The sequence below is a fragment of the Mytilus edulis genome, chromosome 7, assembly GCF_963676685.1.
Source record: "Mytilus edulis chromosome 7, xbMytEdul2.2, whole genome shotgun sequence".
Classification (NCBI taxonomy): Eukaryota; Metazoa; Mollusca; class Bivalvia; order Mytilida; family Mytilidae; genus Mytilus; species Mytilus edulis.
The window spans coordinates 76,667,489-76,811,667 of NC_092350.1; the positions used below are offsets into that span (position 1 = coordinate 76,667,489).

Below are 144,179 nucleotides of genomic sequence, written 5' to 3' on the forward strand. Positions count from 1 at the left end.
ACAAACTGACCTAAAATGGAACAAACATGTAAACAATATCACAGCTGCAGCCACACAAAAGCTGAACTTTATCAAAAGAAATTTAAAAGTTAATTCTAAAACATTCAAAGAAAAAGCATACATTGCACTAGTAAGACCGAAGCTAGAATACAGCAGCTGCGTCTGGGACCCACATACCAACTCACAAACACATCAACTTGAGATGGTCCAGCGCAGAGCAGCAAGGTACACTTGCAATAGATACCATAACACAAGCTCAGTCACTGAAATGCTGCAAACACTAAATTGGGCAACACTTGAGAAAAGGCGAATTAGAACCCGCATCATTATTTTCTACAAAATTATACATCATCTTGTAGCCATATACCCGACAGACCTACTTACACAATCCGATACAAGAACACGTCAACATTCACATATTTATTCTTTCAGACCAATACAAACCACTAAAGACTCATACAAGTACTCATTCTACCCCAGAACAATCTTACATTGGAACCTTCTCCCAGTAGCTGCAGTTCAATGTACTACTCTTGAAAGCTTCCGAGAACAGATTCCAATATCTGTTCTCAATAAACATCTAAAAATTTAAATAAATCCTACAATGTATATAGTTTTAACCAAAATGTATAGTACAAAAACAGAAGAAAAAGAAATTACGTTGAATTTTTATTTTTATTTTTTGTATATTATTCACTGTAAATAAAAATTAGATCCCACGCAAGCGCGGCATAGTAAAATCAGTGCCCGGCACGTTATCATCAGTATGTTGATGGAGTGCTGAATTACAAAGAAGAAGAAGATGTCGATGTAGATGTATGAATTTTTAGATAGAAATAACATAATGTAAATTTCATTCATTTTTTGCATTTTTCATGGAAGAATTAAGGAAAAAAAAATCTAAAAATATTTTTTTGATCATGGTTGTCAGGTAGTTCTGATGTATTCATTGGTTTGTCACTACAGTCCTTGTCGATTGTCAAAAGTTAATAATGTGCTGGTTTCGGGATCGATTGATTTCAACTTCAAACATACCAAGAATTTTTCTTTAAAAAAAAACCTGTCAAGCTCTAACACACCTCTCATAAAATCTATCGAGTACTGAAGGCGTTTCGACTCGTAATCGTAACAGATGCTATGGAGCTGCTCATTAACTAAAGTTACAAGTGAATTAACATTAAGACTTCCAATATAACTAAGAGTCAGTCGACTTCTAGGTTGGTCCCCTCCGTAAAACATTCAGTATTGTCAAGAATTTCAATAACGGCCGGGAAACAGACTAGTCGACTTCCAAACCGACAAGGTCTGAAAGTAATGACAAAAACATATGAGTATAATAAATTTTCCCTTAGATTCTTGGTTTTATTTTATACACGATTTTATCATATGTTTAGTAGTAAATACAGTAGTTTTGCATATTTGATAAATAGCCTGCTGTTTAATCCATATCGCGCAACTTTGATGCGCACCCTTTATCGCATACCCTTTATCACACCCCTACTTTTTTTTTCTTTTTTTTTATATATATAAAGTCAGTTTTATTTTTTATTTTTTTTGCTTAAGAAAATTTTTCCTCAAAATAGGTCAATTTTTTTAATGACGTTATTGTTTGATATGTGACGTCATGAACGTCAAGTTTTCATATTGTATTTGACGTCACGAACGTCAAGTTTTCATATTTTTTGGCAAACTTAATGCAACTATAAAAAAATACAAAACACACAAATAAATACAATAATAAACAAAATATTTTAAAAACAACAGCAGGAAAATTGTAAGGTAACCCAGGTGCTTCGGATAAGTAATTGAGCAGTTCTTTTAAGGCTTTTGAAACAAGACAAAAATACTGAAGGTAACCCAGTGCTATGGATCAGAAAACAGTTCACATAATATAACACTCTTCTGTTGAAATATATGATAAAGCGTATAATACATGGCAAAATCCGTATCATATGCCGTATCACCCTCGACCAATATCATCCCTCGGGCCTAAAGGCCCTTGGGCTGATACTGATGTCTCGGGATGATACGACATATGATACGGATTTTGCCATGTATTATTCTCTAATTATCGCATACACTTTATTACACCCCTACCCTTTATCACACCCCTACTTTTTTTTTTTTATATATATAAAGTCAGTTTTATTTTTTATTTTTTTTTGCTTAAGAAAAATTTTCCTCAAAATAGGTCAATTTTTTTAATGACGTTATTGTTTGATATGTGACGTCATGAACATCAAGTTTTCATATTGTATTTGACGTCACGAACGTCAAGTTTTCATATTTTTTGGCAAACTTATTAAATGTACCTCTTAGTGAAAGCTAATTGGGAGTGTACCCTCTGTCCTTGCGAAGCCAATTGGAAGCAGTGCATATATATCTCTGTCTGCTAACGCCAATTGGAAGTAATGTACCACTGGCAGAGCGGTCCCAATTAGAGGCACGTAACTCTGAGCGAAGCCAATTGGAAGCATGTACCTCTGCAAAATCAATTAAACACTTTTAAACAAATTTTATTTAACATTCTTTTTAAATTTTACTTTCATACCTACTTTCATTTTCTATTCATGATTATTCCCCCTGTTGACGCTTTGAAGTGCGAATTGTCACTTCACCATTTTGTACTCATCTGTAGTTCTTATTCTGGTGAAGGTGTCCTAGAAATTAAAACATGCAAACATTGTTAAATACTCCAACAATCCCTGACATATTGTTATAAGGATTTACAATGATCATAAATGAATCTTTTATAGACCATTCAAATGAAAAACGAAATGTAATATGCATTATCGATGTAGCAGGTTGGTTCAACTCAAACTTCCTACCAATACTTCGGTCTTCTGAACACTCTCCTTTCATCCTGTCATAAGGAAGGCAACAGAGCTGATAGTGGCTTTAAACACCAATCAATCAATCTTCTATGAATTCATAAGAACAAATTGTCCAACAATATCAGTTTAATTATTAACATTTGTATTAATAAACAATCATAATAAATATCCTTGAAATAAAAGTAATTATAAGGCATCTAATAGAATTTTTAAAATAGAAACAAAGTACTTTTAAAATGTGGCACAAAATAGATTTGAACAAAAGCATAAAGTACTTAATATGATACCAGATAGATTTTACTATTTATAAGTACTTAAAATAACACCATATAGATTTGAATAGAAACATAAGGTACTGTATATGGCACCAAATAGTATGAAATAGTTCATTTATCATAACAAACATAATGTAAAAAAAATTGTTTCATTGATGCATGAGCTCTGTATCTGGCAAAAAAACCTTATTGCATGTTTTCATTGTATTTTAGTTAATTAATCTGTATGCCAATTACAACTTCATAATTTGTAAACAAAAATATCTATTTTGTCATTGTTAAAGCTTATGATACTTAGTGATAATGTGATAAGTAAGGATAAAAAGGGGAATAATCCATTACAGTAAACACATAGTTTTTGTTAAAAAAAAATTGAAAACATGCTGAGATTGTAATCAAAATGTATATATATATACAATATGCTATTACAAATAGATTTCCAGTGTCAAATTTGATGAATTAAACTTAGTATTTGTTAGAAATATTCTTTTTGTGCTAGGATTGTTATGAAAATTTATATAGATTTTAGATTTTATTTTATTTAAAGTGCAACCTGATACAATATACATGAAATTACAATTACATTTCAATACATTAGCAATAGTATACCATATCAGCCAGCCTTTAGAGGCGTATGAAGCACTATCAATATTCATACAAGATTATAAACATACAAAGAATATATATTAACTCGATTATTCATTCTGAGATCTGAGGTTGTTTTAAGTTTTTATAAAAATATTTCTCTCTTTTTTAGTGTTTGTTCTTTTACATCATTGCATAAGTGTTGGTTTTAATATGTTAATTGTGAAATTCTCATTTAGAATAGATCTGTAATATAAATATGTATAATTTGAAAACATTTTAAGCTGGAATTGCTTCCCTTAAAATCAAGAGCAAAAATAATTTAGATGATGAATTCAATTAAAGTATGCATAAAATTTTTCTGTATGTGTTCAGTACTAGCTGCTGTTTGCACAAATTGTTTCGAATATCAATATCCAATCAATTTCCGAATATATCATAAATGAAAGGATAAAAAGTGGATGTTTTTCATATGAAAGTGTATGTAACATATCAATATGAGTTGCTTCCCTTAGCCACAGAGAAATGTTATTTTGATACTTGTATATTGTCTTTTTTTTTATTGTAATATGTTGCATTTTTCTGTCATCATCTGTGTATAATGTTTAAAATCAAATTAGTGATATAGAAAATAGCCCAGGAAATATCGAAATACAAAAGGTATAGATATCATATGCCAATCAACTTACATTATATAAATACAGTAATACTTTTCTTATAAATGCCGTTTACAATATTTCCAAGTAATATGATACTTAATATAGAAAAGATATAAATATAGCAGGGCATTTCTACTAAGCTCGTATATTTTAAATTAATAGATGTCATCATTATGCCTATTTCACAGTTTTTGTCCATGTGTAGGGGAGACAATCAACACTAATTATCTCTCTATATATACATGTATAATTATATATAGATATGAGCTGCTATTTCAAATTGATTTGCTATGTCAAAAATGTTATGAAACTTAATATTAACTAAGATCAAATCCTATGAATTTTTTTATTTTCTAGTGTTAAAATTCATGAAATTTGAAACCCTTTTACAACTTCATGTCAGGTTTAGAAATTTTTGTCAGATTATTATTTTGAACTCCTATGGTTTTTTCCTATGATACAGTGTAACATATTTGCACTATATCACCCACTTTTCTTTTCATATTTAAGACTTTTAAAGTTCATAAAAGGTCATTTACCAAAATCTATGCAGATTCTCTATTTCTTTTCTTAAGATTTTAGACCCCAAAAATGCCAATGCTAATTAGAAGATAAAATTCAGTGTCAGCCATTTCCCCATCATTTTATGTATTAGATATCAAATATCTCGAAAAGGGAGTTCAACAACCATCAATATTTAGCTTTTTGATCCTTAACTTATGCTCCTCTCTGATTCATAGTACCAATTTTAAATTTCACCGGACTTCTGCTTATTTTATTTGTATCCAATTAAAAGTGTATGTATATGCCTAACACAAAAATGTGCAAGCTGGACAATAGCTTTCTTGGTTTTTTTTTTACAACAACCAGACTGCATGAACATGTGCACTGGTAAACTTTTATAAAAACATTAGGTTGTGTCATTTATGCATTTTGAATTATGATGCAAAAGTTTCCCTCATTTCAAGGAATAGCAAGAAAACTTGTTAAGAAGTGTTAAGTTTTTGTTTATTTATTATTTAAAATATGAAATGTTTTTTTTTTTTAATAATAATAGACTTTTTAAATACTATCAAAGCATTTATAAGGTTAAGACACAGGTTTCCAACTTTTTTCCACGAGTTCACTCGTTTTAGTTGGTTTTTCCTGACCAGGGGGATTGTCGATGATAACGATTTTGCCATTTCTTTCTCTTTCAAATACATTTTCTTATTAATAATTGTTATGATTTTATTTATGCTTATGCTTATGAATTGTATTAATGTATATTGTTTTAATAAATATTAAAATCCAGTGCCCTACTAGCTGTTTGGGTTATTGGCAATATATATTTGTAGTTTGCGAAAAGATGTTGCTATAGTGAGTTGGGTCACTACATTAGTGTAAAGGTAACTTTATTCTTGATTATGGTGATATAAACATTTATTTTGTGTCTACGTCAATTCAGTCGCCAGTTCTTCCTCATAATTTAGTATATGTCACCAAATCTTAATTTCCATGTTCGACACTCAGGTGTCACAATTAGAACAGAATCTGTTAAACCGTCTGTGGGCACTTGAGATAACTCTTTTTCAGTTAGATTCGTGTTGATCTTTAGATTCCTAAGCAGTGTGTTGTAGAATTTTGTTTGTCATACATCGCTCTTCAACTTTTGCCATGATGTTTTGATATTGTTGCCGACTAATAAGTTTAAAATCCCTTTGGAATCTGCCGTCTGTTTTAAGTAGTCAGAGTATATATACCCCTTTTAATGAAGTCTGTACTGACTCAACATGCATGACCTTATACGGTATTAATTAAGATATCTGCACATTATACGATGATACTAAATAGATAGTACTATTCAAACATGGGGAAATTGACAATTGTCAAGTTAAAATCATCCTTTTAAAAAGATTTTGGTTTGAAGGCGTCAATCTGTGTCAATATCAATGCAAAGGTCAAGATATGAAGCAAACATCTTGGTTTCTGTAGTATCCTTTATCACAAGCTCACTGGGATATATGAAATGTAAGTACTGATTGACTGACAATTGGGTTAAAAAGAAACAGGAAATCTTCAATATATCTGACTTTGAAATCAAAGAACTAAGCAAAATGTATTTGTAGAGGTGTACATGTCCAACTGGCGGGTGTCATCTGACCTTGTCCTCATTTTCATGGTTCAGTGTTTACAGTTAAGTTGTTGCGTTTGGTTTGTTTTTTCTAATACTGTAAGCAATAAGTCTACTATATTTGGTATATGGAATGATTGCAAGTTATACATGTCTAGCTGGTAGGTTTCATCTGACTTTGACCTCATTTTCATGGTTAAGGGGTCAAAGTTAAGATTTTGGGTCAACTATATTTGGTGAATGGAAATATTTTATGATGTACATGTCCGTGTTGCAGGTTTTATTTAACCTTAACCTCATTTTCACAGTTCATTGCTCAGTGTAACCTTTTTGTGTTTTGGTCTGTTTTTCTTAAACTATAAGCAATAGTTCAACTGAATTTATTTAATGGCAGAATTGAAATCTGTACATGTCTGCCTGGCATGGTTTATCTGACCTTGATCTCATTTTCATGGTCCATTGGTCTATGTTTAGTTTACTTGGTTAATATAAAAAAGATGATAAGGTATGATTGCCAATGAGACAACTGTCCACAAGAAACCAAAATGACACAAAAATTAACAGCTATTGGTCATCGTACGGCCTTCAACAATGAACAAAGCCCATTCCACATAGTCTGCTATAAAAGGGCCAGAATTAACAATGTAAAACAAATCAAACAAGAAAACTAACGGCCCTTATTTATATAAAAAAATGAACGAAAAACAAATATGTAACACATAAAAAACAAAGTCTGTTTCTTAGAAACTGTAAGCAATAGGTTAACTATCATGGGCGGATCCTGGGGTCCCGCCCCCACACTTTTTGTGGGGAAAATTTGAATGATTATATAAGAAATCGCTGAAGCATGACTGGAGCATGCCCACCTTTTTTTTTTAACAAAAAGTAAGTGTATTGTATAGAGGGTCTCTGTATATTAAAGTAGTATATTAATCATAGTATGCATGCAGATTCAGCATGCGTTTAACTGTTCAGATAAACGGACATTGACCGGACAAACTGAACAGAACAATGTACAAACCATAAGACATCTAAAGGTAGTCTCTCGACAGAAAACATGCATCTTTAAAAAAAGAAAAAGCTCTAAAGAATGAGTCTGAATTTTATGAAAAAAGCAGATTATTACAGATCTGCAATAAGCACCAAACTCCCAAAGTCAACTGATTAAAAAAACACAAAAAAACAGGTAAGCGAGTCTCCAAACTTGACAAACGGAGATATGGTATGGTTGCCAATGAACCAACACTATCCAACAAAGTACAAAATAAAATCACAAAAATACTGAACTCAGAGGAAAATCAATTCGGAAAGTCCATAATCACATGAAATGAAGTGGATATAAGCAATGATAGGTCGAAAGCATGCATGGCCTTCGACAATACGAAAAACCATCCGGCTTTATGGTTGCTATGGTAACAGGAAAATCAAAGGTTTCAAGTTTATAAATTTTACACAAAAATAAGCAATTTTGGGGTAAAAACTGATAAATGCGAAAATAATTGTCCTGTCCCCGTCCGAGTAACTATGAAAATTATGTGTTAAAACCGAGGTGCAATAGTATTGGTTCTTAAGAAGAAGGTCATATGTACAAAACAAGAAATACATGCACACCTTACAATTATTCAAAACACTAATTACATGAAATAGTCTGTGGCGGATCCAGTCTATTCATAATTTTAATCTAAGTTCGCGGCAAAATAGCAAAACTTTATATAAATCGCTGTTGTGCCGGAGCCGACAAAATAGCCACTGCCTTATAGTATACGTATGTTCATAGTATACAGAAACGCAAAAATCACGGGACTTTGGAAACAAGCTTAAGCATGAAGGGAGAGGGCTTAAACTGTTTCCGAGTACCTATGAATTTTGATACTCGCGAGACATGAAATCTTTACTAAAATTCTCCAGACACAAAATCTTTTACAAAAATTTTCCCTACAACAGTTTACAAACTTTCAACCAAGCTCTAAATGATCCTAAATGCCCGCGAATACTGATGATGCAGTGACAATATGTGAACAACTTTATAAAACATTATAAAAGAGGGACGAAAGATACCAGAGGGACAGTCAAACTCATAAATCGAAAATAAACTGACAACAGATAGTTGCCGTTTCATATTTAGTATGTAGGAATGGACATCTCTCAATACCAACTTGTCCTAATCCTAATTTCCAAAAAAAAAAAACGAATTCTAAATGAAGGTCAATCCGTTCCTCGCGCCTGATTTTATTTACTATTTAAAAAAAAAATTTAAATCTAAGATTGATACATGCATATATGTATTACATCTATGATACATGTAGAAATAAAATTGAGAATGCGGAAACGGGGAATGTCAACGGGCAACAAACAGCCCAGGACCACCAATGGGTCTTCACTACAGCGAGAGAATCGCATTGAAGTCGGGATTCAGCTGACCTCTTGAAATTAGACGTCAAATCGATCATGAGATCCGAAATATATGTATATACATAATTATACCAAAATTCCAAAATTATATATATATAATAAAAAGAAAAGAAAGCATGCAAGACTAACAAAGGGTACCGTGGAAGCTCCTGACATAAGACACTCATCACATGCATAATGCGGTATGGTGAAACTTGACATGTTTTACTTTGAAGATCTCAACATTCAAGCCAATTGATGTAAAAACGTGACAAACACACAACAATAAGCACTGCAAAACTCAGTTTAAAAGAAATCTTTCTATGACATTAAAAATTAATTCAATATTCTTGATTTATTGTACTGGTTTTATTTACGATGTTTAAAAAAAAAAAAAAAAAAAAACTTTTTAAAATTTCGCGCAAATTTATACTTTATATTTTCTTGTTTTGATTGGTCGGATAACACAAAATATGCTAATGAGGTAAACAGGACCTGTTGTGACCGATTTATTTGAAATACACTGTAGTTAGTATCTTGAATATATTACAAATAATATTGGTAAGTTTGGAATGACAACAATCAAGAAACAAATGCACCTTTTCATAATTAATTGTCGGTATCAGAGAACGTGTGAATTTCCAATCGTTGCATCGCTTTTCGCCGCCACCACTGAAAAGAAGCCATTTTATTTCATTTTGCTGACATTGTCACACATTGAAATCACTGTTTTCATATTAGTCAACTTATAAGTTGTGTGAAAAACATGTACAATGATGCAAAACATTATTTTTATGGTGAATTTGACTGAGCCCATAAGCGTTTGTTGTTTTGAGCGTGGACTTTTACGATACACAACATATTTCTTGTGACCTTATTGAGAATCGTCTTCAAGGTCAATTATGTACAGTCTGTTCTTGCCATAAATATTCTCAAATTTGATCCATATAGATTCTTTTTAAATCAGTCAATACTTTGTGACATTATATTTGGAATAGCATGGAGTTATTAGTAAATAAAATATGAAATATTTGATAACTTGGTCATGATCTAAAACAAAAATTAAAATAACCACAAATTAAAGAGAAATGAATAATACAGACAAATTAAAGTGTATATCAAAAAAGTATTGTTTACAACCTTTTATGAAAAAACTATAAAGAAATCTTAGTCCCAATAACCAGGAACATATATATTGATATACTGTTCCCAGCAATAATTAACCTTCAACAGGTTGGGAATAAACCCCCTTTATGGTGATTATACCTCTATAGAGGGAAAATCCTTCTTTTACTAGAGGGATAAAATTATCCTTCTATAGAGGGGTATTTTTGTTTGCACTGGATTTAAAGCAAATTAGGGCAGAATGGCATTTTCTAGTTATATTGGCTATAATCTCTAGCATTATAGGCATCAACATATGCACTTTACTAAAAATTGGGATAACCAGTTTTCTGCTAAAGTGACAAAACTTGCAATCTATTGTAAACCTATCTGAACACCTGATCAACAACAAAAGGAATAGTTGACCTTTAAATTTCATGTTAAATCTAACAATAGAAATTCTGTTCAGTGAGGAATAAGTGAGTAGAATTTACCTGATCATAACAGCTTTTAAGGTTCATCATAACAAATGGACAAATATGGCCGTATTTACAACTCAAAAACTACTCTGTGCACAGACTTAATACCTGTGCTGTTTGGAAAGTTGTTATGCCTAGCATCCACTAGATATATAAAAGTTATATGCATTTTGGGTTTAAGAAAGATAAAATCTTTCTTGGTTTTTGCAGGGCATTTTTTTTCCTTTCTGCAGAAGGTGTAAAAATAAACAAACACCTGAATTAGGGAGCTACCATTTGATTTTTATGGGGGGGGGGGGGGGGGGGGGGCTAGGATGAAATTTGAAAAAAATAGGCAGGACAGCAGTTTTGAGAAAAAAAAGGCAGGATGAGACACTTTGCAAAAAAAAAGGCAGGATGACAATGTAGGTAAAAAAAAGTCAGGATAAACTAATAAAAAAAAGGCAGGACCGAATAGAGTGTAAAATAAAAAGGCAGGACAGAGATTACAACTAAAAAAAAAATGCCAGAGATTACAACTAAAAAAAAAATGCAGGACAAAATTTTTCATCCTAGCCCCCCCATAAAAATCAAATGGTAGCTCCCTTACTTTGATACTGTCCACTCACTGACTCAGATAAACTCTTTAACTTCACCTATAGTTGTGATGATACCTATTGTCCATTGTCAATTAAGGAGAATCAAAACAATACAAACCGATTTTTTACCTGAGGGAGCATCTCATAGTTGTACCACAACTAAGTTAATTTTCACACCTTTTGCATGAAGGAAAAAAAATGCCCATCAAAATCCAAAAGAGATTTTATCTTTCTGAAACACAAAATGCATTTAACTTTATTATAGTCTATATATATTCTAGTGGATGCCAGGCATTAAAACTTTTCCAACTCCACAGGTAAGTCTGTACTCAGAGTAATTTTTGGCATGTAAATACAGCCATATTTGTCCGTTTGTTATGATGAACCTTAATCAAAGTGAACAATAGATTTTATATTTAGTCAGATAAGCATCAAACTGGGCATGTGCATATTAAATTTATTACATCAATTGGTGCATCAACTGTTCCAGGTTACTGCTATAATAAGTAGAGAATGCCATTCTGCCCTATTTTGATTTAAATCCAGTCTAAACAAAATTACCCCTCTATAGAGGGATTATTTTACCCCTCTATAGAAGGATTATCCCTCTATACATGTATAATAATAAAAAAAATATGCACTATCACTATGTAAAAATGTTATAATTAATTTTTGTTTTTAATCCTAAAATTAAAATTTTTCACTGTATATAAGGCCGTGTTCACACCAAACGCCGTGTAGAGTAAACATGTTTACAATTAGTTTAGTGTAGTGTACACTGGTTTCACATTACATTTGTTCACATCTATACTACCTGTACATAAGATTTGTTCCCACTTGTAAACTATATGTCATTTAAATGTTCATTACGTAGAACTGAATTCAAAATTTTTGGAAATTTTTTCTAGCGGTAAGGGAACAACCAATTGACTTCAAAAGGGGGGCGGAGGATGGGAATGGAAATATTCCGATCTCCAATTTGATAAAAAAAAAAAATGGTCATACAGATGATAAAAAAAAAATGTTCTGAATAAGAGTGTCCCCATACATTTATATAGTGTTAAATATTGAAAAAAAAGTATTTGATAACCAGCATCGAAAAAAAAAGAATTAAAACGTACGCGCGAAAAAAAATCTGACTCAGATAAAAAAAATAACTCTCCCCCTTTTTTTAAGTTAAGTGGTTGCTACTTTAAGAAAGCCATTTTTATAATTTGCAGTAGTTTGAATATACAAGAGAAGTCTCGATAACGCATTAGAAAACGTTAGCTGCAACAGCGTGCTTACAGTCGAAAAAAAAGGATTGAGATATTAGGGATCACTACATTTTTATCTTTTCTGTTCGTTTCAAATGGTATTTCTTCTCCAAGGAGTATCTGGTAAAGGAATAGGGTAGCGTTTTTTTTATATTTATTTTACGTGTTATTTAATGGATCTGAGATACTAGACAAACATATCATTTACCTCACACTTGTTTTAGTCATGCATTTATTCGTGAATCGTTTTTTGAGTAATGACCAGTGGCGAATATTTTTGTGTACGTCAAGTCAATTCGGGAAGACCTTTTCAAATGAATTAGGCAACATTTTTTGTGGAGGGGGAGGGGGGCGTGAGCTTTTGATTTTTTTCAGGACAAATTTTGGTGACAAGTCGAAATCAATTTTAGCATTATATATAGTGGCAGATGAGGGTGAAACAAACAATTTTTTTTCAGGGCCAAAAACTGGAAACTTTTTTAGTTTCCAAAACAAAATCCATAGCTCACCACCCCCACCCCCCTTGCCTTTATGTTTTATACTCAACTATAATAGCACCGGGATTCAAACCCATGCTACTGTGATATCGTGACACCAAATCGCCTGCACTGCAGCTGTCCCGCTAGACCACACGACCACCTGGGATATATATAGAGTTAATATTGCATTTCTTGAGTAATGTCCCTTTATAATCCTACAAAATGTATATGCAAGCAGGGGCCAGATTCAGACTAGCATACTCCAGACTATACACAACAGTCCATACTTCTCCTTATTGATTGACGAGACCACAGATGTAGCAGTAGTTAAGCAGATGACAGTTATGGCCAGATACCTAACACATGACTACCAAGTAAGTAGTTATTAGAAATATATATTAATTTAAAATATGTAATATTTCCCAATGTTTAACTTACACAAGAATATATTAGTATTTTAACATATAATTTAGATTTTAGTCTAAGATAAGAAGATGTGGTATGATTAACAATGAGCCAACCATTACAGGGTAGAAAAGAAACTGATTTTAACATTTATGTATAATATAACATGCAAGTAATATCTTTATTTATATTTCAGGTTAAAACCTCTTTCCTCACACTAGTAGATCTACCAGACGGAAAAGCTGACACTATCGTTCCAGCAATCAAGACACTCATGACTGACAGGCAACTACCAATCCAGAAGATGATGGGTTTTGGCTCTGATGGTGCTTCTGTCATGGTGGGAAGAAAGACTGGGGTAAGTTTATTATAAGTATTTACTATTTATGAATAACAGATGATAAAAAAAAGAAGATGTGGTATAATTGCCAATGAGACAACTATCCTTCAACAATGAGCAAAGAGAAAAAAAAATATTTTCAAAAGAAATCAAATGTAATAACTATATGGCCCATCAATTCCTAAGTTTTTATACTGTTATTTATTTTTTTGTTTTATTTTATCAGGTAGCTACACAGTTGAAGTCACAGAACCCAGAGATGGTCAACGTATTGTATCGCCCATAGATTGGCCCTTGCAGCAGCCCAAGCATCTGACAACATACCTTACCTTCAGAAGTTTAAAGACATACTCAGGCAGCTTTTCTATTACTACCAGAACTCTGCAGTTAGAATGAGTGGGTTGAAAGAAATAGAGGTATATTATTACTTACATATTTTGATTTCAATTCAAATGATTTGTTTGGTTTTTTTTTTTACTTTTATCAATTCATAATAACTTTTTTTTACATTTTAATAATTATTTCAGTTTTCATAGACTAGAAGAAATATTATGATGTTTATTTTATGTATCTAAAAAAACATTCATATTCATGCAAAATGTTAAACTGTCTCTTTTAATTTCAGTTAATACTTGGTACCCCCAGCATTAAGCTGAAAGAAGTAGCTGACACCAGATGGTTATCCCACGAGATTGCAGTGACAGCAATCCGTAGATGTTTACCAGCCCTTATACTCAGTCTTGAAAGAGAAGCATCAGAGAGGTGTGACGCAACAGCTGCAGGCCTCGCCTTGTTTGTGAAGAACCCACTGTTCATCTGTACCATATCCATGTTGTCTGACATACTTCCACACCTTAATAGACTCAGTAAGATCTTCCAGAAGACCACTGTAGACCTCTCACTGATAGACTCCATGGTATCAGCAACCCAGATGTCACTACAACACCTACTCAATCAACATGGGGAACACATGACCAATCTACCAGACCTGTTTCAGCAGCTTGCAGAGTATGGGGTTAAAGAAGTAGTTGACAAGTTTAAGGACAAGGTATTTTTTTCATATACTTGTACAATAGAATGGGATCATCATTGTTAATTTGAAGATATTATAGTGAAATAAATACCAAAGCAACTATAGTAAATAAACTGTTTTAATTTCAATTTCATTTCAATATAGTTTTCTTTATTATTTAGTTTATAATTTTCTTCTTTTTTTCTGCTTATATTTTCATAAACTAATATCATTATTTATTTTGCAGACTTATCAGCAGTACATCAACAATGTCATAGAGAACCTCCACAATAGATTCCCTGATACAGCTCTTCTAGATGCCTTCAGTGTATTTGATCCTGACCTCATCTGTAAAGAAGACCCAGCAACTAATGAGTATATCCACTTCAAGAAATTACAGGTATAGTTGAATACAAGATAATGAAAAAACAGAAGTTCAGTCAACAGTGAAATCATTAGTTTTATCAGTGATAAAAAAAATAAATAATTTTATTGACATTGATTTATATAATATTGTTACTTTATCTTTACTTACCAATTTTTTCTCTTTTAGACTCTAGCAAGCCACTTTACCAGTGTTGGTGACTACCAGACAGCATCAGAAGAGTTCACATCACTCAGACACATGATGGCCAGAGACATGAAAGACATCAACTATTCAGAAGCCATCAGAAAGATTGCAACCTTGAAAGACTGTTACCCAACACTTGCACAGTATGCTCAGATCCTCCTAGTAATACCAGTTTCTACAGCAGACTGCGAAAGATCTTTCAGCACCCTCAACAGACTGAAGACATTCCTTAGGAACCGCCTGCGCCAGAAAATTCTAAACCCACTCATGACCATCTCCATAGAAGGACCAGCTGTGCAAGACTTCAACTTCCCAGAATGTGTTAAGCTGTTTGGCAAGGCAAAGAACAGAAAGCTTACTACTGAGTAGTGAATTTTGTGACATTTGATGACTCTTAGTGCTTTGTAAAATGAAATGTGAATATTATATCTTGTGTATAATCATGTGTTATTTACTTAAAATTTAAAATTTAAATAACTTTTATGACTTTAGTGCAGTTATTCAAAAGTGACTTTTGTTTAAAGACTAGTCTACTAGTGCTTTCTTTCAAATGATAGTAAATGTGAATAATATATAGTAGCTTTGTTTAGTGCTGGTATTTATAATATCATATCTTGTGTCTACTTATGTTTATTTATTCTTAAAAGATATTAAAGTATACAAACTGTTTATTGATTTACTTCTTTTTTCTGACCCAAAGTCTACATAACACAGTACCACAGTAAACTCACTACATCACACAGGAGTGACAGGACCACAGTAAACACAATAACTTACAAGAAAAAAGTACACGACGCAACGCGACACAAAATATTGAAAAATTCAGTTCGTCACGCATCACCCTGGTGCTATCCAAAATTCCTGGGGAGAACACTGACTGGGCTACATCTGTGTCCTATGTTTTTATTTGTTTGTTTGTTTGGGTTTTTTTGGGGGGGAGGGGGGGTTGTTGCCAGTTTACCGGATGTTTCGTTTGAAAAGATCTGTGTCAGTGACCTTGTGGGTATGGCTTCTCCAATATTTCAATGATGTCTTCATTTTTTAGTTACATTTACTATACATTAAATTGAAAATTATGGCTACAGTATTAGTGTTTATGAAAAGATGAAGATGAAAAAAATAATAGATAGTTGGGTATAAATGGAAGTAATAAATTGAGGTATTCAAATAAAATACTGTGTTGACACACAAACATTAACACATAAACAATCAAAAGTTGATAAGTTTAATAGATACATATGATAATAATAGTCTGCTGTCAATCTATCATAAATTTTACCCTTACCTGAAAGTAATCGCAACAGAAGATTTTTTAAAGTTTTAATCTAATATCATTATACACCAAATATACACAGAAAAAATCTTATCTGAGGAAGACTAAAAAATCACTCTTTTAAAATTCCTTAGGAGGTTTGTATTGAAATGGGAGATAACTCTGTAAAAAGGCAGAAATATCTATAAAAATTGATCCAAAATTACAATTTTACCACTTCTATTTTGCATAGTATATTAATTCTTTATATTTTAGCCGTCTTTATAGTATAACAAACAACTCTAAAGGTGTTTTCATATCTTTTTTCAAACTACAACCTAGATTTCGTAAATCAATGGTTAACATTTACTAAATTTTTTATCATGTCAAGGTAAAAAATCTCAAATGTTATAAAAAATAATTAGAATATATTCTTTTTTTTGTGGTTTAAAGTTTCTTTAAACAAGGTAGATGCTGAACACATATAATTTACAGATATAAACAATACCAAATGTCCATTTCATGAGCAGAAGATTATATAGCATAGCCAAAAACAAACTTGTAACACCATCAAAGTATCATTATTTACATGAATTTTAAGAAAATCAACCATAAACTGACCAAAAAAGACTTATTTTTGCAGAGTTATCTCCTCTTTCCAATGTTAATTTCCAATGTTAATTAAAACTGCTGATTTTCAGTTTTCCTCAATTTACGAGACTTATTGGATTATACAATAGAGACTATGATTCTAACAGATTTGTTTTACAATGTATATTGAAACCAGAGAGCATGATTCTACATACAAATGATTAATCATTTTCTCCTCCAACTCCTCGAACCTGGAACCTTAGTGTTACAAGGCAGTGTGTTAACCAAGCTAAATGAATACTTCCTTAGCTCCACCTCTGACGACTGACTTAGTATCTACCACATTTACCAAGGGAAGCAATCCTGTCACAATATAACTGATTTAGAATTTAGTTTTAACTTGATATTTATATAATTAAATCTCTGTTAAATGTTTTTTTTTTTATAAAGCGAATGAATAATTAAAAACTGTTAATTAAAAGGTCTTAAGATCTATGCTTGTGTATGTTGTCAAACTGATATGTACAATTTTTGTTTTAGTCATAATTGTCAGAATAAGTTAACTTTTTGTTTTGTTTTTTCAGAATCAGAATGGATCCTGTCCATCCTGTCCATTCGGTTGGGAATTTCAGTTTACAGGATCAGTTACGCAACAATGACATCATTCAGCATACAATGCCACTCACAAACATACGCAATACCGATCACCAACTACCTGGCAACAGTTTCCGTAGTCATGGTAGCAGCGATATGCAACACCCTCTGGGTACCACAAACATTTTGATGGACGAAAGGGGAGATAATCTTCTATCAAGTTTTTTTAACACTCATCACGGGAATGACATACCAGTGTCTGGTGATACTAGTTTTCTACTTGGCACAGATAACAGTTTCACAACCAATCAACTTTTGATGGAACCCACTACTCATCAGAAGATAAGTTATGATTCTGTGAAGGAACCTAATGTCAGTCCTGTTATAAAGGTGAGTCTGGTTATGATTCTGTCAAGGAACCTAATATCAGTCCTGTTATAAAGGTGAGTCTGGTTATGATTCTGTGAAGGAACCTTACATGTATGTCAGTCCTGTTATAAAGATGAGTCTGGTTATGATTCTGTGAAGGAACCTTATGTCAGTCCTGTTATAAAGGTGAGTCTGGTTATGATTCTGTAAAGGAACCTAATGTCAGTCCTGTTATAAAGGTGAGTCTGGTTAAGATTCTGTCAAGGAACCTAATATCAGTCCTGTTATAAAGGTGAGTCTGGTTATGATTCTGTGAAGGAACCTTACATGTATGTCAGTCCTGTTATAAAGGTGAGTCTGGTTATGATTCTGTGAAGTAACCTTATGTCAGTCCTGTTATAAAGGTGAGTCTGGTTATGATTCTGTAAAGGAACCTTATGTCAGTCCTGTTATAAAGGTGAGTCTGGTTATGATTCTGTGAAGGAACCTTATGTCAGTCCTGTTACAAAGGTGAGTCTGGTTATGATTCTGTGAAGGAACCCTAATTTCAGTCCTGCTTTAAAGTTGAGTCTGGTTATGATTCTGTGAAGGAACCCTAATTTCAGTCCTGTTATAAAGGTGAGTCTTTTTATGATTCTGTGAAGGAACCTTATGTCAGTCCTGTTATAAAGGTGAGTCTATTTATGATTCTGTGAAGGAACCTTATGTCAGTCCTGTTATAAAGGTGAGTCTGGTTATGATTCTGTGAAGGAACCTTATGTCAGTCCTGTTATAAAGGTGAGTCTGGTTATGATTCTGTCAAGGAACCTTATGTCAGTCCTGTTATAAAGGTGAGTCTGGTTATGATTCTGTGAAGGAACCTTATGTCAGTCCTGTTATAAAGGTGAGTCTATTTATGATTCTGTGAAGGAACCTTATGTCAGTCCTGTTATAAAGGTGAGTCTGGTTATGATTCTGTGAAGGAACCTTATGTCAGTCCTGTTATAAAGGTTAATCTGAGATAATACAGCAAAATATTGTAAATATGACAAGTTCACAAATAAAACAAGAGGCTCTCAAGAGCCTGAATCGCTCACCTGGTAAACAATGCCTTATTGAACATATTGAACCATGCCAGGCAAATATGTACAGCTAACAATTCTTCAATAATTGAGAAAACATTGTCATTAAAGGACAATAACCCCTTAAGGGGTCAATTGACAATTTTGGTCATATTTAACTTATTTGTAGATCTTACTTTGCTGATCATTTTTGCTGTTTACAGTTAATCTTTATCTATAATGATATTCAAGATAATGACCAAAAACTGCAAAATTTCCTTAAAATTACCAATTAAGTGGCAGCAACCCAACAATGGTTTGTTTGATTCATCTGAAAATTTCTGGGCTGATAGATCTTGACCTAATGAACATTATTACCCCATGTCAGATTTGCTCTAAATGCTTTCGTTTTTGAGATATAAGCCAAAAAATGCATTTGACCCCTATATTCTATTTAAAGTAAGGGCGGCCATGTTTTTTGACGGATCAAAAATCGAAGCACACACTTTGTGCAGGATAATCTAAGGAACTATCATGCTAAGTTTCATCCAAATCCATTCAGTAGTTTCAGAGGAGAAGATTTTTAAAAGTTAGCAAATATGATGAACAAATTGTGAAAAATTGTCATTAAAGGACATTTACCCCTTAAGGGGTCAATTGACAATTTTGGTCATATTAACCTATTTGTAGATCTTACTTTGCTGATCATTTTTGCTGTTTACAGTTTATCTTCATCTATTATAATAATATTCAAGATAATGACCAAAAACTGCAAAATTTCCTTAAAATTACCAATTAAGTGGCAGCAACCCAACAATGGTTTGTTTGATTCATCTGAAAATTTCTGGGCTGATAGATCTTGACCTAATGAACATTTTTAGCCCATGTCAGATTTGCTCTAAATGCTTCCATTTTTGAGATATAAGCCAAAAACTGCATTTGACCCCTATGTTCTATTTTAAGTAACGGTGGCCATGTTTTTTGACGGATCAAAAATCGAAGCACACACTTTGTGCAGGATAATCTAAGGAACAATCATGTTAAGTTTCATTCAAATCCATTCAGTAGTTTCAGAGGAGAAGATATTTGAAAAATTGTTAACGACGACGACGACGACGACGGACGCCAAGTGATGAGAAAAGCTCACATGGCCTTTTAGGCCAGGTGAGCTAAAAAGAGAGTTTTGATACTGCAGAGAGAATATAATCCCACAAATCAAAGAGAGACAAACAATATATGCGTAGCAAAAAGAAAAATATCTGCTGCTTGGTCTAACTAACAAACAATAGTTGAGAAATCACTATGTAAAACATGAGACGAAGAAACACAAACCTCACCAAAGACTAGGTTTAACCTTGATCTGATCACCTCAGGTGCTAAAGAAGGGTAAGCAGAGATTTGATCCTACTAAGGGAAATTTTATTTTGGTACATTTCATGACAAAATATTCAGTTAAATTATGTTACACCATACAAAACTATCTTGAGACAAAAAAGAAAACAAATTGCCAAAATTTACCTGCTTAGATAGAAAATGCATTATCATTACAAGTGTTTAAGTACAAGTTTTTACTTAAAAAACAGATATGTACTCTTTCTTTTTAGGAAGTATCTATACTCTTTGTACTGGTTTCAATTCATATAATTATTGTCCTGATCATATAGCCGATGAAATATTTGCCTTTAGATGTTATGCAAGCCATTATAAGTCAATCATAATAGTAATTGTAATAAGACAAGTTGTTTTTATTCATTCAGGTAAATAATTCTCCAGTTAAGAAAGCTTTAAACAAAGTAAAGCAGTCACCATTTAAGAAACGTGGTAATTTTGAGGAAGGGACAGGGACAGTTACATTTCCTAAGTCTGACAGTAAAGATTACTCACATGTGGACCTACCAAGACAACTTATGGCAAAGATGTTTGGTCTCCTGAAGGAAGGCTTGTTTTGTGATTCAGTAATCTTATCTGGAAATACAGAAATAAGGGTAAGATTTTGTAAAAAAAAAAAGGGGGGGGGGGGTACTTCACTTATTTGGCCAGAAGATTTTGTTAAATGAACGATCTCACAATATTTTTCATTTGCAAAGGAAATTTGTAAAAAAGTGATAAAAATGAATATTGTTTTAGAATTGTCAATCAACCTACCTTGATATTAAATATATTTTATCATGATTATAGCAAAATCAAATACTATTACATGTATATAAAAATACACTCCCTACATTGTCCTATTTAAGATAATTTTATTAATTAAAAAAAAAGGTATGATATTGAAATGAATAAATAGAACTAAGCAAAATAAAAACCAAAACACATATTCAAGAGGTCAACATACAGTCTTTATAAACAACAATTAGTGGAAGACTACTTTTATAACAGAGTACTATCAAAGGGGAGATAATATTTTAAGAAAACATGAACCTTCTTTTTTGGCAAACAACTTGTTAATCATACATTGTCAAAATTATAAAATATACATGTACAGTAGCCTGAGAATTACAATATTCCAAAAGTTCAAGAAAGTTATGAAATTTTACAAAATAAAGCAGACTTAATTAGATTTATTAAAATTTATCAGATTTGTTAATACGACAAATTGACTTCTGCACATCTTTCACTACATATAAAAAATCTATGAAACAGCTTACTTAAGTTTCTTAATGGTAAATATTGTGATTAAAAGCAAAGTAAAGAAGCACCAATTTATAAATGGTTATATATGAAAGAGAGGATAATTTTTTTTTTTAAAACAGAGCATTCCTACAAAATGTAAAAAATTCATGCAAAGTTGCAGATATTTATAAGGTTTCAACAATGATAATATTACATTCTCATATAGTTGTAGCACAGACGTATAAGTTAGCTCTCTTGTTCAAACTGAACATTTATAATTAATTTAATTGTTGCAGTTAATTATGAAAAATATTTATAAAATATTTAACCTATATTTTTAGGTCCACAGACTTGTGTTGTTAGCAGCATGTCCATTTATCCTGTCTAAGATGTCAGATCTGTCCCAGAATGCATCACTGAAGATAGAACTTCCTCAGGGAATTCCTCTTGATGTCACATCACAGTTGGTTCATTATTTATATGATGGCAAAGTGACCTTGACATCTGATAATGTCGGCCATTTTGCTAGAGTTGCTAATCTGTTTAAACTAACACATTTACTAGACATGTGTAAAGATTTTGTAATTATGTTTGATATCAGTCAAACAATTCTGATGGACAAAGGAGAAGACGTTGTAGCTATTGTTAAAAACGAACATTCCTCAATAGCTCATACTAATATGAATAAAGAGGCGAAAACAACTGGCAAAAAAGCTGTGCAAAAGTCACCACAAATTAAGACAACACAACCCACCAAAAAGCAACGGGATGATGCACAGTCAACAAAAAAGGGGACTGAAGAAGGAACGACAAGTTCTGTAACATCAATTCCTTTACATTCATATGGAACAAGAAGAGCATCACTGAAGGGTACCAGTACACCTAATAAAAGCCCATCTCAAAATACAGAAAACAATGTTCCTAAAACATGTTCAAATTTTAGTTCTAATTCTTTTACTGAAACTAAGTTTAAACATCCAATCCATACAAATGCTGCATTTATAAACTCAAACAAAGTTGGCAACGTAAAGAAAACTGTATCTCCCACAACAGCAAGCAAAATAAATACAAGCTATAACAATGAGGAAACAATTAACAGCAGTATAAGTAGTGACCATGGACTCTTAGATGCAGGAAGTAGAATTACATCAAATAACAATATGGAATCCACAGGAAGTTTCAGTTCTGAACAAGTGACCAATGAAAATAAACCTAGTGAAGATGAGGAAGCTGGGAACATAGATGAACTGACTGATGATTGTGATGAAGATGCTGATTGGAAACCCCACTCTAAACTCAAAGGAAAAGCTTTCACTAAAAAGGGGAGAGCAGCTAAGGCATTCAAAAAGTCTTATGCTTCATTTATAAAATCAGCAAAACCAAAGTAAGTTTAAGGATGTCATACAAACTTTTTTTTGTATTGCAGACTATTCATAAGTCCAAGGGTTAGACTTTGTCAAATTTATTTTATTATTGTCCTGTGATGAAAGTTGCAAACATAGAGATGTTAATATGGCACCAATAGCAGCATTAACTACATATATTTGTTACTTGTACACAGTATAATACTTCATACGAACTAAATACAAATGCCTTTTGTTATGTTAGGAAGTTTCTATCTTTCATACATTGTCATATGTTAGCTGCCCTCGACCTAATTTTCCTGGTTGATGGTCAAAAGTTGATTTTTTAAACTTGAAAATAACATGTATACATGTGTACAATTTGGAAATTAGTATGGTGATCATTATCACTGAACTAATATATATTTGTTTAGGGGCCAGCTGAAGGACGACTCCGGGTGCGGGAATTTCTCGCTACAGTGAAAACCTGTTGGTGACCTTCTGCTGTTGTTTTTTTTTTGGTCGGGTTGTTGTCTCTTTGACACATTCCCTATTTCCATTTTCAATTTTATGTTTTACAGAGTTTGTCTTTAGTGCCGTGTGGAGACAGTAGAGTGCCTCCCCGTGCTTCAGGTTTATGATTATGCTCTTATAATATACTAGATTATGGAGTGTGTGTCCAAGCGAGAACTTCTCTAGTTCATTACTTTAGGAATATTTATCAAAAAGAAGTATTTCAATATTCAGCCCCATTCTACTATTTAGTCAGCGGTCAGTCGCTACCCTGATATACCCTATTTTTTCCGGGGAATTAATACAAATAGAGTTTGACATTTTTAGCCGAACAGATTTATCATTTTTACATAACTTAATTTATTGTATGCTGGTTCATGTTCTGGAAGCCAGTCTTTGCTCCTTTATTATATATTTCACAAACAAAAAACAAATATGAAGCTTAGAAATGGAAAAATATTAAATACTAAACTCGTTCAAAGGGTATCTACACGTCTCAATTTTCAAAATCGGTTATCTAAAAATACTACCATCGCTAACATTTTTAACAATAAAAATCGTGGCTACCCTTCTATCGATAAGTGTCATGCCTAAAAATGACTTACATGTCCCCGCGTTTCCACCAAAAATACGGTAAGGTCCACGTTTAATGGTCGCACATTTTCTTTAAATTGTGAAACTGATATAACTTGAAAAACAAACAGTATTATTTATTTACTCACATGAAACAAACCGGGATGTGGTATTCAGTATGTAGGTGAAACTGGACGATATTTATCTAAACGCACTCAAGAACATCTGTATCGTTTTAAAAGACCCAATAAATTCAAAAGTATCATTTATCAACACCTCAAGAAGCACAATCATCCTATTAAATGTTTAGCAGTTCAACCTTTAGAAGTAGTAAATATTAAGCAGCCTGGTGAATCTCATTCAAAGTGTGTACGATCACGGAAAATAATTGAATTAAATTGGATTAAAAAATTACAGACAGTCTACCCTCTCGGTCTTAATGATAATATCATGGGAATTGGAAATATATCAAGAACGGATTCCGTTAACATTTTGGATATAGTTTCTAAACCTGTTCGTAAAAACCGTTCTCTCAGTAATAGAAAAAATCGCAATCAAAGAAAATTCATACCAATATTTTGGACTTAATTTCTATTTGAAAAAACAACGGCAGACATTATCTGTTAACAAAGCTCTGTTCATTACCGGTTAATAGGTTAAATAAAATTTTGGAGGATTGCAATACAATTTCATATAACAGTCCTAAGTATGAAATAGTTATTATAAATTATTATGGCATATTGTTATTCTAAACTATTTCCAAAAATTGATTGCCCTGAAGATCATAAAAAACATTTTATTAAAATAAAGTATGTCAATAAAGGTTTTGATTTTGTAAATATTGCCGGTATATTTAACGACCATTCTGTTAAAGAACAAATTCCTGGATATTTTGACAATACTGAGCTCCCTCTTATTTGTTATATTTACAAGCAATATACCCGGAAATTTGTGTTTAATTATAACCAATTGTGTCAAGATGTTAATATCAGTGAAAATACACCTACTTCATGTAATTGTAGTAATTCCGCATACATTTATGGACCCATTTCCCATGTTATAACAGGAGACCTTAACATCGTTCAAGACCGAGAGTGAAAATCATTCCTCAGTAAAGGACCTAAATATTGTCCCCCATCAGTTATTAATTGGAATGAGTGTCGTAATATCATTCACGACTCACTCCGTACTTACTGTTTGAAATGGATAAAACGGGAAAAAGCTGACAAAAAATCTTTGGACTCTTTTTTTAATTCAGTAATGAACGTAGTTGATATAAGTATTCAACATTTTAAAGAACATTTTATTATTAACAATAACCACAATAAACCTATTTCTCGTATCAAACATAAACTAAAAGAACTAGCCAAGGAATTTGTTTTTGTCCCGGCCGATAAAGCTACTAATAATATTATTATTGTTTGACGTAAATTTTACATTGAGGTTCTGAAAAAAGAAATTACCAATTCACCATCATTCCAACTGACTCCATTTTCAGAAAACGACATCTGTAACAAACAAAAACTTTTAGCTACCGCTTTACAAGCAAAACCAAATACAATGAAAGTCCCTACTATGTATTGGCTTCCGAAGCTACACAAAACACCGTACAAATATAGATTTATTTCGTCTTCAAGCCATTGTTCCACTACTAAATTGTCTATTCTTCTTACCTGTTTACTGGGTACAATCAAAAACATGATAATAAATTGTTCAAATAAGGCTTTCGAAAATAGTGGAATTAATTACTTTTGGAGTGTCAAGAACTCGTTTGAAGTACTTGAAAAATTGCATGCTTATATTGGTGATTTTGAATCTGTTCAAAGTTTTGATTTTTCTACCCTGTATACCATATTGCCTCACATTCTCATTAAGAAAAAAATCACTCACCTAATTAAATGGGCATTTAAAAAGTCAGAATGTGAATATATATGTTCAAACTCTTTTAGGTCATTTTTTAGTAGCAATAAACAAAAAAACTATGTCAATTGGACATGCTTTGATACTATATATGCCCTTGAATTTTTACTAGATAACATTTTTATTCGCTTTGGAGATTCCGTATATCGCCAGGTTATCAGAATTCCAATGGGGCACCACTTATTGCGGACCTGTTTTTGTATTGCTATGAGTTACAATTTATGACAAAAAACAGCGAAGACCCATTGAAACAACATCTCATAAACAAATTTAATAATACTTTTAGATATTTGGATGATATTTTGGCTCTCAATAATGACGACTTCAGTATGTATATTAAAGAAATTATCCTGTTGAACTTACTTTAAATAAAGCTAATGCTAACAATGACCACTCCCCTTTCCTTGATCTTGATATCTATATCACTAACGGAAAGCTTAATACTAAAATTTATGATAAAAGAGATGATTTTTCATTTCCTATCGTTAATTATCCATTTTTAGATGGTGACGTTCCCTTGTCACCATCTTAAGGTGTTTATATATCTCAACTTGTACGATTGCTCGTGTGTGTAACAATGTTTTAGATTTTAACAAGAGAAATTTATGTATTACTGAAAAATTATTACACCAGGGTTTTTGAAATCACAAATTAGTCAAAACATTTACTAAATTTTATCATCGGTATAAGGACATCATTCATAAATATAGCTCAACATGCAGACATCTTATACGTTCAGGTATTTCACATCCAATTTTTTATGGAAATATTCTTTATAAAGCACAGAAATGTCAGTATTCACCTCAGAAACTAACAAAACCTTTAAATAGACTTATCAAGAAGGGATATAGTTACGATATTGTTGTCAGGTTATTAAAGATTGCATATTTTGGCTTTAATATTGATTCACTTATAGGGTCTTTGTATCGGAACTAAACACATTTATTCAAAAACCAGTTGTTGGCATGACACGGGTTATGTTCTTCTCATATATGTTATGATGGTATGATACTAAACCCCTAATGGGAAGGATTGTGCCTGATATTCATATGATGAAATCATAATCTTCCAATCAGTTTAATTGAAGTCTGGAGCTGGCATGTCAGTTAACTGCTAGTAGTCTGTTGTTATTTATGTATTATGGTTATTTTGTTTATTTTCTTTGGTTACATCTTCTTACATCAGACTCCGACTTCTTTTGAATTGTATTTTAAATGTGCGTATTGTTATGCATTTACTTTTCTACATTGGCTAGAGGTATAGGGGAGGGTTGAGATCTCATAAACATGTTTAATCCCGCCGCATTTTTGCGCCTGTCCCAAGTCAGGTGCCTCTGGCCTTTGTTAGTCTTGTATTATTTTAATTTTAGTTTCTTGTGTACGATTTGGAAATTAGTATGGCGATCATTATCACTGATCTAGTATATATTTGTTTAGGGGCCAGCTAAAGGACGCCTCTGGGTGTGGGAATTTCTCGCTACATTGAAGACCTGTTGGTGACCTTCTGCTGTTGTTTTTTTCTGTGGTCGGGTTGTTGTCTCTTTGACACATTCCTCATTTCCATTTTCAATTTTATTTATATCATGTATATCTTATTGTGAGTATTGGTAATAGGACAACTACATTATTTGGTCAACATGTCTATCAGACAAGGTTCACCTGACATTGACCTCATCACATGATTCAGTGTTTAGTGTTCAGGTTTTGTTGTCAAGTCTGTTTTTCAGATATTGTAAGCAGTATGTCAACTTTATTTGGTAATTGAATGATTTTATAGTGTTCATGCTGGTTTGATGGTTTTCTTCTGAAATTGACCTCATTTTCATGACTTATTGAAGGATTGGTGTCCAAGGAGCCATCTTTCAGTGGTTGAGGTTAAATTTTCATGGATATATGTCAAATGAATTTAATTTATAGAATGATTATAAGCTGTACATATAAAAAAAAGTCTGTTTGGCAGGCTTATATTCATGGACTAGGATAATGTTAAATGTATACATGTAATAATCTGGAGTCATGGTAGAATTTAAATTTAATCATGACAAGTTATAAGAAGGCATTAGCTTAAGACTTTCCCCTTTTGTTTCTGTGTTATCTTGTTTGTACTGGGAATTGTTAAGTTCTGTATGTAAATAAAACAAAAGAAAGATACCATGCATTCTGCAGCATACAATTTAACAACTTGACAAAAAGTTTCTGAGCATTCTGCATTATACATCTTTATAACTTTACAAAAAGATCAAACATGCAGAATTTTACAATATATTTATGCATGATATAATTTAAGTCATTGACTATACATATAATCCAAAGAAAGGAAATTTGAAATAACTTCTACTTACTAACTAAAATAAGAATAATTTGGGATTCAAGCATTTTTTTTTTGGTTTCACATGTACAACTGTCACTTTCAAGTATTATTTTTCAATTATAGGAATGCAGCTGTTGTTCCAGAACAGAAAGAAACATACACACTGAGACCTCCACCAAAGAAAAGAGCTAAAGAATTTGCCAGGACAGAATTTGAAGAACTTGAAGACATTTTGTCTCGACCTGCTGATAAAGGTATTGTTCATACTTTCTCAATGGAGACTAAACCTCCGCCACAGGAACCACAAAAGCCAAAGCGTACACACAGATTAATGAAGGCATCATCATACAGAGCTAGTCAATTATCTGCAGTTGTGGCACAGATAGAAAAAAAAGCAGAACATTTACCAGAAAATGAACGTCATTTTATTTGCGACATCTGTGGAAATCATTACATCTTCTCTAAAAGAGCTGTAACCCATATAATATCTGTTCACGATACTGACTTGGAAGATGTCATCATGGCCATGTCAATTAGGAAAAAAGAAAAAGTTCTGAAAATGTGTGATATTTGTGGTTATGAAACAAAAGAACCAAACTTTTTCTACATACATTTTCATAGATATTTTCGTCATAGTGTTCCACTACCTAAAGGCATGCAGCCATTTAAATGTGACATTTGTGGCAAAGAATGCTTTACAAGGTTTCAACTGAAAGATCATAAACTGATACATGAAGAAGGTACACCATTTATATGTGAGACTTGTGGTCAAGGCTTTAACAGCAGGACTTGTCTTACAAGTCATGTCTTTCATAAACATAGCAAAGTTCGTAATCACAAATGCACGGACTATGGATGTGAGAAAACTTTCAAAACACGAACACAGCTTCTTGTGCACATGCGCTCGCACACTGGTGAAAAGCCTTTTCAATGTCCTGACTGCCAGTACAAAAGCACAACACGTGGAAACATGCGTCTCCATTTGACAAACAAACATAAGCATAGTCCTGAAATTGTTAAGAACATCATGCTTAATCTCAGACCAACACAAGGTGATGAACTAATGTTAGACCTTGAAAACGATAATAAAAACCAAGCATTTACTATGCAAATAACCACAAATGACAACCAACCACTGAATTTTTCCCAAAATATTCAGGCCAGTCAGGAAACAGAACAACTGGTTTATTCACATGCACCTAGTAGCCAAGGTAACCATTCAAATCAGGCATATGCAACGGTAACCAGTTTGATTGCTTCTTCTCAGGATTCACAGATTCTGTATGACCCCAATGACCCCAACAATCGACCAGTCACAATTCAGCACTACACAACAGAACCAATGGATTCAAGTAATCGTCCCGTTACAATTCAGCATTTGTCAGCTCAGCAGCAGTCTCTCATTCTAAATAATATTAATCCTGATCATCTTGATCTGTTACCCACTGACCAGAATTTGCATTCAGTTCAAAACAATCAAGTTCTTGTGCATTCTGATAATTTACAACATCATATCATGACTCATGAACATCAAAACACAGATCAGAGTGAAAGTAGATTATCAGCAGATATAAATAGAATCACTGTACAGGAAGCTAGACTGTTACTCCATCAACAAGATCATGTCACCAGTCCTCAAAGGCAAAATGACCTCCATCATCAAAGAATCCAAATGCAAGATAATAGTGGGAAAAATCTTCCTTTAGTAGAAGTACAGGAATTGCAACCGGTTTATTTGCAAGACCAACAAAGTTCTATGCTTCAACAATATGACAGTGAACCTTACCCTGGAGATGAGGAACAAGACTTACTGAGGAATGATGGCTCACTGTTGCAAAAAAATCATGTTTCAAATCAGGGACAAATTATGTTTTCATCAGATGGAAACCAGTCACATCTGTCTAAGATACAGATCACTATACAGGACCGAGGACAGTTAGAACCAAGTGTTCATGGATTGATATTATCACCTAACAACAATACAGCTCAAAGCAGCCAAGATAACCGGCATCAGGTGGAATTACTACAAACTTCTCCAACGAAAGGGGCAACAAAAATGTATTTAGTTGATGTGAATAATATTTCAAGTTTAGATGTAGAATCTGTCAGTGCTTCAATGGAACAAGGTCAGGATCCAAACACAGCGCCCTCTATTGACAGTTCCTCAGCTTTATCTCAGTCATATAATGATCCTCAATTATTGTATCAATTATACCAACAGTACAACCAAAATTATCAATAGCTTATCTATTAATGCATGTTTTTATTTCTATTTATAAAACAATTAATCTATTCAGAAATTACCATGTAAAATAAACAATAAGTTTTTTTGCTGTTGAGAATGTTTGTTTATTAGATAGTACTTTGATTTTGAAAATAGTGCAAGGAAACTAAACGGAATTAATACTCATATTGATATGGTATGGTTTTGTATTTATATATATTTTTTAAATACACCAATTTGGATAATCCTTACTTTATAGATATCTGGTGATTTTTGAGCATTTACATAGGGCTTTTCTCCTTTATGTTGTTTTCATTGAAAATTGAATCATTTCAATTAAATTTTGTAAGGGCAACTTATTGACTGACTATATAGTCTTATGCATCATGAGTTCATTTCTGGTCTTTATTTCACAAATATATTTTTTAAGAAACCTGTAGAAAAAGAAATATGAAATATACTTAATAATTGAAAGAAAATTTAGTTGCTGTAAAATTATAAAATATATTTTGATAAGCTAGTGTTCTTTTTACTTTTATGATCTGTATATTGTTTTATCAATTTTAAAGACAAATCATGAAGGATTGTCTTTTTGAATTTGTATTTTGTGTCCATTTTAGTATCTTCTTAATGTTTTCTATGAAAATTCATAAATTCTTTTAGTTTTGTGCAAATCAAAACTGCAGGGTTGAAAAACTGTAGCAATTATGAAGCATAATGTATGGTTTAAATTCTATTTATGTAATTATAGTAACCAACACACCAGATGACCTTTAGTTAGGAACAAATGTACTGGATTTTACATTTAATAATATTTTTAAGTGCCAAAAAATAAGCCTTTTTTCAGTGCCAATCTATACTTGATATATTGCTAAGAATCAGACCAACTCATATGTATCTCAAGATATAAATTGTTTTTCAAGATATAAATTGTGTTTCAAGATATAAATTGTATTTCAAGATATAAACTAGTTGAAATGCAATAGAAATTACCAATTACCAATTAAATTACTCTGTAATTTGCTATTATCGTCACCAAAAGTTTTCCAGTGTTTTCTCAAATTTGCCAGTTTTTTTTTGCATTTAAGACTTTTAATTTTACACTGAAACAAAACAAGAATTGAAATTTTATAAATAGAATTTAAACCATACATTATGAATGATGATACATGTATGGTATAATTTAACTTGACATAAACGTGATTAGACAATTTATTCCTGCATCTTGGGAAAATGTAGATCTATTATTTTTTTTAACATGGTGCTCAACATTTTTTAATCAATATTAACCTGTTACCAGACATTATATATTTCCAATGCACAAATACCCCACAATTTTGAAAAAATTGCTGGACAATGAGACAGATTGACTCTATTGTATTGTGAAGCATGTAATTGAAGAAATAGAATTTACTTTTGTTATACTACTTGTTATTTTAGTGATGGGATTAATAAAAAAAAATTAAATTAAGGAATTATTTATGCACTTCCCTTTCACCTACTCATGAAAAAAACCCACAAATACACTCAATGATAATATACAGTCTTACCTATATACCATTATCTATACATGAAGTCAAGTTCAAAGTCTTACCAGTTTTCATACGATCGCAAAACAATTTGAGGTTGTATATTGGTATCATGTTAGTGTCATAGTCATCTTCCTAAGACATTTGGTTTTCGAACAAAGACTTTGGTATAAGTAAATAGAAATCTATCAAATGTTAACACAAGATTTATGACCACATGATTTTAGGGTGAAAAGGGAGAAATAAGGGTGTCTTGGTTAATGAACAATTTCCTAAGTACAAAACATAATTTAAGGGAGGTAATATAAACATTTTGAACTATCTCCCTTAGTTTTTTTGATAGGGTTTGTGTTACTTATTCTTTAGTTTTTTGTGTTGTGTGTGCTATTGTGTCTGTTTGTCTTTTTCATTTTTGGCCATGGTGTTGTCAGTTTATTTTCGATTTATGCGTTTGACTGTCCCTTTAGTATCCTAAGTCCCTCTTTTACACTGCTTTTAAATTATGTATAAAGAAATGTTGTATTGTCTTGAGGTGATTAGCTGATAATTTATATTTATAAGTTACTTTTTTAAAATGCTGGTGAAGGTAATTTAATTTTAGTCATGATTATGAATGTCATTTTCTATTTTTAAGACTTTTATGATGCATTTGAATGGGTTATTATGGTTGCAAACTCCAGTGGAAATTTGAATTGAGATTATGACCATATCTTGTGGGAAACATTTTTTTTTGGGGGGGGGGAAGGAGAGGGGGAAAACAATTACAATCCAAATTCAGAGCTGTATCAAGTACGAGAATTGTGTCCATTTTTGCTCCAACTGTTCATTGTTGCACCTCTGCAGTAGTATCCAGCTGCCCTCAGAGAAGCAATTTATTTTCAAGTTGTGAAGACTCATTACCATTTTTAACTTCTGAACCAAAGAGTTATTGTTACTAAGGTATCAAATAAGGCATCCATTAAATTTCTTGTTTGTTCTAGACCAACACACAGAGTTGGAGTTGTAACATGCTTCCTCCACTTGTATTTGTGTCCATCTGATCAGTTAAACCTTTTTCAACTGAATTTTATAGTTCGTTCTTATGTTGTACTGTTATACCACTGTCCAAGGTTAGGGGGAGGGTTGGGATCCCGCTATCATGTTTAACCCCGCCACATTATTTATGTATGTGCCTGTCCCAAGTTAGGAGCCTGTAATTCAGTGGTTGTCGTTTATTTATGTGTTACATACGGTATTTGTTTTAGTTCATTTTTTTATTTAAATAAGGCCGTTATTTTTCTCGTTTGAATTGTTTTACATTGTCATTTTGGGACCTTTTATAGCTTACTATGCAGTTTGGGCTTTGGTCATTGTTGGAGGCTGTACAGTGACCTAAAGTTGTTAATGTCTGCGTCATTTTGGTCTCTTGTGAACAGTTGTCTCATTGGCAATCATACCACATCTTCTTGTTTATAGTTCATTAGTGACTCGAAGCAAACCCGTCTTTGAAGTTTCTTTGAAAATTTTTGATTTTGATTGTTGCATAATGAAAAATAAAGATATAAGAATAAACTTGTAATCAGCAAATGCTAATTGGGGAAGCAATATATACAGATCTTTAAGGTGGTACCCAACACTTTCACTAAAATTAATTTGGCTCGTTTAATTTTCATAAAATTTTGACAAAGTATTTACTTTGACCCTTTGACAAAAATATAAGAATTAAAAAAAATTTGAACCAACTGTTTTGTCAGAAAAATTACACTGGTTATATTGCAATTTGACAAACACCAATTTTAATCATTGAGAAGCTTTATATTCCTTTTACAACACAACGTAATTAAAACGTTTAGCTGACTTTACAAAGTTATCTCCCTGTAGTGTTAGGTACTACCTTAAGTCTAGTTCCAGTTAGGTTGAGTTTCAAATATTGAAAACCTCCAAACCTCCTTCAACGAGGCATACACAAGAAAAAAAGACCAAGGTGGCAGTTGAAAAGAGGCTTGAATATACCATGATGCATTTCAATAAAATGTCTAAGTGACCCATTTTGTATTCTTGTAATTGGTAAAATTGTGTATGTCTTGCAACTAAAAGTTGTGGGCTTCTTGTAATTGGTAAAATTGTGTATGTCTTGCAACTAAAAGTTGTGAGCAAACTGTTTTACTACTGTCTGTCTGTCCTTTCTTCCCATTATGATTATATAGTTATTCCTGAAGAATCCTAGTTTGAATGCTAGAAAGTTTTCACATGTCTGTGTGTTTGGGAGATAGTTAAACTTTGTCATTTTTGGAGTATAAACTTGCATAGGAGGTACAAAGCATTTACAGATAATTCCTACAGTGTTTAGTGTTGCTCTTGGTGGTACGTCCCAACATTGGTTTATGTTGTCTTACTTTAGTTTGACTCAACTAAATGTTATGAAACAATGTTAATTACCACAAAATGCAGATCAAGTTTCAATTTTGGTGGTGTCACTATATCGGTTCTAGAGTTATGCCCCTTACAAATAGAATAATTGATGAATTAATTGTTTCCCTTCTCTATCTTTAGTTTGCCTCAACCAAATGTATGAAACTTTAGTCCAGTCAAACTAAGATTTAACCTCAAACTAATTGCAACAGAAAATGTTTTAGTTATAATTATTACCATGATGCCCTTATGATGGACATTTTTCTGTGTATATTTGGGGTATAATGCTAAAGATTAAAACTTAAAAATCTTCTGTTGCAATTACTTTCAGGTTAGGGTCAAATTTATGCTAGATTGACTGGACTACTTATACACAACGCTTATTACTTAATGTGGGAGGATTTTTTAGATTACTTAGGAACTTTAAAAATTACTATGCCAAATATGTGTACACCAAATACGTGTACACATATGGTTTGGAACATATATCAATGATCTTATTAGCATACTTAATGTAAACCTATTTCAATCTTAAAACAACTAGGGGACAGAACTCGCTAGTCCTTCAGTGTTGCATCAAATGTTTTAATTGGAACAACACTGACTATCAAGTCATTGTAATAGGAACAACACTGACAATCAAGTCATTGTAACTGGAACAACACTGACAATCAAGTCATTGTTACTGGAACAACACTGACAATCAAGTCATTGTAACTGAAACAACACTGACAAGCAAGTCATTGTAACTGGAACAACACTGACTATTAAGTCACCTTTATAGGAACAACACTGACTATCAAGTCACCGTTATAGGAACAACACTGATTATCAAGTCATTGTAATAGGAACAACACTGACAATCAAGTCATTGTTACTGGAACAACACTGACAATCAAGTCATTGTAACTGAAACAACACTGACAATCAAGTCATTGTAACTGGAACAACACTGACTATTAAGTCACCATTATAGGAACAACACTGACAATCAAGTCATTGTAATAGGAACAACACTGACAATCAAGTCATTGTTACTGGAACAACACTGACAATCAAGTCATTGTAACTGAAAAAACACTGACAATCAAGTCATTGTAACTTGAACACCACTGACTATTAAGTCACCTTTATAGGAACAACACTGACTATCAAGTCACCGTTATAGGAACAACACTGATTATCAAGTCATTGTAATAGGAACAACACTGACAATAATGTCATTGTAACTGGTACAAAATTAGTATTGGTTTCCGACCTTTCCATAACAGAAAAAAAGTCATAAAACGTATCACAACCAAAAATTTATGTCAACAGCTATCTAAAAGACACATATATCATATAATGGATGAATATTATGCAAGCCATGTAAGATCTACATTTTTTTTTTGCATAAGATAGATGGTTTTTACTAAAAATACAAATAGGTAGATAGTGATTTTCTGGCATATCAAATTTTACATTCAAATTGGTTCTATATTTTTTGTGGTGATTTAAACAAAAATATTGTCTAAAACGAACTCAATTGTTCTCAATGCTCCATGCAACTGTTGAAGCTCAAGCTCGTTTAACGTCAGTCATTATAATATAATCATAAGAGCTTTTGTTAGGATACACTGAGCTTGCCCGAAGCTCGCTCTTAACAATATATATAGAAACAAATCAGAACATCCTGCAACGGTTTACTATGGCCTGGCATCAAATTAGAGTAACGTATGCTAATGATGTGTAACGTTTTGTAATTTTTAAAAGCCAAGTAATGATAATATCTGCTAATACATTGACTAAAAATAGGTCTTTATATGTAGGATTTTCCAATTTCACTCCATGATTCTCTATTGTCCCCAAACTTCACAGTATGTAGATGAACGGATGATATAATACGTGTAATTGTTTTGATCTAACAGTGATTGGCATTGGAGTTTCGTTGTGTCATCTTCTTGTATCTTTCATAGCTTTATAAAAACAACAGCATAATACCATTCCAAGTATCTGAAAAGTAAATAAAAAAAAAATCGACATTTTTTTATCAAAACTTTTAATGACATAATAAGACAATCATGCAAAGAAATTACATATAATCGGAGCTAATCAGAAATCTTTCATATACTAATTAGAAACCTATCTAAATGCAAATACCTTATAGAACATGAACCCTTATTCAACAAAAAGAATAAAAGAGAACTGCTCAAAATAATGACGCTTTCCAGAATCATTGGCAATTTAAAAATATATTTTGAAACAGAACTAAACACATTTATTCAAAAACCAGTTATTGGTATGACACGAGTTATGTTCTTCTCATTTATGTTATGATGGTATGATACTAAACCTTTAATGGGAAGGATTGTGCCTTAATTATTCCATTCATTGGTATTTCTATTTTTTTTCAATAAATTTGTCAATACATGTATAGGAATCAAATCAAAGGTATGCAAAAGTCAATGCAGTCTAATATTCTTGGCAAAATAATGTATTACAAACCTGCACAGAACTCATTGCAAAACAGGTCCATCCAAAAATTAGCATATTGCTTTGCATCCAGTTTTCAAGGGCAGTATGACAACCCTGAAATAAATTGTAATTTATTAAGCAAAGTCAATGCAAATATCACAGTATATATGCTAACCGGAAAACACCAAACTGTTTTATTTGGAAATTCCTATAATATCTATATTATTCAGGTAAAGAATTGACAAAATAATGTGCAGTATATTATAGCAAGATTTTTAAAAAAAGAAGACAACAGAAATTCAAAGGAAAATGACAAATAAACATACATCAAGATTACTAGTGTAGTATAGATATATTCCATCAAGATTACTAGTGTAGTATAGATATATTCCATCAAGATTACTAGTGTAGTATAGATATATTCCATCAAGATTACTAGTGTAGTATAGATATATTCCATCAAGATTACTAGTGTAGTATAGATATATTCCATTTTATGTATGTGTTGTCTCTTAGTCTGTGTATATATATTTTTTTATCATATACAGTATTCGAGTGAATCGATATTTGTGGACAATGACTCCCAAAAAAAATCCCGAAAATAACAAGCTTGCTTATAACTTTATGACTTTGTACAAATGAGAAACTCTTAACAAACGATTAAACAGGAGACCCACAATAACTAATAATTTGATGGCGCTATAAAATTGTAAACATACAAAGAACTAGCACATACCTTTGTATATATCTGTGTTAAATCACGTGGTACTTTATTTCCAACATTGCATGAAATACCGGCTGTATCTCGACAACAGCTGACTGGAACCGTCTCTCTCCCTCTTGCTACAGCTAGACTGATATCTGTATAGTAACGATAGTATTGCCAGTCACTGTATTTATGAAGACCACAACAGTTCAGCTGAAATTGTTAGAATAATTATTAGAATTGATTATTGAAATTACCACCATTCATATCAGATTAAAATTATATTCTGTATATTTAGTATGGATGGATGATATAACGAGGGATGAAGCATTTAATTTGAAATGAGAGTCTCCAGGAAATCAAAATAGTGGTGGTACCTCGCGCGAATCAATAACTGAATATCTACTATTATGCCAACTGTAAAATCAACCATTGTACGTATAACATCAAACTTTCAATCGGTGGTATATTTAGATTAAGTGTATTATGTACTTACTTCTCTTTGTATGCTGTTGATTACATCAGAATGTTCTGTGTTGTAGTGATACTGGTATTTCATACTATACTCTAATCTCATTTCCATGGACGACGAAACCTAAAGCAATACATAAAATTCATAATATATTCTTCGATTATTGTATTTATCTTCTTTATTTTTTTCTCTCTACCCTTCTGTTTACGTGGTTTATATTTTATTTGAAAGATGTTATATTATTTGCATAAAAATGGCTATGATGAATATTCATAATCGTGCTTTGAAATGGGAAGTTTTGGATCATAACTTGATATGAAAGATATTTTGAGAATGAGAAATTTATCCAATGACGGTGACATGATCAGTATTTAGTATTCCGTGAAAGTTAACTTAGTATCATTTTTCCATACACTCATCATTAATATCATAGTCTTTGGATATGGATAAAGGGCAGAAGTAAATTAGGAATACATTCGCCGTGATCCAGGCTGATAACATAGATTCGGGTATCAGCCAATGTACCAAGAAAACAAATACATGGATGTTTTATATCCCACATTCAACTTTTTTGTAGTTCTTTTACCACTTCCCATTTTTTTCTCTTCTTTCCCACAAATCCCTTTGTTTTAACCTACACAATAACTGCCCCATAGGCTATATCTCGTGGCATCCCACTCCAAGATGTCCCAACAAATGACTAACGTAAGCATTGTAATGAGTAATACCGTACGTAACAGTAATACGTTTCGAAAGCCTTAATTGCCGATTTTGTCATTATTTTCTTATTATGAAACGATTAAGTGCAGATATAAGATCTTAATGCATTAAGGTGGATCGGAAGTTTTACTGCCGTTAACTAGATTGTTTGTTGATGTCAAAACTCTGTCATCTAAACACGTACCTTGTCATAAACTAAGAATGACTTTACAGTTGAGAAGACTTCACACCCAAATGCAATCAATACAAAAGTGAAAAACTGAAATACAAGAAAGAAGAAATTTAACGACAAATCTTAACAGATTTAAATTACTCAAAATCAATTTTCCTTTGTACTCTGGGGACTCACTTACTCATAACTATAAAATATTTGATATTTTGGTAACTTAATTATTTTTGGAGTATTTACTTGCACGAGAGGTGCATAGCGTTTCTGGATGATTTCTCTTACAGTTTGAATGCTGTTTTTGGATATCGTTGAACTTTTCATTTTTGGAGGATATATACTTGCATAAAAGGTGCAAAGGGTTTCCGGATAGCTCAACCTACAGTGCATCATAGACCTATGTGCTCCCATTCTCAACTTTTTGTATTTTGAAATAACACTTTGTATCTGCTGGGGCAACATTTTTGTCTTCCGACACACTTACATATGTAAAACGAAGTCCTACATTGAGTTTGTTATAATACTATTACTTCAGAGAAGAGTGTAGGGGCATCACTTTGTCTAGTTTTTTATGTTAACTTTCACCCTTGATCCATGTGTATACTAGCTTTTTTTTAACGATTTTAAAAATGTAATCGCCACCATTTTGATTATTGTGTTCAGTAAGTACACCGTTCTCCATATTTAGTATGGAAATTTTGACAATTTTTTCTTAGCAAAGAGGAATTTTATTAAAATTGATTGATTCATAACTGCAAGCGCTAGTCGGATTTAGGGAGGGGACAGTGTCTTCTGTAGAAAAAAGGTTTACTGAAGCATGACTTGAGTGGGACCCTCTAAGGCAGTAAGTGGCCTGTATGAAAATTTCTGGATTCGGAACTGAGTCTACGTGTAGCACATGCATATTAAGCCGTTAGTTTTCTCGTTTGAATTGTTTTACATTTGTCATGTCGGGACCTTTTTTTTATGGCAGACTATACAGTTTTGTCATGTCGGGACCTTTTTTATGGCTGACTATGCAGTATGGGGTTTGCTTATTGTACGCCAAGTGAACTATATTTTTTTAATTTCGTGTCATTGGCAATCATACCTCACTTTATTTTTTTTTTTATATATTCAGAACGTTGACATGTAATTTGGATATGATCAGTCGTTTAAATATCGCTTGCTTAGTAAAAAAAACCCAGCAAATACCAACTGTGACGCTCCAGTTGGGATCTGATACACGGCCTTCCAAATTCGAAGCAAAGACGCTTCCAAAGGACCACAGAGGCGTTCCAAAGCACAATTATGCCTCTTTTTGAAGCATTGATAAACAACTTACGAAAGATATCATACACCTGTTATCGTTGATGGCACCTAAACACCCGATGATCCCAAACATAGTAACCGCTACCCCTGCTGCCATAACAACGTAAGCAGGAATAATGTATAATCCTTTGTCCACTACCGGGGAGTATATCTTTATATTCAACATATACCACGTCCCCAGGCTTAACATGCCAGGTCCTGTGAACTAAAAATAATTGCTGGTTGAAATATAATATAGACAATTCATAATACATGGCTTTCTTAAACCCATACGGGTGTATCTTATATCACATAAGATTTCACAGCATACATTACGTAAATCTTGAAAAAAGGCAAATATTTTTAAGAAAAGGTCGTTCAGTGTCCGTTAGGACCCTTTACTCAATTTACGACTTTATTGGTCTCTTTCGTGGTTCTGTTCACCTTTTTATAATTAAATTTTTGGACGTTCTCGTACCATTTTATTATATATAGCTTGTAATATGGAGACAAATTTATTTTTTTAACATAATTCCACAAAAAAAAAAAAAAAATTGATTTAGCATTTTTAAAAAGGCATTTCTATTTTAAACTTGTTACCTTTTATGACAAAAAAACAATCAGAACACGAGAAAATGTTTAAGCATATTTAATATACCATCAATGTTTTGTATCTGAAACCAGCCTACCCACAAAAGTAGACATCTTAAAAACGTGTAAGAGACACTGAGTCAAACATATATAATATCTAATAGCCTGGCTCCATGTGCAAACTCAGTCCATATATGAAGAAGTTCTGAATACTTCAGATCAGTTTTTAGATTTATTTAAGATGCAATACAGAGACAGTTCTTTCTTTACACATATTACTGACTACCACCTCTATATTTGCTGACTTAACGGGATTCATTAGAAGCCTAGGAAGTCTATCGAATGTGTTGAGGACTTACTATGGATCTGTACGTTTTGAAATGTCAAACTTCTTTATGTTATATAAACAGTACTTTAGATTTAAATAGACTTCATACAACACCCTATCTTTTAACCGGTATATAAACAGTTTGACGTGTTTGTCCTCCTGGGAGCTATGTATACTCATAAATTATATAAACACTGAGACTAAAATGGAGTTGCCAGGCGTCACTGAAACATCAGTATAGGCACCCTTTTGCATATTCATCAAAGAAAAAAAAAGAAAAAGAAAATAATGATAATTAAGCAGCTATTATTTGAATTTGCATATATGCAAACATATATTCAATATTATAGTTTCTATTTTCAAATCATGTCTGTTATTGAACGATATGGACAGTAAGCTTCGCAAAGTTTAACATTTAGCGGTGAAAATTGTTGCATGTAGAATGTGAACAATTAAATTTCTTCGAATGGTCTCAATACCGGAAAGTTCATCTGGTGTACTTGAGTGTTTGTTCTCAATTTGTATCAGAATCAACGTTAGCTTTGTTCTCTTTGCCTTTCGGTGCTTGTCGTATATTGCTAATTTGCTTCTGATTTTTGGCTGCATTACGAGGGGTCAGAACATTGATACCATACAATCTTCATAGAACTTGGTATGCATGGCTTTGCAGGTTGACATGCTATGGCAGCAGTTTCAATCATGAGTCGTCTTGAATCCTCAATTTTACAGAAGAATTCAAGTCTTTGAATTTACAATTTGAAAGAACAATAAATTAAACATTTTTTCACAAACATTATTGCTGTCATTTTATTGTCTCCATTAAAAAAAAATCAAAATTCTGACATCTTTTGGACGAGGACTGTTATGAACAATTTCACTAAATTTGTTTCGTTTGTAGGGTATAAATCAAAAAGTGTCAGAACATTCTGTGTTTGAAAGTTTATATCAAGTAGAGTTCAACATTTTTTTAAAAATAAATATCGCTTCGTGTTGCTGTTTAGGTTATAGCTTCACTTTCAACGTTGTTCTTCGTTTTTTTGTTTTGTTAAGTAGGTGATTTTTATAATTGCATGTTATCCTTCTCAATATAATAACTTTTGACATTTACTTGTTAGTTTAGATTATTATAGATACTTACCCAAAAGAATACGTTGAAGAAGATGACAGACCTCTTCACACACTTATAACTACAACACCCTGTCATGATGATATCAATCATATCTCTAAACGAACGAATTTAAAAAGTATTGCAATAAATCTCAAATTCCTTCAAAACAAATATCACAACATATCAAATTCCAGGAGAAACACAGTTTTTGAGGATGTCCTTATTATTGCTGTTTGTCGAAGAGATTCATTCTTTCTGCTTAAAACATTGGCACAATATTCATATAAGATTAGGAGAGAGGGAAAAAATAAAGTATTTCAATACTAATTGGTTCTCGAACCAAAACACTGAACGAACAATATTGTTTTAATGAATAGACATTTTGCTTTATAAATGCAAACTTTTAGTGCTTCCTTGTACGTAAAAAAAGAAGGATTTTTTCGCCGAAAACACATAAATTTTTAAACACTTTTGTACAATGTTGATTCATTTAAGATCCATTTGGATGTCATTTAAAAGAGATACATCCCACCACGTCAGATAATTCGCAGGTAATGACATTTTGTTTAACTTGTCAACACTGAACACTCAATGAAAATCATCCACTTTCCAAATAAAGTGAGTCTTGATAATTTTAAGGCCAGTCAACAAAAAAACGACCATAAAGCTTTCAATTTTTTAGATGTTTGCCAATGGTTTCTTTATATATCACATTAATGGAAATTATGTATATTAATTATATATTGTCTTCAATAATTTACGTTTGTCACCGTAAGCTCTACTGTCAATGAAATTGCTATATCACACATGCTTCTGTTGTACGGTCTCGCAAAAACGAAACCAATGCCGTTCCGGTTGTGCAGTTAAAACATTTGGATTTTTAAATACGATAAAAGTTTTTTTCTGTATGGTTTGTTTGATATTAACTTTAGATGACCAAGTATTTAGATAGGTTTAGGTATAATTTTGAACTGCCTCTATGGGCTGGGTCGCTTAGTTCGTTTGTTTGGCAAGGACATCTGTCACATGTTGGCTATGAACCCTCATAAGACATACTGAAAGTGTACTGTACAAATGTTTATTTATAACAATTCTTCTAAAATGTGACAAAGGGAGTGATGTTACCTTTCGATTGCGAGGCTCCAAGGTCTTAGAAACAAAAATAAATATTCATAAAAATTCTGAACACGGCAGAATACATTAACTTGCTGTGGCCTATTAAAGTTGTTGCACGTTATCTTTTAAAATGTTTTAATGAATTGTTTATACGAATAAGGCGAGGACAGATTAAAATTATCCGAACCAGATTAAGTATTAGGCACTTGTATAGATATAAATGATTCTGCTGTTAGATATTGTATGCATTGGACACTATTGTGAATGAGGTATACTAGTGTTCATGTACTTGACCTATCGTACAAACTTGTGCATAGACATACACATAAAGACTTTAATTAAGATCGGTACATATATGAATCAAAGAACTTAAGCTGTATAGAGCAATCTGATTCAAAACCTAAAAAGAAAGGTTATGAGGTACATAAAAGGCGTGTATATATCTTCTGTAAAACTATATAGTATCTTAATACCTAAGACAAATCACTTTCGTTTCATTTCGGTCTTGTTCTGGCCTAAGTTGATATAAGATATAATACTCCACATCTATTTTCACAAATGAATGCTTTGTCCATTTTTAGTACATAGGCGTACATTGTAACGAACACTGCACACCATTTGGTGGACTTTTCCATAACTTTTATTTTCACACTAAAGAGAAATAAGAAAAGGTAGTATGTGTGCTAATGACACAACTTTCTATCCGTTAAGTTGGCTTACAACGAACAGCAAGCTATAAAGGGTCCAAAAATGACTAGTGTAAATCAATTCAAACAGGAATACGAAGGGTCTACTCTATAAGAAAAACTTGAAATGAGAAACACTTATGAACCACATCAACAAACGACAAACACTGAACAACAGCCTTAAAAATTCTCAGACCAGAACCTTACAATTCATTTATTTCCCTGAATACCAATTGAAATATTTAACACTGTACATAAGAAATTATAAATCCACCAATCTAAACAACGTGTTTAACCTCGCCACATTCTGTATGTACCTATCCCGAGTCAGGAGCCTGCAATTCTTTGGTTTTCGTTAGTTCATGTCTGTCATATTTGTTTTTTCTGTAATTTGTTATGCTATAAATTAGGCAGCTAGTTTTTTCCATTTAATTGTTTCATATTTTTCATGTCGAGGCCTGTAATAGCCGACTACACGTACAGAATGTTTCTCTTTGTTGAAGGTACTTTTAAATTAATTATTTACACCCACTTCTTTTGAACTTAGTTGTCTCATTGGCAATCATACGTACCACGTCTCCTTTATTTTTACAATGTACGCAATTGTGTATTAAAGTTAAAATCTTAAAGAATGGTACCAACAACCACACATATTAATTATTCAAGTAAAAAGTATAGGAATCAAATTTTAATGACATAACAAGTAAATCAATAGTACAAACATAATATGAAAAATATCCTAATTATAACAGATATATTTTAAAAATTATCTAAACATAGTTGTCGTCGCCAGCTTGTTTTATCAGACACAGAGAAAACACCATTCCTAGTATCTGAAAGGGAAAAAATGTTGTATAAGTTGATTGACAACATATTTGTTACGTTTGATGGACGTGTTTTTCAACATACTGTCAGCATTCCCGTAGGAACCGATTGTGCTCCTCTTCTTGCCGACTTGTTCCTTTATTCTTATGAGGCGGACTTCATACGAAAACTTCTTAGGAAGGAAGAAAAAAAGTTAGCAATATGTTTTAACTTCGTTTTTCGATGATCTTTAAAATTTTCAAAATTTGATGACTTTGTTGAAGCACCTGAGATCATCCCCAGTTGTAGGTTGGGTTCGTGTTGCCTAGTCTTTAGTTTTCTATGTGTTGTGTATCGTGTACTATTATTTGTTAGCCCATTTAGTGTTCGTGAGTTTGCCTTGATATACTGACGTCTACGCTAAAAGAGCAGAATTTCATGGCTCTCCCGTTTAACACAATGAATATCTTTTATTAAGTTTGCGAATTTTTAAAACAGTGACACATCATTAGCACTGATTCCTTTCCAAATGATATGCAGGTAGATGGAAATAATTTCATATGATCGGTCGCTTCCGATGTCGGACTTGAACATCGTCCTATCTTATTTTTTATCACTTAAAAATTGTGCAAAATAAGACTGGAATTTACATTTTTTTCAGACGGACCATTTTTTCCCAACCCGTTATATACTCAAAGTTTGAATCACGCTTACATTTCGTCTGTATGGTATTCCACATACAAAGACAATCGTAAAATATGCAACTTTTTTTCAATTTACTTGACTCATAAAATTAATATTTGTTAAAATATCACGTTGACATTTGTTTTCTAAAAAAAAAAATAACCCAATGATATGCTTGCCAATACCATATTTAAAGAATTTACCTGAAATAAGGCAACGGCTATTGCTACACAAAGTAAATAAATAAGGTTACCAGTCATCCAGTTTGACAGTGCGTCTACACAACCCTACAAACAGAAACTAAGATTGTTACATAGAGACTTAGAAATTATTTTTTAAATAGTCAACGAATTTGAAAAAAAATATGAATTAGTACGATCTTGTGACTATTGCAAAAAGAAATGAGAAAGATATTTCGTAACCAACTTAGTTTTAAAAGAGTATGTAACCAATTTGAAGCATTATTTGCTTCAGTCACAGTACTTAAATTCACACATACATAAGGTGTTATACAATGCCAGGAGAAAGCAACATAAAAAAGAAAGTTCACAAAGATATATACAACTAGAGGTCCCCATATGCCCTAAAAAAATAGGCATACTTCATCATAGATATTAGTACTGTTGTACGCAGTGTTACAGGAAGGCTGGTTCTGGTTTCTACAACATGATACGGGAACAGCGGCACTCGTGAAAGCTGTGGCATTATCCCAGTCTTGTGGTTCCTCAAAGCCACAACATTTGAACTGAAAAAGACCAAAAACAAAAGTTACCAAACAACAAGTTTTTATACTTGTCAAATTCCGTTTCGTAATACAGATTATCAATTGATATAATAAGCAAGTTCGAACGGATGAAAGTCTGGAAATTATGATTGACATTTGATAAATATTGTATGTTGAAGAATCAAATATATTCGAGGTTGAACGATGAGTAGATTTGTTTACACCCTCGTAATTTTCTAACACTTTCGAACTCTTATGAGTTGTTGTAAGCCAAGAGTTCAAAGTTTGTCACCCTTCCTTCACGGGGCATCTGGTTTGACGCCGCCATTTTTAATAGACGTGACCTAGATTGCATTTCTTTCTAACAAAAACAATACAAACGGTTCAGCGAGCACACTTTCAGATCATTTGTTTCTTACATACGTTTGCAAAGTTTGCATAAACTTTGATAAACTATACATTCGCTGAAAATGCGTCTACAGTTTGCCGATCGTAGTTTGTTTGTACAAACTCTGCATTTCTTTCTACATTTAACATTGAATCAATCATCTAAACATATTTTTTTCACTAAAAATATTGATTCCGACAAAAGAAAAAGAGGTATAATCCCGATTGTCATATCTCACAATAATGTCACAAATCACTCAAAGGAAATTTTGGAATTGCCCTCCTTTTTTTTATTGCTGCTATTTTCATTAAAACGTTTTTATCATCACGTGCACTTTTCATACATTCATCTGAACAAGACGATGAACTGACAATTATATTATATAGGAATAGATGAGCGATGTCCTGTATGTCTGAAACATCTTCTACCGAAGCTATTTCTCGCAAAGCAATATGAATGTTTGACAGTTCAAATAGGATCATTAAACACTGATTAATCGATGCATGTGTTTCTACTTTTGTAACCTTAAACAAACTGTAACATTCAGCACACAACGTTTACAAAATCTTGGTTAGAAAGAAATACACTCTGTGTAACTAACAATACATCCAACACAGTTAAATGAACGCTCATCTTTATCATGGGGTTTTCTGCCGAATTTAAAAAATCCATGTGATCATATTTTGATACTCACTCAACAATCACTATTGGTCAGTTTCAAATGCACTGGTATGCCTCCGGCGAAGACAACAGGGGCGTTCGTCCCATTTTTTCCATCGCGTAACTTAAGTTTGCATCATGCAAATTTTATGAACGTCATACACAATACCAAGAATCAAAATAAGCAGACCGTGTTCGAATTTGGGCAATGAGTCACTTACCACTTCAGTTATGCCCCTTATATATCTTGGAAAACTGAAAATCTTTTCGTTTCTGCAGTCTAACTATCATTAACGTTTGTCCATCTACATTTCATGAAGTTTATAGATAATGCTAAGAACCACTGCATACAGACGTTCGGATTTGGGTTGTGGGTCATTTACCGTTTTGGAGTTATGCCCATTTTTAACTTGCAAAATTACAAAGCTTGAGCGGGGGTATTCGTGTTCCAAGACACATTCTTCTTTTACAAAAAAAATGTAATATTTTTATTACCTGTGCTAATTAACTACTTTTATTCAAACTGCAAAATCATGTGACCACCACAGATGTCCGAGTTAAACAACAGAAAATACAAGTCTCCAATTACAACTGTTACCTGTTGCTGAAGTTTATCCACAGACTTGGTTACCAGTTCATAATGAGGATCTCCATACTTTGTCATCATGGCTGATTCCACGTATGTCGACATAAAAGGTTTTGCCTAAAAATGAAAAGGTCGAAGTATTTTAGTCTATAATATTTCTTTCTCTTGTTACAAAGCATTACATAGTTAGTGATTCTTGTCGTGCTTGCGACTTCTGGATAGTGCTCCTGGCGGTGGCGTTTACAAAATTCTTAAAAGCTTAATATTTTGAAAAGTAGAAGACCTCGATCCTTCATACTTTGTATAAAGATGCCTTATGTTAGTTATGAAGTTTCCGTCTGTCATATGACCAATGTCCTTGACCTCATTTTTCATGGTTCATTGACTACTAGAAAAAAGTTCAGACTTGTTAAAGTATTCTTAATTTCTCTCTTATTATGAGTTATAGGATAACTTTACTTCGACCCCGTATTAAGGATCAGTGAACAAGGTTAAGTTTTGGTGGTCAAGTCCATATCTCAGTTACTATCAGCAAAAGGTGTATTATATTTGGTATATGGAAAGATTGTAAGATGGCATGTGACCTTGACCTCATTTTCATGGTTCAGTGGTTTAAGTTAAAAATATTTTACGCTGTACATATCAATCTGTCATTTTTATTTGACCATAACCTATTTTTTTACAGTTCATTGCTCAGTGTGACGATTTTTCTTTGTCTGTTTGTCTAATAGTATAGGTATAAGCAATAGGTTTACTATATTTGATGTGTAGAATGATTGCACGGTGTATATGGCTGTCTGGCAATTATCATCTGACCATGACCTCATTTTCATGGTTCAATCAAGTTTTTATGATTACTTTTTTTTCTTAGATATTATATACAATCGTTCAACTATATTTAAAGCTTGTAATGATTGTAAGGTGTACATGTCTGTCTGGGATGGTTCATCTGACCTTGATCTCAATTTCATGGTTCATTGACCAACAATGAATTTTCCTGGTTGAGTTTGTATTTTACAAATACTATGTGCAATATTTCGTGTTTGGAATGAATGTAAAGTTCACATGTATTTTCAGTTCGGTTTATCTGACCTTGACCTCATTTTCTATTATCATGTTCAGTATATATGTGAAAGTTGAAGTAAAGTTTATATTTTTGACTATCAACATAAAATCTATTGTCAGTAAAGAAGGCATTCAGCGTATGCACTTGTATTTCCTAGCATGATATGTTTTACATTGTGATAAATTCTCGCCATAATTTGACCTGTTGATACAATTTGAACTGGATTTTTTTTTGTCACTTATTGTTCACTTTTTTTTCTTAAAGTTATATCTCGTCTCTCTGTTTGTAATTTAATTATACCAGCTTTGATAAGTTCTTTACTCTACACAATTATTTTCTTTTGCCTGTGTAAATTATTTTATTTGGCGGCATTATGTTCAAGGTTTTCATCGTTATATCATGTTCATGGCGGCATTATGTTCAAGGTTTTTATCGTTATATCATGTACATGGCTGCATTATGTTCAAGGTTTTCATCGTTATATCATGTACATGGCGGCATTATGTTCAAGGTTTTCATCGTTATATCATGTACATGGCTGCATTATGTTCAAGGTTTTTATCGTTATATCATGTACATGGCGGCATTATGTTCAAGGTTTTCATCGTTATATCATGTACATGGCGGCATTATGTTCAAGGTTTTCATCGTTATATCATGTACATGGCTGCATTATGTTCAAGGTTTTCATCGTTATATCATGTACATGGCTGCATTATGTTCAAGGTTTTCATCGTTATATCATGTACATGGCGGCATTATGTTCAAGGTTTTCATCGTTATATCATGTACATGGCGGCATTATGTTCAAGGATATGATTGAGTTTCTGAAATTGTTTATTTTCTCACCCCTTATGTTATTGATTTCGTATTTGCATTGTGTCATAGATCAAATGTATTCGTTTAGTGTATAACTTGTTTGTTTGTCTTTTAATTGAGTGAAGCCATTTCAATTGATATTTTATAATGGATCTTTCTATGTTGTGATGTTACACTATTGTTCACGATAAGGAACGTAGGTTGGTACCTATCTTTTCAAACGTTTAAACCCGCTGCATTTGTTTGCACCTGTCCTAAGTCAGGAACCTGATGTTCAGTGATTGTCGTTTGTTGGTCGGTTTTTAATATAGTTGATTTTTCCGTTTAAATTGTTTTACACTAGCCATTTTTTTTGGCCCTTTATAGCTTGCTGTTCGGTTTAAACCAAGGCTCCGTATTGAAGACCGTACTTTGACCTAAAATGGTTTAATTTAACAAATTATGACTTAGATCGGGAGTTGTCTCATTCGCACTCATACCACATCTTCTTATATCTATATACAAACTTAGATAAACAAGCTATTAAAGCATAACATTTTAATTTTTCAAATTATCTTTCTTGATCTGAAGTTCCATCCAACTGTCCAAATAAACATTTTCTTTAGTAGGTATCTCAGGGGCTGTCAGCTGTGGTCTTGATACTTTCGATGTGTTTGATGATGGTATTACTTCTCCCGGTAAACTAACATCCATGTATGAGTTGGCTGCCAACATAATAGTCATACTTTGTCTTGTTCTTACACCCTTCGCTGCTTTAGTTCTCAGTCTTCAGTCCTGTGTATCAATTGTACCAGACAATATTTCATCAACGTCTTTTTTTTTTTAATTTTGCACAACATGTATTTATAGCGCTGATTGTCTCCTTTTCGTTGGCCTCTTTTGTTTCTCCTTCTTTCTCCGAAAATTGCGTAAACGATTCGGGTTATCTCTGGTGGAAGGTAAGTCATCGTTGTTGAACTCAACATTATCAAGAAGCGGTGTTTGATTTAGATCTATACAGGGCTTGTTCATTGCCGTTTGACACTTTCTTTCTTCCGTGGAAAGACGTCTGTTCTTATTCTTATTATTTTGTGATATAACTGTCGTGTTACTTAACACTTGATTCAGAACGTAATCCTGGCTCACTAAAAGGTACAACTCTGTTCTTATGAAATAAGTTGCTAAGTCTCTGAACAAACATTTTCAAAGCAATCTCTTTTCTTTGTTGCTTCCTGCCTGAATTACATTTCTTCCCACAATTTGCTCCCATTTTTTATGCTTCAGTGTTTCACGTCCTTAATCTTGCAACAGAGCTTTGCGCGATCCCGAAATGCTCTCTGTTGCTGCACGATTGTAACTTGACTATAGAGGGTGCGCATGCTTGTTGAAGAATGTACGGACAACGTCTAAAGGTACAGGGGAAAAGATTCTGTGACAAAATTAGTAGTGTTTAATTAAAACAAATATTTCTTTTTTTATAATATTATAATCATAATACAATTTAGATAGAAACAAGTATACTCCCGTCCATTAATCATTAAACAAACAAACAAAAATACAAAAAAATATATGAAAACATTGAAGATACTTTTTTGAAAAATTTAACTTTTTTTTTAATTTCGGCTAAGATACAACGTCTAACTATAGAAGAAGAATATTTTATACCAATTAAGGGCCCGAATGGCATAAACATTCGACATGTCATTTTAGAAATCGGATATCAATCAGCTTTCAATAAAACTTTGTGATGTGAAATTTCTTAAGTAAATATTTTCAAGCAGCTCAAGCTTTTTTTAAAACACAATGCAAGTGTGACTGATAATTGGTTAACACATATATAAAAATATATGTACATATAAATAAATATAAGTCTATGTATATCAAATTATATACTAGTATTACTTTGATAAGTAAATTTAGTAATATACGTTGCGGAACATATTGACTTTATACCTTTTATTCCTCTATTAAAGAGCTTTCGAATGAGGTATAAGGTATATCTCTAATTAGGGACTGAAAATTGAATAAAAAAGTTTCTATATAACATGCAAGAGCAAAAGTTGAAATTTTACTAATTTTCTCAAAAGAAATTGTACTTAATCGGCTATGAAACATCCAGTGAATGAAGTGCACACAGAAACTTGTTTTATGAAATTAATGACATTAGAATTAGAGAAAGACATTTGTACTTAAAGTATGTGTGAGGTCCTGCGATTGTATTATAGCTGCAACCACGTTATGAACTCCCTACATGCGTTTTAAAAGGAAATCCAGTAAAGCAGTAAACAGGAGGTTAACAGCCGTTATTTCAGGAGAAACTAACCGCTAATTTGTCTAACTAATACGGTTAGTTGTTTATCTACTATACATTATAGGGACAAGAAAAACTTTGTTATTCAGCCAAACAAGTACATGCGGTTTCATTCGCTACTGTCTGTAGCAGTCCTTCATTGAATTTGTAAATGATAACTGATATTATTACCTGATCATAGAACAGTGAACCAAGAACAGCAGCAGCCGCCTCCATCATGAATATAAACAACATAAATGTAAAATACTGAAATAAAAACATAACAAATCATTAGTTGTATATTACGGAAACATTTTAGCGTCACACAATTTTTCTTTTAATATTTTCCCTATGTTTGCATTTTAATCCTTTACGAAATATCGCTTTTTTTTAAAACCTGTTTGGTATCTAAATTGCATACTGAAACTTTCTACTTTTGTCTTCATTTTAGGACAAGCATGTTTTGTCCAAATAGAATATCACGTGGGAGAGGTTGACAGTCTCGCACAATACTAGAGCATTACGTTGGTATACTAAATAGAATATTACGTGGGAGAGGTTGACAGTCTCGCACAATACTAGAGCATTACATTGGCAGACTAAATAGAATATCACGTGAGAGAGGTTAACAGTCTCGCACAATACTAGACCATTACATTGGTAGACTAAATAGAATATCACGTGGGAGAGGTTGACAGTCTCGCACAATACTAGAGACTAAATAGAATATCACGTGGGAGAGGTTGACAGTCTCGCACAATACTAGAGCATTACATTGGCAGACTAAATAGAATATCACGTGTGAGAGGTTGACAGTCTCGCACAATACTAGAGCATTACATTGGCAGACTAAATAGAATATCACGTGGGAGAGGTTGACAGTCTCGCACAATACTAGAGCATTACATTGGCAGACTAAATAAACGATACACAAGTCTACATGAGATATGTAGGTCCAGCATGGTCCAACATACGACATTTAGGGGTCGACAGGCGACCTTACGATCTGACGTATGCGTTTCATTTGAAAGGACCTGTGACCTTTGAAAATATTCAAGACCGATAATTAGATTAAATTAGAAATGTACTTTGGTACCGAATTATATAACGTGACCTTTTGACCTAAAAAATGTACGTTCTGTACAGGAGACCCAAATTAAAAAACACAACTTCATAAAATGCATAATAGCAATTAAATCTTTGACTCTATTACAGTAATGTTCATTGCTAATTACCTTTAAAAAAATACTACATCCATTCAAATAGAGTAATTTTTTCTACTGAAAAATGACATTAAAAAACAATATTTACTCAACTTGGAAAGTCTTGTGTGTTTCCCAAATTTTATAACACCACATTACATGCAGTAATTTCTGAATATTTTTTATATACAGACCAGACCAAGCAGAACTCGATTCTCTTGCAATGCTCCTAAACATCCCACCAACGAAATCAGCAATACAACACCTCCTGCCGCAATAAGTATATAAGCAGCAATAGGAACCATAGACTTTCCAAGTAATTCATCGAATTGAACCATATCTATACGGATCCATACTCCTATACCTAAAACTCCTAGTCCACAGAGCTGAAATAAACATATAATAACATTTACAACGAAGAAATATATATATAGCCTTCTCACAAAAAACTTTTTGACATGTTTAGTATATTTTTTCAAGTTAATAACATTAATCCAATATTTAAGGCCTATAACTACAAAAATAGGTTGGTTTAGTGTAAATACATTTTCCAAAACATACGTTTTCACTCGAATCTAAACATTTTCGGAAAGTATATATATAATTCGGTTGCTTCCCGTAAAATATGACAGGAGAAGTGGATTTAAGATGACATATTTATAAAGTATAACGTATAGTTGTTTGGTTATCTGTTCGTGTAGTCGTGCAGTTCAAGCTGAAATAAAGCATAGGCGGATCCAGAGGGGGTTCCTTGGGGCCCGGCCCCCTTTTTGTTGGGAAAATAAGCTTTATTATATAGGGTATCACTGAAGCATGACAGGAGCGGGTCATCTCCTCTCCTTTAGGTCAATCAGCGGCCCCTCTTATGAAAAGTTCTGGATCCACCATTGAACCGTTACCCATTGCTTTTCAAATTCTAAATGTTGTTAATGGTTACAAATACAAATAAAGGTCAAGTGACGAATTTCAAATTTGCCATTCCGGAGTTATGTTCTTCGATAGATTGGATAATGGTACATTTATATATAGTTTCTGTGTAATAACTTGTTAACCGTTCAATCAATGGTTTTCAAATTAAAAATATATTTGTTCATGACATTAAAGATGTCAAGTTCAATAACGACGATTTAACTCTTTTAGTTCAGGACTTGTATAAATATACTCTTTAATTGATTTGAAAAGGCACATTATGTGTTGTTTTGGGCAAAAAATTGAGATTTGGATTTACAGTTCAGGATGTTTTGTCATCGATTGAATTATAAGCTCATGTCTTGGCACAGGCACATACAATGATACATAATGTGCCGGGGTCAGTAAACTTAGTCCAAATAATTATGACCTCTGGCAAGGCAAGGCTATTCTAATTTTTTTCTGGGACAGTCCAAATAATTATGACGTCTGGCAAGGCTTTTTTATTTTATTTTTTCAGGGACGGCGTCCTAGAAAAAAAAAAATAGCCTTGCCTTGCCAGACGTCATAATTATTTGGACTAGGTTAAACTATGGTGGAACAGTTCATGTTTAAAAATGATAAATCACACCGTATACTTACCAGAAATAAAATGTTGAATACCAAAACTGTGTTTCGAATACATTTATACATGCTTCCTCGGAGTCTTTCAGCAATGCACTAAATCTATAAAGCTAAAATTTACATACACTTTTACAACTTTGAAATGATTTTGAGACAATTAACATAAATATTAACAGTTATGCCTTTCATGTAGGTAGAATGAAATTCAAAACAGTGTGGCCATTGATTGACACATTAAATTCATCCATTGACTGGGACAATTTAGGTGAACGTTTGTATGTAACGACCACTGCTCACTATGTACTTTTTAAAGACACTTAAACTATGGGGTCACCAAAGGTTCTCAACACCTCAATAAAGTAATTCGAAAAACTAATCAGAAATAACACGATGTTTTGATTTATATCAATTATATAAATCAAAACATAAAGGTTATTCCTGATGAATTTTTTGAATTATTTTATAATTAAAGGCGTTAAGAAACTTTTGGTGACCCCACAGTTTAAATGTCTATCGTAGGTACGTCGTGAACAGTGGTCGTTACAGACAAACGTTCATGTAAATTGTCCCAGTCAATGGATGAATTTAATGTGTCAATCAATGTCCACAGCCACACTGTTTTGAATTTCATTCTAAGTTATAACGAAATGCCTCATAATACCCAAGCAAGCAACAATGAGTTGTGTCGTTGAAGAAGCATTTGAACATCAAAAGGGTGTAATATTTGGGTACTCGGTGCACTTTGGGCACACTGCCGTGACGTTATACCTGTAAGATACCTGTAAGATCGTTGTGGGGCTCATATGGAAGGATCCTATCCTTTTTAGCCCACCCTATTTTGGTACACTTTCAAAACTGATACAATCATCAATCCTGCATGATTTGGTGCAATATTTCACACAATTAAAAAGTTATATAGAAAACTATTTGTGTCCTCATCAATTTCTTAACTGATACATGACTGACTCCCAATGACGGTCTATACTAATTTTAAAGGCTTCCACAGTTTTTGATGAAATAACTTCAACTGGTAGGTTATTCCAATCATTAATAATTCGTTGTGAGAAATGTCTTAATCGAAAAGAAGTGTTACATCTAGGTTTTGCTAATTTCCAATTATGCCCACGGGTATTTGTACTGATGACAGTAAAAAATCTTTCGTAAGATATATCTTCGAATCCTTTTAATATTTTGAAAGCTTGTATCATATCACCTCTTCGCCTTCTGTGAGTTAGGGAAGGTAGTTTAAGTACTTTTAATCTGTCTTCATAGCTTAAATGTCGTATATCAGGAATTAATTTAGTTGCTCTCATCTGCACTTTTTCTACAGCATTAATATCTTTCTTTAAATGCGGATACCATTTATTTATTATACAACATCGCTGTAAGTGGTTAGTCATAAAACAGTACCATGATATGCAACTTAAAGCAGTAAGAAATTTTAGGCTTTGATATTTATGAATTACCAAGGAAGGAAGACTTTTAAATGACTAAGATATTAATCATATATGTCAAACTCCAAAATGCAGACGACGTTTTTTTGCAGACCGGATGCAATAGAAAGAAAAAAGTAAAAAAATCGATAACGTTTATTTGTTTTTACGGAATGATCAAAGAACAGACAAAAAAGCTAACTCGAATAATTCAGCGCCCTCTATCCACTACTATTCTCTCATTAATGGAGTGATCGAAGAGATCGTAATATAACGACTGGATTATTCGGGTTAACAAAAAAGCATAAAAATTTGGACGAGGATCTCAATTTTTGTATAATTTTTTAAGTTTTGAGGCTGATTTTCTCTACTGTATTCTTTATGTTTTGTGTTCATTTTCCCTTATTTATATTTATCTTTGAGTTCCATATTCCTTCAAAGTTTGATATTTTTTTATCATCGATTTATCCTTGCAAAAGTTGTGACGAAAAGATTTCACATAGAAACCCCGTCATTTCAAATTTTGATAGCATTGTTTGTAAATGATATATCTCCGTACGTATATTTCAATAATTATTCATCACGCAGAGTCCAACTACAGGAAGGTATATACAGGAAAACATTTATATGGGCGGATGAGGTCAGTCTGAAACATAAAATTGTAAAAACTTGAAATTTCATGGTTAAAAACAGTTCACGATTGGTGGACTTTTGCAATACCAACACTAATATTAATAAAAATATGCTTGTTGATACAGACGTCTTCGTGATCTCAAGAATTTTAATAAATATATTGATGAATGGAAAAGCATTGTAAATTCATCCCCTTTCAGACGGAAAAATGACCGCACTGAAGTACGTCCATTATTCATTTTTCATTATTCAAATTCAATAATGAATAATAAATTGTCAAATAAATAGGATTGTTCTTAGATTCATTCATAGTCGTTTGTTAACAAATAAGTTGTGAAATAACCTTAACTGGGATAAGTTTTATAGTTACAAAATAAAATTGAGAATGGAAATGGGGAATGTGTCAAAGAGACAACAACCCGACCAAATAAAAAACAACAGCAGAGGGTCACCAACAGGTCTTCAATGTAGCGAGAAATTTCCGCACCCGGAGGCGTCCTTCAGCTGGCCCCTAAACAAATATATACTAGTCCAGTGATAATGAACGCCATACTAATTTCCAAATTGTACACAAGAAACTAAAATTAAAATAATACAAGACTAACAAAGGCCAGAGGCTCCTGACTTAGGACAGGCGCAAAAATGCGGCGGAGTTAAACATGTTTGTGAGATCTCAACCCTCCCCCTATACCTCTAACCAATGTAGAAAAGTAAACGCATAACAATACGCACATTAAAATTCAGTTCAAGAGAATTCCGAGTCTGATGTCAGAAGATGTAACCAAAGAAAATGAACAAAATGACAATAATACATAAATAACAACAGACTACTAGCAGTTAACTGACATGCCAGCTCCAGACTTCAATTAAACTGACTGAAAGATTATGATTTCATCATATGAACATCAGGCACAATCCTTCCCGTTAGGGGTTTAATAGTATCATACCATCATAACATATATGAGAAGAACATAACCCGTGTCATGCCAACAACTGTTTTTAGAATAAATGTGTTTAGTTCCGATGCAAATACCTTATCAGTGACTCAATATTAACGCCAAAATATGCAATCTTTAATGACTTGACAACAGTATCGTAATTATATCCCTTCTTAATAAGTCTATTCAAAGGTTTTGTAAGTTTCTGAGGTGAATACTGACACCTTTGTGCTTTATAAAGAATATTTCCATAAAAAATTGGATGTGAAATACCTGAACGTATTAGAAGTCTGCATGTTGAGCTATATTTACGAATGATGTCTTTATACCGATGATAACATTTAGTAAATGTTTTGACTAGTTTGTGATATCGAAAACCCTGGTGTAATAATTTTTCAGTAATACATAAATTTCTCTCGTTAAAATCTAAAACATTGTTACATACACGAGCGAATCGTACAAGTTGAGAAATATAAACACCGTAAGATGGTGACAAGGGAACGTCACCATCTAAAAACGGATAATTAACGATAGGAAATGAAAAATCATCCATTTTATCATAAATTTTAGTATTCAGCTTTCCATTAGTGATATAGATATCAAGATCGAGAAAAGGGCAGTGGTCATTGTTAGTATTAGCTTTATTTAAAGTAAGTTCAACAGGATAAATTTCATTAATATACATACTGAAGTCGTCATTATTGAGAGCCAAAATATCATCCAAATATCTAAAAGTATTATTAAATTTGTTTATCAGATGTTGTTTCGATGGGTCTTTGCTGATTTTTGTCATAAATTGTAACTCATAACAATACAAAAACAGGTCCGCAATAAGTGGTGCACAGTTAGTCCCCATTGGAATTCCGATAATCTGACGATATACGGAATCCCCAAAGCGAACAAAAATGTTATCTAGTAAAAATTCAAGGGCATATATAGTATCAAAGCATGTCCAATTAACATAGTTTTTTTGTTTATTGCTACTAAAAAATGACCTAAAAGAGTTTGAACATATATATTCACATTCTGATTTTTTGAATGCCCATTTAATTAGGTGTGTGAATTTTTTCTTAATGAGAATGTGAGGCAATGTGGTATACAGGGTAGAAAAATCAAAACTTTGAACAGATTCAAAATCACCAATATAAGCATGCAATTTATCAAGTACTTCCAACGAGTTCTTGACACTCCAAAAGTAATTTATTCCACTATTTTCGAAGGCCTTATTTGAACAATTTATTATCAGGTTTTTAATTGTACCAAGTGTGCTGGTAAGAAGAATAGACAATTTAGTAGTTGAACAATGGCTTGAAGACGAAATAAATCTATATTTGTAAGGGGTTTTGTGTAGCTTCGGAAGCCAATACATAGTTGGGACTTTCATTGTATTTGGCTCTGCTTGTAAAGCGGTGACTAAAAGTTTATGTTTGTTACAGATTTCGTTTTCTGAAAATGGAGTCAGTTGGAATGTTGGTGAATTGGTGATTTCCTTTTTCAGAACCTCAATGTAAAATTTACGTCAAACAATAATAATATTATTAGCAGCTTTATCGGCCGGGACAAAAACAAATTCCTTGGCTAGTTCTTTTAGTTTATGTTTGATACGAGAAATAGGTTTATTGTGGTTATTGTTAATAGTAAAATGTTCTTTTAAATGTTGAATACGTATATCAACTATTTTCATTACTGAATTAAAAAAAAGAGTCCAAAGATTTTTAGTCAGCTTTTTCCCGTTTTATCCATTTCATACAGTAAGTATGGAGTGAGTCGTGGATGATATTACGACACTCATTCCAATTAATAATTGACGGGGGACGATATTTAGGTCCTTTACTGAGGAATGATTTTAACTCTCGGTCTTGAACGATGTTAAGATCTCCTGTTATAACATGGGAAATGGGTCCATAAATATAAAACCACAAAACAAAACAAAAAATGGAGTATGAAATTGTCATAGTTCATATAGGACAACTGGTTCTTTAATCTCCGTAGTTTTGCAATTGTTTTGTTCAACCATTTGGGTGTTGATTCCAGATAATGATGGATGTTCTTTAGCATTGTAAACTTTTGAGCACCCTGAAAAAAAAATGTTTTTATTAGCCAATTTCAATAATATTTGATGATTTAAACCAAATTCACAACTTCTACACTAACAAAGAGGATCACTTACATAACATAACAAACTGTTTCTATAATATTACTTAATTTTGGATATTTTATCAATGAAGTGTGTTATGAAAACAAGTTTCTTTTCTATCAAGATGTGTAAACTAAATTCCTAGAATGGGGTCACGTGATTGAACCAACATGAAGTGTTTTTTCGTTCCACAAAATTTCTTCGAGTTTGGATAGTTTTACTTATGATATGGAATTTATCTTTCGCAAAACGTAAATATCTTGACTTTAGTATACAGTTTTGTGTAAAATTTGAATATTTTGGAGGTGTCTTATGCACATTTTATAAGAACTTAGAATTAATTGCATAACAGTGTGGTCGACAGTAAAACGTTTGTAGGTGTTAACTTGTTTGTCAACGGCTATGATTTTATGCTCACCCAGTCTGTCAGAGGCCTTCCAGTGGGGATTGAAATATTCACTTGTTACACATTCCGATACATAAAATGAAACTTTCTTTTTACAAATCTTGAAAGGAATTTGTTTTAAATATTTATTATAATCATCACATACAACCGTGTCATTTATAAGAATAATAATGTTCAGAGATGATATTATTTAATAATAATAAAAAAAATAGGTTTATCCATTGTAAAAAAAACTATTAAGTTGATGGGGTTAATTCACAAAATATTTCATTGATTAAGAGCACAACTACTTCTACGGTGTGATCATTTAAGAATGGCCTACTATTTATTCAATACGTATACATGTGGGTTTTGTTTGTGAAGAGTTCTGGATAATTAAAAAAATCATTTGATTTCTTTGTTTAATACCATAAAACGATTCATTCTTTCAGATATTTGTCACTTTGCCTTATCTTCAAGTCCAACACAGTTTCTCACGTTTCTTACAAAACTTATATTCTTGTGATGTATTCTTGTGTTGGAAAAAAAATGTATTGATATAAATAGATATAGGAAGATGTGGTATGAGTGCCAATGAGACAACTCTCCTCCCAAGTAATAATTCATAAAAGTAAATCATTATAGGTCAAGGTACGACCTGCAACACGGAGCCTTGGCTGACACCGAACAGCAAGTTATAGAGGGCCCCAAAACTACTAGTGTAAAACCATTAAAACGGGAAAACCAACGAGAAACGAAAACACATATGAACTACATAAACAGACGACATCATGCATTGTAACTTTTAAAGCCAATTAAGTAAAAAAAAATAATCTGAAAGAACGTGCGATATCATATTAGGAAAATTGATGGTCAAACCATAACAAAAAATCAAGTAAAGAATTTTAAGTATTCAACCTCGGTGTGAGCCAAGACTCCGTGTTGAAGACCATTTTTATTTATTTTCAAATTACAAAGGTTATTCCTGATTAGTATTTTTAATTATTTTATTTAGGCGTTTAGAACCTTTGGTGACCTCACAGTTTAAATTTCTATGATAAGTACGTCGTGAGCAGTGGGCATTACAGACGAACGTTCACCTAATTTCCCCCAGTCAATGAATGGCCATAGCTACACTGTTATGAATTTCATTCTATTAATATTTTCTTTGTTCATTGAGACCTTGGCTCGAATATACCCAGGGGCGAAACTTTACGGATAAAACAGTTCACAACGCCTTGAATGAAGTTGGACTTTGTACCTATGTGAAATGTGTAAAATCAACTAACTGTATAGTAAATTTGACCTATGACCTCTGTAAAAATGTCTCTAAACGAAACCGGTAAACTTATAGAGGAAACCCGCAAAATAATATGGCCCTAATAATATGGATCTACTTAATATGATCCTGAAAGTTGAAACTAACGTTGATTCCAGAGTTCAAGGAATGGAAACGAAACTTGACAAACGTATAGATGACCTTCACCAATCTATGCTGTCGGTGTCCGCAAGAGTTAGAACTTTGGAAACTAAGACAAGCAAGTGAAATCAACGTTCAGCTTGCTGATTGTCAGGCGAGTTGTCAAGGCGTAAGCAACCTTTTTGATGACATTCAAACTCGATCCGAACAAATTTTGAGAAAAGTTATTCACCACAATGGAAGAATTACTCATCTAGAACAAAGCCCCAAAGAACAACTAGAGCTTCCTCTCAATGAAATTAAAAAACTTAAAGATTCGATCTTAGATCTACAATGTAGGTCAATGAAAAACAATTTGATTTTTAAAGGTTTAGCTTTTGCAAAATATGAAAATTGTGAACAAAAGCTGCAGAACTTCTTGTACGAAGAACTTGATATACAACATCCTATTGAGTTTGGAAATGTCCATAGATTTGGAAAGAGAAGCCTAATTAGAGCACGACCAATAATAGCTCGGTTTCTGTATCATCGTGACCTAGAACACGTTCTTAAAAATGCGAACAAGTTACGAGGTAAACCTTTCGGAATACAGGAACAGTTCCCTGCTGAAATAGAAGAAGAACGAAAAAGGCTTTATCCCATTATGAAATTGGCAAAACAGGACGGAAAACTTGTCAAAATGTTTCGAGACAAGTTATATATCGATGGGAAACTGTTTATTCCAAGATCAAATACAGAAAACCCCACTCCGCAAAACCAAGAACCAGTACCAACAGAAATACAGCGCGAAGGTAGCGGAGAGAACACTGGATACAGGGACGTTCTGATGACTCCATCCAATGATACACAGAATGGACGATACAAACGACAGCGTGCAGGGTCTAGTCCTGAGACACCTCATTAGAAATGCCAAGGAGAATATACATTTATCAGTGTAGACGAATCAAAAAAAGACAATGATCCATCTGTTAATAACATTAATATAAATAACCATAATAATGATACATATCAAACTAAAGATAATAATGTTTTAAATATTATAGGTCTAAATTGTTGTGGAATTAAGAAGAGATTGAAATATGAAGAATTTGAAAAACTAATAAGAAAAAATGACATAATTTGTTTAGTAGAAACCAAAACTGATGATATTGACACAATTAAGTTAACAGGATATGAATTTCATATGAAAAATAGAAAAGCTATAGCTAAAACTCGATCTGGGGGTATCATTCTTGGCTACAAAAAAGAAATAGCAAGTAAAATAAAACCATTATCTACACATTGTAAATACGTGCTTTGGTTTAAAGTCTCATCTGACCTTTTAAATTTAGATCAAGATATTGTTATAGGTATAGTATATATACCCCCTGAATATACTGCTTTTTCTTCACATGATGCATTTAGTCAACTTGAGGACGAGTATACAAATTTCTCAAAAAATTACAAATTCGTAGCCTTAATTGGAGACTTTAACGGACGAACGGCCAACGACGATGATTTTTTACATTCAAAAGAAACGCATGGAAACAATGCGGCGAATTTTGTAGAAAACGATGTTTTAACGCTTGACTTATTGCATATACCACGAAAAAGAAATAGTTTAGACCCTATAAGAAACAGGTACGGAAACAAAATTTAGATTTTTGCAAAGGAAATAACTTATTTATTGTAAATGGTAGAATAGGTGAAGACAGAATGACAGGAAAGTTAACATGTAAAAATGCTAGCATTGTAGATTATTGTATAAGTTCTACAAGTTTATTGAAATATTTTAGAAATTTTTCTATACTTGATTTTAGTCATTTTTATTCAGATGTTCATTGTGCACTAGCAATTTCATTGTCGGGGTTATCCCTGAAAAATGTAGAGGAAATGGGGGAGAATCGTAATGGTCAAATATTTTCTGAAAAAATTAAGAAATGGGATAATGAAAAATGTCATGAATTTAAAGATCAGATTGAACAAGGCAAAGTTGAAGAATTAAAGATACTATTAGACGAAGTAGAAAGTGGACATCTAGATTTTAGTAAAAAGTACTCGTCAGTTGATAAAACAAAAATCAATACCTTACTTGACCATTTATGTTCAATATTCTGTAAATCTGCGAAATCCACATTCGGGACATGTAAATTTTCGAATTCTAAGAAAAAAGGTAAAAAGAAACTTGGAAAATTGAAAAAAGAATGGTTTAATGACGACTGTCACTTTGAGAGACAAAATTTCAGAAAACGTAAAAGAAAATTCAAAACATGTAGAACAGATCAAAATTTTCAAGACTTGAAACAAGCTGAAAAAAGATATAAAAAAGTTATGGATCAAGCTATTCTTGATCACAAAAGAAATTTGTCAAAGAAAATTTAAAATTTAAAATCAAATAATTCACAGGAATTCTGGAAACTATTAAAAAGTGGGAAAAACCGGGAGCAACCCGACATTCCCATGGAAAAACTTTTTGAATTTTTTAAATCTTTAAACGAGGAACCAAATGACAAGCAAGACATTAACATACCATACATTGACCCTTACGATATTAATCGTCTGAACGAAAGTATAAATAAAAACATTTCAAAAGACGAGATTAAAAAATGTATTAAAAAACTAAAAAACAATAAAGCCGCGGGAGAAGATTTGATTGTAAATGAATATATCAAGTCAACAGAAACTATATTCTTAGATATTTACGAACAACTATTTAATATCATTTTTGTAACAGGTGTTGTCCCAGATGGTTGGCTGATTGTTATAGATTAGACTATACTTGGTCATGTTTTATGAAGATTTAAGCCCAAGGCGAAGCCGAGGGCTTAAATCTTCATAAAACATGACCAAGTATTGTCTGACCAATTTAGAACATATTCACACTTTCGAGTGACCTTACAAAATGATCATTTCCCATTGTAATATTCAAACCTAAATAAGAGTTCACTTTTTATAATGAACTAAATGTAAAACATAGGTAATCATCATTTCAATGGATGGGATGAAATAGCTCTGACATAGTTTGTCAGGACCAAATGGATAAATTGTTTTTCTTCTGCTTCAGGTAAAATTTAATACTTATTTATTTTGAGATTTTTTTCTTTAAAAAAGCAGCACAATAAATTCCCTTTTTGATTTTTTTTTTTTTTATAAATATAATACTCTCCGACGAGTCTCCGTATAAATATTTAAATTCAGACCATTCAACATTAAATGCTTACTTTTTATTGATAAATTTACATGTATTGTGTTTCTCTGAAAAAAATCCTTTGCTGTATCAGCAGTCTGGCATTGTTTTCTTGAAAGAAAGAAAAAATCCCTCAAATATCAGGTATGTAAATTAAAGAAATACTATTTTACCTATATCCTTAAGTTACCCCAATTATTTTTGTTTATAATTCTATATACATGTTTGTGTACCATTAGAAAATGTATGAACATTTGAAAAATTAAAAATGTTTTGTTTTAATTTTTGCTCTTTCACCTTTAATCAGTAGACTTTTTTTCCCAAGGAAAATGCCTCAGGGAATTGTACACTTTGTTAGTGCAGTTATTAAGAGTTCACTTTCATAATTAACTGACAATGAAAAGTCATTCATGTATAGCATTTCATAGTGCATGGAAAACCATGTACTATGAAATTTAGAGGGGGAAACACTGACTTTTCATTGGACGAGAAGGGGTGAGTATGTTCTAAGAAATATTAAACCGTTTTTCAAAAACAAAGGTGACAAAATGGACCCAAAAAATTATAGACCAATTACAATTTTAAGCTGCCTCGGGAAACTCTTTACTGCAATTTTGAGTGAGCGATTAACTAAGTTCTCAGACGAATTTCTTATCTTGAACGAAAATCAATGTGGATTTCGTAAGGGCTATTCAACAATCGATAATTTGTTTATAATTTTTAACTTTTTTGAAATTCTAAAAAACAAAAAGAAAAAAATGTTTTGCGCTTTTATTGATTTTGAAAAAGCTTTCGATAAAGTTTGGCGGGATGGACTATGGTACAAGTTGCTAGTGAATAATATGAACGGTAACATGTATAATATAATTGTAAATATGTATAACGGTACAAAGTCATGTATTTCTTATAATGATTGTAAGTCGGAATTTTCCCCGTGTAGTAACGGGGTACGCCAAGGGGAAAATTTATCACCATTTCTTTTCGCCTTATTTATGAACGACCTCGAGTCATATTTATCAAACTGTAACTTAGATGGTCTTCAAACGATATCTAACGAAATTGAAATCAAACTTAATACATATTTGAAATTATTTGTAATTTTGTATGCTGATGATACTGTGCTAATGGCAGAATCAGCTGCAGATCTTCAAAAGCAACTTGACTCATTTCAAGATTACTGTACTTTATGGAAACTGAAAGTAAATGCAGATAAAAGTAAAATTATGATATTTTCTAAAGGAACACTTCCAAGAAACCTACATTTCAATTTGAACGGAACAGAATTAGAAATAGTGAATAGTATTAATTATCTAGGAATAGACTTAGCTAGAAGTGGGAATTTTAAGAAAGCGAAACAGTCCATAGCTAATAAAGCTACGAAGGCTTTCTACGAGGTTCTAAAATTAGGCAGAAACCACGGGCTTTCAATCAAAACGCAACTAGAATTATTCGATAAGATGATAAAGCCTATTTTATTATATGGGTGCGAAGTATGGGGTTTTAGCAATAATGAAATAATCGAAAAAGTCCACCTAAAATTTTGCAAATTGCTTTTACATTTAAAATCTTCTACACCATCGTATATGATATATGGCGAACTTGGAAGATATCCTCTAGAAATTGACATAAAAAATAGAATGATATCATTCTGGGGTAAAATTCTTTCTGGAAAGGAGTCAAAATTGTCAAAAGTTGTCTACAACTTGTGTTTTCAATTGTCATTTGTAAATGGAGATAAATTTTTATGGTTAGATAACATAAAAAATATTTTGAATGAATGTGGCTTAACATATATTTGGAATTCACAAACTTTTATTAATTTGAATTGGCTACGTCTTACAGTTAGTAGAAACCTTAAAGATCAATTTGAACAGAATTGGCACTTACTGTTAGAAGAATCACCAAAAGCTATAAATTACAAAGTATTTAAAGATAGTTTTAGTTCTGAAGCTTATTTAGATATTTTAGATAACAAAAATCTTGTAGAATTTTGCAGATTTAGAACGACTAATAATAAATTACCCATTGAAGCTGGTAGATGGCTAAACACCAGCAGACAAAATAGAAACTGTACTCTGTGTAAAAACAATGAACTCGGGGATGAATTTCACTTTATTTTGGAATGCAAATTTTTTGAACAGGAGAGGAAAAATTACATTGAAAAGTATAGCTACACAAAGCCAAATATTTTAAAATATAAATTATTAATGACATCAAAAAAGAAGGTTAAGTTGAGTAAACTCTGCAAATTTATCAAAATTATAAATAAATCTGTGTGAACTCCTGGCTTTATCTAGTGTGACGCCACCCTATTAATTATTTTTGTAACATGTCTTTTACTAATTGTATTTATTGAATATTGTATATATTGTAAATATTGTACATAATATTGTGTATTTCTCTATACCTTGTCAAAATGATGGTTTATTGAGAATAAAGATATATATATATATTAGACTTTAGGAATTGACATTATGTAAAATTGTGGTAATAATAAGGAGTACGGATATTGATTGAATAATTGATTTATTGATGATAACACATCATCAGCACAAAAATGCTGTATTGCCAGGCAATAGTATGGAGAATGTTGGAAATCAGTGTAGTATGACATCTCAAATGCATGCACAGACCTATTTTAAAAGTATGGTTTTGGCTATACTCAAATACTTAAGAATATTCCTACTTTGAGTAAGAAAATGTCTGAGAATTTTGTTATGGCGGTGTATTTTGCTGAGAATAAAAAAAAATGAGAAAATTCTCAGGCTGAGCAAAAAACAAAAATAACTCAAATATTTTTATGGCGCCGGGGCCATGTGATTTTACTTTATACTTATTATTTTCAGTATACCTCGTAGTCAAATGTGTAAGTGCTTGAATTTTTTTTTTTTTTTTTTTTTATATATTTTTTTTTTCATATTAAGATTTCTCCTCACAAACTACTAATGCCTCTTGATAATTGTCCTTTTCAAAGTTAAAATACACTTACCGGGTGCACTTGAGTCAATGTCAACATAGTATTCATTGAATGATAATACATTGCTACTATTTTGTTGAGTGTTTTTTCTGTAGTATATTATTTATTTTTTATTTTTTATTACACATGTTACATAACTATTGTCTGTGTATTGCATATGTTATTGTTATAAATAATGATATTTGGTAAATTTGGTAAATAACAAATTTCTATTCTATTCTATTCTATTCTTCCTCTGTCCTACGTTGAAAATCTCTTACTTTTGCTAGCAGGCAACAGTAAAGTACGTTGGACCAGGCTAGCAGACAATAGTAAAGTTGGACCATGCTCCATACTGGTGTAGAATGTCCAAATTGAATAACGCCGGCAGAATTTCGACTGAATAAGTAAGGTCTTTCCTCTAGGCCTTATTGTTTTTCCAATGTTTTTTTTTTCTTTTTTTACTTCCAGTCTTTTTTTGGCACGCCCTCCTACCGCTTCTGTTGGAGTTATCAATACCAAATTTGAACCATCGATAGACCTCATCATGAAGTTTTACCAGATGAACTTTTGTAGGATTTCATCATCCCATTTAGAAGTTATCTCCCTTTTATTGATTTTTTTCAACATGGCCCCCTCATTGTTTTTTAAGATATCATGACTGTATTTGGACAATTGGTACATCTCATAATGATGTATTACCATATGAGGCTGCATAGGGTTTCATCATTCCCTATGAGAGTTATATCCTCATGAAGCAATTTCTTTCCTTTGCATTTCCCTCAAAAAGTATTAGAGTTAGCATCGATTTGAAAACGGCAACGTGTACAAGAACGGTCACACAGTCATAAAACCTTCGAGCATGAATTTTGTTCTCAGACTCGAAAATCAACCAATCAAATTGCTGGATTTCATGTTTCGAGCATGATTTTTGTGCTCCGAGCACTGAGCAAAGTTTTATGCCTTCAAGGCCAGATGGCAATGTTAATAAAAAAAATCATTTTGTCGTTAACCCTTATAAGGAGTTATTTCCCTTGAAAGAATAGACAATTTTTGAAAAATTGTATTTCGAAACCAGAAGTCGTAGAGACTTGGGACCTACACCAAGAATCTTAAGTTCATGTGACCTTCAATTTGCACCCAAGGTCAAAGGTCATCAAGTGCAAAAAAAATAATATTTGCTGCATACATACTGTGTATAAAACGTTCCTCTCAAATTCTTAAAACTATTATAACATGTGTATATCTTTTAAAAGGTAACAGATATCAACCTACTATAAATTGCCAAGATGAGCAGTAATTCAAGACCTTCAGTTTGAGGTCAATGTCCGGTCATGAAATTTAACCTTGACCTTCAAAGTGTACAATGACCTTGACCATGTGACAATTGAAAGCTCCAGTGGTCCTGAGTTAAGAGTTAAATGGTGGTAGTCCCATGTCTCTATGACTTCCGGTTCTCAAGTTTGGTATTGTATCATATATTTGAATATTCATTGTGACCTTGATGAACCTTGGAATCGTCCATTTTTTTCTACAATGGTGTCCTTCAACTGCAGATCATTTATTACTTAGCAGATTTGAGATATCTGCTATAGTTTCAGAGATAATTCAGTTTGAAGTTTTGCGAGCGGAGGCATGTATACTATTTCTGAATCAACAGCAGGTTACCACCACCTGACATTTTATGAAATAGATGAGTTTAACATGGTTCTATCATAGAACTTCTATGTTTGATTAATTACCAAAAATATCAAATGAAAGAACATGAAGCGTACATTTCAAATTTCAAATTGACGTCCCCCAAAAATTGGTTGGGTGGGGTCATTGAGTGCACAAAAAAAAATTCTTTTAAGATAAGGTTGTTGTATATCAAATGAAAGGTCCAGGATGTGTACATTTGAAATATCAAACTCCTGACCTCCAAAAATGAGTTGGATGGGGTTATTGAGTGCAAAAATCAAACTTTCTAGAACATGGCGTTGTCGCATATCAAATGAAAGGTCATGATGTGTACATTTGAAATATCAAATTCCTAGTATTTAGTATTTATTTATTACAATACTGACCTCCAAAAATGAGTTGGATGGGGTTATTAAGTGCAAAAATAAAACTTTCTAGAACATGGCGTTGTCGCATATCAAATGAAAGATCATCAAGTTAGTCTATGTTACATATATCATACTTCCGATCTCGAAAATGTAGTCGCATGAGGTCATAAAGTGTCAAAAGCAAAAAGTTTCCAAAGGTATGCTTGTCGTATATATATATATCAAACAAAAGGTCGTACAAAGTGCATTACATCACTTTTACAGATACTATATAGTTAGTACAGTGGTATACTATAATTTGCATGTGCTTGAACACTGACTAAAAAGTGCTAGTGTCAAATATTGGAATTATAAAAAAAGAAGATGTGGTATGATTGCCAATGAGACAACTATCCACAAAAGACCAAAATGACACATACATTACACAGCTTGTGCGCACGAGTTACACGTGATCTTATAGACATGCGCTGTTTTGCTAAAAGAGACTACTTTATGGAACGCCGTAGCTGCCGAATACAAACATATGTTTATATACATGAATGCACATACTTTTCAATATCTGCACATGTTTTTTTTCTATGTATACACATACTTTTCATAGTTTACTTTATATGCACTTACTTTTTATATATATATGCACTTACTTTTTATATATATATACACATACTTTTCCTACATATGCACATCGTTTACCTTATATGCACATACTTTTCTATATATATATTTGAACAAAGTTAACCTCGTATGCATATACTTTTTTTTCTATATATGCACATACTTATTCTACATATAAATGTACAAATGTAGTTCTGCATGTGAATACATTCAGTATATATGAACATAGTTTTTCAACGTGAGAATTACAATTCATATTATGCTTTTCTGTTGTTTTTTTTCAAACTGAACTAAGGGTTCCAATATCATAAAAAGAATGTTTATTAAGAATTTCTTAATGTTGTATGTTGTTCAATTAAGCAACTTTTGAAATCATTTCATATGAATGCAATACTATTTTGGCATGTATGATGGTATGGTGCTGTTGTCTTCATCTATAGTCACTTATTTTAATGCCATAACTTTGTATTTTGTATGAGTCGTTTGTATTACATTTTAACACAAGGATTATTATCACTAATGGCGTGTTGAATTCAGTGGTTTTTGTCTCAACCAATTCAGTGATAACGGGTCACAAGTTATATTAATGAATTTAGTTTGGTGTCCGCACTCTATCGTTAATTTGCCTTATCCAAAATTATTGAAATTCACACACAATGTTAATAATCACACAAAGTTATGCCGAGTTAGAATTGGTACAGCGACTGGTTGAACAAAATTATAGTTTTTTTGTCATGTGAATTTCTCCCTTTTTATGATTGATCAATGTTAAAATTAAGTTATTATGTACGTTGCTCAGATGTAATAACGCAGTAGGTCAACTATATGTGGCACATTTTCATGATTCATAATTCTTTGGTCAATGTTAATTTTTTTCTAGAGTGTATAAGAATGGCCCACTGAATTTCTTGATGTCTTTTTAAAAAGATGCCCATTATCAAAATGTTAATCACAATCAAAATGTAGATATGTCAAACGTATTTAAAGGGGCCATACTTGCTCGAACTATCCAGGGTTTTACATTTGCAGTAATATCAAGCTGGACCCTTGGGCCATTTTATCAATTTGATAAGTAATTTTATATTATATCTAAGAGACAAAAATTTTGATAGAATCATGTATTTATTTTCAAGTTGTAAGCTTTTGAAAATTGGGGGTCGGGTGGGAGTAATGTATCTCTCTTGAATTTTTCTCTTTGTATACGAAAGTAATTATATATATATTTGAACGTAGTTTTCAATTTAGACTCGTTTATATTTTTTGTTTGGGCTTGTATCATATTTTCCCTCCGGTTTATATGATCCGTTCATCCTATATTGACTCTTAAAATTCAAGAGTTTATCTAAAAATGAGGGTACTTTTTCTAAAAATGAGGGTACTTTTTATGTGTAATATGTGATCCCTAACATCACTGAAGAGTCATTTATTGTCGAAATCCGGATCTGGTGTACTAAAAAAATATTGACACCGTATGTTTGTGGCATAACATCGTGGCCACAAGTTAAAAATGTTTTTCTGTTTAGCATTAAATTTATATTAAGATCCATTTTGTTACATCTTGGGATCAATTTTATTTGGCAATCGCCAATGGCAGTCAGCAGGGTTAAAGAACATCAGTTGTTCGACCTGTTAGTCAAATGCGTTTTGTTTAAATATACTTTTTCACTTTTTTGGTCATTTGGAAAATGTTGTTTGTGCTGTTTTTAGACCCTTCTACAACGATTTTTTTTACATGCACACGTATAAAAATTGCGGTTTTTATCTAACGTAATCATAGGTTTGAACGTAGTTTTCAATTTAGACTCGTATATATATATATAGAGGGAAGAACCAAAAATTTGCGAAAGCAAATTACCAGATCTAACATTGTTGGGTTGATGTTTAGACGAGTTGTATATACATTATGTACACAGCCATGTATCACCATCATTGATGGCGATCCGATGGATACATCTGTTGTAGAGTTGTCACTGACTCAGACGTACTTATAAATATAATTATTTTCTGTGACTGTATATTACATTAAATGTAGGATCCTTTACTATAGATAATTTAGCTGATCTGTAACAATAACATCTTCATGCCTTATATATCATGTACTGTAGTACGCCGCTAGATTAAAACTGACGAAGAAAGGTAACACACGGCCAGCGAAAGCTCTTTTTTTGAGATCCCAGGTGGTCGTGTGGTCTAGCGGGACGGCTGCAGTGCAGGCGATTTGGTGTCACGATATCACAGTAGCATGGGTTCGAATCCCGGCGAGGGAAGAGCCAAAAATTTGCGAAAGCAAATTTACAGATCTAACATTGTTGGGTTGATGTTTAGACGAGTTGTATACACATTATGTACACAGCCATGTATCACCATCATTGATGGCGATCCGATGGATACATCTGTTGTAGAGTTGTCACTGACTCAGACGTTCTTATAAATATAATTATTTTCTGTGACTGTATATTACATTAAATGTAGGATCCTTTACTATAGATAATTTAGCTGATCTGTAACAATAACATCTTCATGCCTTATATATCATGTACTGTAGTACGCCGCTAGATTGAAATTGACGAGGAAAGGTAACACACGGCCAGCAAAAGCTCTTTTTTTGAGATCCCAGGTGGTCGTGTGGTCTAGCGGGACGGCTGCAGTGCAGGCGATTTGGTGTCACGATATCACAGTAGCATGGGTTCGAATCCCGGCGAGGGAAGAACCAAAAATTTGCGAAAGCAAATTTACAGATCTAACATTGTTGGGTTGATGTTTAGACGAGTTGTATATATACTAGTCAACAAAAGAAACGATACAAGACTTTTTTTTCAAATTTAAGATAAAGTTTTCCGTTTATAGGACCAATATAGAAGGTAGTAATACTTAATCATTATGGAAATATAAATCCGTTTTAAAAAAATATTTTTTTGCTTTCGTGATGTTTTTTGACGATTTTATTTTTGTTTTTTTACAAAATTTACATAAAACGACAATTTGAAAAACAGAAGTTTCAACTAATGATGCCAACCTACGGAAGCGTATTAGGGACATAGAAAAAATAAAATTGGCAGTGAACTTTTTTTTCTAAGTCGAAATTTTGACTTTTCAAATCTCGAAATTTTGACTTTAACTTGAAATTTTGACTTTTCAAATCCCGAAATTTTGACTTAAACTTGAAATTTTGACTTTCTAAAATCTTGATATTTCGACTTTTCAAAAAGTCGAAATTTTGACTTTTTTAAACTCGAAATTTCAACATATAAAAATTCAAAATTTCCACTTTAAACTCGAAATTTTGACTTTTTTAAAACTCGAAATGTCGACCTATCTTTAAACTCGAAATTTCGACTTATCTAAAACTCGAAATTTCAACTTATTTTAAACTCAAAATTTTGACTTTTCTTTAAAACTCGAAATTTCGACTTATTCTAAACTCGAAATTTCAACTTATTTTAAACTCAAAATTTCGACTTAATTAAAACTCGAAATTTCGACTTATTTTAAACTCGAAATTTTAACTTATTTTAAACTCAAAATTTCGACTTTTTTAAAACTCGAAATTTCGACTTATTTTAAACTCGAAATTTCAACTTATTTTTAATAAACACAAAATTTCGACTTTTTTTTTAAATCGAAATTTCGACTTTGATTTCAAAATTTCGACTGTTGAAATCTCGAAATTTTTACTTTTTCTAAGTACTCTTAAAACTTTGATGTTAGTATTCAAACAGTTATTACAATTTTAGAAGGAGTAGACATGGATTCAAATTATTAAAGCGTCATTTACTTATTTTGGCAATTTATATTCAGAAACTGGTTTTGTTCTTAAGATATGGATTAGCATTTAATATTAAAGAAACCATTCGTAAAGAACATGCATGTTGACAGAATTCCCCCCTCCCCCCCCCCCCCGCATATTCCATGTTTTAGTTTCCACGACACTGTCATAGGATCGTCAGACCTGAGGACATTTAGCATCACAGTTGCAAAGGCCTGTTTGGTATACCAATAGCAAGTCACTGACTTTGCCTTGTTTAAACAATGGTAAATCAAGTAGCCCAAAATGCCATGCATATTCAGAACGACCAATGAGCTGCCCCAGTTTTCTAGTTTTGGAAGTTTGCATTCTTATAACACAACTATTAACCCTTGTCTTTATATATTAGACTGTTGAATAAAAGTATGTCGTAATATAGGTGTGTCGGAATAGCGGGGTTACTTGATACACATATCTGAAGTCCAGACTTGAAATATGTATTTGAACGTGAAACATATTTTATTTATTCTTTGGCAAGAACAAGATTTTCTATCTAAAATAACCTCTTTAAAATGTTTTAGTTTATTAAAATATGCTTATGAATCTTTTGTGGATAGTTGTCTCATTGGCAATCATACCACATCTTCTTTTTTATATTATGAAGTTTATGATGTAAATGACTCTCCGCCTCGTTGATATAAATGACTGTGAATGTGGTAATCGCAAACGTATAAATACTGAGGAAAAGTCGAAATTTTAAGTTTTAAAAAAGTCGAAATTTTGAGTTAAAAAGAAGTCGAAATTTCGAGTTTAGAAAAAGTCGAAATTTCGAGTTTAGAAAAAGTCGAAATTTCGAGTTTAAAAAAAGTCGAAATTTAGACTTTAAAAGAAGTCGAAATTTTGAGTTTAAAAGAAGTCAAAATTTCGAGTTTAGAAAAAGTCGAAATTTCGAGTTTAAAACAAGTCGAAATTTTGAGTTAAAAAGTTTATATCAGCAAGCGGAGAGCCATATACATCATAAACTTAATAAGCACATTTTAATAAACTAAACCATTTTAAAGAGGTTATTTTAGATAGAAAATCTTGCTCTTGCCGAAGAATAAATAAAATATTTTTCACGTTCAAATACATATTTCAAATCTGGACTTCAGATATGTGTATCAAGACAACCCCGTTATTCCGATACACCCATGTTACGACATACTTTTATTCAACAGTCTGATATATGAAGACACGGGTTAATAGTTGTGTCATAAGAATGTCAACTTGTAGAGTTTAATCAATATTCCAGAAAAAAGAACAATTTATTTATTTCAAAATTCAAAACTAGAAAACCGAGCAGCTCATTTGTCGTCCTGAATATGCATGGCATTTTTGGCTACTTGATTTACCATTTGTTTAAACAAGGCAAAGTCAGTGACTTGCTATAGGGAAACCAAACAGGCCTTTGAAACTGTGATGCTATATGTTCTCAGATATGACGATTCTATGACAGTGTCTTGGGAATTAAAACATGGAACAGAACCTATTTCAAAATATAAATTGCCAAAATGTGTTGATGACGCTTTAATAATTTGCCTCCATGTCTACTCCTTCTAAAATTGTAATAACTATGTTTGAATACTAAAATCAAAGTTTTAAAAGAGATCAAAGTCGAAATTTCGATTGTAAAAAAAAATTCGAAATTTTGAGTTTACAAAAAGTCGAAATTTTGAGTTTAAAATAAGTTGAAATTTCGAGTTTAAAATAAGTCAAAATTTCGAGTTTTAAAAAAGTCGAAATTTTGAGTTTACAAAAAGTCGAAATTTTGAATTTAAAATAAGTTGAAATTTCGAGTTTAAAATAAGTCGAAATTTTGAGTTTTATAAAAGTCGAAATTTTGAGTTTAAAAAAGTCGAAATTTCGAGTTTAAAGAGAAAATTTCGACTTTTTGTAAGTCGAAATTTCGAGTTTCAAAAAAAGTCAATATTTCGACTTTTCAAAAAGTCGAAATTTTGAGTTTTAAAAAGTCGAAATTTTGAGTTTAAAGCGAAAATTTCGACTTTTTGTAAGTCGAAATTTCGAGTTTCAAAAAAGTCAATATTTCGACTTTTCAAAAAGTCGAAATTTCAAGATTTTTGAAAGTCAAAATTTAAATTTATGTCAAAATTTCGGGATTTGAAAAGTCAAAATTTCAAGTTAAAGTCAAAATTTCGAGATTTGAAAAGTCAAAATTTCGACTTTGAAAAAAAAGTTCACTGCCAATTTTATTTTTTCTATGTCCCTAATACGCTTCCGTAGTTTACCAAAGTTCGGCCCCACGAGAAATCGTTAAAATGTATACATTATCAACTGATTTACCATAGACAGTATGTGTAAAGTGATATTCAAAAAGCGGTCACAATCTTAAAACTAAACCGAAATGTTCCAAATTTACTGTGTATTGTTTTCATATCCAAAGCATTGATTTGAGACAAAAATAAAAAAATTTTTTTTGCATTTTTTGAGATTTCAAAAAAACACTTTTTTTCCCAAAAATAAAAAAAAAAACAATATTTCAACCCATTATTTACAACATGAAACACAACTTGATTAGCATATTGATTATTTTTAAACAAAGTTGAAATTTTATTTAGTACTTAGAAAATTACGTGTCGATTTTTTATTCAACTTTCCGCAAAACTTATTTGCACCCTATAGTCGTTTACAGGGAATTTAGATACTTTCCGACAAGTTTTCATTTTCATTATCACATGTGCATACATTGCAAATGAAAGCTTTTTAAAATAGTGTATTTCATTTTGTTTTATGTTTAATACTTTTTGATCAATTTTATTTCAAAGTCGTGTATCGTTTCTTTTGTTGACTAGTATATATATATATATAACTCGTTAACATATCAAACGCCGACGCCGTAAAAATAAAATGTATACGTATTGAAAAGCTTTAAAAAGGTGTGAATATCAAATATGATATGACGTGCTGCAGTTCTAAATTATGATTTGTCTGATTTACTCTGCATTTCTTGTTTTGCGTCTACATTTTCAGCATTTTGGGATTAAGGTGAGAGTGCAAAAACAAACAAAAAAAGAAATGAAATTTTCCTAGTTATAAAGGAGCAGAACTGTAGTACAACAGGTGACTTTTTGCGTTTTATAGTTTTTTTACCTTTGTGTATGAGCTTTATCAAATTAAGTAGAGGCAAAGTTGAATTAGAGTGCAGCAAAATAAAATGTAAAGATGGAAGGACAGACGGTAAAACGGACGATCAAGGGTAATACATGTATAATGCCCCATACGCCTAACGGCAGGGCATAAAAAAATTCCACCTCTTTGGTCCTTTCTATAACATCATAATAATAGAAAACAATTCACATTTTGAGATCTTAGACTATACTGAATACTTTGAAAACACATTAAATTGGTAAAGAAAATGGCAACTTAAATTAACAACTTTTGAACCGTTAGTGGTAATAATCCTTGTGTCAAAATTTAATACAAACAAATCGACTCCTTCAACGTTTTGACATGAAAACCAAGTGACTATAGATGAAGACAACCGCGCCATACCATCATACATACCAACATAATATTGCATTCATATAAAAATGATTCCAACAGTTGCTTAATTGAACAACATACATCATTAAGAAATTCTTAATAAACATTCCTTTTATGATATTGGAACCCTTAGTTCAGTTTGAAAAAAAAACAACAACAGAAAAGCATAATATGAATTGTAATTCTCACGTTGAAAAACTATGTTCATATATACTGAGAAAAGTATTAACATGCAGAAATACATTTGTACTTTAAGAATTGAATGCTCTTTTTTGTAAATTTATTGGGGTGTAAAAGCGTTGACCGAAGTACATTTTGTATGAAGCGCTTCATACTTAAAATGTGCGCACGGTCAACGCTTTTACAACCCTATAAAGTTACAAAAAAAAGCATTCAATACTTATAATTACATTTTTACCTATAGGATCATGAAAACACGCCTTTTATCAAGTTTTTATTTCATTTACCTGTGCACTTTATTGTGGGACCTCGTGTCATCATGAATGAGACGTTTTATTGAGTGATACAACTGCTTAAGGAATAACACATGATGTGCAGTTAGCCAATCAGAATAACGTATTGTAATGAAACATACATCTAATGTAATTATATTCATATGTAGAATAAGTCTGTGCATATATAGAAAAAAAAGTATATGCATAAGAGGTTAACTATGTGCAGATAGATAAAAAAAAAATGCGCATATATGTGCATATATAGAAAAGTATGTGCATATAAGGTAAACTATGTGCATATGTAGGAAAAGTATGTGCATATATATATAAAAAGTAAAGCCCCAGTCCCACTAGACCACGATCGCACCACGCTCACCGCGATCTAAAATAAATTTAGATCGTGGTGAGGTCGCGGTATGAGCGGCATGAAAATGTTAATTTTCGTTGCTTTCACGATGCTACTACGTCCTAATTAAGAAATAATTCATGGGGGCTTGAATATATCGTGATTTTACCACGTGTTGGCCCTTTATGACAAATATTTTACCCCTGAGCGATAAAATCTAGATATATTCAAGCCCCCATGAATTATTTCGATTCTGATAGGACACATACGGCAATTCTTTTGGATCGAAGCGCTCTAGGTGTAGGCAAATATTTGCCGTTCCCATAAATAAACGCACGATCCCGCTACGATTAAACCACGTTCTCACCGCGCTTATTCTGCGACCTCACTACGCTTATAAAGATCTTTCTACGCTCTTCACGTTCTCACTACGACCATACCACGAGTTATCCGATTGCAACACGATCTTACTGCAATTATAGCACGTATACTACGTTCATACCGCGATCTTACTACGTTCTCAGCAATACCGTCAATATCGTGTTTCATATCAATGTAGTTCCATTCCTTCTATTTTTGATTAAAACGGAGATTTCTCGGAAACAATACAGTCATGCCACCAAAATCTACTAGAACACGTGGGCGTGGTGGTAAGGATTGATGTAGAGGCAGAGGGAGCAAAGTATGAACGCCATACTAAACTCCAAATAGTACACAAGAAACCAAAAGTAAAAATAGTACAAGACTAACAAAGGCCAGAGGCTCCAGACTTGGGACAGTCGCAAAAATAATGGGGTTAAACATGTTTGTGAGATCTCAACCCTCCCCCTATACCTCTAGCCAATGGAGAAAAGTAAACGCATAACAATACGCACATTAAAATTCTGTTCAAGAGGAGAAGTCCGAGTCTGATGTCAGAAGATGTGACTAAAGAAAATAAACAAAATGACAATAATACATAAATAACAACAGACTACTACCAGTTAACTGACATGCCAGCTCCAGACAATCAAACCTAAATTACAACCTATTGCTGGTCCATAAAGCTCAAATGACGATATTTTAGTGAACGATAGCAGAGATGACACAGATGTGTCAATATATATAGGAAGCTGTGGTATGAGTGCCAATGAAAAAACTCTCCATCAACGTAAACATCTATAAAAGTAAACCATTATAGGCCAAGGTACGGCCTTCAATACGGAGCCTTTTTCTTATGTTGTACTGTTATACCACTGTCCCAGGTTAGGGGGAGGGTTGGGATCTCGCTAACATGTTTAACCCCGCCACATTATTTATGTATGTGCCTGACCCAAGTCAGGAGCCTGTAAAATAGGGATGACGCGCTGCCGATTTAGCTCTTGAAAACCGATAAATTTATCCACAAAGCACGATTACGATCCTTATTATATATATACGTGTAATCTAGCGGGACGGCTACAGTGCAGGCGATTTGGTGTCACGATATCTCAGTAGCATGGGTTCGAATCCCGGCGAGGGAAGAACAAACAATTTGCGAAAGCAAATTTACAGATCTAACATTGTTGGGTTGATGTTTAGACGAGTTGTATATATGTTTGATCGAAGGTTATCAACTTCTCTGGAGTTTTGCCCTTGGTCATAGCATATAGTCATAGAGACTCCATTTCTTTATTTTTGACTGCCGACACCCTCCCTTTTAAAAGTCCTGTCACTCAAATTTTTTGAACGAGGTGGGACCTACGTAAATATAGAAATGTTCTTTGTCTATACCGATTAATTTATATTTAAGAAATAATTCATGGAAGCCATAGATTTGTTGGAAATTTACACATGGCCTGGGCCGTGATATTCGAATTTTATCCTGAGCGTTAGCGAGGGATAAAATTAACGAATATCACGGCCCAGGCCATGTGTAAATTTACAACAAATCTATGGCTTCCATGAATTATTTCGATTCTAATAGGACAAATACGATCATTAAAAAACTGAAGCGATGATGGGTATACCGTGTGTGTGGCTGTTCTATTTTACCCACTGTTCGATAAATGTAAAACAAATCTAATAAACCTGCAATAATGATTTCTTAACTAACCGCTAGAAAAAAATGTGATTACTTTTTTTACTTCTCAGTAAACCTAACATTTGCAATTTTAGATTTGCATTTTTTATCGTAAGCTACCGTCAAATTCACTGTTGACATGTTGTAACCAAGGAGCCGCCATGTTGACTTGCTGAAATCAGTAAATGTGCGAATATTGCAATAGAACAGAAAACAAGCAACACCTACCTCAATACTTTATTTTAATGCAATTGTATGCGAGTTTAGAAGGTAAACGCAATAGAAAAACCTTCAGCTTTGACGTTTTCATTCGTATGACGTCATGTTTTAAAATGACGTTAATGCGCAAAAATCATTACTGGAATTTCGCGGAATTTTAATTTGTTTTGTTTTTGTCCATTTTTCCGTTCTCTAATGTGTAATTTTTTTTTGTTATGCATCAGAATCAGAATAAATGTTCTGTATGGTTTTATTCAATTGTAATTGTTAACACAGCGAAATCCACAACCGTTTACCCATAGGTTACGATACATGTGGATTTACGTGGGAGGCATATTTAAACAGCCATTTGTGTACATCTTGGAGTCTGCGCTAAGTATAGATATATCGAGAATTTTATCACGGTGTTGCTTATAAAGCGAAAGAAGCACGTCATATTAGAATCATATATAAATCGGATCTTTTTAATAAAGACTTTATGTAAAAGCTCTTTACGTATACTGACTCGTCGTGTGGCTCCTATCAAAAGTTCTCTTTAAAACATTATAGTGCTATCAAGATTTGTTTTCGTTTGAACATTAAACTTTTCTGTGGGGACTTTTCTTGTTGAGTACTTAGTGCCGATCTGATGAGTCAAGTCTTTCCGACTGATTGTTATAGTTTGACCTTATATCTCATGTGGTAAGATAAGGTTGAGCTCCTACAAACATGTGTAACCCCTCCCCACACACACCCATTATGTGTGTGTCCTTAATCAGTTGCCTGTAATGTTACCATAACTTGTTGCTGTTAACCTCAATTGTTATTAGTCTGTTAAATCATAAATCAGTTAGATGGTTTTCTATCTTGTATTGTTTTAATTGTAACATGACAGAGAGTTACATAACTAACTACGATATGAGTTTGTTTCATTGTTGAAGGCCACACATGGCTTTATACTTGTTTACGATTCCCGGCATTTGGTCTGAAGTAGATGTCACATCATATCACATCTCCCTTGTTTTACATATATACATACAGCTAAACAGTATTTTTAACGGGTCGTCTGACGTCCGCCTCCGTGTGCGTGATTTTCTCTCTGTGTTGAAGATCTGTTGTTGGCCGTAAGCTGTTTTCTGGATTCACTTTGGTTGTTGTTTCTCTGACACATTGTTCTTTGAATCAATTCTCAATTTTATTGAATATTTCTTTATTATTGCATCGAGCAATTATTTTACTTAATGAATGGCTATTATCTATTTTGCATTTATTGAACCATAAAACTAATTTTTGACTCTTCACATTGAATAATCCGCAAAGCGGATTATGTAAAATGTATCCGCAAAGCGGATTATGTAAAATGTGAAGAGTCATAAATTAGTTTTATGGTTCAATAAAATCAAAATAAATTATTGCCATTCATTATAAATAAATTTCTATCAAAAATAAGGCTAAAAGAACTTTTTATATTATTCATATTAACAATTACAACGTACACACATGTTGGCGTATGAATACACAACGTCAGAGTGGGCATGTCGCCATCAAAATTGACAACATTGAAAATAAAACTAATAATTTTAACCAATCAGAAGACAGTAAAAACACCAAATTTATTTATTCTGTTTTATTTCTTTGTTTTTAGACTATAAAGGCACCTGTTATTCGTATGGAGGTTTTGTACTAAGGAGCAATGTTTTAATTGCTGTTTTAAAGCATGAATCTGTAAGGAGTTTTCTTTTTCTTGATACTTAATTTGCCGTGCCATTTTCATTTTTATTTGAAATGACTATCATCATCAAAAAGAGTATGCCTAAAATGTAAAATACCTACTATTATGTATATTGGCCAAATGCTACTTTTCGATTTTTGAATTCATAGCATTGGTGATTTTCAGCATTACATTTGTAATAAAATAATAATAAACATTTGAGAGATTTTTTTAACAGCAAACTTTAAATAACTAAACATTTTTTTCATATTCTTTTCTTTTCGCAACACCATTCCGTTATTTGAATGATACAAATTGAATCAACATAAACTATATAGCTATATAACAGGGGCGGATCCAGCCATCTAAAAAAAGGGGGGTCCCAACCCAGGATACAGGGGGGGTTTCAGCTATATGTTTCCATTCAAATGCATTGATCGGCAAAAAAAAAAATGGGGGGTTCCAACCTCCGGAACAACCCCCCCCCCCTCCTGGATCCGCCAATGTAAATAATAATAATTCATGACGACACTTGTTTCTATAATTAAAATCTTTCTTAAATCAATTTCAAAGTATTCAGAACACTCCAAATATTTTCAAATAACTTTCCTACTTTTTAATAGATCATTGCAATTTCATTTTCAAGGTCACAGGTCAAGGCAGGTGGTAACTGTGTTGGTGCTGTACGTACAATTCGTCCATCAAAAGGTATATGCCCTTTCTGGTTAAAATTCTTTTTGTCCTGAAATTGTACATCCATAAAGTAGTTCGATACTAATATTTATAGATTATCGTTGATCATCTCAACGAGATTGATTTTCTCGCTTGAGCTGGTACATTACATTTCTTTCATTTCGGAAAAAAGTGTAATTTTAACAAAGACGATCGAAGAAATACCACATTTCTGTATTTAAGAAAATCATATGTCATTTTCTGTATCATTTTCATAATTTGTACATTATTCTGTGTTATTCATATTTTAGCTTTAAATTCTTTTTTCTTTCTATTCTGTAGTGTTTTTCCATTTTCTTTAGTACTAGTATAAGCCTTTATTATTCTGTTTGCTATATTCACACTCATAAATGCAAACATTGAAATATGACCATTATTAGGATGGATGTATAGAAAAATTCAAAGCAAAACTTCTATTTTGGGCAAACAATAATATTGAGAAAGGAAATGGGGAATGTGTCGAAGCGACAACAACCCGAACATAGAGCAGACAACAGCCGAAGGCCACCAATGGGTCTTCAATGTAGCGAGAAACTCCCGCACCCGAAGGCGTCCTTCAGCTGGCCCCTTAAAAATGTATACTAGTACAGTGATAATGGACGTCATACTAAGGATCCTTAAAAACTATTTTAAAATGCTTGATATAATTTATAATTATTGAAAATACAAAAAAAAACAATTTTTCGATTGTTGACATTTTAGATAAAAGATTTTTCATACCACATTTGATAGACATTAGCCGGTGGTACTGGGATAGGAAAAAATGACCTAAATTTCAACACAGCACTCGGTCGTGTAGGTATCAACAAGGATGGTGTCAAGGCCAAAGTGGACACTCCCCTCGGTGGGTTCAATGTCTCAGCAGGGAAGGGTGGCGTCAGCCCTGGTGGAAAAGTTGACGTTCCTGCTGTTGGTAGTCTAGGTGGTGCCGTGAATGTTGACAATAATTGGTAAAGTTAGTGGCGGTGGAGAAGCTTCTGTCAATTTCTTAGGTGTTGGCGAAGTTGGTGGTCACGTTAACGTAGATAAAAACGCCAAAGTCAGTGGTGGTGGTGAAGTTGGGTTAGAACTTGGTCCTCTAGCTCACGCTGGAGTTCATGTTAATGTAGATAAAAATGGTAATGTCAGCACTGGAGTTGATGCAAATGCAAATTTAGGTCCACTTGGCAGCGTGGGAGCTCTGCCTCATGTTGATGTTAACCAAAATGGCAAAGTATCTACAGGTGTGAATGGACAGGCCAGTTTGGGCAAGTTAAGTAGCGTAAGTGGGTATGTGGATGTCGATCAAAACGGGAAAGTAAGCGGTGGTGGGAATAAACAGGCTCAACTGGGTTCTATTGGAAGTGTTGGCGGCAATATAAATGTGGACAAAAACGGACAGGTGTCAGGCAGTGTTCATGGAACTGCAAATCTGGAAATGCCAGTTTTAGCAGCAATATCAACATGGCAAATGGACATGTAAGTGGCGGGGCACAAGGTCATGCAAATATCGGTCAATTAGGAAGCGTCGGTGGCAATATAAACGTGACAAATGGTCAGGTTTCTGGTGGGGTACATGGACAGGCTAATATTGGATCTCTTGGAAGTGATATCGGAAGTTTGACAAGTGGTTCAGGCGGCCAAACTGGTGGTGTAAACCTTAATTTTGGAGGTCAAAACTCAGGGTCTCAAACTGGGTCTACATCTGGTTCCGGTTCAGGATCAGCAAGTTTAGGTGTAGGAAGCTCTGCAACTGGTAAAATAACGCAGACAATAAACGGAATGTTTGGAAATTTCATGAGTGGATCAAATCTTGGTCTCAATGCAATGATGGCAAAAGGAGGATTGAGTAATACACTTGGTGGAAGCGGTGGCGGCAGTGGGAGCAGTAAGTAGGTAGATAGATGTGAAACCTCAATAAATACATAATAAATCTAATCTTTAAGTTGCAGTAATAAGATACGGGATGATTAACTCGGTAAATTAAAAGAGGCATATCAATTTAATATTCACAATTTTTCTTCAATTTTTATTCCATTCTGTTGGCTCTTGTATAGTAATATGTGAGTTCGTGGTCTAGTGGTTAAGACCGATGGCTACAGTGCTGAAGGTCCCGAGTTCGATTCTCACTCGGGGTGCTAAAAATATCAGCACATCAGAAGGGTAATTTTCACCCTCTCACACACATCTCTGGTACCCAGACCGGAGTTTAAACTAGAATGGGTACTTTGGGGGCCTCGGACAACTTTGACCTGGAGATCAATCTTCTGATATCTCTCTGGTTTGTCTGTTTCCACCGAGTGGCCCGGTGGTTCTCTCCGAGTACTTCGGCTTCCTCCACCATAATAACAGACTGCCCGGTGTCCTAGCACTCCCTTTGTGTTGGGTGGGGATTGATTGTCCTTGTAAAAATAATTGTCGTATAAACATACGTTAGTGACACATCTCCATTAATCCCGTTAGGGAGTGTACATGGATGCCACTGTACCCTCGCAGTTTTCGAGGGGTTCTTCGGATATCGGAGGCATTTACCAGTACATACATAGTAATACATTAATTAAAGCAAAATAAGTATCTTAAATTACAACACATTCTGGTGAAACATGAATGCAATATATACAATTGTGTTATAAAAGAAATGTACGGTTGGTTTCACACAAATACAAAATTGTGAATCTGCATTATGCGTCACAAGTTCATGTCGGCTATAATTGTTTGTGTTCTTCCAGGTGCAAATGATTTCAGTCCAAAAACACTAAATCAGCAAGGTATGTCCTCAAGTTCAAAATTCTTTATGAAAAATATATACATGTGTTATAATAGGCATGCAACAACTAAAAGTATATGAACTACTTAATATCCGCAGCATTCGAATTCACCTGCAGATTTTATAGTTATATTTGTTCTGATTGAATTTGCAGTCTGTGTTTTATTATCGTTACAATTGTTGTATGTTTGTCTGTTTATACAGATCATGTTCTTTTTGTACTTAAATATGTAATATAAGATACACTTTGTTTAGTATTTTTATATTTTTTAAATCTCGATACCACGTTTCTAGGTCAGAATCTATATTTTTCGTCCTCTTTATGCATGAAATAATTGCCATTGTATGTTAAACAAACATGAGTCAACCATTATATTTTGTAAAATTGTCAATAAAATACATGAAAAGAATGGTATGTATATCTTGAACTCCTTACTGATGTCTTGCAAATTCACCTTTGATGTGTACATTTAAAATTCCTATTTTCCCCGAAAGACCTACATACAATGTAGCCAGTTAGGTCAGTTAGCGCCCCTTCCCTTTTAAAAAAAGTTCTGGATCCGCCACTGTGAATATGAACAGTAAGGGAATATGTCGAACGATATTCGTTTATTCTTTTTGTGTCATTATTGTCAATTAAAAATATGTTATGCACCTGTATTTTCTTATTCTAATTTAAGTTGGTGTACAACAGTTTTTCATGCAGAAAATGCAGCAAGGAAGAAGGCGACGATTCAATCTGTAACTACGTGCACAATGGTAAATTCTTATATCGATCGTCTTTAAATAAAATATGTTTCAAGTGGGGAAAAAACAACAACGTTGAAAGCCTTGTAAATGCTATCGCGCTGCATAATATAAAATATGTCTCGGTAATTTGTACACAAATAAATATTAAAAAACGTTTAACTTAAAAACTGGAATGCAAATAATTACGATTTGTCATTAACTTACTGTTTAAGTTTATATGACAATAAATATTTGAAATTTAAATTTGAGAATATCTTTTTTAAATATCATTATTTTAACTTAATTAGCCAATATTTTAGTGCAACAATTTTTAATAACTGAAACCAGAGACATATATCTTCTATCATTCAGTTCGTGTTAACTTGTTAAAGATGTTATCAGTTAAGAAAAATCTAAATCAGTTCAGTTTGCTGCGTTGTGGCACCGTTAAAGTCCACAATTCCTCTAAAGTCCACAACACCGCTAAAGTCCACAACAAATTTCCGCTAAAGTCCACAACGCCGCTAAAGTCCACAAACTTTCCGCTAAAGTCCACAAAATGACCTCCGCTAAAGTCCACAAGAAAACGCCGTTAAAGTCCACAATAGCAAGTTCCGCTAAAGTCCACAAAAAAACACCGTTAAAGTCCAAACTTTTTGTTTTTATTTTCAAAAGATCAATTTCTGTTTTTTACACCCGATATTATCGATCTAATTAAAAGCATGGACTTTTGTTCTTAGAAAGTATATCTTGTCAGCATAAATTATATTTTTGGTAAATGAAAAGATAATAGTATTTGCTTTAAATTATCATCATTAAAAAAAAGCACCGTTAAAGTCCACACCATTTTTTATTCGGTTAAAACATATTATTCGTTATTTTTATCCCGTTAGTACAATACAAAGCAACTGCCTTTCTTCTTGGTAGTATTTTTTTTTTATCAGTTTGATACATGAAAGAAGTACAAGTATCTGTATAGGATTTTGTTCCATTAATTTTGATCTTTGTATTATGATGATGATGGCCAATTTGGACATAATTTTTAAAAAGTTTGTAAATTCGTTAGTTATATTATTACTGCATTCTACAAGTGCTTTTTTTCTTATTCTTTGCATTTAATCACTTTTTGACATAATTAATGTACAAAGCAAATGTGCCTCCTAATCTATAACATTTACACGGCATTCATTCAGGCAACAATCTTGATTATACCATTAAACAAAAAACTAGTAAGTTAATGAATTCCCAAAGGTCTCCTGTCGCAAAACTTTTAACCAATGTTTAACGTTATTAATTTCTGTGTTCGCTATAGAAAACAACAAAAAATAATGTGTTATGATTTTCAGAACGGAAAAATGAAGCCAGTATGAAAAATTCTAAACTAGATGTGTCAAAGCAACACGAATGGCCCCGTCCCAAAAAGTTGAAAAATCTGCAATTTCAATATAAACACATGTGGACACAATCATGATGGTAGCCTCACATATCAAAAATCAGCTCAAAATCTGGAGGGGAATAGAGAAAAAATCCGTATAACTGTGATTTTCAATAATTTATCAAAGTCCAAAGCCCGTAATTTCAGCGAAAATTAGCGGAGCGGAACAAAACTTAAGCTTGACCTATAACTCATCATGGTTAACTCACATACCAAAAATCAGCCCAATATCTGAAGGCGTTTAGAAAAAAAGTCCGTATAACTGTGATTTTCAACAATTTCTCGAAGTCCAAAGCCCATAATTTCGGCAAAAATTAGTGGAGCGGAACGAAACTTAAATTTGATCTGTAACTCATCATAGTTAACTCACATACCAAAAATCAGCCCAATATCTGAAGGCGTTTAGAAAAAAAGTCCGTATAACTGTGATTTTCAACAATTTCTCGAAGTCCAAAGCCCGTAATTTCGGCAAAAATTAGTGGAGCGGAACGAAACTTAAACTTGATCTGTAACTCATCATAGTTAACACACATACCAAAAATCAGCCCAATATCTGAAGGCGTTTAGAAAAAAAGTCCGTATAACTGTGATTTTCAACAATTTCTCGAAGTCCAAAGCCCGTAATTTCGGCAAAAATTAGTGGAGCGGGACGAAACTTAAACTTGATCTGTAACTAATCATGGTTAACTCACATACCAAAAATCAGCCTAATTTCTGAAGTCGTTTAGAAAAAAACTCCGTATAATGGTTTGTTGCGGAATGACGGAATGACGGAATTACGGAAAGACGGATTTACGGAAAGACGGAAAGACGGACAAGGGTAAAACTATATGGCACCGACAACTTCGTTGCGAGGCCATAATAAAAAAAAATTCTATGCTTTAAATAACATTTTTATCGATTAGCACGGGCTTCGACACGGAACCTTGGCTCACACCGAACAGCAAGCTATAAAGGTCCCCAAAAGTTACAAGTATAAAACCATTCAAACGGGAATACCAATGCCCATGAATGGGGCTTAAAAAATATATACATACACTAGTTGTTTATCTTGGTAAAATGTTTTAATCACATGTAAAATTACTCACAAGATTAATATGTATAAAATCACAAAACGCTAAATATGTTCTACAGTAACCAATAAAATTGTATTGAAATGAACAGAAACATTCTTTGATATTATATAATTCGTAAAAGTTTCTGCTTAAAACTTCATACTAGTCTTCCATTTAGCCTTTTCAAAATACTAAAAAAGTATCCTCAAAAGAGAATAAAGAAAGGAAATTAACTCTGAAAGCGATACCGTGAACTTTGATATGACGTACATTTTATCAATCAATATGACTATAGGATAGTTCAACAATTGTTGGTATTCGGGCTCAATGCAAGATGAACTTTCCTATCGCGTTTATTCTATATCCACAGTGACACCCTACCTTTATCCTATATACACACCCTCCAATGCTCATAGACATATTTTTATTAGTTCTGGATTTCTCAACACACAAATACATCGGCAAGTGAATGCAAAAAAACAAAATACATTTGACGGCATTTACAGTTGGATTTTCACAAACCATTTGTTGAAAGGCGCAGAATTGTACTTGTTTATTTGGGTCATACTTTTCTTCGGTAAGTTGTTTTTTTTCTAGTGCAAATCAAATTTTTGGATTAAATATAAACTTTTTATGTCATCAGAAATTGATAATTAACGCTTCAAAATAGATATATTACCAAATAAACTTGTGAGAGTTTTGCTTCTATTGGTACTAATTTTTATTAAAATCTTACATGAAATAGCCCCTAAATATTTGTTATGAAAAGAACCCGTAGATTTTCATGATATATATAACAACAAATTGTAGGTGACAAATACTTCTGACCATCATATCAGTCATCTGATTAAGATGAAGAACTGCAAATAAAATTAAATATGCATAGAGGATCGATGTCCTCTGTGTCTATTTCTACGGAGGCTACTTTCCCCGCGTAATAAGTTCAAATAGCAACTAAATGTGCATGCGTTTTTGACAGTTCAAACAGAGTAAGCAACGTTTACCAAACTTTGGTTAGAAAGAAATGCACTCTCGATCTCTTGATAGATATATGTAAAGTTGTAAACAGTTTCAGAAAAGGTATCACTCCAGGGGATTGAAATTCTGCTTTTGATAAAATTTTGGGGAAATATGTGACATCTTTGCCCTCTTTTGCAATATTGTTTAGAAAATACATGCAGGTTGTTGCCATACAGCAAAAAGAAAAAGAAATATCTATCTTTAACCCTTTAACTACTGGATATCAAATCTATGAAAAATACTGATTACATACTTATGCACAATATGTGACACAAACGGTACGCTTTATATGTAAGATAGCCAGGACAAGGGGTGGTAAAGTTTATGTATATTGCTGTCTATCATAAGTGCTAATCCAGAGACAAATCTCATTTTGTGGTGTCATTTCTAAAAAAAAGAGCAATAAAACTACCATACATATCAGTGTCAACTATATAAGGAAGTTTTTATAAGCATCGGATTCCTCTTTGTTGAGTGAGTGCAAGTCTCGTATATATATACTGCCCACACATAGTGGTCATCGTGTCAGCCACTGCCTCACCTAGATTTTTCGGCGCCCGTTTCTGTCTACACCTTCTTCTATGCACTCTTCTCCGTCATTACTATTAACCTGTCTCTCTGAGCTCTTACCACCTTGAATACAAACCAACTGCCTTATTTCTATGTAGATATTTTATAAATGTATGATTTTACTCGGAATTTCTACTGAATATAACCAAATAAACGGAGAATGTGTCCAGATAGCATATATAACATTACAAAGTATTATTACACAAGAACGGCCACTCAAATTCGTATTTGATCCGTGTTTTATGGTAATAAGCATTGTGTATACGGCGTTTCATAAAATTTGGTTGAGGCAAAATAAAATTAGAGAACGGAAACTAATATTGTTGGGACGTACGTACGGACAAGGGTTACACTTAATGCCCTCTCCGAAGCGGAGGGGAATAAAAAATTCGGACGTTTTTATACTAAAATTATGCATACCCGGCCAAATACCGTTCATCCCTACGACCCATATACGATCTGGTCTGGTCGAGATCAGGCTGAGATCGTGAATAGTTGATTTGGTCTTGATAGTCGATTAAAGATAGTGAATTGATCGGCATTATCGAATAAGTATTCATTTTGTTGTCGAGATGAAGTCGTGATCCAGTCATTAAGGAGTCGTGAATGGTCGAGTTAAAGTCGTGTAAAGTCGGAGGGCGGTCGAGTAGAAGTCGTAAACAGGCCCGATCAAGAATTTGGTTGAGCTTGGTCTTGGAAATTTGGACAATAGGGATCATCGAGTTGATCTGAGCGGCAGTGTGAACCTAGCTTTATAGATATTTGCAAAGGAAATTTAAATGTCAAATATAGGCTCCTAATTATGTCTCAAGCATATACATAAAGGGAACGCTATGTTGGAGTTTCTTGTGGATGAAAAAATGTTTACTAAAGAATAAAAAGAGTATAACAGCTAGATAACTTTTCAGAAATGTTGTCTGTTTGATTGATAGAAAATCGCAACACAAAGATCACATTTATGGTGATAAAGCAAATACTATTATCTTTTCATTTACCAAAAATATAATTTATGCTGACAAGATATACTTTCTAAGAACAAAGCACCATGCTTTTAATTAGATCGATAAAATCGGGTGTAAAAAACAGAAATTGTTCTTTTGAAAATAAAAATAAAAAATGTTTGGACTTTAACGGTGCTTTTTTGTGGACTTTAGCGGAACTTGTTTTGTGGACTTTAACGGTGTTTTCTTGTGGACTTTAGCGGAGGTCATTTTGTGGACTTTACCGGAAAGTTTGTGGACTTTAACGGCGTTGTGGACTTTAACGGAAAATTGTTGTGGACTTTAGCGGTGTTGTGGACTTTAGAGGAATTGTGGACTTTAACGGTGCCACACCGCGTTAAAATTCTTCTTTTCTATTTGTTTCAGAACTCCAGATGAACCGTGCACAACATATTTTAAAACGGTCGTGAAGCTATTTCTAATTTTTCTTTTGATTGTTACTTTAAAATATATTAAAAGGATTCTTTAAAGAACCTGCGATTTCATGTTCTCCAGCCTACAGCGTAATTTGAAGCATAAGGTTGTTGTTATGTTGTTATGCAGTCTTCACGCTAAGTGGCAGCCCAGGCTTGTAAAATTGCTCTTCGGCCTGTAAAAATCATATCTACAGGTCAACAGAATCTAACTAAAAAAAAATTAAAAATTGAGCTCTGGGCCTGTAGATTTAACAGTTCATCGTAAAGACTGGTTATGAAATTTGTCGATAAGGTTTCGGCGGAAGTTTTAAGTATGGCAAGCAGGTACAAAAATGGTTTCAAAGTTGCAGTGAGGTGAGAAGTTTGTTGTTCCGTGTTGAAGGCCTCACTGCGACTGAAATGAAGAGCAGCGATAAAATGCTTTATTTCTGTACCTGTACTGATTTGTCATGGATTCTTTGCTTAAAAATTCTATTAATATTGTAAAACAGTTACTAAATTTTTGTTTTTTTAAATATATTTCATATCATAGAACTTTATTCAATATTATAGAAATATATTTGATATTGTAAAACGATATACATTCGGAATTCCCGTGGGGACTAACTGTGCACCACTAATTGCGAATAATATTTCAAATCCAATCTTTTATGGTAAAAAAAATATCGGCCTTTATCTCAAAAGCTAACAAAACCCATGAAAAGACTTAAGAATGGATATAGTTCCGAAACTGTTGTCAGATCATTACACCTGAAAATGGCATTAATATCAATTCACTTATAGGGTCTTTGCATCGGAAATAAACACATTTATTCTAAAACCAGTTTTGACATGGTACGGGTTTTGTTCCTCTCGTATATTTTATGATGGTGTGATACTAAATCCCTAACGGGAGGGAAATTGCTTGATATTCTTATGATGAAGACATAATGTTTCAATCAGTTTAATTGAGGTCTGGAACTGATATGTCAGTAACTGCTAGTAGTTCTTTGTTAATGTATGTATCATTGTCATATTATTTATAGTTTCTTTTGTAACTTATTTTGACATCGGACTCGGGCTTCTTTTAAACTGAGTTTTATTGTGCGTCTTGCTATGTGTATGTTTTTTCTACATTGGCTAGAGGTATAGGGGGGAGGGTTTGAGATATCAAAAACATGTTTAACCCCGCCTGTTCCATGTCATGAGGCTCTGGTTTTGTTAGTCTTCGTGAATTTCCAGACCTAGAACGATTTGAACAAATTCCCAAGTTTTATAGTTCTCAAAGACCGATAGGAACTTCCTCATAAAAGAACTGAAATTTAACTTTTCCAGACCTAACTTTAGAATAAGTCAATTAGACAGTCAGGGGAGTAGATTTCTTTAATAAAGAGCATGTGTCTCAAACTCCAGATAATGAACTATGGAATAAAAGTTTCATAGCATGTACAAAAACAAGCTTTTTATTCTTTAAGCCATGTGAAAATCTACTCAATATTACTTTAAAATGACTATACTAATTTTCATTTATGTTTATGTAATGGCTCTTTTATTATGTCTAAGAATAGAAATTTTTGCATTATAATTTTATTATGAATTATAATTCACAAATATACAATAATTTAAAAACCGTTCCCGGTAACAAAGTACATATCACAGATTATTCAAAATCACAGATAGCAGTTAACAAACTCTCATGGATGATAGCTCGAGTTTCAGTAAAGAGTACAGTTTTTTAATACTCATTTTCTGATAAAAGAGAATGTTCGACAGCTGTGTTCATTTAGTCAAGCTGAATAAAATAAACACGAAGATGCTCAAGTGATAACACCATACTATGCTGAATGAGTATGTGTAAATGCTAACAATGTAAGCATCAATAAAGATATATTCTTGAACTTCTTTATCATGTTTATCATCTATCGGGTTTAAATTGCATGACAAACAAAGTTTGGAATATGCAGCCAAATACCACAATACGGACGGAGTGTAGATAAAGGTGGTAGAATCTAAATGGTTATACAGATGCTTTAGTTTTTATTTGGGTTCATGCATTAAGCTGAAACTATTGTTGGGCACGGTATTGTCGTTTCTTGATCTGCAACCTGTCCAGCGTTTGTCGTACTGCAATCATAGTAGTTGTCGTTAACTTTGTTCTTATCGTTTTGTAGTTCACTGTCTTCAGTAAAATGTGTTGTATTTTCTTTATCGTCCTTGCCTTTTTCGACATATAACTCTTTGGCGTTGCTTTTGTCTCCATCTTCATATCCTGCCATATTTACGTTGTTTTGTGTCGATAGGGCATCAAGACAAATGTAGGACAATTTATGAGGATCAAATACGGGATATACAGTGGGTGGTACACTTTTCTGTCCATAACAACCTTTTGTACTACCTAAAAATAAAATGAATTATAATCGTTCATTTGTGTCTTTATGTTTTCATTAAAGAAACACGACAAATTAAAAAAAAAACACGAAGTTTTTCATATTTTTTTTTAACTCAATGTGACAGCTACACAACTTTGATAGATTTTGGCAATTTTTTATTTATTTGTCTTTGAAAATAATTAATACGATTAAAATATGCATTTTTAGCCCAATTTTGTTCCGTTGATATTCAATTTTCCCCCCTGAAATCTCACTTTGCTGCAAGTTTTGTATAAATTGACATAGATTTTACATATATCCTTATTTATTGAAATGCACATTTATACCCCTGGGGGTTGAAGGCATATACAAACAATACAATACAATATACACAATGGAAAAATGAACATATTAAACATCATATATAAAGTGGTAAAACAGTAATATTTATGCAAGCGTTGTGTCCACTCCCCTCAGTGCAAGTGACTTTTTAATGAACGGAACAGTAAGCTGTATAATATCAAATGAAGATAGAATTAATTGTAATCTATCTGTTCCAGACAATTAAAAGAATTCTGGACATATATTATTTATATCTTTTTCAAGCTGATTACGTAAAGATTTATTAATTTTACATTTTAAGAAAAAGTTGGTTTCATCTTCAACCGCATTTATATTACAATGTTTACATATTCTATTTTCTCTTTGAATTCTTTTATATCTACCCCTCTCTATTTCCAAGAAATGGTCACTTACTCGCATTTTACATAATAATTTTCTATTTTCAAAACTATTTTTAGAAATGTATTTGTCTATTTCATATTTTGTTTTTATTTTACTGTACAAGAATATTTTACTGGTTTCATTAGTTAATTTTAATTTTTCAAAGAAAATATTTTCAAAGTTATCTTTTAGTTCTTTTTTAATATTTTTTGAGAATGAACTCTTCTCTTGTTTATAGTTTATATCCTGTATTTTATTTATGTCTAATTTATTTACATTGGCTCTATTTTCTACATATGAGAACCATGAAAATATACCGTTAGTGCTAAGCCATTTAGATAAACAGAAAGCATCATATAATAAAGGGTTATTTTCATCACTAGAAATTCTTGCTAAGTACTTCAATGATTGTACTTTAATAAAGACATCTATGGGATACTGAGCTAGTTCTTCTCTTGCAGCTAAGCCCCAGTACATATTTGCTGAATTTTAAATGTGTCTTCTCCACTTGGCTACTATCAATCATTGCTAGAATATCAAATTTACTCATGTCTTTAATTTGTGCTCGTCTTTCAGCTCTTATTATTTTTTCCTAAAAATCCATATACCAAATTTCAGAGTTATACATGAGAATAGGTTTAACTAGTGATTCAAACAATTTTTTGTATAGTTTTATAGACACATTTTCTAAAGGAGAAAGATACTTAAAAATAGAAAACAAAACTTAAGTACCTTTCTTAGCCAATTCAGTGTGTGATGAAGTCAATTTCCCAGATGCTTCAATTATATTTCCAAGATATTTATATTTTAAAACTTTTTCTAGTTTGTCACCATTTAAGTAAAAATCATATTTATTATATAAAATATTTTTCTGTTGAAAGACCATTATTTTAGTTTTTGTGTATTTATTGTGAGCTGCCACTTATTACTATAAGAATTTAATTTATTTATAGAGTTCTGTAAACCTTCAGGAGTTTCAGATAATATTGGTCAATCCGTGTTTTTCCCCCAAATTAAGTTAAGAGGGGGTAGGGGGTCAGTGAAAAAACTATATGAATTATTTTTTTTATCCTTCATTGAACTTTTGATGTCGTCCCTAAGCATATTTCAGTTCAATTATCTCACAACTTGTTTACTGAGCCTTCGGGACATTTTATGTTGTATATATACAAATACGTTTCCAAAAACGTTTGTCACGATCAATTGCTGGAAGTAATGATTTTTAATTTATATATATACAGTCATAGGACAAAAGTGAGTTCTCAATCAAAAAATGTCCTATCATTTCAACTAAAATCGATGATTTTCAAAAAAATATCATCAAGTAGCTCTTTGAGCGATTTTTATAAAATAGATACCATATTAAATTATAGATTGATGCAGAAATATCTGAAGTTTCATTGTTTATTTGGCCATTTTATTATTCATACTTAGATTAAATTTCTGACAAGGTGAACACGAAGAAAAATATTTCTTGAGAAGTTTGCTATGTATTGTAACCGGAGAGCATGTAGCTACTCTATTCATATCGTTACCACCGAGATTCGAGCCACCGGTCGCCTGCGTGACAGTCAGTGTGTTAACCCACAGAGCCAAAGAATCGATTCCCTAGCTCAGTTGATTAAGACTGGCTTTATATGTTCTACAGCTAAGGAGGGGAAGCAACCCCGCTACAGTATTCTAACCAAATTAAAATCGTAAAAATTTGCATTTCTGTTTAACCCATTAGATAATGAAACTAAACCTCACCAAAATTATGGCCAAATAAACAAAAAAAATCAAGACTTTTCTGCATCTTTTGGTATCTATTTTATAAAAATCGCTCATAGATTTAATTCGTAATATTTTTTTGAAAAATATCGATTTTAGTTGAAATGATAGGATTTTTTTGAGTGAAAACTCACTTTTGTCCTACGACTGTAGTTTTCACCGGTACTAAATAACTAGCAAAAAACGATTTATCAACTCCAAGATAGCAGAGAGAATTTCATTCATTTTACACACTTGACATGTAAAGAGAAGAATGGCATCTGCATAGTACAAGTCGGGCTACTACTAGTAAATTAAATGTTACATTCGACAAACGGTTCTATGCACTGAAAAAACAGTTAATCTACAACATAAGCCAACAGGTTTTGTATTAATTTTGTCCAAACATACCAATATTGAAGACCTGCCTGCTGACAATGTCGGAGTCTACAGATTTATTTGGCAGATAACCAGCCATGTCACATGATAAAACAGCAGACACATTCTGGAGACGTTCAACTTCTTCACCATTGATATTATCTGTTTCAGTTGCTTCTTCAGACTGAAATCAAAATATAAGTGTACCAACTAACTTTGTTGCCTTTAAGTCAAAAGAAATGTAATTTATACTATCTCAATGATCTACTTAGGTCGTTATAGTTTTCTCGTTTGAATTGTTTTACATTGTCATTTCGGGACCTTTTATAGCCGACTATACGGTATGGGCTTTGTTTATTGTTGAAGGCCATAATTGTTAATTTCTGCTTCATTTGGTCTCTTGTGGCGAGTTGTCTCATTTGAAATTTTACCACATTTTTTTTCATATCTACAGTCGTTGGACAAAAGTGAGTTCCCACGCAAAAAAAGTCCTATCATTTCAACTAAAATCAATATTTTTCGAAAAAAATATTACCAAGTAAATCTATGAGCGATTTTTATAAAATGGATACCATAAGATGCAGAAATGTCAGAAGTTTTATTGTTTATTTGGCCATGATATTATTTATTCTTATTTTAAATTTCTGACCAGGTGAACACAAAGAAAAATATGGCTTGAAAAGTTTGCTAAGTATTCTAACCAAATTTAAATCCTAAACAATTGCATTTGTGGTTAACGCAATAGATAATGAAAATGAATCTCACTAAAATTATGGCCAAATAAACAATAAAGTTAAACTTCAGACATTTCTGCATCTAATGGTATGTATTTTATAAAAATCGCTCATAGATTTACTTGGTAATAATTTTTTGAAAAATATCGATTTTAGTTGAAATGATAGGACTTTTTTTGAGTGGGAACTCACTTTTGTCCTACGACTGTATAGCTAATTTCGTTCTGTTCCGTTAAACGTTTATAGTTATTTGATAGCACTTTTAACTGAAACTGTTTAAAATAAACAAGAAATGTGAAGGGCAGTTTTGCAAGAATCTCGAATTATAATTTTGATAGTTTCATCCTAAAAGTACTGTTTGCAAGAATATTAAATTCTAATTTAAACAATATGTTAGCTCTAGTTTTCTGAAGGGCTTCAGTAGAAAGTTAAAATTTGTGAATAAAATATAGAAGTGTTAAATTTCTGATAAAATAGATACCATCAGGCATTCTGCACCAAAATCTTTTGAAAGAAGACCAATATTCTGATTTTTTCTTATTTGTCCACCCAAAGATTTACAAATACTAGCCAGTCCGAATCGAATTTTACTAGTCTGGGGCATAGGACTAGCGGCTAAATGTTCAGACTGTCAGACATCTTACGTTTAAAAAGGTTTAACATGCATGTACATATGTACATATACATATTCTTTTAAGTGATTATCGTCTCTCATAAATCTGTACAGATTGGCTTATGTATACAAAATGTATCTTTTATAAATGTATTGTGTAATTTTATACATAAGGTGAGACGTAAATAAAATATTGAATTGAATTGAATGCATGACGTGATACACTATATACATATTATCTTACGTAAGGTTTAGCATGCAGGACATCTCTGATGATGCTGTTTAGTTCAGCGTTCTTAAGTTGCAATCTCTGAATGTAGCCTTGCTGTTGTATTATCAGTAATTTTAACTCTGAAATCTATCAATAGAGAACCATATAATATTGAAAGTTACAAATAGAAGGTAATTTTCAACTTTAATCCAATGACTACACACGATTTAATTTAAATAACAGCATAGACAGATTTTAATAACTGTTAATATGGAAACCAACAAATGTATGCATGTTTGTACCAGATATCATAAGTATGTAATGCATTATCTTCCGAGCATAATTCTTTTATAAGCAATTCAACAAATTATAAAAAACTGGTTTGATTCTAATGTGTAAATAATCGTCTCTCACAGTCTTCACGCTTAACTACAAGTCATACGGTCATGGCTTGTAAAATTCTTGTCTACAAGCCAACAGAAACTAAAATTTTCAAAAAAATGAGCTTCTGGCTTGTGAACTCAAAATGCTGCTCTCATAATTCTGTATGAATGGCTTTTATATTTATGTAATTTGTTTTAATAAATGTGTTATGCTAGAATGTTATGTATTGCTTTGTACTCGCTAAATAAAATAAATTTATTCCAAAATTGCATTTTTCAGAATTTTCATGGGGTAAAGAGGAAAAATCAGGTTTTTCTTTTTTTCTGCTCTCAGTAAATAGTAGCTTCTTTTTCCTGGTGCCTCATTATAGTTTGGGTTTCCTATCGAATCAAGTCTGGTAATATAGAATATCCCTCTTATGGTTGAACCACCTTACCTTAGCCTGCCTAGCAAAATCTAGTGACATGGCTTGTTCTTCTTGACACCGTCTTTTCATCAGAACACTGTTAACGACATCAGCTGTTTTGTGTTTGTCATTGTGTCTTCTAGGAGTTTCTGGTATGTCTATATAAATATACCCATAGATATGTTTGAAACGGGAACTTAATGAGCCAATGTGAAGTTTATATAACATAGGAATTTAAACCAGAAAAAAATCTTTAGGTCAGTAATCACCATTTGAACATTAACGAAACGGTCATCGTGGTAAAATAACTATAATGGTTTACTTTCACAAAGTGTGACTTGGATGGAGAGGTGTTTCATTGGCACTCAAACCACATCTTCTATCTGTTTGACGTTCTGAATAAAAAGTTTAATTCTAGATATCAAAATATAATTTTTAGTTTCTCTTTTACTGATAATGTATGTTGGACCAAACAACTGCGGGAATATGGTCATAATATTAGCTCATATATAAATAGAAAAAGCAGTATTTTGTTGTTACATTTGAAATCTGAAATATTTGAACATAAGTTTAAAAAAAAAGATCTGCTTGTTAGAATGCACTGTCCGTGAAAATTGTATCAAAATAGCAAGCTTCCAACCCCATAAATAGTATATTGAGAAAAAGTTAAAACTCATTTGTGTAAATTGCCAAACTGCCAAAATATATATATAGTTCTCACTGACTCAGACGTACTTATAAAATAATTATTTTCTGTGACTGTATCTTGCATTAATTTGTCGGATCCTTTACTTTAGATAATTGAGCAGATCTGTAACAATAACATCGCCATGTACTGTAGTACGACGCTAGATTAAAACTGACGAGGAAAGGCAATACACGGCCACCGAAAGCTTTATTATTGGGAAGCCCAGGTGGTCGTGTGGTCTAGCGGGACGGCTACAGTGCAGGCGATTTGGTGTCACGATATCTCATTAGCATGGGTTCGAATCCCGGCGAGGGAAGAAAAAAAAAACATCATCCCAACAATGTTAGAACTGTAAATTTGCTTTCGCAAATATTTTTTGTTCTTCCCTATATATGTGGATAATGTGCAATGTTTGTTACTTACTATTATTGATATATGTGATTTTTGTTACTTTCCATTATATATGTGCAATATAAAAAAATGTAGATTTGGTATGATTGCCAACAAATGTGTAACACGTCAACAAACAACAATCACTGAATTATAGGCTCCCAACTTGGGACAGGCGTCATACATACAGACTGTGACGGGGCAATCTTTGTTACTTACCATTATATATGTGCATTTTTTGTTACTTACCATTATATATGTGCAATCTTTGTTACTTACCATTATATATGTGCAATCTTTGTTACTTACCATTATATGTGTGTAATCTTTGTTACTTACCATTATATATGTGCAATGTTTGTTACTTACCATTATATATGTACAATGTTTGTTACTAACCATTATATGTGTGCAATCTTTGTTACTTACCATTATATATGTGCAATCTTTGTAGTATGTTGGTAATTTGTTGTCCTTGTCGTACTATTTCTGCTTGATACTGCTCACGTGTTTCGATCCAGTCAGTCTCCCTCTCCTCTAAGTACGCCTATCATAAATAAATACCATGCTTAAAATAACTTCTTATAATTAAATTAAAATGTATCGTTTTTTTTCGGTAATTCCATGTAAATTGTTGTTTGATGTCATAAAATGCGTTTTTTTTTTCAATATATTTTAAAATCGTAAATTTAAAAGTAACATTCTTAAATTTTTCAGTATTTTTATTTATCTCCGCTTTTATTGCATCGTTGTTATAAATTAATAATCTTATTAGCTTTTATAAGATTTATCAAAGTATAAAACATCTATTTGAAACTACGCTAGTCTAATAACATAACAACATCAGTGTTTCATTTCTTATGATATAAACACAAGTAACATATTTGTCGCGTAATTTGCTACATATTTTAATTGTTGATAAGGATATTAGTGTTCACAGAGGTGTAAAACAAGGGGACAGTTTAAGTCCTACTTTGTTTAATTATTATATAAATGATTTACATTCAATTTTTGATGTAACTTGTAACCTTCCAGTTCTTGATATTTCAAGTATCCAAACTCTCAGCTATGCAGATGATTTAGTGTTATTGTCTGAGACACACCAGGGGCTCCAAAATGAGTTGGACAAACTAAATAAATATTGCACTATATGGCAGTTTAGTGTTAATACTAACATAAACAAGACTAAAATTCTTGTTTTTCAGAATATTTATAAACAATCCCCACCCCTCTTGTGCAATGATAAATTTTTTGACTGAAGTTAAGGACTTTAAATTTCTAGGGAATTTTATAAACTACAGGGAGAGTTTTTCGAAAACTACTGAAGAGCTGTCTAAAAAAGGCATTATAAAAGTATTATTTTTATTGAGAAAATATATGTCAAATTTTAATTTGTTCCAACTTATTTGTCATGTAAATTATTTGATACTCTTATATGACCTATTTTGACATACAGCTCTGAAATTTGGTTTATGGATAATTTTCAGTCAGCTTTTAGGGCATCTAATAGAGTGGGGTGCTCATTTTCGCCATATCTTTCCATGTTTTCTGCAGTTTATGTTCAGGTCTTTATGTTTTTGAAGTATACTGATATTTCTATATGAAGACAACTTCATATGTTAAATATTTTTAGCTTGAAAACGTGTTTGTTTGAAAAAAAATCATCTGAAAAGTTGGATTAAAGGGTGCTTGAAATTTCCTGATGTTTTGTCATCTTTGACTTTTGACCCTAAATTTCAGTTCTTTACATCTTTAAAATGTCTGTTATTCATCTTTGATAAAATTGGTTTGATAGATATTGTTTAAAGTTGCAGTTATTTGGTTTTAAATAGATGTGCAAAAACGGCGAATATGTGTCCCCCTATGACTAAGAAATACTTCTTTCAAATCGTGTTTCTCATTCAGGAAATTGGCCTAAAATCGTTGCCTGTTTTTCGGTCCTTTGCAGTAAGTGCCGAAATTTTGTCTCAATTTAAAAAATAATCATATTTGTAATAAAAATTTAATTTACCGGCATATTTCTTCCATTTCAGCCATCCTTTGAAGTTTTTACACCCCAAAATCATAAAACGGCGAAATTGTGTCCCCGGCGAATATGTGCGCCCCACTCTAGAGCTATTGTAACTAATACTTTTTGTGATACTCTTGCATTAGCAGAAAAATATCCTTTTGAGAAGGTTTATTCCAAATTTTGTTAAGTAGTAATAGGACTGAAAAAGACAGTCACTAACATAGGTGCTAGATCAGAATTAGGTAGATTTTCTTCGGACTCTTATATAAAAACTCAAACACTCATGTGTTTTATAAAATAAAGTAAACTGTAATGATATTAATCCCCTGGTTAAAGAATCTCTTTTCGGTCCTTTGCAGTAAGTGCCGAAATTTTGTCTCAATTTAAAAAATAATCATATTTGTAATAAAAATTTAATTTACCGGCATATTTTTTCCATTTCAGCCATCCTTTGAAGTTTTTACACACCAAAATCATAAAACGGCGAAATTGTGTCCCCGGCGAATATGTGCGCCCCACTCTAGAGCTATTGTAACTAATACTTTTTGTGATACTCTTGCATTAGCAGAAAAATATCCTTTTGAGAAGGTTTATTCCAAATTTTGTTAAGTAGTAATAGGACTGAAAAAGACAGTCACTAACATAGGTGCTAGATCAGAATTAGGTAGATTTTCTTCGGACTCTTATATAAAAACTCAAACACTCATGTGTTTTATAAAATAAAGTAAACTGTAATGATATTAATCCCCTGGTTAAAGAATCTCTACAAACAAACATGAATTTACATTCTGCAGGAATTTATTTTTCGTACTCATTTCCAGATTAAGTTTTAAAAGATCTATATGAAAATAAACAAAATAAATTACTCTTATATTAATGTACATTTTAAGCAATCAAAAAACGTGTTAAAATGTAAAATGAAAAAGTGTGTGTCAGAGGAATATGAAAAAACTACTTTAAATAAACTTTTAAAAATGAAGTCCTCATCCAAACTTTGTCTTTATGGGAAATTAAAAAATAATTGCCAGATTGTGGAATATTAAAATTTTAATAATTTTATACATAGGGCAGTTACTCTCAAAATTTAGACTAAGTGGTCATTCCCTAGTACAGAAACATTCCAAGAGCACAAAGATAATGTAAAAAATGTGGAGTCTTAGATGACGAATTTCATTCCGTCTTTTTTGAGAAAAAATTTGGTTGCTTATATAGGGAATCACTGAAGCGTGACGAGATCGGGTCCCTCTTAGGCAGCCAGTGGGCCCCCACTTATGAAAATTTCTAGATCCGCCACTGCTGAGGGAGTCGGACCCATGTCAGACAAGATTATGATTGTGTTGTTAACATATATTTATGATTGAACTCTTTAAATATGTTCTATTATTCTATATATTGTGTTTTTACATTATATTGCATCGTGTTGTGTATAATTGTATTGCTTGACCCTTATGGGTGTAATTTTGCAATAAAGATATTATTGAGAAAAAAAACCCATGAAAATAAACGTTTTAAATCCAAATAATATACTTCAGACTATAGTCATAATAGTATACTGCATATATCAACACCCGAATTGTTAAAATCCAACAATCAAAGTCTTCAAAATATTTGTTTCAAAACATGTGACTTTATATGATTACTATGTCTATGCTCTTTTTTAAGTACCTTCATTTTTTGATGATCTGCATAAATTTTCTGGTAAGTCTTTTGCACCTCTGCTCCCCATTGATCCACCCTTTGCGCATGTCTGACAGATAAAGCACCAAGATGTACAATTTCTATTAAAAAACACACAATAAAGTATAAAAATAGTACATGTAACATAGATAAATTAAAATAAAAACTTAATGAATGGAACAAGAAATCAAATTGTTTTACCAGCTGAGATTTTAAGCACGAGCATTATAAAGTATCTCACTACGGTTAGTCTGCTTTTATCATTGGCTCGCCAAAAAGTTCATATTACTACTATGTTACAACTTTCCATACATATGTGACCTATAGTTGTTAATTTCTGACTCTGTGTCATTTTAGTCTCTTGTGGAGAGTTGTCTCATTGGCAATCATAGTGATACCACAACTTCTTTTTATATATATATAAAACAAGGTTTCACATTAACCACAAACCATATCTATAGACTATAGTATGCTATTTCCAGCTATGTCAGACCTTTAAGGTTAATAAACATTTCGTATACACCTTATCGCTATTTGTCCGCCTTTACTGGATATCACACAGGTTCCCGTAAAATTTTGACGTCAGAAAACAAAATATCTGACGTCACAATGGAAAATTGATTGTTCTATGCGTCAAAAGTTCAAGCGGCCGGGTCAGCCGGGATTAGCGATAAGGTGTATTCTACCTTATAGGACACATGACTTCTTTTAATTTAAGATTTTATAAAGTTAACCCATTTAATATTGTCATTTTTTATGCAGATTGTACTGCATATTCGTTTGTAACCCTTAGCCTTGGCTAGTGAAAATGATTGTAATTCTGACCAGCTGTTCGTTTTACTGTCAATGATATTAACACATGTCTTTGCTTTTGAAATAAAGCGTTTCTGTGTCCCCGACATTACTGAGAGCTCTTGGGTTCTTAAGATATATTTTGTTTGACTAATTGCGGATCATGTAAAAATCATCATAAGGATCATTAATAAGAGTTATGGTTCCGCAGCTTCCCGACATAATCTTTTATCTTTTATTCATAAGTTAACGATTTGTGGACAACATACAGACATAGTCCGCCAGTAAAGTCAATTGTTCACCTACCACTAACTTCACAGATAAATTTCTCAAATCTGTCATGTAAAACTTGTAATATTTCAGTAACAATCAAAGCTTTTTCTTGCATTTTCTGGGGTTCTTTTTCAGCAGTAGAAAAATTTTCATCTCTGCTGCCAACTTCTTCAATCTGAGTATTTTCTATTTCTTGTGTTACTGTTGGATTTTTTTCATCTGATTGACAAGGCTGTGCATCATCTACATTTTCCAATCTTTCTACTTTTGTTTCATCCGGCTGGAGACATTTTGCGTTTTCGTTAGTGACTTGTTCTTCGTCGATTTCTTTTTCTTTTGACATGTCAACCATATCTAAGATATGGAGTTTGAGCATTTCGAATGACTCTTCCACAGCCATGTCACAATATTCCAGAACATCAACCTTCAATTCAAATTCACGGAAAAAGTCAAATTTGTCCTCCTCTGGATCAATTTCTTCTTCAGATGATGATGATTCAAATTCCGCGCTTTCATCAAGTGCGTGGCGTCGATCACGGTCGCGCTTAATTTCTGGACTGCTTTTCTCGCTTTGAAAATTTGGAAAAAGTTCATCAGGAATTTCTTTCTTCATGATTTCGTGTCTTTTGAAAGCAATACTTTCGTCACTCACTGCTTTTCTCAAGGAACTTTTATCTAAATTTGAGGAATCTTCAGTATCGGATATTCTTTGGCTACTGCTGCAACTCACATTTGAGACATTGTGTCTGTTCAGATTCAGGTTTCCGTAGATTGCTTCCGTTGCACAAACTGATATGTCCCCTACTTCTTGATAGCGTGTCTGAGACACGGGTTTCCAAAATTCATCTCCCGCTTCTGGTACCTCTTCGTCAGAATCCATGAGAGCATGCTGAATAACATATCCTACCAAAGAATCTGTCTTTTTAGATGGAATGACGTCTTCTGACGAATCTGTGTCAAAGACATCCGCCATTGTTCAAAACGCAACGTATATGACGTCATTTGTAAATATTGATTATGACGTCACACGTTATTAAAATAAACGGGCACCTATGCAAGGTGTATATCAAAATGAAAGTAGATCTCTACGTAATCATGAATATGAAATACATGTTGAAATTATTATATAAAATACATATGTTATAAAATGTACCGGTTTATTTAGACTAGAACACACACCCTGACATGTCAAAGAGTGCATATTAAATGAATACAAGATTGAGGATCATAAAATTGATCAAAATTATTAAGCAAAAAATCAAGCATTTACCTTCCAATTTGAAAAATCTAAGTAAAAAGCGACATATATGTTATTTTCTGAAATCTCGGAAAAGTATAAAATTGATAACCATGGCAAAAGACACTGACCCTAAACTTAAATATAAAAAAGAAGATGTGGTATAATTGCAAATGAGATCCCAACTCTCCACAAGAGACCAAAATGACACAGACATTGACAACTATAGGTCACTGTGAAACAGCCACTATGTTCCGTCCGTTACTTTGTTCCGGCGGAACTTTTCAACTAGTTATTTCGTTCCGATGGAACTTCAACTAGTTGTTTTTACGAGTGCAGTCGATTTTGTGTATTAAATATCAATATAGGTGCAGTAGTCATAGGTTACTTATTGAATGTGGTAGATTTTATTGCATTGATAGATCAGAAAGATTATGTGATTTATGTTACAGAAATGTGTTAGGAAATGTATTTCATTAAAGAACCTTAGTGAGCACGCTCACATATCCCACATCCCCACATTGTCATTGGAGAAATTAAATAAGTATAAGAAAAAAAAATTGTATAAGAAAAAAATATTGAATAATAATTTCCTGTCAATATACATAGAATGTCCTTATTATCTACAAAATTTCATGAAATTATGTTGTATGTTTTCAGAGGAGTTGAGATGACAAACTGTTGCAGAAGTACATTGAAGCAAATAAGTTCAAAGGGGCGTAACTCCTAGAAAAAAAATTGAATCGCAATTTCCCGTCGATATGCACAACTACATAGTATGTCCTTATAGACCACTTTCGAGTTCATCCGTCACCGGAAAAAACTCGTCAATTATACACGCCTTTATGACGTCATTTACCAGATCGAGGGGCTCGCCTGTATCCCTGCACTATTTACGTTCATCAAGCGTCTTAGTGATCGTCACTGTGAAGGATAAACTAGAAATAATGGTTGTTCTGTAGGTACTTATTGCCAATTCCCTAATGACAGCAGTGCTGGTTGTCAATTTTGAGAATTCAATTTGCCGAATAATTCGTACAATATAGAATTATAGTTTTCCAACCACTCGCTCAACATTGGAATGGAAGTGACGACGCCCCTAAACGCACAAATGACGGTGATAAAGGCGCGTATAATTGACGAGTTTTTTCCGGTGACGGATGAACTCGAAAGTGGTCTATTATCTGAAAAGGTTTCGTGAAATTCTGTTGTGTGGTTTGAGAGGAGTTGCGATGACAAACTGTTGCAGTAGTACATTAAAGTAAATAAGTTCAAAGGGGCGTAACTCCTAGAAAAAAAATTGAATCGCAATTTCCCGTCGATATGCACAACTACATAGTATGTCCTCATTATCTGAAAAGGTTTCGTGAAATTCTGTTGTGTGGTTTGAGAGGAGTTGCGATGACAAACTGTTGCAGTAGTACATTAAAGTAAATAAGTTCAAAGGGGCGTAACTCCTAGAAAAAAAATTGAATCGCAATTTCCCGTCGATATGCACAACTACATAGTATGTCCTTATTATCTGAAAAGGTTTCGTGAAATTCTGTTGTGTGGTTTGAGAGGAGTTGCGATGACAAACTGTTGCAGTAGTACATTAAAGTAAATAAGTTCAAAGGGGCGTAACTCCTAGAAAAAAAATTGAATCGCAATTTCCCGTCGATATGCACAACTACATAGTATGTCCTTATTATCTGAAAAGGTTTCGTGAAATTCTGTTGTGTGGTTTGAGAGGAGTTGCGATGACAAACTGTTGCAGTAATACATTAAAGTAAATAAGTTCAAAGGGGCGTAACTCCTAGAAAAAAAATTGAATCGCAATTTCCCGTCGATATGCGACCATATGCACAACTACATAGTATGTCCTTATTATCTGAAAAGTTTTCGTGAAATTCTGTTGTGTGGTTTGAGAGGAGTTGCGATGACAAGAAACAGGACTGACGGACTGACGGACGGACGGACGGACGGACGGGTCAAAAACATTATATCCATCGCAACGAAGTGGGGTATAATTACATATATGATTGTACTTTCTTTAATGCTGAACGGCTGAAATTTTTGCCTGCAGATATTAGTAAAGTTTAAAATACTATGAGTTTCGATCTCTAATTTATTTCATATCGGTTGAGAATAAGATTCTCTCATTGGATTAAAAGGGGTCACATGACATTCATTATTCTTCAGTAATAAATTCCATCGGTCATTAACAGAAAAAAAACGGACCAGAAAACCGGTCGTTAACGAACTTTTACATGATAATGACCGGTGGGGCGTGGTTTCCGTCTGATAATGACCGTTGGGGCGTGGTTTTCGTCTGATAATGACCGCTGGGGCGTGATTTCTCTGTTATTGACCGGTTGGGCGTGGTTTATCTGTTTAGAGAGATGTCCCGGGAGAGATGTACCTTTTATAAAACATGTTCCTGTTTTTAATATAATATTTAAGTTGTTGAATTGTTTATTATATGTTTTTGCTAATTATAAAATTAAAGATAACTTGATTAAGTATTTATATACTGAAAAATTGCACTAAAATGAATGGCAGTATTACTACGACTGGTCTTCACTCTTTGCCATAGAAATCGTACAACTACTCGAGTTCACTGTTGGCATTTTGAATTTATGAGAATTTTCCAAAACATGGTTTCTCAATGAAATAAACATAATAGTTCTTGAAAAACTGGTCATTATCGTGATACATGGACTGCCCGTAGGACAGTGGTATTGACTGCGACAGCGATAATGACCTCGCCTTAGGCTCAGTCATTATCACTATCTTAGTCAATACCACTGTCCTGTGGGCAGTCCATATATCACGACAATATCCAGTTTTCAAGAACTATTATATAATTAATGAACAGCAAAGATGAATGTGTTCTGATTGGCTAAGCCAAGTTTTGTAAAATTGTAATGTCAATTTACAAATTCTATTTACCTTCCCATTTATTCATGCATTTGTAAATATGTTTGTTCATGCATAATTTCTTATTTGTTATATTGTTGTACTATCATGCCTCATGTGAGGTCAGGCATTTAGTGAATTAAATGTTTCACTGTTTCAATGTTTCGAAGAAATCCTGAAAAAAGTAGCTAGTTGAAAAGTCTGGCGGAACAGAATAACAAGCTACATCGTTCTGAATATTCCATATTTCGTCCTTTTTGTAGAAAGAGGGGGTAGAACGAGTATCAGTATATATAAGAGCAAATCATTAATTTACAAGAATACCCTTTGAGGTTTCTTTGGGGACAAATAGAAAAAAGGGTCATGGAACTTTATTTTTGGGGAAATAATGAAACTGTATTAGAAAAAAGGGGCATGAGACTTTATTTTTGGGGAAATAATGAAACTGTATTTAAATTTTGATGTACTGAGGGGGAAGAACACCCCACCCCCCAGCAAAATTTAAGTTTTATTTCATAGCTCACATAAAACGGAATAAGTTGCATTATCATGCAAGTTTAGTATTCATAGTATCCTCAAGAGAGGGAAGAATACCCCCTCCTCATGTGGGTCTTTGCATCAATTCTCCAAATGGAACTTTGTGACTGGTTGGAACTTTTGGGCTAGTTTGTTAGTTCCGGTTTTGACTTATTTGCCAGTAGAAATATGTTCCGTTGGAACTTTTCAATTAGTCACTTTGTTCCGCTGGAACTTTTAAACCAAAGGAGAACAAAATAACTAGTTAATAAGTTCCTCCGGAACTTTTCGACTAGGTAGTTATTTCCGCCCGGAACTTTCCAATGTCGGAACAAAAGAGCATTTACAACTGTACGGCCTTCAACAATGAGGAAAGCGCATACCACATAGTCAGATATGAAGGACCCCGAGATGACAAAGTAAAACAATTCAAACGAGAAAACTAACGGCCTAAAGTGAAAGTTTACTTTTCTACATTGGTTAGAGGTATAGGGGGAGGGTTGAGATCTCACAAACATGTTTAACCCCGCCGCATTTTTGCGCCTGTCCCAAGTCAGGAGCCTCTGACCTTTGTTAGTCTTGTATTATTTTAATTTTAGTTTCTTGTGTACAATTTGGAAATTAGTATGGCGTTCATTATCACTGGGCTAGTATATATTTGTTTAGGGGCCAGCTGAAGGACGCCTCCGGATGCGGGAATTTCTCGCTACATTGAAGACCTGTTGGTGACCCTCTGCTGTTGTTTTTTTATTTGGTCGGGTTGTTGTCTCTTTGACACATTCCCTATTTCCATTCTCAATTTTATTCCAGTTTGAAAAATATTTAGAAAATATTTTTGAAAAAAATTCGCCCTTATTTTACTAAAAAAAAGTAGCACATGAAGGTATATCTTTTTTTTTATTACATATTTGAATTAAGCAGGTAAAACATAGCCTAAAATCTCATCGTCAGAAATAAACTGTTGGATATGCCTTTAATCTTTGCAATTTAGCATTTTCAGATGCAATAATGCTATCGGTAACAGAAAAGACAATCAAAGTACTGAAGTACTGAACATCGGAATACCGCAAGTTCTTGTGGATGGTGCAACAAGCACTTGTTTCAGAAAAAATCCCATGCCTATACATGAAAATGAGGTTAACGTACAGAAATAATTTTATATTCAGGGACAAGTATGAATTCATCCTCACCGTAATTACTATTATATTGTAGTGATACAAATCAGTATACTCTGGTTCAGTTATTGTTATATATTATATTAAAACTTGCATTTTACAGTTACGTGTATATATAAGTTTCATGCATTTGTATATCATTCTATTCTACTATATTAATAATAGTGCAGTGCAAGTGCATGGTGGAATCGTCACTCTTCTATAATAATTCGATTTTTCAAATAGAATGGTTTTGAGTAGGCATTGATATTTCTCCGCAAAACTGATTAATCATCCATGCAGAGTTTTGACCGGTTACTTGAGATTGTAAATGTTCTTGAAATATTCTTCCGCATGCGTGTGCATGACTATTAATGATTTTTTACTTACATTATATACATATCTCTTATATGAACGCCTAAAAAAGTGTACACAACAACACCAAAAACAAAAAAAGGAAAAGAAATTATATGTAATATATATACATATAACAAAACTTTTTAATATTATTAATTTATCTTCTTTAAAAAAGGTATGTGATGAGTATTTATTGAAGAAATTAAGCGACAAGGAATGTTAGTTTGCACTTGATTGTGTCAACGTATTCATTATGTTTATAGATCGATTAAAAACCCAAAGCGAATATAACATGATGGAAATCTAGGCGATAGCAATACACCGGAATGCCCTCACGGTTATCCGCTATAAAAAGGTAATAGGATAGAACTTAATATAGTGACATATATATATCGTTAACGTACGTTCCTGTTTCTAATAGGAAACCAAAATTCGAGGGATTTACTTGATTTTGATTTTTTTTGAAAGAGGCAAACATGCTGAACAACATGAATTGCTATCTTAGACTTGCATAACTGATGGTTATTTTTGTAACCTTCGGAAACCAATTTGTAGAGGTATTTTTCAGTACAACATGAAAAATTGGCAAATAATCTATTCATTCACAGAATGAACATACATATTAAATATATATATAGAGAGAGTTATTTTTTCTTAAAAACAATCTTATTGGCTACGAAAAACAAGCACACATTTTATCGAAACCTTTTTCTAATAAATCTGAAGTTTATTTTAAACATGGTATAAGGAGAGAAAAAATATTGCACCACTTATCAGCAAAAATTTCAATATATTCATGAATGACATCATCCGGTCTGCATCTTTTTACATGTTGTTCTATAAGTACTGTTTGTCTAGATTTGCTTACGATTGAAAAGGTAATTTCATATCAATTTTGCCATTTCAAAATTCCGGCGATGTTTTTTTAAAGATCCAAGCGGGGGCATTATCTGCATCCCATGGACTCATTTCCCATTTATTATATGATTGATTGCCCTTAAATGACAAATTTTACTATTTATTTTATGTTTTGCCTACTATCTAATTGGAGTTATTGCCCTTTAATGCAGTGTGTCTTTCGCATTATCAACCCCCCATGCAGAGTTATCGGTCCCTTCTATCTCTCGTTCTCTGAATATGAGATTGTTGAATTCTCAATTGCATTGCAAAAAAAAAAAAATACAGAGAAGCAATTTTTAATCAATGTAACAAAATTTGATGCAGACATGAAGATTACTATTGTGAATTTTCATTGAAAAGAACATATTTATAAGATTTGAACATATAAATCTAAATAACGTTCAAGCGTAGATTTTTTTTTTATTTTTAAATTTGTTTAAATTGGCATTGTTAGGGGAGATAACTCTGAAATAGGGCATTTTCTGAAAGAGTCTAAAAGAACTTTTGCTCATTTTAATTTCAGCAGGAAAAACGCACCGTGACCTTAATTATCTTATCTATTGATATTCTCAAAGCATTTTCTAAAAACCATCTTCTCGCATATTGTTTTCTGTCATATCATTTGATTTTGCTTCTGACCACATAATGCTGTTTTGCCACGTATATTATAGACTTGAATAGTTCATGAGAAAAATCTCTCTATTTTCTTTAGTTTTACCAAAAACACAACAGAGGATGAGAGGATAAAAAAGTCGCCATTTAACATTTCTGTTATAAAAGTTTCTAGCTATCGCTAATAGGTTTCAAGATGATTGGCAAAGATACCAAAGATTTATAAAATCATTAAGAGCAAAATCTCCAATAATGAGTCGACTACTATTTCGACCATTGTAAGTTCTTAAAATCTTATATTGCTGGTAATTTTTGCTTTTAAAAATTTCCATCTATTTATTATATATTTCAATATAAATTAGGCAAACATGAAAAGTGGTGAAATTCGTCATATAAGGGTGATAACTCATATACATGTATATAAGAAATCATTTGACCATTTAGACGTGAACGGACATTAGGTACAGCTCAGCATTCTAAACATGTTTTTCACATCAGGTTTTCGCTATTCATAATGGTTTTCAGTTGACAACACTTGCATTCCATCCCTATGTTTAAATTTTAGCCATTACGGCTATCTTGGTTGACTTGTATTCGGTAACATTTGGCCCAGTAGTTTCAGAGGAGAACATTTTTGTAAAAGAATGCTGTCATCACAAAATTGAAGTTCTCACAAAACAAGTCTGTAGCACATAGTTTTGTAAGACAAAAATGATTTTGTTATGACAGCATTGAATTTTGTACAAAACCACAAGAGTCCCATTCGGCGCCCCGTAGAAACCAATAGAGTGAAAGTTAAGTTGGAAGTTAGGAACACTTCTAGCTCATACAGATGGATCTGATCCATTCTTTAGAAACTGCACAAAAGATGGACATCGTCCAACTTTATTTTGAGACCCTTGCATATAGATGGACCCGATCCATCTCCGGTGGCGCAACGTCTGTGTTGCCGTGATCAACAACGATAGAACACGGTGGTACACGTCAGATGTGCCACTGTGAGATCAACATTGGTGGACATTGCCTGGTATAACTTTTCATGTTGGATTTCAACCGTTAGCTGTGCCTTATCCTATATGCCGTTCCACTGATTCTGAAGCCTACTTACAAAGAGGACCCCAAGTTGCGTCCGTTATCCTTTGAAACTGATGCCGATGTTTGTTTGTGTTACTGTATGCGTTAAACAGTGACATTTATCTAAAAGTGATAGTTTTACATTTGCTTGAAAGACATTTAATCTGATGAACGTTGATAGACTTTTGTTAAATTTCACCGTCAAATGTTATTTCATATACATTTGTTTTCGAAGGGAGGAGGAGGGTATCAGACTGGTGTTGCGGTCTCCTTGAACAGTCTCGTTATTCAACTTTAACTGATGTATATTTGATTTGATGTTTGATCCTGACATTTGGATTTTGCGTGCTATGTGTTGCAGTTATATCGATTTGATAGACATTTAAGTGTGCAGACTTTATTTATGAAATTTATTGTTTGTCTTAGGGGGAGGAATGTAACAGAGTTATTAGTTAATTTTAGCTCCCTTTGGTAAAACTCTAAATTTCATATTTGATGTATTTCATTGTTAATCAATTTACATGAAGCGTATTAAGTTATAGTTATTGACCAAGCAAGTCAGTATATAGAATTTAATCTGCACAGCTCAGGTGACCCTTATTAACCCGAACGACGTAGGAGTTCGGGTTAAAGGGTCATCCTGAGCGCGTGCAGATTAAATTCTATATACCGATTTGATTGGCCAATAACTGTTTTAACACATGACGTCATTAATTTACGTGAACGTTTTAGATGTGGTCGATTTTCCGCAATCCACGGATCCTAAGAAAGGGGGAAATACGACTTTCATTGGTGAGTTTTAAATTGACAACTTTTTTGGGGTTTAGACTTTTTGTAAAATTGCGATTTAATGGTAGATTTTTTCTTAATGTTTCTGTTTAATCTATTCCCATTTTTTTTATTTAATAAGTGACGATTAAGACTTTGAAAATTTGAGTACCTTCAAATCACCGGTCTTCAAATCGTTGTATGAAAAAAAAATCATAACTGAAAGGGTTATTGAGTTTAGATTAATTGCTTTTGAATATCTTTCCATCAATGATGTGCTTTGATAGAGAAAGATAAACCGAGGAAGATGTTATATTACCTAAATTTTAAATGTTGAATAAACAGAAAATACGTTTCTCTTTTCAATCTTTTCCTCCCCTCCCCCAAATTTCTTTGTATCTACTGTATTAATTTTTAAGACACGTCCATCTAAATGAAGTCTGATTGATCTCCAGCTAGGAATAGATATTGAAAAAGTCGTTATATTAAATTCCATTGAGTCTAAAACTAATCCAAGTCAGATTTCTTTTATTCGGATATTCTTAGATACATTTCTTTTTTGGCGGAAATGACCAAACATTTTTTTAACTCTCTTTCTGACTTTAAAACACTGATTTAAGATTTAAGTTGTACGCAAAATATAATATTTTTATGTTCAAGCTAAGATGAAAAAAAGGAATGAGAAACCTTTCTTTTTTCCTATTTTGAAACTACGATGTTTGTACAAAGTCAATTTCAAGGAAGAAGTCGGATTCGGGGGTGGGGACGAACATGTCGTTCACCCTAGGATTGGACAAAGTATCGTGTTTTGCCTTAAAATCGTCAATATTGTTTTAGTCTCGCTACACTCGGTGATATATTTTTTTAATTTGATAGAATAACGCCCCTGTCAACATCTAGGAACCGCGCTAAAGGTAAAAATAGATTTGAACTGTGCAGTATATCTGAGGTAGTTAATGCACACCTTTGCTGTGCATTATCCAGATTATAGTACAGTAAGAACAAAGAGATTTTGCCCATGTCATGTGTTAAGGATATATTTGTTAAATTACATAGCTTTTGCTATTTTTATTCATTGGTTAAAGATATTTATTTATATTGTAAAGTTTAATATTTGTTGCAAATTCTTTGGTTACCTTCTGTGAGAAATTTATATATTTTATATAACTAGTTTTAGATTCTTATTTTGAATTCTCTCAGGACTGACATTCAGACCAACCAAGGAAAGCCAGGCTTTCCAACCAAGTATCCATTAGGTTAGTGCATTCGCTACATGCCTGCTTAGCATGGTAATTTGAAATAATATAGAATGCCCCTTTTCTACACTTTTAGCTTTACATAATAAAAGTTGTACTTTGTTAATTAAATTATATACTGTTTTCAGTTTTTGGTTTTCATTTACTTAGATATATTATAGCGCATCACTTTTGGCATCAGTCGTTTTCCGCACACATCAGTTTACAAACTAGAATAAGCTGTGGTCCGCATCCCCGAATCTTAGGCAGAATTGTTCCTGCTACATTTGCAAGAAAATTGCAGCAAGTTTGCTGCAATGTTGCAAGAAAGTTGCAACAACCTTTTATTTTATTATTTAAGAAATAACTATTTGTAACAATTCTTCCATAATACATGATAGTTTGAAACAATTTTTCAAGCATTTTAAAATATTGTATATGATTATTTGCTTTAAGGTTCAAATAAAACACAACATATCGGTTCTTTGGACATTTGGTTATTGATATTACTATATTTATCAAAATTTGTTAGTTTAGTTTAAACATATGTATTTATAGTGTATTGGGAAACAAATTTTGCAACTTATATTAATCCCTTTCCACTTTGTGGGTGCGAGTGCTGCCTTATAGCGGCATTAGCCTACTCTTTTTCGAAATCTACAAGGGTGTCTTTAACGTGCAAGAGATATGGCTCTCTCTTATCACAGGTCAGCCATTTATCGTCCCCTTCCGACGGACTATCATCGTTTCCTGAAGACCATACTCGCAGATGGTGTCAAGGGAGAGCCGAAAATTGAGTTCCTGAAATCTAAATTTGTTATCGTCATACTTTATTTTACTCGGAAATATCTGGATATTTGAATAATTCATTTTAAATAAATCTACAAATAACATTATGCTTATAAAGAATTCCTTAACTGTACATCACATTTATATGATAGTTTGTAAGGAAAGAATTTCAAGTATACTTTGGTATTTAAAATTTAATCTAAATAATTGAGTCATAACTCAATTTTTGTTCTATTTTTTGTCACTTTTTTGTGACATTTTTCTATGAACAATATTTTTAATTCTAATATTTTCCATCAAATGAATTTAGCCTCACCTGCAGATTGTATTTTGTTTAATTTCTAGTATCATTATTTTAAAATTATTTATACACAAATTATCTTTCTCATCTCAATAAGTAATATGAGCTGGTGATAGAAATGTAATATGCCATCTGGTTTCCATGACTTTATCTCTATGTAGTGGCAAAGACAGGAAGTACCATAAATTAATGTACACACAGAGTTTGAGGCCAAATTAAGGGAAGAGCAATTCTTCTTTGTATATATTTCCATTATAACAAGATAAACAAATATATATATATATATATATAATTATTTTTTATGCCCCACCTACGATAGTAGAGGGGCATTATGTTTTCTGGTCTGTGGCTCCGTCCGTCCGTCTGTGGTTCCCTTCGTCCGTCCAGGTTAAAGTTTTTGGTCAAGGTAGTTTTTGATGAAGCTAAAGTCCAATCAACTGGAAACTTAGTACACTTGTTGCTTATGAGATGATCTTTCTTATTTTTAAGCCAAATTAGACTTTTGACCCCAAATTCACGGTCCACTGAACATAGAAAATGAAAATGGGAGTTTCAGGTTAAAGTTTTTGGTCAAGGTAGTTTTTGATGAAGCTGAAGTCCAATCAACTTGAAACTTAGTACACTTGTTGCTTATGATATGATCTTTCTAATTTTAATGCCAAATTAGATAATTACCCAATTTCATGGTCCATGGAACATGGAAAGGGATAGTGCGAGTGGGGCATCCGTGTACTTTGGACACATTCTTGTTTTTATTATAATATATAACAAATATTTAAGATTTAGGTAATTGATATTTATAATAAGGGGCAAATTTCAAATGGATCACACTGTCACTATACCCTTAGCAACCTTGATCAACATATTCAAAATTTGAACTGGACATGAACATGTATACAACAAAAAAAGATGTCTTCTATCAGGAACAAAGTAATATGAATTTTACAATGGATTTAGATCCAAAAGTTCAAATTAATTCTATTGACACTGGATAGTGCAGATGATAGCCTTCAGTTGACATGACTCTTGGATTTAGGAAGATTGGTGTTTACACATAATTTGGATAATATCTTTTGGTAAGTACAATGGAGTAGAATGTCCACCATATGCTCTTACAGTTCAAAATAGTAATATTTAAAGAGTCTTCTTAACTTAATAGAGTTGACAAAAGTATTAGACAATAGATTAATGCACATGAATATTATTAAAATTGTGTAAGACAGGAGATATTTTTTAAATATTTTTAAGTTTATATGTTTTAGAAGGTACATTACTTAAATTAAAACAAGAAATCTTCTAATAAAAGTAGTTTGGTATTAATTTAGAGATCTGTGATTTGACTGTCAATAAGACATCTATCAACAAATGACAACAATATATACTTCTTATATATACACAACTAATCACAAAAGTTAAAATTTTAAAGAATAGACAAGACCTGTCCAATTATGTTATAGTTCAATGAAAAAAAAGATTAAAAAAAGCAATAACAATCTAGTACTGGCATGAGGTTAAATGTATTCTATAGTAAAACTGTATACATATGTTAATTGCTGATCAAGAAATTTGAAAAACATGCAATTTCTAGAAGGACTAGTTTTACACTAGGAATGTTTGGGCCCTTTATAGCTTGTTGTTCAGTGTTGTCCAAGGATCCGTGTTGAAGGCTGTACATTGACCTATAATGGTTTACTTTTATAAATTGTTATTTGGATGGATATTGATGTCTCATTGGCACTCACACCACATCTTCCTATATCTATATTGACCCTTTAAGTGAAACAAATGCTTAGTTTTTAATTCTTAATTTTTCACCTAAAAATTGTTGAAAGATTTGCTGCAATGTTGCTGCAATATTGTAAGAAATTAATTTTCCTCCAATATTGCAGCAACATTGCAGTAATAAATTTGCCGCAATATTGCTGCAACAATCACAGCTACTGATTTTCTCGCAAACATTTGCCGCAATATTGCCGCAATTTGTTGCGGCAATGTTGCAGCAACTGTTTGCAAGAAAACTAATTTTCATACGAAAAATGAATATTTGCAGCAACATTGCCGCAAATATTTGCAAGAAGCCATATTTTTCCATAAGGGGGATTGTATATTTACAATAATTTCAAAATGGTGATCAAGATAAAATCTAGAATGGAAGAAACTAGATCTCACATTATTGAACTGACAAAATTATTGTGTATTCAGCAGTGTACATATACATGATATATACAATCATTAAAATAGGAAAATTTTAAAGACACAAAGATTAAATTTTCTACAGTCATGATTTCTCAAGAACTAATATGTTTATTATTTATGTATGTGCCTGTCCCAAGTCAGGAGCCTGTAATTCAGTGGTTGTCATTTGTTTATGTGTTACATATTTGTTTTTCGTTCATTTTTTTACATAAATAAAGCCGTAAGTTTTCTCGTTTGAATTGTTTTACATTTTCTTATCGGGGCCTATTATAGCTGACTATGCGGTTTCACTTTGGGCTTTGCTCATTCAGTGGCGTAGCTTGCATGTATGCTCAGATGCGCAAGCATCCACATCATTTTGACAAAAAAAAAATTAAAAAAATAGATAAATGTATAATTGCATGTGTTCGCAGGAGAAACGCACAGATGTACTAGTATCTAAACGTAACAATAATGAGGATATGAGAATAGCGTTTAACTTTTTCCGGAGCAGTATACGTGGTCTTTCCTTTTGCTCATTGTTTGTATTTTTTTCATTTTTAGCCATGACGTTGTCATTTTGTTTTAGATTTATGAGTTTGACTGTCCCTTTGGTATCTTTCGTCCCTCTTTTAGTTTATGGATAAATCACTGAAAAGTGCTCTCGACTTTTTCGTTAAAAGTCTACATCGTAGCGCATCGTCGGCTACGGCAAGGTCAAAAGATGATGATACGCAGATCTGCGGACATGTTTGGTCTGAAATTGAGCCAAGCAGAGCGATGACATAAGTTACAACTTTATTAGTTAACAACTAATCAATCATATCCTGATATCGTTTCCTGGGACATGAAACATGACTAGTATTTTATAACGGAGTTTGATAATTCCTGGACTTATAAATTCCCTTTTCCATCTAGGTACAAATATTAATTTTATTTTCAATAAAAGAACGATAAATCTCCTCCCATTGTTCATATTTTATCTATCCAAGATACAAGTAAAATAACAAAAAAGGATTTTTTTTTTTATTATTATTAATATCTTGAGAGAAATAAAAGCTTCAGGCCAAATGCAGTCGGATTTCCGTTATAATTTATATTTCAAAGGTATTAATTGGTTAAAAATATTCGATCAGGACTTATTATTGCAAGAGTCAAAAAAATTGCTGATGATATAAATATCACAAAAATATGGCAAGAATTGTACACATGACAGGGCTAACAAGTCCGGACGGACGGACGTCCGATATTTCCATTTCACCTGCAACGCGTTAAGAAAAGTAATCAAAAACCTCATTTGGAGGCTCGAATTCCAACAAAAGGGAGTCAATTCGGATCCTTCGAGAAACATATATATTGGTGGATATTTTGAAATTAAACAAAAATCTAGCCAGTGTCAGAATGTAGGGACGTACACATGCATACAGGGAAAATGTCAAAAAAATATATTTTGCATAAAATAGTCCAAAAAATTTTTTGCGACAATTTCGCATCCACATCATATGAACCCTGGCTACGCCACTGTCATTGTTGTAGGCCGTACGGTGGCCGATAGTTGTTAATGTCTGTGTCATTTTGGTCTTTTGTGGATAGTTGTCTCATTGGCAATCATACCACATCTTCTTTTTTACACAATGTATATTATGGTATTAGTTCAATTTCATCAGATAATTCTATGATTCCTCCGTTTAAAGCAGCTGTGAAGGTTTTACCGAGACACGAAAATAGCGTAATGGGTCTATAAGACTGTTCGGGTCAGATGTGTCTCCTTTATTTTTGACCCCAATATCACGGTCCACTGAACATAGAAAGTATGTTCCACCTACGATAGAACCGTCAGAATTCTACTTCGTCAAAATTATCTCACCATTTATACGCCAGTTCATTTTCTCATTCGTAGAAATGGAAGCCATTGTAGGGATGACGCACTGCCAATTTAGCTTTTGCTTTTGAAAACCGATGAATTAAACCACATTGCACCTTTTGCATTACGATCCTTATATGTCAGTTGTATTTAAAAAAAAAAAACCAAATGTATCTACTATAGCTAGTTAGCATCAGTTTATGATCTTGTCTGCATTGATTCAACTTAAAACTATTGTCTGATCGGTTGTCAGGTGGAATTTTCGAAAATTCATAAACATTTCAAAAAAATTTAATTAAATATTTCGTGGAAGGGCAGACTAGATTTTTTTTAGTGGTTGAAGACTATAAACCTTAGTTATCACACACAAAAAAATATAATTTTTCGAAGATATGCATTTTCATCATCCAACTTGAAAAACTGTCGTCAAGTACTTTTAGTAAAAAAAAAAATAGCTATTCGAACACACCTACTCTTTAGTACTGTGGATTTTTTTTATGTTATAAAGTCAACATGTAGATTTGATATAAAAAATGATAGAATCTGAAGCGAGACGATGTATGATTGAAATATTCTTACTTTGTGCGATATCAAAACAAAGTATTAAACTCAAACACGCCCTAACATAAAAAGGTGCACTCAATTTTCTATTTTCGATACAATTGTTACCTATTTTTTTGAATTTTTTCTTGAGTCACATAACTGAAGGGCAGACACGAAAATTACTGAACTAATAGATTGATATGTTTTCCGTCTGTGGTAAAAAAAAATCAAAAATCGGAGGTTATGCATTTTCTACATCCAACTTAAAAGATACCCATGTCCTCGACCTGATATCTAATTGTTCTGCTTAACTATGTACTAGATAAATTGAAAATTATTCAAATGGTGTTTTTAAAATAAAACGCTTCGTAATTGTCATATATATTTGTTTCTTTTAAGTTTTAAAATGTTTGTCACTATAGTAAACATTACAGTAATGTATACCCTCCTCTGTCCGCCCCTCCGTCCGTCCGTCCGTCTGTCCCGCTTCAGGTTTAAGTTTTTGGTCAAGGTAGTTTTTTTTATTTAGTTGAAAGTGATAGTGCGATTTCGGCATCCGTGTACTATGGATACATTATTGATATAGTTTTTTTTCAGGATGTTGTGCTGTTACACCATTGTCCAAGGTTTGCGGAGGGTTGGTGCTTTCAAATATTTAACCATTAACATTTTTAATGTGCCTGTCCCAAGTCAGTGTAGCTGGTAGTTATTAAAGTGGTTGTCGTTGGTTCATGTCTGTCATATTTGTTTTTCGTAACTTGTTTTATTATAATTAATCAGTCTTGCCCCTTCCCCAACCAGTATAAAAGTAGCATGTTTTCGGGATTTTAAAATAAGCTCGCGATATAAAATCGGAACCCATATATTGAGTCATCATCTATGTCTGATTGGTCACCGCGATATTCATCAAATCGCACGGTTGGGTGTCTTAATTAATTGATAGAATCTGGAATTGTTTTTGGAGCACATATTTCGTCCTATTTGTCATCTTATTTTTTAAGGACCTGGGTTTAAATTTGTCATTTGATTTTCTCATTTTTCGCTACAAAATTAGATAAAACTCAGATGAGTGAAACATGCACAAGGGGTAGAAAGTGTTGCGACCAAGGAAGGCGGGTACATAAGGTTATCCAACTCTTATATTTTTATTTGTGTAGTTAATAATTGTGAATCAATCCCTTGAAAAAGGGGGAAACCGAAGATCTAGTAAAAATAAAAGAAAACAGCGAACTAGAACACCACAGAAGGACAGTGGACACACAAACAACGAAAGAAGAACAAGAATAAATGAGCAGTTGCAATAAGTATGTGTATCGACTCCAATATACTGAAATAAATATCCCGCATGAGAAGAATCGGAATCTAAACGGACAACCATATATATTATTAGCTCACCTGGCCTAAAAGGCCATGTGAGCTTTTCTCATCACTTGGCGTCCGTCGTCGTCGTCGTCGTCGTTAACAATTTTTCAAACATCTTCTCCTCTGAAACTACTGAATGGATTTGAATGAAACTTAGCATGATTGTTCCTTAGAGTATCCTGCATAAAGTGTGTGCTTCGATTTTTGATCCGTCAAAAAACATGGCCGCCGTTACTTAAAATAGAACATAGGGGTCAAATGCAGTTTTTGGCTTATATCTAAAAAAAGAAAGCATTTAGAGCAAATCTGACATGGTATAAAAATGTTCATTAGGTCAAGATCTATCAGCCCTGAAATTTTCAGATGAATCAAACAAACCATTGTTGGGTTGCTGCCACTTAATTGGTAATTTTAAGGAAATTTTGCAGTTTTTGGTCATTATCTTGAATATTATTATAGATAAAGATAAACTGTAAACAGCAAAAATGATCAGCAAAGTAAGATCTACAAATAAGTCAATATGACCAAAATTGTCAATTGACCCCTTAAGGGGTTATTGTCCTTTAATGACAATTTTTCACAATTTGTTCATCATATTTGCGAACTTTAAAAAATCTTCTCCTCTGAAACTGCTGAATGGATTTGGATGAAACTTAGCATGATTGTTCCTTAGATTATCCTGCACAAAGTGTGTGCTTCGATTTTTGATTCGTCAAAAAACATGGCCGCCGTTACTTAAAATAGAACATAGGGGTCAAATGCAGTTTTTGGCTTATATCTCAAAAACGAAAGCATTTAGAGCAAATCTGACATGGGGTAAAAATGTTCATTAGGTCAAGATCTATCAGCCCTGAAATTTTCAGATGAATCAAACAAACCATTGTTGGGTTGCTGCCACTTAATTGGTAATTTTATGGAAATTTTGCAGTTTTTGGTCATTATCTTGAATATTATTATAGATACAGATAAACTGTTTATAGCAAAAATGTTAAGCAAAGTAAGATCTACAAATAAGTCAATTTGACCAAAATTGTCAATTGACCTCTTAAGGAGTTATTGCCCTTTAAAGACTTTTTTCACAATTTGTTCATCATGTTGACTTACTTTAAAAAATCTTCTCCTTTGAAACTGCTGTATCAATTTCAGCCAAACTTAGGCTAAATGAATTTTAGAGTTTCAGAGTATCTAGTATAAATTTTATATTTCATTTCCTTGTATGTCAAGAAACATAGCTCCTATGGCTAAAATAGAACATAGGAGAAAATGATTTTTTTTTTGCTTTTGAAGAAAATAGGACGATTCAAAGAACATTTAAATAAATTGAAAAGCCAAAATAATCATTGATGAGAGATTAAACCAAAAAAATTCAGGTGAGCGATTCAGGCTCTTGAGAGCCTCTTGTTGAGAACGGAGTTGGTCTTTTAAGAGAAAAATTAAACCATAAACTTATGAAACCATCTTCGCTAGCCAAGGGTTACTCCCCTTCTCTCCAGAGAGAGGGATGAGCTGTCGGAATAAAGGGTTTTTGGAATAATGGTCTGTTGCAGTAATGGCGCGTCAGAATGATACGGGGGTCGCCCCGATATTCCGACACCCCATTAGTCCGACACTCCAATGGTCCGACAAAGATTAATAACTACAGTAATAGAAAATTTACTTCGTGAGGGCGGCGTGGATGGGGTTTACAGAACAGAGAATAACGGGCGAACATATACAGAAGAGTAAAAAAGGACCAAGAAATAAAGAAAAGCGTATATTAAGATGCTAAAATATACATACAAATTAAAGTATACAGAAATGTATGACCCCCCCCCCCCCCCCCCCCCCATAATCCAGGCCCTCCTTCCTAGAATCGTTGACATGGTATTTGAACTACTCTTGTTTATAAGTATATCACAGAACAGATAATACCATATCACCTATCTGGTATATTACTATTAAAGAAATACCATGACTCGAGAACCTTGCAAGTTTTGGTAAACATACAAAAAGTGATCTATATGGGAACACGTTGTACCAAGAAGGAGAAATGTCATCAGATGTGGAGATGTCTCTCATCATAAAAAATAAAAGAGGGACGAAATATACCAAAGGGACAGTCAAACTCATAAATCTAAAATAAACTGACAACGCCATGGCTAAAAATGAAAAAGACAAACAGACAAACAATAGTACACATGACACAACACAGAAAACTAAAGAATAAACAACACGAACCCCACTAAAAACTAGGGGTGATCTCATGTGCTCCGGAAGGGTAAGCAGATCCTGCTCCACATGTGGCAGTGGCGGATCCAGGGTGAGGGTTCCGGGGGTTGGAACCCCCCTTTTTTTTGGACGATCAATGCATTTGAATGGGGACACATAGTTGGAACCCCCTCCCTTTCTCCTGGGTTGGGACCCCCCTTTCTAAAATGGCTGGATCCGCCCCTGTGTGGCACCCGTCGTGTTGTTTATGTGATGTTCACATGATTAGGTCTCGGCGACAAACAGAGAGCTATCGAATTGTTAATTGATAATACACTAAAAAATTGGCGAGTTTAAGTTTAAACTGTGACATCGATAGTAAAATTTTAAATCGGTGACAATTTTTCTATACAAACAAGTGTGGACACAAATCAGTGTGAATAGTGTACGTTTGGATCTTTGAAAGTGTTTTCTGACAAAAAGAGTTTTCTGATTTTCCGCATAGGGTTCTATGTTGAACTGTTGTGCCCAGTGACAGTGAACCGGTACCAAACACTGAAAATAACAGTCGTACATTCAATATTGGGTTTTACCGTGATCAATATATATAAGAAGATGTGGTATGAGTGTCAATGAGACAACTCTCCATTCAAGTCACACTTTGTAAAAGTAAACCATTATCAGGTAAATCAAGCCTGTCATGAAGGAGACACTACTTAAATATAAAAATCAGTGCTAACCATTCATATATTTTATTTAGGTATACATTGCTTTTGATATTAAATCTACATATTTGGAAGAGATATATAGCTGCGTTTCTTCATGTTAGTTATTCGACAAAACTTCACAAATAGATATAGGAAAATGGGATATGAGTGCCATTGAGACAACTCTCCATACAAGTACCAAATTATAAAAGTAAACATTCATAGACCAAGGGACGGCCTTCAGCACGGAGCCTTCGTTCACACCGAACAGCAAGCTATAAAGGGCGGCCAAAATTACTAGTGTAAAACCAACAGTCTAATCTATATAAAAACCAAAAACGAGAAACACTTATGAACGACAACCATTGATTCACAAAGTACATTTAGTTTGGGAAATTTTTCGCTACTCCGCGTCTCAATTATTCTAAATCATGCATTAAACGTTGTTTGGGTAAATATATCCCACTTTTTTCACTAATACATGTCATACATATCTACCAACCAACCTTGATAAATTGCATTCTAAGTAATTCGATGGACAAGGTCAAGTGATTTTAACATATATTTACAATGCAAGTGGGTATTGAAATATGATCACTTTGGTCTTCTTCCGAATGGCAGTAAACCCTTGCCAAATTGGACTTCTGTTTGGTTGTGCGGGATGCAACAAATGTCATGCAGAGTGGTGACGTGTTATCCGATGCATTGTGTATATAGAGAGTAACACGCTCTCTGCAGGTTAAGAACCATTGCAACAACTCCTTGAGGGACTGTCGGTGGTTTTTGTCTGAGCCCGTTGCAAGGCAATTTCCTGTCCATATTCAATATTCTGAGTCGGTGTCCAGTCGCAGTCCAAGTTTTTATTGACATTTTTTCATCGCGGATAACATCTGTTACAGTACCTACCTAATATATTTATTGTTACATTGTTTTCGACCTGAGCATGCATGTAATATTTGCCACTGGACATTAAGCTAAATTTTGATATCTTAACTACTGTATGAATATGTTATGATAATTTTAAGGGATTAGTTCTTAACTAATGGGGTTATGCTCTTGAAATAAAGATTATTTATATAAAATATTGTTCAATTATTCCATGTCAGACTATTGGGGTGTCGCACTAATGGGCTGTCGGACCAATGGTGTATCGGACTTATGGGGCGTGGGAATAACAGGTCTGCCCCATTTTACATTGAACCCCCTACTATGGACGTTAAATCAAAAAAAAAAAATCCCCCATATTTAACCCCCTACTATAGACCTTTTGATTTAAAAATTCTAGCTGTTATAACTCCTTTTCGTAGTAATTATACTTCAATGAGTAGTTTGTATGTATTTTACTTGCTCGAAAAGATGTTTTGAAAATTTTGTTTACAATGCATTCATCCGGTTCAATGCAACATTCATAAAATTAAAGGAAGCATCGTCATTGTCTAAAGCACGTTCTTTGCCATAAACAATGTTTTCAAATACTAGTACGCTCAGAAATCCGGGCAAATTATTGGTATACGGCTTTAACGAAAAACCGTCTGCACATGTTGTAGAAGTTTACCAAGTTTACAGGAATAATGTCAGAAGAGTTCTTATTCTGCCATGTCAAGCATGTAATTAAAAGAGGTTGAGATAATTTTAGAAATGGGTGGAGACTCAAATAAAAAGAAATAACAAGGCGTTTCCATAATTCTTGAAAATTTAAATAATTTAAACTATTGCAAATGTTATATTTATAACTGCAAATGGTAACTGAATTAGTGCAAATGGTATTTTAATTAGTGCAAATGCTTTAACAATTAGTGCAAATGCTATTACTTTAAGTGCAAATGCTATAACTATTAGTGCAAATGCTATACTTATTAGTCCAAATGCTACATTTATGATGGCAAATGCTAAAACTATTAGTGCAAAATGCTATACTCATTAGTCCAAATGCAACATTATATACTTTTGAGCCTTTTGATACGTAAGTATACAGCATTTGCTACAAATAAAGGTAAAATACATTTTGCTATAATAATTACAGCATTTACAGTGTTTATTATAGCATTTGCACTAATTATATAGCATTTGCACTAATTATATAGCATTTGCAGTATTTAGTATAGCATTTGCAATTGAAGATATATCTTTTGCAACAAAATATACCTTTGACCCTTATGATACGCCATAGTTACATGGCATATGTAACGATATCAAACTGAATTACAAATATATAATACATATATTTATCATATACTTGTATAAAATATTACTAAAATTTTACAGTTCAATAACATTTGAAAATATCAAAAGGCTATGAAAGGATTACTAGTTTTATTGACCAGATTCCTTGGAATTCCAATAGCGGGCTGATAAAGGTACCTTTATTGACTGCTTCCGGTATGTTATCACATGATTTCCGTTAATTTCCGTACCGTTTATCACATGTAATTTCGTGCATTTCCGGAAATTTGTTTGAAAACGACAACAGAACGCGGAAAACGGCAAGTGATAAGACTTTTCCCAAAATGGTTGAGGAGCAAAAATGAATTAAGTTAAACTTGTTTTGAAAGACATAAATGAGTTGACAATATTAAGGAAGAACATGGTAATTGTTGTGAAAAGATAAATAAATGCTTGTAATAGCATGCAATAAAAACAATTAAAGTTTTAGATTTTTTTTGGTTGTCTGTAAATATTATCTGAAAATGCAAAGACAAACAAAATTAAATTTTAATGATTCTTGTCTGTATTTCTTCTGCTGAAGTATATGATAAAAAGATAATTACATGTCATTTTTCATATCAGACCCCGCTTTATCGGCCCTCGTTCATGATATTAGCCCTCGAGCCTGCAGCTCTTGGGCTGATATCATAACCTTGGGCCGATAAAGGGTCTGATATGAAAAATGCCATGTAATTATCTATACATATTTATCATATACTTAAACTAAATAACATATGATTTTTACCGTATGATAATAGCATTAAATTAAAGTATATTCCATATTTTTCGATTGGTGCTTAGCGGGCTGATATGAAAAGTTTATCACATGCTTCGATGGTTATCACATGCCTTTCCGTAACGTTATCACATGGCATTCCGGTGATACTCGGCAAATTCCGGAAATTCACCTCAACGCTACGTTTTCAGTGAAAAACATTACAGAGTAGTGTACAAAACAATTATTTGAATACTGGAAAGTATATTGTGTAAAATAGTAAAATAAAAAAAAATAAAAATATTAAATATAGGCATTTTTTAAGTTTTTCTGAAACACAATTAGAAATCAACTTTAAAAAAGTTGACTTTTCCAAACAATTTTTATATTGTTGAATTATTTCTTTGTCGATTTGTCCATATTAAAATGTGTTGTGTTTTCTCTCTGTTGAGGCATATGATAGAAAAATTTCATATTGAATGTATCAAATTTTGGGTCTGACGTCCGTGGACTTTTTACTCTTTGAACTTCTTTTCGGGAACCACGTAAAAAGATCAATATCTGAATCTGTTATTTTTCTCTACTGTTGAAGCATATGATAAAAAGATCATAACATGTCATTTTTCATATCGCATGTATTATCAGCCCTCGGTCAATATCAGCCCTCGAGCCATGCGGCTCTTGGGCTGATATTGAACCTAGGGCTGATAATACATTCGATATGAAAAATGCCATGTAATAATCTGATAATCTAAATATATAGTATAAAATTGAGAATGGAAATGGGGAATGTGTCAAAGAGACAACAACCCGACCAAATAAAAAACAACAGCAGAGGGTCACCAACAGGTCTTCAATGTAGCGAGAAATTCCCTCACCCGGAGGCGTCCTTCAGCTGGCCCCTAAACAAATATATACTAGTCCAGTGATAATGAACGCCATACTAATTTCCACATTGTACACAAGAAACTAAAATTAAAATAATACAAGACTAACAAAGGCCAGAGGCTCCTGACTTGGGACAGGCGCAAAAATGCGGCGGGGTTAAACATGTTTGTGAGATCTCAACCCTCCCCCTATACCTCTAGCCAATGTAGAAAAGTAAAAGTAACACATAAAGGTATCATGAGTAGTAAAATTAATTTACAAAGAAGATTCGGTGACCGTTCATGATTTGTCAAATTACAGGGGCATAACTTTAACTTCCAGTGTATATGGTTTATTGAGTAAAATTATTGAGGACAAAATTATAAATTGAAGCCCATAACAACCTATTAGATGAATCTCTAGGCGCCTTTAGAAAACCTGGTACAAGATATTGTAAAAAATGATATTTACGGAAATGTTTTTTTTTTATAAAATTATCCGGTATGGTGACAGAAGAAAACCAAAAGTCTGATATTCATTTTAATTCCTCCATTTGTTCTTAAATTATCAAAAAGAATATTTTAATCATATGATAAAATCCTGTCCGCTGGATTGGACCATAATATTATATACATGGAAACGTTAATATAAAAGATCATTCACCGACCGTGCAAGGGCTGTATAGCCAGTCAACGTCGTTAAAAACTTCCATTTGTTGTAAAAGATCATTTAATTAAAGGAAGGACTGACTGATCGGCAAGACTTATAACAACATTTTCCGAAACTTTTCGTAATCATTCCGTTACCAACTTGTTTTTTATAAGTGCTCCGGAACATCCGGTTCCTTTTATTTTGTATTTTGTATTTTATTTATAGTTTTTAATTTCAGCTTTTGCTGAGTCAAACATTGTAAAGTTTTTGATATTATGAAGAAATATGCCCAGATTAAAACATTCGTCCATGAAAAAATGCTACACAAGTTCCCAGTCAGGTAAATCTCAATTTGGTCGATTGCGATATCACCAGAAAATGCTTCAGAAATTATACCATATACAAGATTTGTTGTGATTTCGCAACCGATTGTAAGAACTATTTTTAAAAAGCCGTATTGAACAATTATTGATTGTACGCCTACACTGTGTCATTGTGTCCAGATTATTTGTCTCATACATAACAAGGTACAATATAATTATTATTATTAATATAAGTGTTTGTATTTATTGTTCAATACTAGTGTACACCAGGAACATATACAGATATACTGTTCCCAGTGTACATGTACAAAATGTATTTTAGAGGTAAAGTTACATATCTTAAATATCAGAGGCGGATTTAGGGGGCCCCCCTTTTTGGGAAATAAATTGGTTGCTTATATAGGGAAGCATGACTGGAGCTGGCCCCCACTTACGAAAATTCCTGGATATGCCACTGGATATTCATTCAGATCTTGCGCTGTAAAATTAAAATTTTGAAGAAGATTATAGGATAATAGGGAGTTTATTCATTTCTTGAGACTTATTATGACAATTAAAATCTTACAATTGCATTGATTTAAGGATGTACTTACAATGTAGGTGAGGTTTTAGAATTTGTGTCAAATGTTCGGACTCCTTGGTGTTTTTCCATACAACACAATGTAAAATATTTTGCCCCATAACACCCATTTATTTTTTCATATAAGATTTAATACCTCATGAAAGGTCATTTACCAAAATTTTAGAAGATTCTTAATTTTCTTTCTTTTGTTTTGAGACCCAATAATACCAATGCAAATATAAGGTAAAAGTCTGAGTCAGTCTTTTCCCGCCATATTTTAAATCTCAAATATCTCGAAAAGGAGGTCCATGACCTATAAATATTTTTAGCTTAAATTTATCCTTAATTGATGCTCTTCCAGGTTATAGTATCAATTTTAACTTCTTAATTTATTAATTTTCACCTAACCTCACCTAAGTACATCCTTAAAGAATGAAATGTAAATACAAATGTACATTTATGTAACATGTTATTGTATTATATACATTTGTACATTTGTAAATAAAAATGACTTGCAATGCATCATTTGTATAAGTATAGCTCATGAATTTCAGTAAGCTACATGTATATGTACATTTTTGTATGTAACATGCATAATACAGTATGAAAAAGCCCCAGCATGACAATATACAATGTATGAAACAATTCATCAGTGAAAACTAAAAGCTACATTTTTGAAAATCAAGAAACAGTTACATTTGTACAACAATGAATAACATGTTCTTGACTAAGGGAAGATTCATAAAGAATGGTGCAGGACTGGGTCAAACTGGTTTGGCTTAAAAGCCGCTTTGCTAAAATTTAAATTCCCACATAAGAACAAACTATAAAAATCAGTTAAAAAAGGGCTTTGTTGAAGCCCATAAGCATGATAAGGTGATCTATAGTTGTTAATTTCTGTTACATTTTGTCTCTTGTGGAGAGTTGTCTCATTGGCAATCATACCACATCCTCTTTTTATATTAACTCATCAGATGAATAGTATCATACAAATAGAAATAGAAAAACACAGAGTGGACATTGAAGGGTACTTGTATACTAAGTACTGATTTGAGAGTATTCACAGTTACTGACAGCTTGTTCAAAGCCTTTAAAACAACTAATAGAAAACCATGCATCTATGATTAAACAAAACATGCCACAGTGGCATGACAGTGCAACATGAGAACATACAGTAAAAGTACTAAAGTAGTCATGGTAGTCTGCACTATTACCATTATAGTTCTATATATGCCCCAGAAAAGTAAAGTCTTATTCTGTCTAGTTAGCTTTTGTAAAACTTTGTTTAAGACACTGTCAGAAAAGTATTGGAATATTGGCATGATTGGTCTTTGGACTTGTAAGTGATCAGAAAAAGATTTTGGTGCAGACTGGTTCACTGGTTGAAAAGGGTTTAATTTCTCAGATTGTTTTTTTTTTTTTTAACTCTTCAAGAGTTACTGAAAGCTTGTTCTGATTATAATCTACTAACTTGTAAACACTTGAAATGACATGAATAAGATATTATCTGCTCATCATGCTCATAACCAATACAAAAAGATATGAATAAGATATCATCTGCTCAACACATGAATAAGATTTCATCTGCTCATCATGCTCATAACTAATACAAAAAGACATGGATAAGATATCATCTGCTCAAGACATGAATAAGATTTCATCTGCTCAACACATGAATAAGATGTCATCTGCTCAGCATGCTCATAACCAAAACAAAAAGACATGAATAAGATATCATCTGCTCAAAAAATGAATAAGATACAGTATCATCTGCTTAAGACATGAATAAGTTATCATCTGCTCATCATGCTCATACCAACATGACCAATACAAAAAGACATGAACAAGACATCATCTGCTTATCAATGGCATCATGCTCATACCAACATGACCAATACAAAAAGACATGAACAAGACATCATCTGCTTATCAATGGCATCATGCTCATACCAACATGACCAATACAAAAAGACATGAACAAGATATCATCTGCTTATCAATGGCATCATGCTCATACCAAAACTTCTTTTAATTTGGTGAGTTAATTTTTACACTTTTATCACAGGTACCATATAGTTAAAGAAAAAATGATTTCTGTGAATCTTTGCAATTGTCATGTGTTTATGTCTTTTGAATGCGAATCCCATTTGAATGTAAGTCACATTTGATTTGTATATATTATACATTATTTGCATAACATGCATAATATTATTTATATATTTCAGATATAACACTGAAACATTATGCAGATGCAGAATCTCAAAAGTTGAAAGTTTCAAAAGGTGCTGCAAATGCCATACATAATGAAGGCAAGTTTTACAACAGATTTTATATATACATGATATATACATATAATTATAACTATTGCATAAGTAGTACTTTCCATAAATGTCAAGAATGAACTAGACTTGTTACTGGGTTTGTTCTAACATGAGCAATATGACACGTGCCACATGTGACAATGTGTGAAGCAGGTTGTAATTACCCCTTCCAACATGTCCAATACCTAAGATCACCCCTAGTTCTTGAGGTGTCTTCCCGATTGTCCCACTTTTTGAAATTACAGGTAATAAAGTAATGAAATTTTGTTAAAATGTGGGACAATTGGGAATTGTTTTGGTAGTGATTAATTTGTTTTTATAGTACATTTGTATGTTGAAGTTTGTAGTTATAGGTACCTCATCAACTTATCTTATAAAAATATATGATGGAAAAGATGAACAAATGATAATATTTATATATTCTATTTTGCACATACATGACAAAGTAAACTAAGAAATAATGGTGTATTGATTTTGTCATTTTAGACAGAAATGTGATGCTAATTTTTTGCAATATTGAGAAAAATCCTGTTTGCCTCATATAAAAATTTTCAAAATAAGAGTTCAAATTATTGCTATTTAAACTCTGTCGCATTTTCGCAAACAATTCTGAATTTTTTAGTATGTACTATTGAAGTAACATCAAACATGGAATATAATATAGTCATGATAAAATTTAGACTTGTCACTTCGGTGCATATTTAAATTTTTTTTTAACTAGCTGTCAGTAACTGCGAGTACGTTCAGATCTGTCTTTGTTGTGGTGAAGTATAAGTCAGCTCTGTGTCAAGTTTTGTAAGATGTATTTCTGAATCCATCTGATAAGATATAAGCCTTTTCCTACTCATTTTTATACGACCGCAAAAATTTTAATTTTTCGTCGTATATTGCTATCACGTTGGCGTCGTCGTCCTGCATAGTCGTTGTCGTCGTCGTCCGAATACTTTTAGTTTTCGCACTCTAACTTTAGTAAAAGTGAATAGAAATCTATGAAATTTTAAGACAAGGTTTATAACCACAAAAGGAAGGTTGGGATTGATTTTGGGAGTTTTGGTCCCAAAATTTTAGGAATTAGGGGCCAAAAAGGGCCCAAATAAGCATTTTCTTGGTTTTCGCACTATAACTTTAGTTTAAGTAAATAGAAATCTATGAAATTTTGACACAAGGTTTATGACCACAAAAGGAAGGTTGGGATTGATTTTGGGAGTTGAGGTCTGAACAGTTTAGGAATTAGGGGCCAAAAAGGGGCCCAAGTAAGCATTATTCTTGGTTTTCGCACCATAACTTTAGTATAAGTAAATAGAAATCTTTGAAATTTAAACTCAAGGTTTATGACCATAAAAGGAAGGTTGGGGATGATTTTGGGAGTTTTGGTCCCAACAGGTTTTTAGGAATAAGGGGCCCAAAGGGTCCAAAATTGAACTTTGTTTGATTTCATCAAAAATTGAATAATTGGGGTTCTTTGATATGCCGGATCTAACTGTGTATGTAGATTCTTAATTTTTGGTCCCGTTTTCCAATTGGTTTACATTAAGGTCCAAAGGGTCCAAAATAAAACTTAGTTTGATTTTAACAAAAATTGAATCCTTGGGGTTCTTTGATATGCTGAATCTAAAAATGTACTTAGAGTTTTGATTATTGGCCCAGTTTTCAAGTTGGTCCAAATTGGGGTCCAAAATTAAACTTTGTTTGATTTCATCAAAAATTGAATAATTGGGGTTCTTTGATATGCCAAATCTAACTGTGTATGTAGATTCTTAATTTTTAGTCCCGTTTTCAAATTGGTCTACATTAAATAATAAAGGGTCCAAAATTAAACTAAGTTTGATTTTAATAAAAATTGAATTCTTTGGCTTTTTTGATATGCTGAATTTAATCATGTATGTATTTAAATGAGTAGTTATTGTTGCAAACTCCATTAGAAATTTGAATTGAGATCAGTTTTGAAAAAAGGGAAAGGGGGATGTGAAAAAAAAATGGTGTGGGGGGGGGGGGGGTTAATTGTTCTCATTTCAGATTTCATAAATAAAAAGAAAATTTCTTCAAACATTTTTTGGAGAGGATTAATATTCAACAGCATAGTGATTGCTCAAAGACAAAAAAAATATTTTAAGTTCATTAGACCACATTCATTCTGTGTCCAAAACCTATGCTGTGTCAACTATTTAATCACAATCCAAATTTAGAGCTGAATCCAGCTTGAATGTTGTGTCCATACTTGCCCCAACCGTTCAGGGTTCAACCTATGCGGTCGTATAAAGCTGCGCCCTGCGGAGCATCTGGTTATAGTTAATTCTTAAGTGAACTATTTAAACACTCCCTGTGGTTAATGGGAGGGTTGGAGCTTTCAAAAAAGTTTAACCTATCAACATTCTGTATGTGCCTGGCCCATGTCAGGTCCCTGTATTTCAGTGGTTGTCGTTTGTTGCTGAGTAACATATTTGTTTTTTTCATTATTTTGTACATAAATCATGCCATTAGTTTTCTCGTAAGAATTGTTTTATATTTGTCACATTCAACTTGGAGCCTTTTATAGCTATGCAGTATGGGCTTTGCTTAATGTTGAAGGCCGTATTGTGATCTATAGCTGTTAATGTTTCTGTCACTTCATCTTTTAGGGAGAGTTCTCTCATTGGCAATCATACCATACCTTATTTTTGAAGGAAGTCTGATACTTCTTTATAGTGTATGTAGAGTCCTGTTGGCGGTAATATTGGAGAAAACAACCTGTAATAGTGATTAGTATTAGGGTTATCTGGCAGAATTCTAGACAGCAGCTTCAATATTATATTGACAATATACCCCCAAGAAATTAAAGATCAGCTAAATCTGACGTTGAGTGTTAGCAGTATTTAAAAGTGCTGTAAAAATGTACCAGAACTTCCTTAATAAAATTGCAAAGAAACATCACTCCATCAACCAGTTCATGTAGAGTGTAGAATGCAAACGAATTACACTTTTTTTTTAGCTCACCTGACCTGAAAGGTCAAGTGAGCTTTTCTCATCACTTGGTCATGTTGGTGTCCGTCGACAATAAACTTTTACAAAAATCTTCTCCTCTGAAACTACTGGGCCAAATTAATCAACTTGGCCACAATTATCATTGGGGTATCTAGTTTTAAAAATGTGTGTCGTGACCCTTCCAACCAACCAAGATGGCCGCCATGGCTAAAAATAGAACAAAGGGTAAACTATAGATTTTTGCTTCTATCTCTGAAACTAAAGCATTTAGATCAAATATGACATGTAGCAAAATTGTTTATTAGGTCAAGATCTATCTGCCCTGAAATTGTCAGGCAAATTGGACAACCTGTTGTTGGGTTGCTGCCCCTGAAATAATAATTTTAAGGAAATTTTGCAGTTTATGGTTATCATCTTAAATACTATTATAGAAAGAGATAAACTGTAAAAAGCAAAGTAAGATCTACAAATAAGTCAACATGACCAAAATTGTCAATTGACCCTTTAGGGAGTTTTTGCCCTTTACAGTCAATTTTTAACAATTTCATAAATTTTTGTAAATTTTTAAAGGTTGGCGACACAGGCTCTTGAACCTCTAGTTTTAAATTGCATGCATTTTTTTCTATATCTATTACAGAACTTACAAAAAAAGTCATTCAAATTTCAGTATTTAGTGCTATTTTCATTTGTTTTTATAAATAACATTGTAGATATATATTTCATAAATCAGAAATATTATACTTTTTTTTAATCAAATACTAATGAATTTAAAAAATATTTATATATATACTTTTATAAAATTCTTATTAAATGTGTCATAATTAAATTCTTGTTTATTTATCAAAACAAACACCAGTTATCTTGTTTATCTAAGAACATTTTACTTCATAGAATAATGTGGGACAATCAGAACTCTAAAATTTAAAAAGTGGGACAATTGGGAATAAACTGTTTTTGATGGTGTTTGTGTTGCTTAGTCTTAAGCTTTCCATGTTGTGTTTTGTGTACTATTGTTTATTTGTCATTTGCTTTTTCAGCCCCGGTTTTGTCAGTTTATTTTTCATTTATGAGTTTAAACGTCCCTCTGGTATACATGTATTTCACCTCTCTGAAAAAAAATTTCTGTTTACTTTTAAATTCTTCCACATAATTGCCATTTGTAAAATTTCGTTGCATTTGTTTTGGAAACTTCAAATAGTGTTTTTAGACAGTATCCAGCTTCATATGACCATGATCATATTATATTGTGCTATTCATTTTCACATCCATTTCTCGTCAACTTCCTTTAACTGAATACTTGAAACTAGTAGGGTGTAATTGCTCACATTTCCAACTTTCTATATGTATTTGATATTCTGACTTATTAATTCAAGTTATACATGTACTTTGATATTTTTCTGCTTTCATTTTACAAATTCATTTGAAAATATTTTTGGATTGGATCTATTGTTTATATATTTTACAGTAAGAAATATGCAAATGACTACAATAGACAAAACTAGACTTGAGAAGGAGGATGTCAGCTGGTTTGACAAAGACATTGATGATTTAGAAATAGGTGAGCCAGTATCTGAAGAACTAGAGGACATTGACCAGAATCAAGGTACAGTGAAGTTGATAGAATATATTTGAATTCTAATAATAGGACATTTATTCTATGTAATGAAAAAGGATATTAAAAAAGAAAACAGATAACTAAAAAATATATTGGGGTTGATTAGTCGAGGTTTATGATCCCTTCTGTGGCCTGTGAATTTTTCAAACTGCAATAGTATCAAAACAGCAAATATAATGAATAATACAGATGGGCCATTTTGTACATATATACCAAGGTGAAACTAAGTGCAAAGCATAAATATTTATAGTTTCATTGCATTTGATAGAAAAAGGGAATTTGGTGAATATAAAATGAAGAATTTTGTTATAAAACTTGAAACATATTTAACTCACTTGTTTTTCTATGATCAACTATAGCTAGCCCTTATTGTTTACAAAAAGTCATTTCCCATAAACTACCTTTAAATTCCAAAACACCTCGTGCTGATTCACCAAATTTAAGCGCAACCTAGAAGGTGTAGTTGAGTTAGTCCATATTTTTTTTATTTATTTATACCAATACTTAAATTAATAAATTTGTTTTGATGAAATCATTGCTAGCACTGCATGCAATAAACAATTTTGTCCGATTTCAATTTTTATACGATCGCAAAAATTGAAAATTTTTTGGTTGTATATTGGTATCACCTTGGCTGAGTCGTCGTCTTTGTCGTCCGAAGACATTTGGTTTTTGCACTCTAACTTTAGTAAAAGTTAATTGAAATCTATGAAATTTAAACACAAGGTTTATGACCATAAAAGGAAGGTTGGGATTGATTTTGGGAGTTTTGTTCCCAACAGTTTAGGAATTAGGGGCCAAAAAGGGCCCACATATGCTTTTTGGTTTTCGCACTATAACTTTAGTTAAAATAAATAGAAATCTATGAAATTTTGACACAAGGTTTATGACCACCAAAGAAAGGTTGGGATTGATTTTGGGAGTGTTGGTCCCAACAGTTTAGGAATTAGGGACCAAAAAAGGGCCCTAATAAGCATTATTCTTGATTTTCGCACAATAACTTTAGTATAAGTATATAGAAATCAATGAAATTTAAACACAAGGTTTATTAACACAAAAGGAAGGTTAGGATTGATTTTGGGAGTTGAGGTCCCAACAGTTGAGTAATAAGGGGCCAAAAAGGGGCCCAAATAAGCATTTTTCTTGGTATTTTGCACCTTAACTTTAGTATAAGTAAATAGAAATCTATGAAATTTAAACACAAGGTTTATGACCGTAAAAGGAAGGTTGGGATTGATTTTGGGAGTTTTGATCCCAACAGTTTAGGAATAAGGGGTCCAAAATTAAACTTTGTTTGATTTCATCAAAAATTGATTGATTGAGGTTCTTTGATCTGCCCAATCTAACTGTGTATGTAGATTCTTAATTTTTGGTCCTATTTTCAAATTGGTCTACATTAAGGTCCAAAAGGTCCAAAATTAAACTTAGTTTGCTTTTAACAAAAATTGAATTCTTGGGGTTCATCTAAACATGTACTAAGATTTTTGATTATTGGCCCAGTTTTCAAGTTGGTCCAAATTGGGGTCCAAAATTAAACTTTGTTTGATTTCAACAAAAATTGAATCCTTGGGGTTCTTTGATATGCTGAATCTGAACATGTACTTAGATTTTTTATTATGGGCCCAGTTTTCAAGTTGGTCCAAATCGTGGTCCAAAATTAAACTTTGTTTGATATCAACAAAAATTGAATCCTTAGGGTTCTTTGATATGCTGAATCTAAACATGTATTTAGATTTTTGATTATAGGCCCAGTTTTAAAGTTGGTCTAAAGCAGGGTCCAAAATTAAACTTTGTTTTATTTCAACAAAAATTGTATATATGGGGCTCTTTGATATGTATGCCTAATCTAACCATGTATTTAGATTTTTGATGCTTCGGCCCGGTTATCAAATTGGTCCACATTGAAGTCTAAAGGGTCCAAAATTGAACTTTATTTGATTTCATCAAAAATTGAATTCTTGGGGTTTTTGATATGCTGAATCTAACCATGTAAAATGTATTTAGATTTTGGATATTGGACCAAAATAGGTAATGTCCAATTTAAAGTTGTTAAGTTTAAGTTCTTAGACCACATTCATTATGTGTCAGAAACCTGTGCTGTGTCAACTTTTTTATCACAATCCAAATTCAGAGCTGTATCAAGCTTGAATGTTGTGTCCATACTTGCCCAAATGTTCAGGGTTCGAAATCTGCAGTTGTATAAAGCTGCGCCCTGTGGAGCATCTGGTTTAAGTTAGTATTTGAGCTCAAAAGAAATATTAAAAGTGAGAAACATGACAATCAATAGTGTCAGAATGAGGAAACATGCCCATACTGGGAATTCAATGGCATTACAATGACATCCAAATGAATGGAGCGCCATTGATGCCAAATAAAGGTGGTCTGGGAACCGCTGTATTATTACGGCACCTGCCAACAAGGGTTAGTTATAGAATCTCTGGCCTTTTCAGTCATGATATCAATAATCATTTAATTTAATGTTAAGGGTATTCCTTTTATTCCATTGCTATACAAATAACCATTTGGATTGATCCTAATGAACTTTTGACACTTGTTATAAAAAGTACAAACTAAAATCAGCTTCATGTTATCATGTATGTAATTTGGAAATTCTTGCATTATCATTAATTTGTGAAATTGATTACAAGGTTTTTAATTCAAACTGATTTCGTGCAATATTTTTTCTGTATTCATTTGTAGTACAAAGATATCAAAGACGAAAGAGAGAAAGTTTCTCAGGAGGAATAAGATTTCCAATAGATTTATGGGTAGCTTTGTCATGTCAAATACTACCAGAGCAGATTCTGACGTTTGCACAGATCTGTTGGGCATCAAATGCTGTTGTACATACAGTACGGTTCTGGAAACATTTATACAATAGGTAGGCATATTTTTATAATGTCATAATAATAGCTTTGTCATGTCAAATACTACCAGAGCAGAATCTGATGTTTGCACAGATCTGTCAGGCATCAAATGCTGTTGTACATACAGTACAGTTCTGGAAATATGTAATTTTAGTTTCTTGTGTATAATTCGGAGTTTAGTATGACTTCCATTATCACTGTTCTAGTATACATATTTTTAAGGGGCCAACTGAAGGACACCTACAGGTGCAGGAGTTTCTCTCTGCATTGAGACCCATTTGTGGCCTTCGGATGTTGTCTGCTCTATGGTCGGGTTGTTGTCGCTTTGTCACATTCCCCATTTCCTTTCTCAATTTTATAGAATAGGGAGGCATATTTTTTTAAAGTCATTATAATATTTTATTAATTAGGCAAGTCCTAAAAGCTTCTCTGCATACTCTTTAGTACAATATCCTTGTCTGTTTAATAAATGTTGCGTATACATAAATTAGACAGCAACCCAAAACCATGGTATAGCCCAAAGACATCATGTAACAATCTTCAACAATATGTCTATGTAATATATCAAGCTTTTAATTGAAAAAAAAAGAAATGAATAGGCTATCAAATATCAGCCAACAACACCAATGTCCATTAAAACATAATAAAAAGAATATAACATAAACCACCTTATGAGGTTCTAACATAGGAATGGCATATAAACCAGGGATAAAAGAGGTTCATTTTACATCTCAACTCTCCCCATGTTAATGCTGAACAGAAGAAAAATATGTAAGATAGCACCTTAGCCATGTTTACATATAATTACAAAATAAAAGCTACTATGGTAGCTCATAAACAGGTAAAAACTCTACAAATGTTTTTTGATGAGGTCGGCACATGTTTTCATCAACCTGATGTTAGATCACATATATATCCACTTAGCTTAGAAGCCTTTTTATATTGACAATATATGTCAAGTTATAATACTCTTAATTATGATATATCAATTATGCTGTTGAACATATTCCCTTTAAATTGTGATTTCAGATTTTACTTTGAGAAAAGTGAACTTCCAGAATGTTTAAGAATAGAGAACCTAGAGAGAATAAATGGACTTAGACAGAGAGTTATTAGATCACTGTTCTACATCTATCCTCCTTTTGTAGCAAAGATCAAAAGGACAATGCCTTTTGAGGATGAACCACATTTTTTTGTTGGCCAAAGATGCATATTTACTTGGCATGAAAAAGTGAAAAATGTGTATAATTTTAATTTCAAATTCAAAAAAGAAAGAATATATGAAATTAACAAACTGAAATATTTTAAAGAAACAACTGACTTAAAAAATGGCTACAGAGATTTATATTTCAATCAAGAAAATGATTATTATGTTTTAGAAGTGACTTGCCAGACTTTCCTATCTGTACCTTCTGTGATGGGACTTGTTTTAAGTAATGTTTATCTTAAGTTAAGTAGCGGTATGAGATACCATTGTTTAAAGTTAGTTTTTGATACTAATATAAAAGGCATTCCTGTAGGTAACAGAAAGTTCATTGAAGATACTGTTATGATTCTAGATCCTGTCTTAAATGTGAAAATATATCCTTGGTGGCACCCTAAATATCCATTCCTTAATAATTAGATAATTTATTGTAATCATTGTATCAGTAACAGAAACATGTGTCAAAAGTTTAAACAAAATGTTACTAAAAAAAATGGAGTTATCTACCCTCAATTAGAAAAGAAGATTTCCAGTTATTGCACTTGGCTAACTTTCAATACTCAAATGTTAAAGTCAGGGCTAGTTTTATGGGCATGAATTTCCTATAATTATACCCTTATTTTCTGATAGGATGTGTATAATATGTATAATTTATATCTTGTTCAAGTGTAATGCTTTTATTTTAAAAGGAGGCTCTCAGGTACAAAAAAAACAGCATCAAAAATCAAATATTTAAACAATTTTTTTTTCATTACAAGTTTTATTTATTACACTATTAGTTGTTACTTTATGATATGGCACAAAGATCAACCAAAAAAATCAATTTGTTTTGGCCCCAGATGACTTTTTAGACGACCCCAAAAAAAATTTGGGATCGTATAATGGTATGATGTCGTCCGAAGACACATTGGTTTCCAGATAATAACTTTAGTTTAAGTGAATAGATCTTCATGAAACTTTTTCAGAAGGTTCAATTCCACAAAAGGAAGGTTGGGATTGATTTTGGGGATGATGGTCCTAACCTATTAGGAATTAGGGGCCCAAAACCAGCATTTTTCAAGTTTCAGGATAATAACTTGTGTAGAAGTATTTCAATTGCTCTGAAATCATACTGCAATGTTTAAAACCACAAGTAGAAGGTTTGGATTCATTTTAGGGGTTATGGGGCTAAAGTTTAGGAATTAAGGGCCAAAAAGGGGTCAAAACAAGCATTTTTCTAGTTTCAAGACAATAACTTATGTGTTATTGTATGGATCTCTCTGAAATTGTACCACAATGTACCATATAACAAAGGGGAGGCTGGGATTAAGTTTTGGATGAATTGCCCAAAATATGTTGGAATTAGGGGCCAAAAAAGGGCAAAAAGAAACATGTTTCTAGTTCCCAAACAATCATGGCAATAACTTGTGTTTAAGTGTATGGATCTCTCTGAAATTGTACTACAAGGTTCAATTCTGCAATGGAAAGAATGGGATTGAGTTTAAGGGTTATTGCTCCAAGGGGGTTTCAAAAAGTTGGGGGGGGGGATTTTTTGTTTTCCATTTTTTGCAGGGCTTCCTTTTTTTTCAAAATTTTTCAAATTTTGAATTTTCAAAGATTTGTTAGCTCTTTGACCACATTAATTTTGTGACAAAAACCTATATTAT

The 144,179-nt window shown here is 32.7% G+C and overlaps 7 protein-coding genes across 11 annotated transcripts in view; 4 read left to right on the forward strand and 3 right to left on the reverse strand.

Annotated features, from left to right (window-relative positions):
• Positions 1–9,316: 9,316 nt before the first annotated feature.
• On the forward strand, positions 9,317–31,894 carry LOC139482252 (zinc finger and BTB domain-containing protein 49-like). 2 transcript variants are annotated; one of them, XM_071265985.1, is made up of 5 exons: positions 9,317–9,418; positions 17,509–17,908; positions 20,685–20,912; positions 21,882–22,924; positions 28,323–31,894. In XM_071265985.1, exons 2-5 carry the CDS (start codon positions 17,516–17,518, stop codon positions 30,439–30,441), a joined length of 3,783 nt encoding a protein of 1,260 aa, XP_071122086.1. In that variant the 5' UTR covers positions 9,317–9,418; positions 17,509–17,515; the 3' UTR covers positions 30,442–31,894. The 2 variants fall into 2 exon arrangements, with proteins under 2 accessions (XP_071122086.1, XP_071122087.1); XM_071265986.1 differs by having other exon boundaries at positions 9,331–9,385.
• On the forward strand, positions 13,002–15,531 carry LOC139483648 (E3 SUMO-protein ligase KIAA1586-like). The gene is made up of 6 exons (XM_071267624.1): positions 13,002–13,127; positions 13,355–13,516; positions 13,725–13,914; positions 14,124–14,546; positions 14,758–14,910; positions 15,064–15,531. The coding sequence occupies exons 3-6, from the start codon at positions 13,891–13,893 to the stop codon at positions 15,448–15,450; spliced, it is 987 nt and encodes a 328-aa protein (XP_071123725.1). The 5' UTR covers positions 13,002–13,127; positions 13,355–13,516; positions 13,725–13,890; the 3' UTR covers positions 15,451–15,531.
• A 3,770-nt stretch (positions 31,895–35,664) lies between the features above and the next one.
• On the reverse strand, positions 35,665–42,708 carry LOC139482223 (tetraspanin-3-like). Its single transcript, XM_071265953.1, has 7 exons — positions 42,209–42,708; positions 40,186–40,377; positions 38,880–38,954; positions 38,000–38,098; positions 37,534–37,716; positions 36,828–36,911; positions 35,665–36,335 (listed from the first exon to the last, which is right to left on the reverse strand). Exons 1-7 carry the CDS (start codon positions 42,287–42,289, stop codon positions 36,276–36,278), a joined length of 774 nt encoding a protein of 257 aa, XP_071122054.1. The 5' UTR covers positions 42,290–42,708; the 3' UTR covers positions 35,665–36,275.
• Positions 42,709–44,653: 1,945 nt separating this feature from the next.
• Positions 44,654–56,290, reverse strand: LOC139482224 (CD151 antigen-like). 3 transcript variants are annotated; one of them, XM_071265955.1, is made up of 8 exons: positions 56,182–56,290; positions 54,734–54,825; positions 53,377–53,568; positions 52,173–52,247; positions 47,839–47,943; positions 46,070–46,213; positions 45,672–45,755; positions 44,654–44,813 (listed from the first exon to the last, which is right to left on the reverse strand). In XM_071265955.1, the coding sequence occupies exons 2-8, from the start codon at positions 54,782–54,784 to the stop codon at positions 44,751–44,753; spliced, it is 714 nt and encodes a 237-aa protein (XP_071122056.1). In that variant the 5' UTR covers positions 54,785–54,825; positions 56,182–56,290; the 3' UTR covers positions 44,654–44,750. The 3 variants fall into 3 exon arrangements, with proteins under 3 accessions (XP_071122056.1, XP_071122057.1, XP_071122058.1); XM_071265956.1 differs by lacking the exon at positions 56,182–56,290 and adding an exon at positions 55,377–55,400; XM_071265957.1 differs by lacking the exon at positions 54,734–54,825 and having other exon boundaries at positions 56,182–56,270.
• Positions 56,291–83,987: 27,697 nt separating this feature from the next.
• On the forward strand, positions 83,988–92,243 carry LOC139482253 (uncharacterized). Its single transcript, XM_071265987.1, has 4 exons — positions 83,988–85,081; positions 85,923–85,961; positions 86,641–86,719; positions 92,137–92,243. Exons 1-3 carry the CDS (start codon positions 84,658–84,660, stop codon positions 86,703–86,705), a joined length of 528 nt encoding a protein of 175 aa, XP_071122088.1. The 5' UTR covers positions 83,988–84,657; the 3' UTR covers positions 86,706–86,719; positions 92,137–92,243.
• A 1,493-nt stretch (positions 92,244–93,736) lies between these two features.
• On the reverse strand, positions 93,737–106,563 carry LOC139482225 (desmoplakin-like). The gene is made up of 7 exons (XM_071265958.1): positions 105,597–106,563; positions 104,487–104,599; positions 101,240–101,357; positions 99,763–99,890; positions 98,976–99,089; positions 97,418–97,568; positions 93,737–94,560 (listed from the first exon to the last, which is right to left on the reverse strand). Exons 1-7 carry the CDS (start codon positions 106,534–106,536, stop codon positions 94,220–94,222), a joined length of 1,905 nt encoding a protein of 634 aa, XP_071122059.1. The 5' UTR covers positions 106,537–106,563; the 3' UTR covers positions 93,737–94,219.
• A 24,291-nt stretch (positions 106,564–130,854) lies between these two features.
• The window catches only part of LOC139482254 (putative transmembrane protein 183BP), a 13,989-nt gene continuing 664 nt past the window's right edge, over positions 130,855–144,179 (forward strand). Inside the window, exons 1-5 of one of the 2 annotated variants that reach the window (XM_071265989.1) lie at positions 130,855–131,020; positions 133,791–133,874; positions 138,313–138,450; positions 141,163–141,343; positions 142,359–144,179. The exon at positions 142,359–144,179 is cut by the window's right edge and continues 664 nt beyond it. In XM_071265989.1, the coding sequence (XP_071122090.1) occupies positions 130,966–131,020; positions 133,791–133,874; positions 138,313–138,450; positions 141,163–141,343; positions 142,359–142,953 (1,053 nt within the window). In that variant the 5' untranslated portion in view covers positions 130,855–130,965 and the 3' untranslated portion in view covers positions 142,954–144,179. Of the gene's footprint in view, positions 131,208–133,790; positions 133,875–138,312; positions 138,451–141,162; positions 141,344–142,358 lie in introns of both variants that reach the window. The other variant, XM_071265990.1, reaches the window with a different exon arrangement.

What these genes read in the sequence shown, in the direction of transcription:
- LOC139483648 (XM_071267624.1), top strand. Translation starts at nt 13,891, where the DNA reads ATGAGTGGGTTGAAAGAAATAGAG. An exon ending in GTGGGTTGAAAGAAATAGAG is followed by an intron (nt 13,915 to 14,123) that starts GTATATTATTAC and finishes TTTTAATTTCAG; the next exon opens with TTAATACTTGGTACCCCCAG. An exon ending in TTGACAAGTTTAAGGACAAG is followed by an intron (nt 14,547 to 14,757) that starts GTATTTTTTTCA and finishes TTTATTTTGCAG; the next exon opens with ACTTATCAGCAGTACATCAA.
- LOC139482252 (XM_071265985.1), top strand. Translation starts at nt 17,516, where the DNA reads ATGGATCCTGTCCATCCTGTCCATTCGGTTGGGAATTTCAGTTTACAG. An exon ending in CTGGAAATACAGAAATAAGG is followed by an intron (nt 20,913 to 21,881) that starts GTAAGATTTTGT and finishes CTATATTTTTAG; the next exon opens with GTCCACAGACTTGTGTTGTT. An exon ending in ATAAAATCAGCAAAACCAAA is followed by an intron (nt 22,925 to 28,322) that starts GTAAGTTTAAGG and finishes TTTCAATTATAG; the next exon opens with GAATGCAGCTGTTGTTCCAG.
- LOC139482223 (XM_071265953.1), bottom strand. Translation starts at nt 42,289, where the DNA reads ATGATTGATATCATCATGACAGGGTGTTGTAGTTATAAGTGTGTGAAG. An exon ending in TCTTCAACGTATTCTTTTGG is followed by an intron (nt 40,378 to 42,208) that starts GTAAGTATCTAT and finishes AATTATTTTTAG; the next exon opens with TTCACAGGACCTGGCATGTT. An exon ending in TCAACAGCATACAAAGAGAA is followed by an intron (nt 37,717 to 37,999) that starts GTAAGTACATAA and finishes TAACAATTTCAG; the next exon opens with CTGAACTGTTGTGGTCTTCA.
- LOC139482224 (XM_071265955.1), bottom strand. Translation starts at nt 54,784, where the DNA reads ATGTATAAATGTATTCGAAACACAGTTTTGGTATTCAACATTTTATTT. An exon ending in TATTCAACATTTTATTTCTG is followed by an intron (nt 53,569 to 54,733) that starts GTAAGTATACGG and finishes TGTTTATTTCAG; the next exon opens with CTCTGTGGACTAGGAGTTTT. An exon ending in TAGCCGTTGCCTTATTTCAG is followed by an intron (nt 44,814 to 45,671) that starts GTAAATTCTTTA and finishes TTTCCCTTTCAG; the next exon opens with ATACTAGGAATGGTGTTTTC.
- LOC139482253 (XM_071265987.1), top strand. Translation starts at nt 84,658, where the DNA reads ATGGCAAATGGACATGTAAGTGGCGGGGCACAAGGTCATGCAAATATC. An exon ending in CGGTGGCGGCAGTGGGAGCA is followed by an intron (nt 85,082 to 85,922) that starts GTAAGTAGGTAG and finishes GTGTTCTTCCAG; the next exon opens with GTGCAAATGATTTCAGTCCA. An exon ending in AAAAACACTAAATCAGCAAG is followed by an intron (nt 85,962 to 86,640) that starts GTATGTCCTCAA and finishes TTCTAATTTAAG; the next exon opens with TTGGTGTACAACAGTTTTTC.
- LOC139482225 (XM_071265958.1), bottom strand. Translation starts at nt 106,536, where the DNA reads ATGGCGGATGTCTTTGACACAGATTCGTCAGAAGACGTCATTCCATCT. An exon ending in CAGATCATCAAAAAATGAAG is followed by an intron (nt 101,358 to 104,486) that starts GTACTTAAAAAA and finishes TATTTATGATAG; the next exon opens with GCGTACTTAGAGGAGAGGGA. An exon ending in CAGGCAGGTCTTCAATATTG is followed by an intron (nt 94,561 to 97,417) that starts GTATGTTTGGAC and finishes TTTTATTTTTAG; the next exon opens with GTAGTACAAAAGGTTGTTAT.